This window comes from Cynocephalus volans, chromosome 7, assembly GCF_027409185.1.
Source record: "Cynocephalus volans isolate mCynVol1 chromosome 7, mCynVol1.pri, whole genome shotgun sequence".
Classification (NCBI taxonomy): Eukaryota; Metazoa; Chordata; class Mammalia; order Dermoptera; family Cynocephalidae; genus Cynocephalus; species Cynocephalus volans.
The window spans coordinates 1,316,115-1,458,145 of NC_084466.1; the positions used below are offsets into that span (position 1 = coordinate 1,316,115).

At 56.0% G+C, this 142,031-nt stretch overlaps 1 protein-coding gene across 2 annotated transcripts; it reads right to left on the bottom strand.

The window, feature by feature from the left end:
- Positions 1-598: 598 nt before the first annotated feature.
- Positions 599-112,348, bottom strand: MCF2L (MCF.2 cell line derived transforming sequence like). Of its 2 annotated transcripts, XM_063101487.1 has the most exons (30): positions 112,329-112,348; positions 75,307-75,390; positions 66,061-66,175; positions 49,933-50,023; positions 38,918-39,037; positions 32,386-32,502; positions 31,752-31,901; positions 30,688-30,812; positions 29,374-29,488; positions 22,659-22,778; positions 22,087-22,278; positions 21,394-21,585; positions 20,634-20,793; positions 19,714-19,787; positions 19,484-19,560; positions 16,627-16,693; positions 15,851-15,966; positions 14,625-14,694; positions 13,232-13,324; positions 13,035-13,127; positions 12,648-12,773; positions 11,464-11,685; positions 11,187-11,279; positions 9,921-9,999; positions 9,685-9,751; positions 8,825-8,943; positions 4,227-4,348; positions 2,648-2,760; positions 2,472-2,575; positions 599-2,338 (listed from the first exon to the last, which is right to left on the bottom strand). In XM_063101487.1, the coding sequence occupies exons 2-30, from the start codon at positions 75,380-75,382 to the stop codon at positions 2,253-2,255; spliced, it is 3,294 nt and encodes a 1,097-aa protein (XP_062957557.1). In that variant the 5' UTR covers positions 75,383-75,390; positions 112,329-112,348; the 3' UTR covers positions 599-2,252. The 2 variants fall into 2 exon arrangements, with proteins under 2 accessions (XP_062957557.1, XP_062957558.1); XM_063101488.1 differs by lacking the exon at positions 2,648-2,760.
- Positions 112,349-142,031: the final 29,683 nt, after the last annotated feature.

Below are 142,031 nucleotides of genomic sequence, written 5' to 3' on the forward strand. Positions count from 1 at the left end.
TAAAATATTGTTTTATGGTCTCTTTGCAGTTACTGGATACAACCAATGAGAACGTCTTCCAGGAGGCCGGTTTCACGAAATCACACTCATGGCGAGCCAGACGCATGTGGACCTGTTTCTTCCATCACAGTTTGTGTTTTCTGTTCGTCGTGCTGATTCCCTTTCCCCACGCACAGCCTTCCTTTATTCTCCAACTTTCAGGTTTAAAAGTTATGCACTGCGTTACTCAGTGATGGTTCCTCTGCATTTCTTTTGTTCCCTTCATGTTTCTGACAAGCGTGTAACCTTGTGTCTGTTCTATCGTCATCCTGACAAAACAAAGCACACAAGACGCTTCACGACTTTGCCTGGCCCTGGGCCCCGCTCACTGCCGGCCTCTTTTCTGCTTTAACGCGCACGTGCTGGGCTGTGCCTCTGTGACCGTCCTAAAGCGCCACAGTGCCAGGAACGCCAACGCCTCGCAGGTGAAGGCAGACAGCAGGAGCTGCCAGTACTCATTCGAGTGCCATCTATACAATAAAGAACTCTGACTTTAAAATTTTATTGACATCAGCAGTAAAAAAAACAACAACAACAGTGAATGAAACGTGACGTTTTCAAGTGCCTTTATGAGGAAGAGATCACAGGAGAGCGTGGGCGACCCCACGTGGAGACAGAAGCGGTCTGGACAGTGCATTAGGTGAATTGCATGACGTGTCATTTCCCAAATAACCTACACACCAGAAGAAAAGCTACCGAGTCTGCACGTTTTCTGTTGTATTTCCCCAGTCTGAGGTCTGGCCAGTGACGGCTTTGCATGCCACGGGCAGGGAGGGCGCTTCATCCTGGAAACACGGTGGGGACAGCGGCAGGGCGTGGGCACGGGGGAGCACTGTGAAGTGACGTGTGCTCAGCAGCATGAAGACTGTAAATACGCTCTTCACATCAAGATATACATGTACGCACATGAACACATATACACACACACAAAAATACCTGCGCAAACAACAAAGAGCAGGTTCTGAAAGAACAGAATTTGTTTCTGAAACACACAAAAAGGATAAAACAGAAGTTTTCTCTCCAGTTCTGCATGACGTGAATAAAACAAACTCTCCCCGTTTACATTTCTGCACTCTGCACTCAAGGTGATCACCACACAGTGCGCGAGCAGACGCTTTACCTGTGCGCAGGCAGGAGGCAGGTGGGGTGGGGGGAGGGGAGAGGAGGCGGCGCCTCCGACGGCTGAGACGCATGCGCGCAGGTGTTCACTAGGCTGCAGCTGACAGCATCGCTTCAGAGGATGCCCTGCCAAAGCTGCATCTTTACATTTTCTTTAAAAACAGTAAAAATATTCTAATTCAGTGAAGCTCTTTTAAAAAATCGAGAGTGCCCCCCATTTTTAAATTTTGGTAGAGAAGAAGGTTAATATTTTAAATAATAGTTTAAATTTTCTTTTGAAAATGAAAGCTGTGCAGGTAGAGGAACCTCCTTGGTTTCTAACTGCTTTTGGTTGTAGACACACCACCCGATTTTATCAAGGGACGTGTTTTCATTCACCTGTGACAAGGTGAGCTTTAGAGAGTGCCACAACTTCTATGAGTGAGCCCGCCCAAATCATTTCGTGGTATAAACGTGCTTTGATGTAAACCCCAGTAACAAAAAAATAGTCTTATATCAAACACAGTATCAAATTGTCATTTCATGTAAACACAGTGATTCTTGGTAAAGATTTGAGGCCGAAGTACCACCAAAAATGGCCATGGGATGAATTCCTGTTTAAAAAAAAAAGAAAATCCCCAAACTCGTGAAAGACCAGGGCCCCCAGCCCTCTCCCCTCAGGCTGCTGGTCAGGCTTTCGCTTCTTTTGGAAGCAGCACGCTGGTGTGCACGTTTTGGCAGAAAGCTCCGCACCAGCAATGTCCGAGCACGGAAGCCCAGAGGCTGGCTCGCTGCCCGCAGAGTGGGAAGGGGTGCCGGGGGTGCCTCTCTGCCCAGGGGGTCTGTCACCCATAACCCCTCCTCTGTCCATTCTGGGTTTTCCGAGGACGCTCTGGCAGGTCTTCTGGGTAGCCGGCTTCTGAGCCTGGAGAGGGGTCCTGCTGTCTCCCCGAGGGTCCCTCTGTAGCTGCACAGCCGGGCGGCTCTGGTCGGGGCCATCAGGGTCCTCCTTTTTCAGGATATCTTAGAGCACCGTCCCCTCCCCAAAGTAAGCAAGTCCAAGCAAGAGGAGACTCAGAGAGTCGCACGCTGGTCTGGTGCAGGGCCGCCGCCCGCTAGCCCTGGAGGCCGGGGAAGGGCGCCGGGCAGCCCTCGCTGCAGCTGGAGGAGCAGCTCAGCGCCGCCGACCGCGGGCTCGACTCTGCAGGGAGAGCAGTGGAGGCGGCTGGGGTGCCGGCGCGTCCTGGGCACACCGCGGGGCCCTCCGTCCTTCTACACGGGCTCTGGGCTGTGCGACTCGGCAGGCCGGGGCACCGGCAGATGGTGGGTCTTACCTGAGCTGCTCAGACCCTGAGCTGAGCCGGACGTGGTGAGCAGCGCTGACAGGCTGCGGGCTGGCACCCAGCCCTCCGTGCTGGTGCTCAGGTCCCGGACGTACCTGCAAGGGCCGGGTCGGGGTCAGGGCTTGGCCACGGCACGCCCAGGGGTGGGCACCCATGGGGCATCTTACCAGAGGCCCTCGGCGCCCTCCTGGACCACCTCCACCACGTCCCCGCTCCTCACAACCAGGGCGTCGGGGCCACCCTTCTCATCGTCCAGCACGACTGTGTATCTGCCCGGCACCTAGCGGGGACACGCCAAGGGACAGAGGCGCCGGCATGTCAGCACGTGCACCCTGACCCCACAGAGAGAGAGCGTGCAGCACCGCCGACCTCAGCAGGGGACCCAGACCTTGTGAGGTCCCGCCACGGGTGCAGCTTCTGGTGAGGCTGCTAGTTGGCTCTGGAAAGGTGTCCTGGTCTGAGGCAGCTGCCACATCTCATGGCCGTGTTAAAAAGACATGGACCAGCCAGCGGACTGCCCTCCGCGCTGCCATGTCCCTGCGCACTGCCACCCCAGGTCCCTGCCGCCCCAGGCCTCTGCACTTGCTGTCCCCGTGCCCCTGCGCTCTTCCCTTCCTGCGTCTGGCTCTGATGCCGCGTTCTCCGCAAGGCCACCCTGACGGCCCGGCCCCGCGCCCAGCTCGCTCTGCCTCTCTTCTCTGGGTGGTCCTCGCCTCTCGGGCTGTGGTCTCCCTACTTTTCTTGCCTCCCTGCGAGGGAAGAGTCTGGTCTATCTTGCTCCCTGCGTCATCCCCAGGGCCTACAACGTGCGGGCGCAGGACGGATGCTCAGTGAGTGTCTTTGGACTGAGTTCTGCTGTGGGGAGTGGACAGGGAAGCAGAAGCTGCTGTCCTCACAGACTGTGGGGGGAGGGGGCCCACTGCCTCCCATGGCAACTGTAAGGTCATGCGGCCGAGTGTGGCACTGTGGGATGCCATCGCCAGTCACAGGGCCGGGGGCAGGAGAAGGTGGGAGACCTTTGTCGACACTGGAGTTGGCTGACTGCATGATGCATGCGCCGTGCTGGCTCCTGGATGGGCCCTGCTCCTACCCTGCCACCCCCAGGGCAGCCAGCATCACTCTCTGTCCCCAAGGATGAGATCCAGACCCCTCACCAGGCCCCCAGCCTCTGCATCCCCATGCCGCCCTTCTCAGCCGCGGCCCTGCGTGGGGGTTGCCTCCTCTGGACTGAGAGCCCTCCCTCCAGCCCCACACCTGTCTGCCCTTCCAGAACCTCTGGACTGTTTCTGTTCAATGCTACAGCCCTGGGGCTTGAATCAGGCCCAGCACAGAGTGTGCAATAACATCTGTTGGTGTAATCCTGCCTCTAACGATTTGATACGAAAACAGTGTTTCCTTGCTCCTAATATTAAAAATAGGATATTGATGAGTGCAAATCCATACTGAAGACAGTTCAATTTTTAAAAAAAATGAGATTGAGGTGTGTGCACAGCTTCAAGACAGCTTGGTAGGAGCATCCTGTTGATGTAACAGGTAATTAAGGGGTGTGGACTGTCCCCTAAGGGAGGAGCACATGCGGGCCTGGCAGAGGAGCCACAGGGAGCAGGGGTGCCTGGAAAGTGCTCACGGCGGCAGGAGGAGCTGCGGCTGCACCCTAGGACCCGGGCCAGGTGGATCTTCTAGGACGCCCTCCTCCCTAGGGAACGGCAGCTCCCTCTCGAGCTGCCTGCAGGGGGCCACGGTTACCAGCTTCTTGGGGCCCCCTCCGCCGTCCTCCTCGGCATCAGATGAGTTAATCGGCTCCTCGGCACTCGACCAGCCGCCGTCGTCCTCAGGGGCCTCCGGTGAGTGAGATGTTTTGCTCCAACCTAGGAGAGGAACCGGCTCCAGTGAAGATCACCCTAACGACAGGACTGCCGTCCGAGGTGGGATCTACATAAGTCCCCCAAAACCCCCTGAAATGTGCAGCCGAGGGACCCCCAGCAGAGCCTGTCCTCCTCCTCTGCAGGACCCCTCAAGTCTTTACCAAGGATTGGCACATTCCGCTGCAGCTGCCCACACAGCCACGGGCAGCGGCCAGAGAGCACCCGTCCCCCCGCGAGGCCCGGCCTCCCTGCTTCCGACCGCGGCGCTCGCCGGAGCCCTACAGCAGACACCCCTGGAGAGAGCTTGTTCCCACCAGTGCCGTGACATTCAGCACCCGTCACCAGGCCTGGAGAACGGTTTCCAGCAGAAATGGCAGAGGCGCACTGAGAGCTGCGAAGCCCACGAGAGCAACAGGGCTGGGGTCCTCGCTGGGCAGTGGAGCCCGGGACACCGAGTCACGAGTCGAGGGCTCCAGCGCTCCTCTGCTGGGCCAGCACATGAGGATGGACAGGCTTTTTTTGGATTTAACGTTATACAAGGGAACTTCATGATTGTGGAAAAACAAAATTAAAAGATAATGTGGACCTTTCCACCGACTTTCTGAAGACCCCTCGTATATACCCCTCACTGGTGTTCCTCCTGCCACCACCTCCAAAGGGCAGCAACTGTATTTCCACCTTTGGGGAAGTTTATGCTGCTGAATAAACACAATAGATGCCAGAAACAAAGCGACAGCCTCAGCTGCACTCCCGTGGTCCTGGAGCTCAGCTACTGCACCGAGGCACAGAATCGACCGATGTTTCAACACAAGAGGCCTATCAGGGAATTGGGCAGACTGCTAGTTGGATTGGAGCTTGGGCACACCCAGTCCCAAGTTCCACGTGGTGGGTCTGGAAGCAAGCGTTTCCCTGCACCAGAGCATGCTGGGTGCGTGAAGGGAACACAGACGAGCCGCGCACACAAACACACGTGGAGCCCGGGCTGTGCCGTGGCAAGCCGTCTCAGCAAGCCAGGTCTAATGGCTGACAGTGGGTAGGCTGGCAGCAGAAAGCCACTGCCACGAGGCATGAGGAGCCACCTTCTGTCCTCATAGAAAGGGGAGCTGGGGCCCCATTCCCCGTCAGCCAGCAGCCCTTGTGCAGGGTCGGCCCCACCCCACCCAGGCATTTCCTTCCCAGGGCTGGGCTGTGGGGGCTGGAGACGCAGCTGACCCTGCCGGTGTCACACCAGGCTCGTGTCTATGCGAGAATGGGGGCTGTGAGTTTCCAGCTGCGGACTGCCCGCCCCTCCCTTCTCTGAGCATGTCGCAGCTGCAGTCCAGCATGGGAGCTAAGACAGAGTGTGGGGTGGGGGGTGGGGGGTCCCAGGCGACCCTTCAGAGCCCACAGGGACTGCCAACGTCCTCTGCCCCTCCAGCTTCCCAGTTGCTCTGAAGCACTGACATCAGGCCTCTGGCCAAACAGAACCAAAAGTCGGTTTGAGGACAGTGAGAACAGAGGGATGGAAGTGCTCCGTGTGGCGACTTCTGTGGGCAGAGAAGGCCGCACTGTCCGGCAGCAGACCTTACACAAAACCCTGGCTTCAGAGCAGGTGCTGTTTTTGTGTTGGGGGAGCCTTCGGCAACCCCGCCCCCTGGCATGCCAGGGAGAGAAGGCTTTCTAGGCTTGCAGCAGCTCGGGGCCTGTGGTGCTCAGCTCTGTGCTGGACGGAGCCTCTGGGGGACACTAACAGGCTCCAGGCATCCCTGTGTGAGAGTCGCAGGCAAGGGAGGCAAGAAGCCCAAGGCTGAAATCCACCCGCATGAAGGCGCCCACATGGGACAGGCAACAAGAGCGTTTGGAAGCCTGACGACCACAGTCCAGGCTGGCATCACTCTCTGGGATGCTGGGGGATTTTCCAAGAGGATATTAGGCCAGAGTGACTTGTGAACATGGTCCCCTCTATTTTCTGTAAAACAGTCCTGCACGTTATCGACAGAGTGAAAAAATGGCCTGAGGGAGCCTCTCGGGCAGAAGCCCGTGAGCATCTGCAACGGGCCAGCGAGCGAGGCCTGTGGCTCGTCCCCTGCAGCAGCCTGGCTCCAGCACACCCTCCGTGCGTCTCTGTGATGCTGCGGGTTGCATGCCCTGCCTTTGCTCGCAGAGGGAACGCCGTGGAGGCGAAGCTGCTCGGCTGAGACGCAGGAGCAGGGCGGCAGGGACAGTGTGAGCAGAAAGCGTCCAATGGACAAAAGACCGTCAAGGGGGCAGTGACACTTTTCTCCCGGGCACCTGGGGTCTGGGCAGCAGCAGCCGGGCCCCTGTCTGCACGTGAGAACATCAGCAGCTCCCTGCCCTGAACTCATGTCCAGTGGCAGCGGGAGGGCTGCGTACTCTGCACCTCCGGGGCTCGGAGGGTGGAGGCCAGAACGAGCTGTGGGAGCTGCGGGTAGTGTAGGTGGGCTCGGGGGGACGGGTTCAGCTCATACCCCTTGGGAACGTTTGCAATTGTTCGGAAAACTCGGCAAGATTCAAAACATGAAGTCCTTTCCCTGAATGTGAGATCCTCAGCCCGGGCCAGGGGAGGTCTCTGGGGTTTTATCCTCAGAACAAGAAGGAGGCAGGAAACAGGAAGGCCCAAGTTCTGAGACAGAGCTCGACCCCACCTGTCTGTACAACTGGACGTCTCCCCTCTGAAGGGGCAGCTGGACAGATCCCGCCAGCTGCTACGGTCCCTGTTTCCACCCAGAAGTGTTGTGCAAACTGGTGAAGTGGGGGGAGGGCTGGTACCTTAGGGGTCTGTGGGCAGGGTGCCTGCACCCACGTCAGCCACTGAGCAATAACACCCGACCCAACCGACCTGCGGGCACAAGGAGGGCAGTTGTGCAGGCTCGGGACAGATCTGGCCCGAGGAGTCAGCTGAGAAGCATGGTGACCTTACGGGTTCTGTCACCAGAGCAACAAGCTGCTGGGCAAAGCCGGGGACCTGCTTCTGGCTCGGAAGGACCGAGGCGGTTTTGCACCTCAGGTGGCGTGTGACCACCAGACAGACAGAGCTCCTAGCAGACGTCATCTGGGTTCAGAAGCTGAGTCACTCTACCTCGTACACCGAAAGGAGTGGGGTCGCTCTTTACTTCCAGGCGCTTAGCTTTTTTGTCGGGACTGGTAGGAGAAGCTGTAAGAGGAGGGAGAGGGAAAGATACAACAGGAGGGGGCGCGTGAGGAGCCGCAGGCAGAGGGCGGAGCGACAGACACCAACCGATGAGCTTTCCACAGATGCCAGGGCCACTGTCATGAGCAGAATGGACGTGGCCGCGGCTCTCACGGGCACAAGGAGAGGCCCGGGCGAGTCGGGGAGCTGAGGCTGAGGTGCGGTCGGCTCTGGCGAGCACAGGCATCATTTCAGGGGCCGTCTCCAGGCCGTTTTCTCAGCTCTGCATTAGCAGAGTGTATAGTGCCAGAATGTGCAGTTTCTTTCTTTCTTTCAAGTCTGAGGACAACTTAAAAATATTTTGTAAATTGGAAAACACCCCCAATTTTCTGGACCACTCTCTGGCCAGTGAGAAGCAGCCTCAGCAACCCTGGCTTTGAGCAGTGGGCAGGGCTGCCACAGGCGTGCTGGCACTCCAGGGCTGGCACTCCAGGGCTGGCACTCCAGGGCCGACACTCGGAGGGGATCTGCTGTTAGAAATCCCAGTCGGAGGCAGTGCCTCGTCAGCCTGTTCACTAGCCATTGCCCCAGAAGGCATCTGGCATCACACCCAGCACTCTGGCATAGAGTGACTGCAGCTAGACAGGAGAATGCCCTGCAGGAACCAACAGGGAAAAGCCGGAACAGGTGGAGGGAGGGTGGCGGGGGAGGCGGGTGGGGGGAGTGGGACAAGAATAGCAAAGGACAGCTGTGTCTCTGATCAAGCCTCCGCTGGAAAAGCTTGCCTTCACTTTTTCAAAGAAGAGGCGCTCCTGAAAGCTAACCCTGGGTGTCTGCAGCAGACGCGTGAGCGCCAGTGGGTGAGCAACGCGGTGGGAGATGGTGTGGCATGGCCTGTGCTTGTGATGGAGGTGGCGTGAGCCCCTGAGACCATGCACACAAATGGTCACACACAATGCACGACAGACACGCCACCACGGCGAGGGACACTGGTGGGGGTGGAGCTCAGGCCACTGCCTCTCTTTACCTTTCTGAACCTTGAGGTTAGCAAAGCCCTGCAGGGTAAAGCGCTTTCTGGAAAGCGCAGAGCTTTCTGAGGTAGAGCTAGTGACGGCGTCATCTACGAAGGAAGAGAGAGACAAGCGCAGAGGGCGTTGGCGGCCCCAGCTGTCTGGCTGCCGTGGGAGGTGACACGGGCCAGAGCTGGGGGCACGCAGCGTCCTGGTGGTGGGTAGGGAGAAGGGACCTGGACTCTGTGGCCTTCTTTGCGCCGCGGGAAGCTGCAGGTCATTAACGAACATGTGAGCAGCTGTCAGCACAGCTGAGGCCCGGTCACTGCAGACACCCACCTTTGCCCTTTTCGGGGGGCTTTGGCAAGGATGCGGAGCTGATGTATCCCTCCAGGCTCAGGGGGTCCATTTTGCTTTCTTCCAGCTTCTTGACGATCCTTGTGGTCCCCCTCGAGGGACTATTGACATCAGGCACACAAAAAAAGACAGCACGCTGGCCGGTTAGTTTTGCAAGACTCTTGGAGGACTGCGGCGCAGGCGTCCCCGAGCCCCCAGCTGGTCCTCAGGCAGCGCAGTGTGTCGCTCCCATGGCTGAGCCCTTCACGGCAAAGCCAAACAGAACCAAAGAAGAAGGGAAACCACCTTCCCAGCCGCTAAGTACAGGGTTGTTTTTTTTTTTTTTTTTGGGGGGGGGGGCGGATGCTTCACTTTTAAAACTACTGTTGTGTAGATTATTTATTTAGGTCTTATACTATTCCATGAATGATTAAAGGTGAGTTATATAAGAAACAGAACAAAAAATGAATAATAAAATACAGGAAAAATAAGGGCAGAAGAGACACAGTGAAGCTACTGTCAAGGCCAGTGTCTGACACGTGCACACGCATGCTGGTTTGAGTCTCCAGAACCCGGGGTCCCTGCTGAGGTGTCCCGACACTGAAATGCTCAGCCCTCATCTAGAAGAGCCCATGACATGTGCTGACCACAAACAAAAATGCCCCACAGATGGGAAAACATGAGAGACCGAGCTGGCCGCTGCCTGGGAGTGGGGTTGAGATGTACGTCCTTGAAGTCCACCCACCAGCCTGCAATTCCCAGACGACAGGCACCTCAGGGGCCTTGGGGCAAACTCAACAATCTCAACCACAAGGAGATTCCGGCGCAGAGGCTGAGGGAGCTCCGTGGCACAGCAGTCTCACCTGGTGCTGGGTGACGTAGGCAGGGGCAGGCTCTGGGACTGCTCCAGCGCCCTGTGCTGGCTGGCTTCTGTGGGGAGGGAAGGGGACACACACCGTGCTCGGCCTGCAGCTTGTATCCAGCATCTTTACTTCTAGATGCTAAGGCATGTTACACAGTGGAGGATTTTGTGGTTGCTTTGAACATGCGTAAAAACATGCCTAGAGCAAAGGCTAAGAGAAAATCATTGTTGGCCTACCTCTGCAAGCCTGCAGCTGGCTGGTCAGCACTTTCCGAATTTCATTCACCCACGCGGCTTTAATTTCAGGAGTTGGCGCCTGTTCTCCCCAAAGAGATGCCAAGAGGTAAGTGCTCAGCTCCCTAACGAAGCACGCTTTGATATTTTACTCTTGGAACTTCCAAGGACAGTCTTGGAACCAGTAATAACATCAGTGCACGGGAGAGACAAGAAGAAAAAGAAAAAAAGGCGGGCACGTCCCCTTGCTGCAGGACTCTGCGTCCCACGGCATGGAACTGACAGAGAAGGGCCTGGGCCCGCTGCTGGGTGCCCAGCCAGCCGGCCACCCACGAGGCCAGTTCCTCTGCACCATTGCTGATGCTTGGCTCCCTGGGGAATGCTCCATGGGCACAAACAAACCCTCGAGAAGAGCAAGTTTCTCTGGGCAGTGGCTCTGATTGACATTGTTTTAGGTGACAAGGACAACGGTGAGTCTGAAGCCCATAAACAGACTCTAAACTGCAGGGCGAGGGGTGCTGGACCAGGAGCAGGAACTAGGGCCAGTGGCAGCCATCCTGCCGCACAGCTTGAGGCCCTCACAGTGTGAGGCCCCAGGCTGGGGCAGAGGCTCCCACCCGCTCACTGGCAGCCAGGCTCTGAGGTGCTGAGTGCCGCAGCTCCTGGGGTTGCCACCAGGCCCAGGTCCTTGCTCCAGCTCCATGGGCCCAATGGCCTGGGTGGCAGGACTGAGAGCACATTCAGCCTGGATGCTGTGGCCACTGTGGGACTGCCACTGCTGCCAAAAGTGTCAACATTCTGAAAGGTGCCCCTGTGTGGGGCTTAGTCCTCCACGGGGCACTGGGGGGCTTGCCGTGGGCAAACGGAAGGGATGCCAGCCCCAAGCCCACATCACAGCTTCCCCCAGCCCCACCGTCGTTAGTGGGAGGGGGACGGGCACAGGCCACACACCCCAGAGGAGAGTCGGGTCTCAGTGCACACCAGCCCTGTCCTGTACTGTGTGCAGAGACTGCGGGGTTGTGAGCCTGCTTCCCTGGGGCACACTCTGGCACCCCCATTTGTACTTCTCCCTGGATTTCACCCTGGGTCCGGCTCACTTAACAATGGCCCAAGGCAGCCCCGAAATGAACAGCAGCTGCTCCTGGCCTCCAGGTGATGAGACTTCACGGAAGACTCCAGACACCAGCTGTCACCGGAGGCCTCTTGTGGGCGATCCCCGAGAGGCCCCACGACCCCTCCCACCTGGCCCGGGGACAGGCGAGGGCCCACCTGGATGATGTAGACCTCCTCTCTTGCGTTGTACCAGATCTCGAACTTCCTCGCGTCGCCCTTCACGTTCTCCGTGATGCCCACGGCAGTCATCTGGCAAGCACAGAGCCGGGAGCCGGTGTCAACGCGCACACGCCACCGCCTCCTCGTTTAAAAAGACGCTGCGTTCTTGGGGCGGGGGCCGAGGCTGGCGGGCACCCCCGACCGATGCAGCCCGTGGATGCAGCGTGGCCGCGTGGCGGGTGTTCCTGCCTCCCGCCGACCGAGCCTCACTCACGTTCAGGGACTGCTTGTAGCTGTAGGAAGGTGCCTTCTCGTACCCCTCGCCGTTCTCCTCCCTTTTCTTGCAGAAGAGCACGGCCTTCTCGTGCAGGAACAGGTGCCGCTGCATGGGCTTGAACCTGGCCAGCTCCTTCACCTTGGTGTGGCCCTTCTTGTGGTCCGTCCAGACGCTGAAGGAGCCCTGCATCAGCAGCTTTCCCAGGTCGCCAAGGTTCCCCTGCAACGCAGGACAGCGCGTGCGTGCATCCTCCACGGAGGCGGACGTGCAGTGCCCCCGCTGAGGGAAAAGCCCTGGGAAAGGCCACGTGCTGCCTGCTTCCAGCTATAGGACGTCTGGAAAAGGCAGAGCCACGCAGACAGTGAAAGATCGGGGCTGGGGGGTGGGCAGGGACGAGCAGGCGGAGCTCAGACGGTTTTTCGGGCAGTGAAACCACCCTGCAGGATACTGTAATGTGGATGCAGTCACTGTCTGTTCAAAACCACAGAACGCGCAGCACCAAGAGCGAACCCACGTAAACTGTGCACCCAAGTTAACAGGACTGTGTTGCTGTCGGCTCATCAATTGTAACAGGACCACAGGCGCACAGGATGTTAGTAATGGGGGCGGGGGAGGCACACTCGGAACTCCGCTTCACACTCAATTTTTTAAATAAATCGACAACTGCTAAAAGAAGTCGCCTGTTAATTAAAAAAAAAAACTGAGGATGGGTGCTGAATGGTTGGACAGAGAAGCAGAAAAATTAATAAGTTCACCTGCCAGGGGGCCTACAAGGGAGAAGGTAGAAACCTGTCTTTTACAGTCACTGCCTAAGTCACCAGCCCACAAACCACATCACAGAAAACAGACGGGCACACCTGTCCTCCACGATGCTCGAGAGCAGGGGGAGGCAGGGAGTGCAGAAGTCTGGACTGCACCCCTGCTGTGGACGCCGAGCCCTCCAGGGCACACCTGGTTTCCTCCATAGCCACAAGCCCTACCTGGTCTGCAGACTCACTGACCCAGAACCTGGGCTTTCACCGGGTCCCAGTGACAGATCCACAGCAGAGCTCTGGGAGCCCTGCAGTGTGTTTGGGGCCTCCCCCACCTGCCCGTTAGACCTCCCATGGAGCCAGCTAGGTATCACATTGTGCAAGACCAAGACAGGAGAAAGGCTGGCGGCGCTGGTGCCCAGCACTTACGTCGTAGCCTGTGATGGCGATGAGGTGCATGGAGTCATTCACGGCCTTCAGGATGCCCAGGATGGAGCTCAGTGCCTCCTGCAGGTCCTCGGCGCCTGTGCAATTCTTGCTGTACTTTAGCATTTCCTGGGGGTAGGGGGCATGGGCGACACAGGACCCACTTACACACAAACATCCCTCCCACACCCTTTGAGAACGGCCAGCTCTTTCCCAGAAATGCAGGCTGAGCAGGCCCCAAGGACAGAGCCTGCGGAAGCTAGGCAGCTCCTCGCATGGCTGTCACAGGCCCAGAGGACAGGACACCAGCAGGCACGCGCCACTCACTCTCCCGCTGCTCCCGGGAAGCCGCTGCCCCGCAGGCCCACACCTGATGCCCTGGGGTCTCACCTTGAGCAGCAGCTGGTACTTGGTTATTCTCTGAACAGGCTTCAGCAGGTAGGAGTCCAGACTCAGCTTATGGTCCAGCTTCTTCTGGCATTCCTGGAACCAATCGCAAAGCCTTCACTGTAGACAATTTTCATTAGCCTTCATGTAAGAGTCAGCTAGTAAAGGAAATCGTGTCTGCAGAAGGGCCCAGAGCATACCTGGAAAAACGGACAGTCGGAACACTGCCTCCACAGGCTCTCAGACCGGGGCTTGTTCTGGCAGTACTTCTCGTAGATCTGGAAATCCTCCATCTGCGCCCAGAAGGAAAATACACCGCGGTACGATCACCTCCCTGGTCACACGCGGCTTCTGTCCTTATCTCATGGCCCTGAGGGCTGTGCCGACTCCCCAGCTCCTCCAGGAAGGCCTGATTTTATGAACAAAGACCTCGCGGTCCCTGCACCATCCCTGCCAAGCTTGCCAGAGCACAGGTGTGGAGCTGTGATGGCTTCTCTCAAAGGTGGTTTGTAGGGTCATCTCTTCATTTGTTTGTTTAATTGAACTTCCAGGGTTTTCTCTGGCAGTTTCACAAAATACACGTTGTTTTGCAAAAAAAAAAAAAAAAAAAAAAAAAAAGACCCGAGCCCTGTGTGAAATGCAATTGCCCCAGAAGTTCACTTCTCGGGGCTTAAGCCTAATCCCTCTACCATTATTAAAAATTCAGCTCAATATAGCTGGCTTTTTGTCATTGGAATAACAGGCTGATAATAACATATGCAGGACCAATCCACACTTTCTACTTTCTAAGAAAGAATTTCTAGAGCTTTACCTACAGCAGTGGTGCCCAAATTTCAGCAAGCTTCAGATCACTGGCGGGCTCCTCCCAACACACATCGCCCCTCGCCAGAGGCTCTGACCCGGCTGATGCTGCTGGCCGGGGAGCCTCACTTCGAGAACCACTGGCCTACGGAAGGATTCGCCCGCCCCAATTCTCAGAGAGCACTGAGACGAAACATGAGTTTCCCTCTTTCTTCCTGCTGCCTTTGGGCTAAAGAGTCCCAGCCTCCCGTTCTTTAATTTCACTGCTGTTCATTGGCTACCATCGCTGTATTGCTAAACCTGCAACATGGCCCGTGCGCCCCAAGCTTTTCCACAACCCCTCCCTCTAGCTGACGGTTCCACAGCCCTGCGGAGGAGGCAGGTGGGTGCTTTCTTAAAGAGGAGAAAAGGCAGGCTCTGAGAGCTGGAGTGACCTGTCCAGTGCCGTCCAGTACGTGCGGGAGACTGGGCAGGACAAGCCCAGAAATAAACTGACCCACACCCTGCTGCGAAAGGCTCGCCCTCACCACTTGGGCACTATGCCACTGCAGCATTCCTCAAAGCTTGTGTTTCATAGTTTTTCTCTTTTTCGAACCAGTTACTGGGATTAAAAAATTCTATTCTTTTGTCTGTACTGAAAAATATCACATCATTTCAGCTACACTGGGGACACTGGTGCTCTGTAGTTCCAGTTGGTTAGAATGGGAACTTGCTGGAGAGTTTAAAGTCATTATTATTCAGTAATTTTAAGAAGTAAGTTGTGACGAAGTATACATTTAAAGAAAGACATACCCTCTCTAGAAAGCACCTTCCGACCAGCTCTGGGCAGTCTATGTAGCTTTCGAGCTCCCTCAGGAAGATCCTAGACAGAGAAGGTTTTTATTAAGTCGTAGGAAGAAACATCGGAATCAGACAACATCCATAACAAAGTAGCAGGTTATTTGTTTGAAGACTCCTTTACTTTGCTCTGGACAATTCAAGTGAGTGCGTGGTGACAGGGATCCCTGGGTCCCCGCACTGCTTCTGCACCAGTGCGGATGCGGGCTGAAGGCTGCGGGCAGGGACAGCTCTGGAGGCCCCGCACCATGGCTGGCTGTGGCTCCCTGGCTTTTCCGCAAACTGATGTAGGTCCCCATGCAGCAGCGTCCCCACGCCACTGAGTGGCTTCGCCTCTGAATTCCTGACTCGTACTTGTCCCCTGGGGGGCCTGAGCAAGGACGGGGCGAGACCCCACAGGGCACCAGGAGGGTGCTAAGGGTCTTTCCATTCCCAAGGTCCTGTGCAACCTTGCAGAAGGGAAGGCGCCAGCAGACCTGCGCCTCCTGTGTAAACAGCAGGTGGGGGACGCTAATGTCTGGGCGAGACACAGTGCCCAGGTCCCCCATCCCCACCGGCACTGTGCACTGGTCCACACAAGCCTGGCCTCTTCTCAGGACACACAGGTGTGTGCCACCTGCCCAAGGGGACTTTCACAGGCCTGCGGGTTCCTCGCAGAGCTCCGCAGACCGTGTCAAAGACAGCAACAAAACAGTGAAGCGGGGCCTTGGAGGAGCCACCTCAGCCCACCAGCCTGCAAGTCTCTCTCAGAGAAAAATGAGCCCCTCACGCTCTCTAAGGAGAGTGGTGAGGATAGGGCGTCAGCCCTGCCACCCTTTTCAGGAACGGGCTTGGGAACAAAACGGGCCTGGCTAAGTGCAGTGGCCTCCAGACATCTGGCTTCCACTTGCCCAGCCAGATGAGAAGGGGGACACGAAGGCAGGGCTGCTCCGATCTCCTCGCACCACAGAGCAGGTGACATGGGGACTCGGGGTCTGTCCTCACAGAAGGAGCTCATCTGTAATCCAGCCCCTGGCACTAGTCACAGGGCAAGGTGCTTCGAGGCGCTCGGAGATGCCCTGGGCATGCAGTGGGTGCCCAAGCCTGTGTGTGCACCCCGAGAGGCTCTCCCGGTTCCATCCCCTGCAGGCAGCTCTGCAGGAGTGAGAGATTGGTGAGCACGCCAGCAGGCTAGGGCCCACCTGTTATGAAAGTGATAGATCTCCTCCATATTTCCAAATAAAATGTCCTTCTTGTGCTGAAGGCCTGTGGAAATGAGATGCGCCATCAGTGGGTTCTCCATCTCCGCGGCGTAGCCCTGCAGAGAGGGGCAAGGTCGGCGAGGATACCCTGCCCGGTGGATCCACTCATATTTATCCACTGGACCCGCATCCACTGAACAGAGTGAGTTGCGAACACTGTCAATGGGGTGGGGGCTCCGTCCTGTTCCCTTTCTAACCTTTCCCTATTCAGGCACAGGTGACATGCGCAGCACAGATCCTATGTGCACACTGCGGTGAATCAAACATGTAACCAACATCCGCATCAAGACATGGAGTGACTCAGAAGGCCCCTGTGCCCCTCCCAGGCAATGACTCACCTAAAGGTACACCCATCCTGACCTCCCACCCACGACCAGTTCTGCTTGTTCTGGAACTTTCCATATGCAGAAGCGTGTGCGTTCGTGGGTCGTTATGCCTGTGAGGCTGAAACCTCTTTGGCAATCAGCTGCACTTTCTGGTTGCTGCAAATGTCTGTCCCTGTGCAGAGCCACTAAGCACTCTGTCTCCTGTCCTACTGGGGACGTCAGGACTGCTCCCAGCATGACACTGCTATGGGCAAAGCTGCTACGAATGTTCTTTCACACACTTTTTGGTGGACACAAACACCTGTGTGTCCAAGTGGCAGTTTTAAAACGAAGCTGCATGGGGTGCGGGTGAGCCCCACAGATGCCCACCCCGCCTGCGTCCAGCCTCACCTCCAGGACACACAGCAGCTCCTCCACGTAGGCCCGCTCTGTGTCCAGGAGCTCGTTCATCACATGCCTGCAAGCGGTGCACACAGAGAGCAATGACATGTTAGGGCCGGAGGGACTCAGCACCATCTCATTTGTGGGCAGAGAAGCCGCGAGGGGCCCACGCAGCACAAGGAGAAGACAAGTCCAAGGCTGGGTGTCCTCCGGGCCCCCTGCCCCAACCCCAGGCACCCCGCAGACTGTGACCAGCTCCCCTCCCCTATGACCAGGCCGGCATCCGAGGCCTGCCTGGAGTGGATTCCCTGACCCGCCACCCATCTGCGCAAGCCTGGCCCCATTCCTCAGCACGGTGCCAGTCAGCCGTCCCCTTCGGATTGGTCCCGCTTCCTTGAGGAGCCACCTGAGTCTGTTCCACCTGGAAGACCCCCTGACACCCCATCCCATGCCTCCCCAGAGCCTTCCTCTGCTCCCCAGCCATGATCTAGGCCTCACTTCAGCTGCCCGCTGCCTGTGCCCACACCCTTGCACGGAGCAGGTGTGCAGCAACGACCTGCGGAGGTACCCGTCCTGGCACGTGGTGGTGTCCCACAAGGTGGAGGGCTTGCACATCAGCTGCTCAGATCTGCTTTATGGAAGAGGACCCCTTTTCACGGCCTACAATCACCCTGCCTATTTTAATACACAAACCAGAGCCAAGGGGATTGCTCTGGGTGGAGATTACTGAGCAGGGTTGATTCTAAACAACTACCAGCACCTGAAGAGCCTTGGGCATGCAGCTCAGAGTGCCCGCGCTCCTGCCTTTGAACGAGGAGGCAGGGGAGTAAAGGGGCTGGGGACCCCTCACATCTCGAGCTGGACCGTGTGAGGCGTCTGCTGCCCCGCAGTCCTCGGGGCTGTGCTTGCTGCCCCCTGCGTCCGGAAGCTTCTTGACAGCACACCCTTGCCCCTTCTGTTTTGAAACATTCCATTAGGAGCCAGAGGTGACAGGACCTGACCTCATCCCTGACCTCAGTTTATTCTAATTGCAGATTTTGCTCTTTCCTCGGAAGCTGCCGGAGAGACGCGGCCGTGCTCGCTGGGGACACGGAGCGCGAGCTGCCCGGCACACCTGCTGGCTAGCGTGCACAGGAAGCCCGTCCTCCAGTCTTAGCCTCGGAGTTACCACGATCACAGGGGAAGGAGGGGCCGAGCACGAGGCATCCGGTGCAAACATCAGAAGCAGAGACGGTCCACAGGGCGACGCCCGGGCGGCTGGCCGTGCACGCGTCAGTGCTCACGTCCCCGTCCTGAGGGTGCTGCCTCCCTGCGCCTCGGGGTGTTCTGGCTTCTTTCCAGTTTCACTTGTGCTTACACCTCCCGGCCCTGGGCCAGTCAGGTCCGTCCTCTCAGAGGTGGAGAAGGGGGAGGAGCTGCTGTTGTCCACCGACTGCACTGCCCCGACCAGGGTGGGGATCACAGGGCTCCAGAACCACGCCGTCCACCACCGTGGCCACAGCCGCGCCCAGGTGTTCAAATAAAACATTCAGTGGCTGAGTCGTGCAGGCCACATTTCTCATGCCCAGTAGCCCCGGGTGGCCGGTGGTGGCTGCAGCAGACGGTGCTTCCTGTTAGTGACGGTGGCATGCAGAGAACTGTGTTGGCAGCTGGAGACACTGTCCCTGTGGCTCCCCTCAGTCATTCCCCTCCCTGCACTCTAAGACTGACCCGGCGGTGTTTATCAAGCTGCTGTGTGCTGGGTGCTGTGGGGACCAGGACGATGAACTAAACCACACGTGTGTGACCTCGAGGTGTCTGTGCCCTGCAATCCCGCGCCATGGTTCCAGTGGCCACATGTCCAGGACCGCCATGCAGCTCATCTGTCTCCATAAGGGGGTGGGCAAGGTGCACGCCACCACCTGGCACAGAGCACGATGCGAACACGAGGTGGAGGACGTCGTCAGTGAAGGCTTCGGGTACGGGAACTAAGCCGACGTCAAGGGACGGCGTGATCTCAGTGGGGCACATCTGAGCACAGGTCTCAGGTGTGTAAGGGCAAGAAGGCAGCGATGTGCAGGCGTGTTCAGCGTGCAGGCGCATGTGTGAGGCGGGGAGCGGCCGAGCTCCCTAGGAGGAAAGTGGCGGTGCCCAGGAGGGCCATCGGAAGCGGGGCCCCATCAAGCCCAGAGTTTCTGTGCCCGCCGCTCCCGGGAAGGAGTGGGTTGTGCAGGACGCCCCAGGCAGGTGTGAGGGGTCAAGGAAACAGTCCAGGTGTGTGGGAAGAGACCCCCACCAGGTGGGTGGGCAGAGAGGGGGCAGGTGGAGAGGAGGATCGTGAGAGATTATGCAATCGCCAGGGGAGGGTCCACAAAGGCTGCAGGGACCCTCTTGAGGGACGGGAGGGCGGAGTCCAGCAAGGAAGCAGGGAGCCCGGCCAGGGCGGGTGTCCGCTCTGCCCCTGACTGTGCCGATGCCAGGACTGGAGGGTGTGAGCCTGGGGTCTCCGAGTTCTGTACCACTCCAGGGGCTTCTCGGCCTGGGGCTTGGGACAGGCAGAACGGGGCCATGTGAAATCACCCAAGCCCCTCCTGAGCACCCAGGGGCAAACTGAGACTTTTCTAAGGAAAAGCTGATTTTCTCTTCATTTCAGGAACGGCGATTCCGAACAGATGTGCACATTCCGTTCTCGCACATCCCACAATACACACACGCGTGTCCCGCTCCGCGGACCCCAGGACGCCAGCTCCTTTCCCTCCTGGGGTGTTGGAGTGGACGCCATCTACCCGCATCCAGACACCCGCAGCCACAGGCCGGGGTCTGGGCGGGTCCCCTGGCGCATCCGAGCGCAGAGCCGCTCGTGTGGCGGGAAGAGCAGCGCACCCACCTGCGCAGGACGGCCAGGCTCTCCTCCTCGTCCCCCGTGGAGCTGCTCCGGCCCTGCCGGTTCGCACTCATCTCACTCTGTGGAGGGGAGAGTGGCGTGTCACGTGTGACGGGAAGGAGTGGCCTCCAGGACTGCCCTCAAGGCCCAGCCCGACCCTGCTCCGGGGACAGGTCTGCGGTCCTGCCGCCTGCAGGCTGGGAACGGCCAGGGCGGGCACGCGGGGTCCTCACCTTGGCCCTCCTGTAGGGGCCTCTCCGGAGCGCGCTGCCCTCGGCGCTGGGGTTCTCAGACCCTCGCCGGACGCCTGGTTTGGAAGAAGCGGAGAAGGAGGCGTTCACTGTGCATCTCAGAGCAGGAGGGAGACGCGCGCCCACAGCGCGGTGTGTTCCGCTCAGAGCAAGAAGCGCGGGCCCAGGAGGAGGGAGGACAGTATGGATGGAACGAAGCAGGGACACGGGCGAGGGGCAAGGAAGGGCGGGGAGCCACCTGCGGGCTCCGATGTGGGGGCCACAGCACATTCGCACAGGGCCGTGGCTCCATGACCACAGAGGACGGCCCGCGGGATGGCCGGAGCCCAGCTCTCAGGACCCCAGGGATTTAGGACCGGCAGCCGCCAAGTCCTGCAGCAGATGGCAGGAGACGCTCCCAAGCCCACTCGCCTCGTGGTTTACTACGAGAAAACCTAGCGAGGGTGGGAAAGAAGGTGGGTTTTGAGACAGGGAGGGGACAGGATAGGGTCCCCGAGAAACGGCACAGCCCTGGCATGGCCTTGGCGAAGGGCTGGTTTGGGGAGAGACCAGGAAGGCTCTGGGGCAGGTCTGGGGTGCGTGAGGAACGCGGTTCTGCAACAGCATTAAGCATGGGGTGGGGGTGACTGGAGTCAGGGGAAATCAGAAGAAAGTTCCTCAATGGTGAGCCAAAATTTCCAGTTCCTCAGCTCTGCTGTCACACACAAAAGCAGCTCAGACAAGACCCGAGTGAGCCAGCACGGCTGTGCCCTGACAAACGTTATTACAAGAATAGAGAGCACCCCTGAACTGGCCAGGGCCCATGCGGCAGGCAGGAGAGGCCGTGGCAGGAGAGACCCCGCATGTGGCTCCCTCACAAGCACCAAGCTCCCGAGGCCAGGGCCCCAGGTGGCCGCACGTACCTGGGGAGGGGCAAGGTGACTTTGTGAGTGCCTCCGGCCTGGGGGCCACCGGCTGCACAGGCCGCGTCTGCTTAGCGGCCAGCTTCTTCAGGCTGGCCTGTCTGCGGTGAAACATCTCCTCCATGCTCTCCTGCTTCTGAAAGACCTTCTGCACGTGTTCCTGAAAGGACAGCGTGAGTGAGACATCACACAAGTGTCCGTTAGTCACCTGAAGCAGCACAGTCCTGCACAGGGTGCACTGTGCCACACACAACCTCTGTTTTCAATGCTCACGACACTGTCTGTCAATACTGTGCAGCTCTGCGCCTGGCTCTGGTTGCCATGGATGGGGAGGGGTCTGAAGCCCACCCAGGAACGAGGGGTGGTGGGCCTGGAGATAGGTCAGCTTGATGCACGGAGCTGGTCGCCTTCTCCAGATAACTGGTGGGCCACCAGGGTGGAAGTAGGGTGGCTAGCGTGGAGCTGGAAGGAGCCCAGTTTCCGTGCCCAGGTGCTCTGGCGTAACCAGGACCCAAGACGCAGCATCGAGAAGAGCATGCCCCACCGCAGGGAGTGTTCAGTGGAGGCAGGTGGCCACCTTGCAAGGGTGGCCTGAGATAATCTCTGTACTGGAAGCAAGGCTGCGCTCGGTCACCTCTCAACTCCACATTTCTCTAAAATGCCCATTAGCTACTCGCAAATAATTCTTTCAAACATAGCGCAAAGTAATCCCTGCCACCGGGGACAGCAGATGCGGATGGAGAGCCAGGGTCAGCATTACCATGAGGTCCTGGTTCATGATGGATTCATATTCCTTGTAAATTTTACTGAGCTCCTGGATCTTATTTTCCGCACCGGTCTCCAAAAACCTCTCGATTTCCTGGAGGGCCGCCTCTGCGCCATCCTGGGACTGGCATTTGTCCACGGGCTGCGAGGCCAGCAGGTAGATCCCTGCATCACACCACTTCATGGACTGGAAACGTGGAGCACAGCAGAGGCAGGAAGGACACCGTTAGAAGCTGCACGTTGCACATCTTTTCTAAGCCTACTCTGCCGCAATGTCCTGTTTACTGTCTAATGAGTCATCTGTTGACTGTTATATTTTGGGGACTATCTAAAGCGCTCGGGCATCACACTTCTGCCCCTGTGTCCAAAGGAACACAGAGCTCTCCAGTGCCAAGTACACCCTGGGATGTGACTCGGCTCAGACAGGAGAGGCTGGGAACATGCAGTGGAATTAACTAGGGTGTAAGTTTTGGGTCCTTTTAGAGGAATTACTGTGGCAAGTGAATCCTAGAAAACAGATGATTCTACCAGGATGTAACGCTCTCGCCCATAAGAAAGAGGAATTCAGAAAGTAGGCGTGAGGCCACTTTTCCATCCACGAATCTGATTCACCCCAGTGACGAGGGTCATGGGTCATGGGTCATGGGCGTGGCCGGGGCTGGGTGGGCAGCGGTCCTGGCAGGCCTACCGTCTCCAAGAGGCCGTGCAGCTCCAGGGACTTGAGGAGCAGCCCCCTCCTCCTGCCGACCTCAGCCGCGAACTGGTCGCAGAGGTGCCGCAGCTCCTCGCACTTGGGGCGGATGGAGTCCACGGCGTAGTGCTTGCTGTCGATGAGCCGCTCGCCTTCCTGTGACAGGGCGCAGGCCCTCTGCACGGCCGCCTGCGGGACACAGCCGCCCCCGGGACACCGTCAGGCTCACCTTCCCTTGTTTCCTGCGACGGTCGACCGAAATGCCACCTAATCCCTGATGCTACTTCGGGGCAAATGCTTCTGGGGGCTGGGATGTGCAAACAGAAGCACTGCCTGTTTGCAGTGACCCGACCCAGAAGAAGCATCGTTTTTTGAAAATCAAAGGATGACGGGATTTATGACAAGGAGCTGCTGCCCATGCCTGCCTCTGTTGGGGCGGCTGCCATAGGGGTGGGCAGAGCAGTGGCCCGTCCACCCCTGCTGTGGACAACCCTGGGGGGCTGGGGGCTTCTGTTCCGACTGCCTGAAGGCCGCCTCCTGCCCACACCAATTCACATCCTTGTCCTTACGTTGGATTTCTCCTCAAAGGTGGCAAGGTCCCTCAGCAGGTGCTCTGCATGTGCCAGGCTGTTGCCCACGTCCGTGAAGGTCGCTATCTTCTGGGAGACCGTGTCCAAGGCAGCTTTGACCTGGAACAGAGGAGAGCCCATCTCAGAACGCCACCCCCAAAGGAGAGGAGGCTCACCAGAGTGGTGGAGGGAGGGGGGGAGCCCAGGCAGGAGGGCGAGGAAATGCAGGCAGCCGGGTGCAGAGCCAGAGCCGTCTCCCGCTCCAGCGGAGCGGGGACAGCGCTGGCCCCACGTGGCCCGGCCAGCTGGGCACTCGCTTCTTTGGCCTCAGCTCATCCACAGCAGCACAGGACATGTGGACGCTGAAAAGACAGTGGCTGTCGCTCCTGCTGCATCTCTGCCGTGGCCAGAAGAGCCCCACAGCTCACATTCCAGCTGGCTACTCACTGCTAGCATCTACTATTACTGGAATTGGCAGGAAGACAAAGGGTTTCATATAAGTGATTTTAAAAATAAATAACGGCTAATCCCTCTACGTAAAAAGGCATTTGATTTTTGTTATTACAAATCGTCTTGATAATGAGCATATACACAAGCATCCCAATGCCTCCTGGAGTCATGGCTCAGACACTTGCAATCAAGGGCAGGAGGGTGACCCTTGCCCATCCTGGAGGTAGCTGATGTGCAAGGCTGGTCCCTCTGCACACTGCCCATGACCAGTCCAGCCATGTGGACGCACAACCACCTCTAGAAAGGGTTTCTGGGAACCCACCTTGGGAACACCTCCACCTCTCTAACCCAACATGCTGCCTTATTTTCCTCCTGGCACCGATGCACGGGTCACCTTGTCCAACTTCACTTTACCTCCTTGGGGTCTTCCCCCTCAACCCCAACACCTCCCCTAGAACGGAAGCTTCACAAGGACCAGGATTCATCTGTCCAGGGCCCAGACCAGCCCTGGTCCACAGCAGGCCTCAGGAAAGGGCTGTGTAAGGGTGATGCTGAGGTCTGCCAACCCCTGCAGCATGAGGGGAAGAGGATGTTTGAAAACCCCTTCCGGGCAGGGCACCCAGCCCCTGGGGCTCCCTGAGCCACATGCCAAGAGACAGGGCAGGAAGCTCACACGGATCACCTGGTGGTGCTTGCTGGGTCACTGGGGTGTGGAGGGAGAACATGGGAAAATTTGGGGCCCACGTTCCTTGCAGATTAAACTTGGGATTTCTTCATTTGACCTCAGGCACTAGTGGAGCCGGCTTCGAGGACTTCTTAGCCACAGGCAGACATCTGAAGGTGATGTTGAATTTTTCTCCCAAGTTGAGTCCTTATTAATTAAAGTCAATGCCATTGGGAGGGGTCAGGTTCTTTTCTCAGATCTAAGCTCCACATAGCTAGTAGACCTACCTTAACTGAATGACCAAAATAAGTTTTCTGAACAGAAAGGAAAGTTAGAGATAAAAGCAGCAGTCTTGGAATGTCGGTCTGGAAGAAAGGCCACAGTAAGTAAAAACGTGGGTAGTGCATGGGCTTCCCTTCTCCTTCTGAGTTTTTAAAATTGTGTTTCATAGTTGAAGCAAAATCATAACACTGATGTGTTCAAAGACAATTTAAGACAATTATATTATAAAGGGAGGAGAGTAAAAAATGAAGTATGAAAAACTTACTTCCCTCTGTACCCAATATTTTATGTACATTATGTATTAAAATATAAGGTAATTCTCAGAGCAACAACTAAAAAAGCTATACAATGAGATAAATCCAAAGACAACTATAGATAAATGAAAACAGAATTCTGAAAAATGTTCAAGTAACCACAGAATGGCAGGAAAATAAAACAGACAAAGGAAAAAACAGAACAAACATAAAATAAAATGGCAGACTTAAGCCCTAACATATCAATGATTGCATTAAGTGTAAGTGGTCTAATACACCAATTAAAAGAGCATGGCAGAGTGGATTAAAAAACATGACCCAACATATGCTGTGTGCAAGAAACTCATCTCAAATATACACAGTATAGGAAGGATGAAGGTAAAAGGATGGGAAAATATATTATGTAAGCTTAATCAGAGGAAAGCAGGAGAGGCTGTATTAAATCAGGTGAGGTAGACTTTGGAGCAAAGAAAATTATCGGAGACAGGAAAGGGCATTACATAACAATAAAAGAAAACACAGCAATGTGTATGCTCCAAACAACAGAGCTGCAAAACATTTGAAGCAAAACCCGATAGAACTGAAAAGAGAAATAGACAAATTCACATTTATAATTGGAGGCTTCAACAACTCTCTCAACAACTGTAGACCAAATAGACAGAAACCAGCTATGATATAGAACTCAGTACCACCAGCCAACAGGATCCAACTGAAATTTATAGAACACTCTACCTAACATCAGCAGAATAAAAATTATTTTTAAGCACCTGAGGAACATATACCAAGAACATATGCTAAGAACATAATCTGGGCCATAACAAACCTTAAAAATTGAAATCATACAGAGTAAGTTTTCTAATCACAATTATCAAACTAGAAATCAAGAACAGAAAGATAAGAAAAATCTCTGAACACTTGGAAACCAAACAACATACTTCTAAATAGTCCATGGATCAAAGAAGAAGTTTCAAGGGAAATTTTAAAAAATTGAACTAAATGAAAATGAAAATACAGCAGATCAAAATCTGTGATACACAGCTAAGGCAGAGGGAAGAGGGAAATTTATAGCATTTCCATTAAATATGTACATTAGAAAAGAGGAATAGTCTCAAATAAATAATGTAATCTCCCACCTCAAGAACCTTGAAAAAGAAAAACTAAAATAAACCCAAAGTAATCAGTAAAAATAAATAATAAAGAGCAAAAATCAATTAGATTGAATACAAAAAAAATCGTGAAAACTGATGACACAAAGAGTTGGTTATCTGAAAAGATGGAGAGGGGTAAATCTTTAGCAAGACAAACAAAGAGAAGACACAAATGACCTATATCATAAATGAAACAGGGAATATCACTGCAGACCCTGCAGGCATCAAAAAGATCAAAAAGAATACTATAAACAGCTCCGCACACATAAATCTTACAACTTACATGGAGTGGAACAGTTCCTTGAAAAACACGCACTACCACATCTCACGCAATGTGAAACAGATAATTTGAATAGCCTTATATTTGTTAAGAACACTGAATTCATAATTTTACAAGTCCCTCCAAAAGAAATCTCCAGGCCCAGATGATTTTACTGGAGTATTCTACCAAATGTCTGAAGAAGAATTAACACCAATTTATACAATCTCTTTCAGAAAACAGAAGAGTAGGGAACATTCCCAATTCATTTTATGAAGCTGATATTACCTGACACCAAAGCCAAATAAAAAACAGTTAAAAAAAAAAAAAAGAAAGAAAGAAAAAAGAAAACTACAGACCAATATCTCTCCATGAATATAGATGCAAAAACTCTTAATATGATATTATCAAATATAATTCAGCAATATATAAAAAGAGTTACACACCATGACAAAGTGGGTTTTATTTCTGGGATGCAAGGCTGATTCAGTATTTGATAACTAATCAATATAATTCACCATATCCACAGATTAAAATAGAAAAATTGCATACTTATTTCAATCAACCTGGAAAAAGCATAACTAAACATCTAATGTAATTTTAAAAACTCTCAGAGAAATGGGACTAGAGGGAAACTTTCTCAACTTCATAAAGAGCATCTACAAAAACCTACAACTAACATCACACCTGATGGCAAAACACTAAACGTTTTCCCCTAAGATTGGGAACAAGGCAAGGATGTCCAGTCTCACCACTCTTGTTCAAGTTGTGGAAGCTTCAGACAGTGCAATAAGGAGGGAAAAAAAAAAAGAAAAAAAAAAACACAATGAAGGAAAATAAAAGGCATACAGTCAAAAAGGAAGAAATCAAACTGTCCTTATTTGCACGTGACATGATTGTCTATGTAGAAAATCCCAAGGACTCTACAAAAAAACTCCCAGAATAAGTGTGTTCGGTAAGGTCGCAGGAGATAAGACATACCCCAAAACCAACTGCATTTCAATATATAGCAATGGATACATGGACACCAAAATTAAAAATACAATACCACTCAGAATTTCTTAAAAAATGAGATACTTAAATGTAAATCAAACAAAACACGTACTGAACTTGCACGATGAAAACCATGCAACACTGGGAGAAAAATCTAAGAGAATCTAAGTAAACGGTGAGCATAGCACGTCCACTGACTGGGAGACTCAACACGGTAGAGAGGTCGATTCTCCACAAAACACAGGTTTCACACAATTCTTCTCAAAGAGCAAAATCTTTTGTAGATACAGACAAGATTATTTTAAAATTTATATGGAAAGGCAAAGGAACTAGAATAGCTGAGACAATTTTGAAAAAGAGGAATCAAGCAGGAGGAAGCAGTCTGCTGGTCTGGAGGCTTATCCAACAGCTACAGTAACCAAGACCTTGCGGTGTGGACAGGGGAAGACTCACAGATCGGCGGGAAAGAGTAGACAACCCCTGGAAATAGACCCACAAAGATACGCCCGGCTGAGTGTTGACAAAAGTGGGAAAGAAATCCGGTGGAGGAAAGACAGCCCTTTCAACACATCATGCCAGAGCAACTGGACATCCAGAGGTAAAAAAAATGAACCATGATCTAATTCTCATGCCTTGTCCAAAAATTAACTAAAAATGGATCATGGACTTAAATGTAAAACTATAAAAATTTAGGAAAAAAAGCCTAGGGGAACATATCTAGGATCTCGGAGCAAAGGTCTGATCCTCAAAAGGAAAAACTGATAAATGGGACTTCATCAAAATTAAAAAACTTTTGCTCTGTGAAGATCCCCGTTAAGGAGGAAAAGACAAGCTACAGACTGGGAGAAAATATTCGCAAACCAGGTATCTGACAAAGGACTAATATCTGCAGTGTATAGAGAACCCTTAAACAAACTTAACAGTAAAAACAGCCCACAAAACCAAACAATCCAGTTAGAAAGTGGCAGGACACAACGAGGCTGCACCGAGGGCAGGTGAGCCCATCAGGGAAACGCAGAACAGAGCCACCGTGAGGTGCCGTGCACACCTGTCCAGATGTGTGTGTCGTATAAAAATAGTCCCAACACCAAATGCTGTGGGACGTGGGCACACGAGATCACTCAGACACTGCTGTGGGAATGATAAATTTACAGCCACTCTGGAAACAGTTTGGTGCTTTCTTAAACCACTAAATATGTAACTACTATATGACCCTACAATTGCACTCTGAGCATTTATCTCAGAGAAATAAAAACTTAAGTTCACCCAAAAATCTGCACATATTTTTAATAGCTTGATCTGTAATAGCAAAGACCTGGAAGCGACCCAGACGACTTTCAGCAGGTGATCAGTTAAACGGTGGCACACCTGCACCACGGGATGCCGCTCGCTGCACCAGCCTGGGCGAGTGTCCAGGGAACTAGCTCAGTGAAAGAAGCCCATCCCAGAGGGTTGACTACTGCACGATCCCACGCACGTAACATTCTAGAAAGGGCAAAAGCGCAGCAGTGAGAACAGGTCAGTGGTCGCTGGGACGGATGAGGGGTGCGGGGAGGGCAAGCTGGTGCCACTGGGGAAACCGGGTGAGGACACGGGATCTCTGTGTTGTTTCTCACGACTGCATATGAATCTACGATAATCTCTAAATACAAAGCTTAATTCAAAAATGTCCCCTCTCTGAAAAGCTTCTCTCCGTCCCCACAGAAACAAGTTACAGGTTACCACTCTCTCCACGTGACTCTGCGGCGTGCTGTTCCCACCACAGCCACGTGGCCCCTTCGCACGGCTGAGGTGGGGCTTGACCTCTGGTCTGCAGCAGCGAGACTCGGTCACCTCGTGCTGACCAAGCACCGGGCCCACCTCAGTGTGCTTGGAGAATGCTGCTGAGCCAAAGCCACCTTTTCCCAGGAGCACTGCCTCAGTGCTCCCCGGGGGACGGGGACCGGGAGCCGTGCTGGAAGGCCTTGGTCTCCCGAGAACCGTTCATGGGTCCTGCTTCCCTGGCGCTCACATGCTGTCTCGTGCCAATTTTGTTATCTTTGAACTTGACGACATTACTTTTTCCCCATCTCGACTAGAGTTTTCCTGGAGACAGGAGAAGGGTTTCTGCACGGGGTACATGTTGTCCAGCACAGGCCAGATCCACAGGAGGTCTCCATCTACTCACTCTGCAAGAACAGGTGACAGGCTTCCGCGGAGCGAGCCTTCTCTACGATTTCATACAACGCGGGTGCTTCACTCCTAATCAGTCCTTGCCATACTGAACCCAAGGTGGGACTGCTGTCTTACTTGGTATGCCCAGGGCTCTGTGCCAGGCACACAGCAGGCACACGATAAGGGCACGTTGAATAAAAGAGCATACAGATGAACACGAAGGACAGCAAAACCTCCCTGACTAATTCACAAATAATGCAGAAGCACATACCGGCGAACCGGTTTTAAATAACCTCTTTGTATAACATGTTCCTCAAATCAGCTCAATCTCGCAGGCAGTGAGGCTCGAAGGTGATTCTGCATTAAGCGCGAGCCACCTGCGGAACCCAGCTCTCAGTGTTGGGACTGAGCGCGTATACAGTAGGCACAGCAGGTGGCCAGCCACCCCAGCCCCTGCAGCCCGCGGGCCGGGTGCCCACCTCCAGGCCCGCTCCCTGCTCTGGCCACTCACCTCCCGGAAACCCTGCTCGAAATGCCGGAGCTGCAGACACTGTTCGAGTTTCTGCTGATGCTTCGACCAAAACTTATCGAAGGCGGCCTCGGTTTCGCTCAGCTGGGCCAGGAGCCTGGGGGGAGAGGTCGTGCGTGAACCGTGTGCGAGAGCCCGCTGCGGGCACTGACCCTGCAGTGCGAAGCCGGGCAGGGCACCAGCAGATGCCGGCTGGTGTCCACCACAAGCCCTGCCGAGACCCTGGCCTCCGATGGCCCCAGAATTCACAGGTGGGGGAGCCAGAGGCACTTCAGGCAGAATCATGGGCCGCGGGTTTCCCTTCCTGCGTCCCTTGCCCACCCGCGTCACACTAGCCCAGCCGAGCTGGGCAGCATTTGCTAACTTTTAAAAGGCCAAGAGGCTAAAGGTTTGGGCTTGTTATTCACAGCTTTGGTTCAGGGTGAAGGAAGCACCACACACGTGTGGGTGGTCTGCGGTCAGCGTTCACTGTCATTGCCCGCAGGTCTGAATTCCTGCCCACCAGGTGTTGTGCTGAACACCCGCCTGGACCGCCCAGCCAGTCCCTGCTCCCCTGGCAGGTGTGTGCTGGACTGGCTTCATTCCACACGTGAGGAAACTGAGTCCTGGGGATGCTGACAAGGTGCCCGACATGGAGCAGAGCTGGACCACCCTCCTGGGTATCCCATCCACATGGCAGCCCCTCAGTGATGTGCTCGAATCCCCCGCACAGGACGCCTACTTGCCCTGGGGGCCTCAGTCCAGGCCTGGCTCTGCCCATTGCCATGTCCAGCACCCTGACCTGTTTCCTCATGAGGTGCACACAATGCCACTGGCCTGGCCTGGGGCATCACGAGGATGGGACGGAGGAGGCAGGTGGCGTCTGGACATCCCAGAGCACTGAGACGTCAGCCAACACTAGACAACCACACACGTGCTTACCCTGTGCTCTGCCATGGGAAGAAATGCACAGGTTACGCTTCTTAAAACGTAAGTAAAAGACATGCCCCAAATCCCAGACCGCCACCCTGTTGGCACGTGGAAGCTGCCCAAGTCTGAGTTCTGCCCAGAGGCCTCCTTCACGCCTGCCGGAGAGCGCGTTTGCTCTACGAAACCCTCCTCCCAGAACAGCCGCTTTCGCAGGGATTTATGAGAAAAGTATTTCAGCAGGAAGGAGTGGAAGTCCACCCAGAGACTGTGACCGTGACCCGTCCCGATGCCTGAGGTTGCACCTGCGGCTGGCTGGGAGTGGTCGCCTTCTCTGCCCTGTCAATATTTCCTTGGGCAGGTCAAGGGCAGGGGGCAGCAGGGCCTCACCTCTGCACGGTGGTCTGACCGTCCAGCTGGTCCTGGCTCATGCTGTGCTCCGTGCCCTCGGCCAGTGGCGCCCAGATGCTCTGGAGGATGCTGTGTCCCTCTGTCAGTGCCAGCTTCATGTCCTCCTGCACACAGAACACAGCCTGTCACTGCCCTCGCCAGCCCGGACGAGGCACAGGCAGCGAGTGGCTACACTCTGGAGGACGTTCCTCCTGGAGGGGTGAGGACTGAGCGTCGTGGGCATAGAATCAGCGTGGCGATGTCTCCTTGGATGTCTGTGCACCCACATGCTGCACGAAAAACTGGGGGAGGAAGGCGGTGCTGGGGTGACGCTCCCTGATTCCTGCTCACCAGGGGCAGAGCCAGCATGACGGGTCACTCAGGGGCATCGAGAGATGGCGAAAGAGCAGCCAGAGACCAGACCCTCTAAAAGCCCCTGCCCCCACGGCCAGTCCTCACAGCGTGGAGCAAAATGCCATGTGCAGAGAATGAGCAGCTTGTCGGCAGAGAGAGGGTACAGTCCTCAGGACGCTCCAGCAGGTGGCGGCCACCAGCCACCAGTGTTTCAAAGCGGCAACATGCAGATCGGCTGGGGCACAGCAGACAGAGGGAGCAGGATCTCCGTGGAAGGTATTTATCCCAGAGCGTGATGCAAATATGTGGGTGGGTGAGTGTCTATGCACAGGAATTTCAACCTCGTCCCCCGCTGGGTGTGCGAGGCCAGCAGCGGAGAAAGGCTGTCCTCACTGCATACACGAGCAGCCAAGACTCCAGACAGGACCTACGGACAGAAGCCGAGTGCCCCTGGGAGCAGGGTCACCTGTGGCCCTGTCTCTCTCAGACTCTGTGACGTTGCCAGCCCACGGCCTGCATCTTACAGGATTCATTCATGCTGCCTTTAAAAAGGAGCATTCGGTTCTCTTTGGAAAAGCTGCCCAGCTAATGAGCCTCGAAAGGCACCTTTGAACCCCGAGTCCATCCCGGCCTTGCCTGGTGCCTACATCGACTCACACACGGCACGGGGGACCACTCCCAACCTCCGAGCCTGCATGAGCTGTGCATACCTTCGCCTTGTCCCTCTTCTCCATGTGTGCACAGAGCACCGAGCTCGTTGACTGGACGTCATTGGGCAGTTCCGTTTCGGCCAGCTCTGTCCCGAAGGACTGCAGCATCTGAGCTGTCTGCTTAACCATCAGGGCAAAGCTTTCGATGGCCTTGGGAAGAGGGAAAACACGGTCACAAAGTTTCGCACAGGCCGCACCCACCTGCTGCTTTGAAAGCAGACTCCACACTATCACTGCCTGCGGGACCCGCCAGGGCGCCTGCAAAACAGCTCCTCCACCTCGTGGCTCCTTCAGGGACATACCAGGCACACCTTACAGATGCTCCCACCACCCAATCATTCTGTGCTCGAGGGCTCTCTCTTTCTCTGTTGTGTGTGTCGCAAACCACAACATAGGGTTTTGGTTGTTTTTCTTTCTTTTGTCTCCAAGCCCAGAGAGAGCCACTCCCGAACTTATTACTCATGTTATTTCTTTACGATGACTAAGGTCCACTGAGACCATCTCCTCATTCTCGGGTAAGAAAACTTCTGTTCACATGTTTTTGGAAAAGGCAACATTGTAATGTAAAAGCAATTCTATTGGATTAACTATGAGTTAGCAAGAACCACAAGCCACCGAGCACTAATCCACTCACCGTGCGGTGGCACAGCCACCTGGTGTGGCAGTAATCCAGGGTCCCACCGAGGTCCTCGGTCAGCTGTGACTTGTCGATGTAACCATGCAATTCTGGAACTGAGCTCAGCATTATGACCTGGGGGATATGAAGAGCCACCTGTAAGCAGCACACCCAGCAGGTGAGAGAGGGGGTGTCCTCGCCCTCGACAGCGAGGGCTGCCTCGTGGGTACACGTGAGCAGACCCGAGTTTAAATGCTAGCTGGTTGACCTTGGAAAGCCACTGATTCTGTCTGTGCCTCAGCTTCCTCGCCCGTAGAACGGGCACAGTACGGCTGAGCCCACCAGGCTTTGGTGAGGAGCCAGTGGGCACTGCTGGGCACACGTGAAGCCCTCAGCGAGAGCCTGGCGTGGCAGGCGGCCGCATTCCAGAGTGCTCACGTCCCCCTCTGGCAAGGGCAGCTCGCACGCTAGTCGAGCAGAGCTCTGGTGTGAAAGGAGGTAATTTCTGTCCCTGTTCCTGCTGAAAACACCAGGTCTTACAGGTACTAGCGAGAGTCAATACTGCACCACAGAGCCAGGACGGACGATTCCTGCAAGCTTACACTTTGCACGGGAATCCCGTGGCTGCCACGCCCTGCAGACCTTCCACGTGCGACGCGCCTTTAATTCCTGTGCTTTTCTTGCCCTTTTCGAGGTCGTTCCATCTCTGAGTCTTAGGTTAAAATACAGCCTTTGCTTTGTAAGCTGTCAGGCAGATGCTCCAAAATGGGACTCCAGAAGCTTAGCTCAAATGTTTTTTGATGAGGCCACTTCGTGTATTATTAAATACTGTATTGGTTTAAACTGGGGCTCCCGGCTGGGGGAAATTTTGCCGCCAGGGGACGTTTGACAGAGACATCTTGGGCTGTTACGGCTGGGGAAGGACGCTCTGGCTCAGGTGGGTGCAGGGCAGGGACGCTCTCAACCCCACGATGTGTAGGGCGCCCACGAAACTGTGAACAGTGCGGAAGGTGAGAGAACCTCTGAGGAGCATAATTTAAAAAATCTGTTAAATCTTCAGTGTCACCTAGAAAACAGTCGCTAGGAGGGACGACTCCTTCTGTCTCTGCTCTTCTATAACCTGACTGGTGACCAGGATAATCAAAGACTCACTGACTGGGCAATCCGAGGATTTAAGTGACCTTCCTCTATGATGTCTGCATCTCAGTCAACAGCCTGTCTGTGCTTCCTGTATATTTAACCTCGACAGCAAAATGCTTTCCTAGCGCATGTTCAGCACACAGCGCCAAAACAGCCACATGCACAAATCTTTAACAACCAGACTAGATCCTTTCTATAATTCAGAAGGATTATCTAAAACGGGCCAGTAAGTTTGAAGATGACAGCAATGATTTCTGGGGGACCTGTTTCTGACAACTCGCTGACAGGACACAGCAGCAAAGGAGCCCACAGCACTGACAACAGATGACCTCAGTCTTACTTCCCGTGACACGTCTATGTCTGTATCTGTTATTGATGTGGTTTAATTGCCAACTATAAGGAAAAGGCTGGATACAGTGATATCACCTCTGCTACAGGGGCCACATGACACACATGCCACTGCCCGAGAGGCCACTGTCCACGGAGAGCTCAGAGCACAGGCCAAGGAGTGCAGGAGCTTACACACGACGTCTAGCTTGTTTAGTGTCAGGACACAGACCTCCGGCCGGGCAGAGTTCCTGCTCTCCATGGTTCTATCACTAATCGTCTCAAGGAAATGGATTGTTTAGAAACTATGGCTTCTTTGATGCTACAAAAACTGGTGGGTGCAAAGAGCTTCCCTGTGAGGAGCTGCCCGAAATCGCCATTACAAGATGGCGCTGATTTCCGGTGGAGGGCAGGGCTGCTCGGTAACACGCCTGGGCCGATTAGGCAGCCACCAATAAGGTAGGAGCACGTCCTAGGCGAGGAGCAGTCTCTATATAAAGGGCGCGGGTTCCCTCGCTCGGGGTCTCCATTTTTGGCAAGCTTATGCTCTCCCTCTCAAGATGCATTAAAGCTGATCTGCAGAAGGATCCTTTGTGTGCCGCGTCGTTCTTGCTGGTGAGACGGTAGCGCGGGACATTTGGTGCCGAAACCCGGGAACTTGTGTCATCGTCAGCACCTTCGGAGACCCCCTGGAGACAGGGAGGATTCAGAACTGCAGGAGGGTAAGTTCGGAGAGGTATGCCTGTTCTTGGTCTGGGGTTAATCCGGTTGGTTTAAAAGGTTTTGAAATCGCCCGTTGGTGTGGTCAGACTGACGTAGATAAGCAGCTGCACCAGAGACCTGTGTGAGCCTCTAGTACGTAAGGGAACGGCGCGTCTCACAGCGCCTCCCACGGAGTGGGGCGCATTATGGGTTCCACTCAGTCCATGGTTACCGCGTTAGAGGCCGTGCTGAGACAACGTGATATAAAGGTAGGGGGCCGTGTGCTCAAAAATTTTGTAAAAGAGGTAGATCGTGTAGCGCCGTGGTTTGCTTGTTCCGGCTCCTTGACTTTGAGCTCTTGGAACAAACTAGGCAGAGACCTTGACCGCAAGTACGCGGAGGGAGACCTCCGTCAGGGCACCAAGACCATTTGGAAGTTTATTAAAAATTGCTTAGAAGATGAGGGCTGTAAACCGGTAGTGATAGTAGGGCAAAATACATTAGAGGAGGTCCAAGACAGCATGTCAGAAACTGAACGGAGTGAGAGGATGGGTACCCGCAGGAGGAGAGACGTCTCCCATAAGAAAAAGGGCCCTCCCGGTAAGTCTACGGACGAGGGAGAGATTCTAAAACAACAAAGTGACACTCCCGGCACATCTGCCGGTAAAGGAGGGATTTCAAAACCCAGACAAAAGTTGGAAGGGAAAGAAGGAGGCCTCTACCCTATGCAAGAGCTGGGGGCCTTAAAACAAGAATTAGAAGATTTAAATCTGGATGAGTCCGACTCCGATCCCCTCAGCCCTAGTGAGGAATCCGATTTGGAGGAGGAAGCTGCCAGGTACGAGGAGGAGAGATACCATCCCGACAGGCGGCGGAGACCACTCGGGGAGTGGAAATGCCGGCCGCCCCCCGTGGCCCCCGCACGGCCTGCGCCTTCGGCGCCTCCTCCTTACGTGCAGTCTCCTAATCCCTTCTCATTCCTCTCTGATAAAGTGAGGAAAAAGGTTCAAGCTGCCTTCCCAGTTTTTGAGGTTGAGGGCGGAGGGAGAGTTCATGCCCCCGTCGAGTACACCCAAATTAAGGATCTAGCAGAGGTGGTTAGAAAATATGGTGTAAATGCCAATTTTACTTTAGTAATGCTAGAAAGGTTTGCTGGTGTGGCTATGACACCCGCTGACTGGCAAATGTTGGCTAAGGCAGCGCTCCCTACCATGGGTCAATACATGGAATGGAAGGCGCTATGGCATGAGGCTGCACAAGCTCAAGCCAGGGCAAACGCTGCTGCACTGACCCCCGAGCAGCGAGATTGGACCTTTGATATGTTAACAGGCCAGGGCCCATTTGCCGCTGATCAGACGGCTTTCCCATGGGGTGCTTATGTTCAAGTTTCTAACACTGCCATTAAGGCTTGGAAGACACTCCCTAAGAAAGGGGAAACCCCGCCCTGGACGGGCTGCCAGTCTAAAAAGGCGGGGTGGGCACTAAAAAATTACTTTACCTTTTCGCCTTATATGGGTACCCAGTATAATGCTACCTCTTCAGGCCTAAATTGGACATATCAAAACCCCACGATGGCGATCCGTTCCAACCCATTTGATGTTTGGCTGTTGTGTGGGGTAAATGGCAGCTGCACGGACCTTTCACCGTTTGCCTTTTCAAAAGGCGGTGGTTGGGGAAATGCCTCTTTTGAGTGGAATGTGACTGAGTCCTTTGAATCCACTGTGTCCATAAAACAGCTTGGAACAAATTACTCTGTCCCGCCAACACCAGTTTGCCTTTATCCTCCTTTCATGTTTATTTTAACTAATATTAGTGATGAGAGGAGTCAGATTGCTTGTGATAACTATACTTGCTTTTATGCACAGTGCTGGAATGCTACGCTGTTCAATTTGGCCATAGTTGCTCGAATGCCTAGATGGATTCCTGTCCCAGTAGAAGCTCCCAATACTATGACTTTGTTCAGGCAAAAGAGAGATTTTGGTCTCACTGCGGCAATAGTTACCGCCGTATCCCTGGCGGCGGGTGCAGCCACAGCTGCTGCCGTCTCCTTGACTACCACGGTACAGACTGCCACCACGTTGAATAATTTGTCCTCCGCGGTAACACAGGCCCTAGAAACACAGACTGCGCTAAACGCTCAGCTGAAGGGAGGATTAATGGTGGTTAACCAGCGGGTGGATCTTGTGCAGGAACAAATAGACGTTTTATGGCAAATTGCTCAATTGGGGTGTCAATGGAAATATTCAGGGTTATGTGTCACCAGTATCCAATATAAAAAGTATACCAAAGCTGCAAATTTGTCTAAACAATTATCCCAGCATCTTTCAACAGGTTGGACGAGAGAATTTGACAACCTGATAAACCAGCTGCGCATGGCCGTTGTGTCCGTGAATTCAACAAGAGTGGATGTCTCCTTCGCAGCCGGACTGTCCTCATGGATTAAAACGGCCGTGTCCCACTTCAAGGAGTGGGCAGGAGTGATTGGGGTTGGCATGTTCTTATGTGGGGGAACTGTGCTCCTACTATGGTTGGTGTGCAGACTAAGAGCCCAGACCCAGAGAGACAAAACAGTCATCGCCCAGGCACTTCTAGCCCTAGAACAAGGAGACAATCCTAAAGTTTGGCTGTCCATGCTTAAAGATTAGCCTGCTCTGGCTCCCTTCCCCCTTCCTGTTGGCTGGCCTCCCTGAAGCTTGTTCAGAGGAGTTCGCCCTTGCTCAAACAGGTCTATGTGTAACAACAGGCTCCAGTGTGTCCAGAGACGGGCAACTTCCCCCAGACTTGAACCAACCTAAGACATGGTGCCCGGTGGCGATAGGGTCAACCTATGACGGGTAAGGTCAAAGTCTGTGGAGGGACGACCTAGGACAGGAACGCTGGCTAATTTGTCCGCGACCGCCGAGCTTGTACCAGCCGCTTTAAATGATAAAAAAGGGGGAGATGTGAGGAGCTGCCCGAAATCGCCATTACAAGATGGCGCTGATTTCCGGTGGAGGGCAGGGCTGCTCGGTAACACGCCTGGGCCGATTAGGCAGCCACCAATAAGGTAGGAGCACGTCCGAGGCGAGGAGCAGTCTCTATATAAAGGGCGCGGGTTCCCTCGCTCGGGGTCTCCATTTTTGGCAAGCTTATGCTCTCCCTCTCAAGATGCATTAAAGCTGATCTGCAGAAGGATCCTTTGTGTGCCGCGTCGTTCTTGCTGGCGAGACGGTAGCGCGGGACACTTCCCCAGAGACCTGAAGCCTGTGGTGCTCTGGGTCACCAAGACGGGACTCACAGAGACCTCACCACGACCTCACACACGCCCCGGGCCATGCAGAGTGTCCTCCCGTTCCCAGTTACTGCTCCGTGCCAGGCATCAGGGGCACAGGGCAACTGTCGTCCAGGTGGGCAGAGTGGATGGGCCTGGCAACCTTATGGGGTCAGTGCTGACAAGGCAGGAGGAAGAGCAGGAAAGGCCCCAGGTTCCCCCCTTCTGGTCAGAGGAGGGTCCCTGCTGTCAAGCAGGAGCTGCCTGTGCAGGGCAGGGCAGGGCAGGGCAGGCTGCCGGCCGCCAGAGCACCAGGGAGCAGGCAGTAACGTCACGGGCAGCCACCCACCCCGGACTTCTGGATCTCCAGTCGCATCTGGTTAGTGTTGCTGGAGAGCTCGGAGGTGCCTGGCACTGTCCCACAGGCTCCTGTCCTCTCCATAACAAAGAAGAAATGAACCCAGGGAGGTCACTTCCCAGCAGCCCTGCCCTGTGCTGTTCACAGGGGCCGGCACAATGGGGCTGGTGAGCAGGCTTCCTGGGAAGCATGGGCTGCTCAAATTGCACAGGTTTTTAGGGTCTTAATGAAGCCTTTGTTTCTTAAAGGATGACAGACCAATGCTAGAAAGTGTCCCTTCTCAGTGGGCAGTGTTAGGAGAGGTGGCCCTGTGCTGGCTGCAGTCACGGAGATGAGGTAGGGATCACCCTGCTGGGCTGTTCTGGGCCCGGGTGCAGCCCATCCCTGCTGACAGCTCAGGGCTCCCCCCATGGGCCTGGTGCTCACACCACGTCCCTGGTGCCTCTCTTCTCCCCACCACGCAGGCTGCTGGTGACTCAGCCCTTTAGGGTCCCTGTTCTGCAGCTGGGCTGGGTGTAAGAACATCTGCACTTAGCACAGTGTGGCCCACCAGCCCTGGGGGTGGGGGTGGGGCTGGTGGGAGAGTGGAGGAAGGGACACAGCGCCCCGCACTCCTGACAGCACCAAGAGGAAGCACGACCTCCACCGAGACATGCAGGGTTTCATGCGTGGCCACAGTGCCATTAGCTCCTGGCAAATCTCCATTATCATAGACAGGCCAAGGACGCAATGAAGTGCACTTCTGTTGACAGAGCGGAAGCGGGTCTACTTACCGGCACCTTCATCTTAAAGTCATCTCTATTGAATCTGAAAGCGATGTCGGAGAGAGTCCTTTGGAAAAATCCCGTTGGGCGGAGGACAAGGACGAGCTGTAGGTTTGCTGGGAACGACGCCTGCGAGAGAGGGGGGAAGGGCTGTGGTTTCCTTCAGGACGGCCACGGCCACCGAGCTCAGCACCCGCACGCCGCAGCAGACTGCTCGGTCCCCGCGGGAGGAGCCCCCACAGGCGGAGGTGTTCCCAGCACCCCGAGTTTACACTCACGGGATCGTGTTACAGACATCAGTCTCTACAAAGGCATCACCATGTTTCAAGAAGAGAAAAGCCACATTCTCTGGTACAACTATGTTATGCTGCTTATAGACTTAAAAGCCAAAAGCTTATTACAGTTGTTATGGGTTGAATTAGGTCTCCCAAAATTCATATGTTGAAGTTGTAAGTCCTAGCACCTCAGAATGTGACCTTATTTGGCGAAAGGGTCTTTAGGGAGGTAATCGAGTTAAAACGTAGTCCTTAGGGTGGGCCCTATCCAATGCAACTGGTGTCCTTAGGAAATCTAGACACAGACATGCACACAACGAGAATGCCATGTGGAAACAGAGGCAGTGACCAGAACGATGTTTCTACAAGCCAGGGAACGCCAAGGACTGTTGGAGAAGCCCTGCAGCCAGGGAGAGGCTGGAACAGACCCTCCCTCAAGCCTTGGATGCAGCCAGTCCTGTTGACACCCCAATCTCAGACTTCCAGCCTCTAGAGCTGTGAGAGAATCAATTTCTGTAGTTTAAGCCGTCCAGTCTGTGTGCTTTGTTACGGCAGCCCCCCAAAACTAACACACTTGTCAAACAAACAAAAACCTATAAAGACACGTATGTATTACCTAAAGCAAAACCAGAAATAAGCCTGTACCCCAGAGTGCACACACATGCCCTTGAGTACAGTTGTGTGAACGCATTGGTTACTGGATCTGCCAGTTGCAGAGCTGTGACCTTGGGCAGCTCACTTCTCTTCTCTGTGCTCGGTTTCTCCATCAGTCAGATGGGGACATCTGCGGTCCCATCACACTCTCTTGAGGGTAAAACGACCCAAGGCACAGGAGACGTTTGGCAAAAAGTGCTCAAAAACAGTACAGCAGACATACGGTGAAAGGCTATTCCAGATGCCAAATTATGTCCAGATGCTGAAATCTAGGGAGACCCCATCACTGAAAGCGGACATTCTGGAGCAACTGAGTTTGATTTCCAGATAACTAGGTTAAAGCATCGAAAATACAATGTACAGAAAAGAATGGCACAGCCTGAAAGCCTGGAATGAATAAAACAGCAAGCAGTGGGGAAGACCCACTGCGCCAAAACACCTCGGTGAACGGCTGTCTCTGAGTCACCTTCCAACACCCAACCTGGTCTAGGAAGGACCACCTGAGACAGCCTCCAGGCTCAAGTTGTGGGACGCACAGGCCAAGGCTGGGCAACTGGCTGCGCTGGATGGGGGGACAGTCTGGGCTCACCCCAGCTGCTGACCACATCACAGCAGGTGCCCTTGAGAACTCTGCATCACACGAGTCCCTAAGTGCTAACACAACCCTAGGATTATACTGGACTAAGACCTCACTCACGAATATAAAATGCCTTTTCCATAGCCTTTGTGAGAACATTGTAGCAAGATCCCAACAAATTAGGCCTCATTAAAAATCGTGAGCCAGAGGCCTTTTTTTTTTTAGATCACTTAACTTTCTAATAAGATTTAAAACTGAAGATTTGTCCCTTTCCCACTGTGCGCAAACTTAGGACTGAACCATGCTCCGTCCCTTTGTGGGTGACCTCCCCATCTAGGGCAGGAGGACGCCGGCCTCTGTCCCCATGTGTCGACCTCCCACCCTTGGAGTGCACACTCTTCATTTATGTGTCCGGCACCTGGCACGCCCTCCCCACAGGGCCCTCGTGTGATGATCCTGACGTCACTGGCTGCGTTGCGCTCTGCGGGAAAGGGACGGACACTTGGCAGAGCACTGTCCGTGTCTGCTGCTGTGTGGTTGGGGAGGAGGGGACTGAAGGCTATCGAGGGGCACCTTCTTTAGCTTCTGACCTACACCATTATCCTCTCGACCCACGGCCCTTGGGGAGGTTCTCCTGAGGCCACTAGGTGCCTCTGGCCATGCCCTCCCTCTTTCCCCATCACAGGACGCGTGGACTCAAACCCCGGCCTCTCCACATCCTGCAGGTCGCACACATGGAGCCTGGCGAGACCGTGACCGTTAAAGTAAATGACACATGGGAATCAGAAACAGGAGCTCCCTCCCTCATGCCCGTCCCTGCGGACCCAGGGTGAACGCTCCGGCAGCTCTGCCCACACGGGCAGAGAACGACACTGAAAACCTCCCTGAGGAGTCAGACGCTCGAGGAGGAATTCTGGGTCACTGGTCACCACTCTGTGGAATTGGCCACCACTATTTAAGGAAAAGCACCCTCACAGACGTCTTTTCCGGAGGCGACAGTGAGGTCTGCTCTTCTAAATAACACAGTTTTCATCACCTGGATCCACACCTCACAGGAGACAGGCGCTAGGACAGGCTGAGGGGCCGGTCCCGCCCGGAGATGAGAGGCAGGCAGCCTGCGGGCGGGCCTGTCACCACCAGACACCACCGCATTCTCACCCGTCCTCTGCTTTAGTCTCTCCATTTTTTAAGATATCGAATCTTTACATTAAGCAGAACCATTTTAAGATCCTAGTCAAGTGAGAGGTTTTAATGAAATGCAAAGGACGTATTTTGAATACAAACAACAGCAAATTAGATTTTCTCCGGGCAGGAATCAACCATTTATATTACAAACTAAGGAAAGGACTAAAAGAAAACTTTTTTCTAGAAAACAGAGGAAAATAGATGGAGGATTTGGAATAAAGACTAAAACAACGTCTTTTTGTCACTCTATAATGAAGTAATCATAAAATTGTAATAGGGCTCTATCTGATATGGAAAGAGCCTTGTTCATTTCCTGGGGCGGGCCCTGATGGACGTAGGACCCGATAGTCATGTGAAGACAGTAAGAATGTGCTGTGAAGACAGAAGGAGGAGTTGGCTGGCTTCCAAAGTACCCTCAGGGACTCACAGATTGAAAAAGCAACACGCGCATTTGCAAGCAGCTAAAGCCAATGACGCTGCAGAAACTCTGCAGAGCCCTGGAGCTCTGGGGCTGTTTGAAGCCCCTTCCCCGAGAGCAAGTGCGCTTCCTAAGGTCAGCTCAAAGCCACACTCTCCAGCCTGACGTTATGTCTTTAATTTCGAACAGAGCAGCTGAGACCTGACCAACTACATTGGTCTGACAGTAGCCAGAAAACAAAAAGTTCATATGAAAATGTGCATTTGAAAGCGCATTTATGTCTCCACGCCAGCAGAGGAACACGTCTCCAAGTCCGAATCCGAGAAGCTCTGCTGGGGGAGCTGAGCTGGGGCCTCTCACCGCGGAGCCCGGGTGCTGCCCCGTGGAGCTGTGGATGCACCTGCTAAGGACAGCCGTCTGCAGCGCGCACACCCAACGCCAGTAAATCAACCGCGGACCGCAGTGAGGCCATCCGGACTAGTCCACACCCCCCCAGCAGCACTTCCGCTGGATGGTGTGAATCCACCCGCAGGAATTTTACATTAACTGGACTTGGAAAAACAGAAAAAGCACACGGGATCCTGCTTATTTAAACTTGGATGACATTTTGGCTGGGATAACTATGAAAATGGGAAAGTCAGCGGATTAAATAATGTTGGGAACTAGTTATCTCTCCTGCACTCACCCCGCAAGTCAAAGCCAACCCCCAGAGCCACCGCCTCCTGCCCCCAGCAGGCCCTGGCGAGCGTCCGCAGGGCCGGGCCGCTTCTCCTCTCGAGCTGCGTGAGCCTAGAGCTCCGGCTCCACCTGCAAATGATGTCACTTAGGGTCAAGGCAGCGCCCGGCCCTGCAGAGGTGGAAGCAGAGTGAAGAGCGGTCAGGAGATGGGAGACAGGATGCAAGGACGCGCAATAAGGGAGAGCAAGGGACGAAAGGAACGTTCACAGGTGGGTGCAGGCGCGAGCCCCTGACACCTCCACACCGCCGGCTCACCGCGAGAACACAGCCACACGACGACCACCCCAAACCACGATGCAGCAAAAAGGATCGCCGGACACTGAAAGCATGGGGTTGCGGGGGACACTGCTGGGGAACAGGACTGCCACCCGTGCCAAGGCATCACCACAGATGCCTCGCTGGTTACAAACGGGAAAGGCTTCCTTGGCCACATGAGCAGACGTGACCACACCAACATAGGATCCTGCCCATCTGTGTCTGTGTGTCCGAGTGTGCATGTGTCTGTTATGTCTGTGTGTATCTCTGTGTATGTGTGAGTTTGGTGGGTGCATGTGCATGTGTCTACGTGTCTGTGTCTCTGTGTGTGTATGTGTGTGCCCGTGTGTGCACACCCGTGTGTCTCTGTGTGTACGTGTGTGTCTGTGTGTGCACACCCATGTGTCTACGTGTCTGTGTCTCTGTGTGTGTATGTGTGTGCCCGTGTGTGCACACCCATGTGTCTCTGTGTGTACATGTGTGTCTGTGTGTGCACACCCATGTGTCTACGTGTCTGTGTCTCTGTGTATGTGTGAGAAGGCGGGTGCATGTGCATGTGTCTATGTGTCTGTGTCTCTGTGTGTGTGCGTGTGTTTGTGTGTGCATGTGTCTATGTGTCTGTGTCTCTGTGTGTGCACGCCCGTGTGTCTCTGTGTGTGTATGTGTAAATTTGGCAGGTGTGTGTGCATGTGTCTATGTGTCTGTGTGTCTGTGTGTGTATGTGTGAGTTTGGCAGGTGCATGTACGTGTGTCTATGTGTCTGTGTCTCTGTGTGTGTACATGTGCGTCTGTGTGTGCCTGTGTGTGCATGCCCGTGTGTCTCTGTGTGTGTACGTGTGTGTGTTTGCAGTGCATGGTGGCGAGCCCGAAGCAGAGAATATGCAGGTGTTTGCTGTAGGTTTGGAATTTTTCAAAATGAAGCGTTGGGAGGAGAGAGGCACTGGGCTTCTCTGCTTCCCCGTACTGAGTGGCTCGGGTGTCCTCCCTCCCAGACCCAACTGTAGCTCAGACGCCTCCGAGTCAGCACAGTGCAAGGTGTCTCAGCACATGTGTAATGAGCTTTAAGCTGCAAAAAATAAATCAAGCAAACCATCTCCGTGCATAACTTAAATACAGAAGTCTCACTGAGCGAGCGTCCCACCCGCAGGCCTGTCTTTGAGTTCACCCGTCAAGCCAGCCGCCTGGCCGCCCCCCAAAGACCCCATGGCAGCCACGGCCACGAGCACTTGGGCTCTTTCCTCTTTGCTGGGATAAAAAGCCCCAGAAGTGCATGTGGAACGATTCAGAGTTCTTTATTTTTTTCTCTCTCTTTTTATAAAATTTGTTTTTGTTTTTAGTTGACAAATAGTAACTGTATATATTTATGGGGTACGCAGTGATGTTTTGATACATGTGTACACTGGAATGATTAAATCAAGCTAATTAACACACCCATCACCTACATACCTTTTTTATGGTGAGAACGTTGTTGAAATGTACAATGCATTACTGTTAACTCCGGTCATCCCAGAGTTCTTTAAACGATAGGCAGGGTGGTCTGGTGCCAAGTTACTAGACTCTTAGATTTCACGGTCCAAAAAAGAAAAAGGTGACAAAGGGCTGGGGGGCATCTAAGATCTCCCACTGCTGCTAAATACTGTTAACACTATTATAAACGTGATTAAGAAGACAGACATTTTAAGAAAAAACAAGTCAGAAGGGCATCATCTCTGAATGAAGGGCAATCATTTAAATTGATGCCCTCAATGTTTTGAGAACCTCACGTGAGGCTGCCTCTCCTTCTGGAACACTCCGTGTGGAGCAGCACTGACCCACAGGTGCGCTGGGACCACTGTGTAGGGCAAGAGCTCTGGGGATGGTTGTCCAGGTTGCTCGCCCCACCCCGAACATCTACCCCCTCTGCAAGTTCCTTCAGCGTCTCTGCCTGCGACACAGGGTTGTAGCACACGGGGCAAACCCAAATGCATTTTGCAACAGCAGCCGGGCCTTAGGAGCCGCTTGGTAATTACCAGCCCACTTCCCTTCCACCAGAGCAGGGCTCGGCGTGCGGCTGTGCTCGCTCGCGTGAGTGCTTGTCTTGTTCCGAGAACGCTCAGCCACCCAGTGCTAAGAGTCGGGCCCCATCAAGTAGCCACGGCCATGCATTACCCACCCGGGATGGGGATGCGCCTGTGGTGAGGGACCATGTGACCCCTTCTCCCTTGGTAGCCTGTGCTCTGTCTCTGAGCCCCTGCTCTCCAGCCTCTGCCCCGGCGTTGTGTTCCCAGGGGAAGCCCATTGCCCCCTCTCTGCATGGACAACGCCTAGCTCCTGGACAGGGGCTGCTCATCTCCAGCATCACCTCTGCCAGGAAGTCCTCCAGGTGTTATCCCTGCTCCCACCCCCAGGCTCCCACTTCACCTGTCGTCAGCTCATTGCTGGGGCGCCAGTAACTGGTGCAGGTGGGAGCTTGACCGCAGTGTTCGATACAATCATACTTTGCCAAATGTGAAATATTTTCTGGATGACCTAAAAGTCCTGGGTCCCTCAGATAACTCATTTTGTGCCTTTTCTGCACATACAGACGGCATCGGCTCTACAGGAAAAAAGAGTCCAGCCCCATGCAGACTAAAAATGACTTTAAATTCAATTCTCTTGAGCTTTATACACTAGGATATGGATTAAGTTTGAACTTGGCTAGCTCCAAACAAATACGTACACTCTGTTACAAAATCCAAAAATGCTAACACACACACGCACACACACACATGTGCACGCACGCACGCGCACACACATGCGTACACACACAGGGCATAACAGGAGAGGGTTAGATTTTGAAATAGAATCCTAGAAGAGAACACTTAGGTATTTTATAAAAGAATTCTCTGAGGCCTGCCCAGGCTTTTTGCCAACTGTCTGACAAAGAGAGAAGAGGCATCTGAATTCTCAGCTGCGGGTCCCGTCGTTTGTTTCCACCTTTGCTCACTGGAGACCCCGAACCTGTAACAGGTAAACAGAGGCCTCACACGGTCGGAGTCGACAGAGGCTTTGTTCTTGGCGGAAGCACAGGGAGTCTGGTTTTAAGAACACTGGATTTTGGCTCTTCCGATGTCTTATTTTTCTATGCCAAGCCAAGCTGAAGGCATCCAAAAAACAACAAAGAACACCCCAAATTAGGTAAAGCTCAGCTCATGAGATAGCACATATGGTGGCTAAAAATAGCCCCATAATTACAGCACATTATGTAAGTGCCGAATCCCACTCGGGTGGCCAGACACACTGGGAGGTAAAGAGACGCCTCTGCCACCAGCCTGCTTATGTAGTGTCCTGCAGCACTGGGGTCCGGCGCTGCAGCAGCATCGTCCTCGCTGGGGTGCCAGCATGTTGGGAAATCCTCTCAAGGGCTCTGGCTGGCCTTGGCTGACACTAAGTGGTGGTTTTCCTGAAGCCACTTCAGAGAAAGACATAGGCCAGCTGAGGCTCGCAGTCGAGGTTTGCAGCCCAGGGTGGGGGCCTTGATGCCGGCTTCTGCTCTGGCCCAGCTCCCCCCATCAGAGTCGACAGCGCCTTCTCTGAAAAAACCAAACCAAGACCCCCGGTGCAGTCATTCCTGGTCTGCACTCCTGGAAAGCCACACAGAGAGTCTCGGATGGCTGCCCATCTCCTGCCACCTGCCCCTTCCCCACCGTAGACCACGGTAGTGAGAGCCTCACCCTTGCTGGACTGCCTGGCCCCAAGGCTCAACTGTGACCACGCCTGTCCTCTGCCTTTGGCCAGGGTGATCCTCCAAGTCCCCAGGATGAAGACGACTGAGCTCCTCCCGACAAGGCCTCCCTCCCCCTGACTCTCTCCTCCTGGGCCTTTTCCTCTGCCTCTCCCTGTGGAGTCTAAACTGAACTTCATCAGGCGAGGGTCCCAAGCTTGAAGTCTCCACCTGGACCACCCAACATCCTCCACTGTGGTGTGGTCCTAGTTGATCACACTACCTTCTGCATTAAGTTCACAAACATGCAAGAGCCCTTCTAGAAACAGCCCCTGCCCCAGGCAGTGGGGTTCCTCTCCAGGGATCATGGCCTAGACGGGGGTATGGACATGGGCACAGGAGTGGCACAGCCTGGCTCAGGCCGACGTCCCGCGCTGCCTCTGTGCGTCCCAGTCGCCCTCCTGCACGCCCTCCTGCCACGACATCCCTTATTGCAATGGTCTCCCAGCCACCTGCACCCGTACTTGTCTGTACACTGTCTGCTATTTCTTCCTCTACGTGCACACCCTGTAAAGCCCAGTGCACAGCAGGGTCTCAGCATGTGAATAGAACCTGTGCGTTCATACGGTCAGTTAGTTCTTACAACAGGAAAGCATTGGAGTTCAAAGAGAATTCTGCTGAAAAATGCCTACTTCTGCTATTTCCAAACCACTATTGGTGGACTCTGAGAATTACAGGGAAAAAACCCTGTAAGAATCAATGCAAAAAATAAAAACTCAAACACTAACTTTCCAGTTATGATTCTCACAAAACAAAGCTGTACAGATGAGCCAGCTTGCTTCAGAACTTTGATGGTAGACTCGGTGGTGGATAAACTCCATCAGTACTTGACCCCTCCAGCTCCACACCTGCCTTGTGGCAGGGTCACTGCAGATGGTACCACCATCTGGTAGGGGGATCTTGCAGGATGACTTCAGTTTTTCAGAAATAATTTCTGTATTTCTTAAAAAGCAAGCTTGTATTTGGGGAACCTCTTGTCATCTAGCCCTGCAGCAAATGATTAATCTGAGAGATGCTGGTGATGCGTGTGTGGCGGTATCTGGGCACACGGGGGATGCATGATGGAGGTGTCGTGGCACACACGGTGATGCATGGTGGAGGTATCTGGGCACACGGGGGATGCATGGTGGAGATGTCATGGCACACATGGTGATGCGTGTGTGGCGGTATCTGGGCACACGGGGGATGCATGGTGGAGGTGTCGTGGCACACACGGTGATGCATGGTGGAGGTATCTGGGCACACGGGGGATGCATGGTGGAGGTGTCATGGCACACATGGTGATGTGTGTGTGGAGGTATCTGGGCACACGGCAGACATATGGTGGAGGTGTCACAGCATCAGGCCTGGGCTGGGCGCCGGCTGCGTGCAGGTGGACAGGCGTCCCTCCACAAAGGAAGAAGCAAAGAAGGTGCCTCCGGGAGCTGAGCACAGGCTCTGAGGGCAGGAAGACTTCCTGAGGAGGTGCCGTGTGAGTGGCACGTGAAGCATGAGTGGAAGCTGCCTGGGGCTGCCAGGTGAGGGATCCCAGGTGGCGGCATGTGTGCAAAGGTGCAGAGACCGTCAGGCAAGGACGGGAGGCCACCGGTCCCTGGATCAGGGGAGTGAGATTGCCCAGGTCGGTCCTGACCCTGTGGATGTCACGGAGGGGCGGGCTCCTACCGCCTGCGCCGTGCTCAGCAGTGTCTCGGCGGTTTATCTGCGCCCGCGGCAGGTGAACACAGAAGGGCTGAGCTGGGCTGATCTGCAAGATGCTGCTACTGCAGCAGCGCTCATTTTCTCTAAATAGTGACGCACTCGGCGGGAGCTTCACGGCATCCAACCCAGGACTAATTCAAGACATATGTCTCGAGTTCCCTGTGCGTCTGACCTGGTGGGTTCTTACAATCTCATGCGTAGAACGGCCTGCCACGCCATCACGTGCACGCTCATTTAAAAGTTAAACAGCGAAGTGGACGCAGTGGCTATTAACTTCCCCAAACACTTTCTAGATTGCTGGGAGTGCTGATTACATAACACGTCTGCTTCTTTGAAACATCCTGCAGTGCTGTGATGTACTTCAGAGGAAAGATGGCACAGGCCAGGTCAGGACAGGGAACAGGAGGGGACCGGCTGAGGAGAGGCCCTGGGAGGTGCAGGTCGCAAGGGTCAGAGCAGACCCCGATCCTTTAATTCTTGTTAAAGAGGAAATAACGAGGCCATCTGTGGGGAAGGGAATTAACTCTCTCACTACACCCTGAACCTCAGCACAGCCGGTGCCTCTGAGAGGCCGGGGAGCCCAGGGCCGGCTTTGCCCACAAGACCTGAAGCACTAGGTCAGGAGGGTTTCACTCCACCGGGTCAGAGTTCTAAGGAACCTCAGAGCAGCTGAACTTCCAGGGCTGAGGACCAACGGTCCGGTCAGTCCGGGTCACCTGGTGGCAGACAATCAAACTTTCTGGTCTCTCGGCCGCTGTGCAGCTCCGGCCACAGGCAGGGGAGCAGGTGTGGGAAGGGCTGCTGGAGGGTGGAGGCGGAAGCCACCGAGGAAACGAGGCGCGGGGCTTCGCTGCCCTACCCCCTTCCCTCCTGCAGGACCACTGCGGGCTGGAAACAGCGCAGTCCCTGCCACTCTTGTCCCGCGGGGGCGGCGGGCAGACCCTGCCACCAGCCCTGCGGATACGAGGACGGATTCCGGGGAGATGAGGGTTGCTAAGGGCGGGACGCGTTGCCAAGGAAGGCTATGGCATCTAATTTAATCTTAAAGCTAAAGAAAAAATAGCCGTGTGTGGAAAGGAGAAAGGCACTTAGAAAAAGCCGTGCAGTGTCATTTGAAACTGGTGCTGAAGGAGTCTCTGTAACACAGCACCTGCCTGCTCAGAGCTGGGTGCCTTCCGGAGCGAACGCACGTTAAAGTCCCGGGCATGTGACATACTCAGTGTTCAGAAATAAACAGGCCGTCCCGGCTGGGGAAACGGTTCCCAAGCGTTAACAGACTCCCTAAGCGTTAATCCATCTGAGGAAACGCAGCTCCAGTGACTGGGGGGCCCAGCAGGGGCGGGCTAGTGTCTGTGCCCGTGCGCCCCGGGCGAGGGCTGGGGCTGGCCTGGCACTCTGAGCCCTGCCACTCAGCACGGAGCAGCCGTGGGCGGCACTGTGAGGAGGGTCATGCTGTCACCAGCCCCGGGGAACGGCACTTACTGCTATTCGCAGGACAGACGCCTTCACGGAGGTCCATTTGTCCTGCCTTCGGTCTATGACCAGGATGAATCCGATGCCAGCATCCTGTAAGCTGAAAGAGGGAGAGACACCGCAATTAATGCGCACAGGAGGACGTCAGGCTTCCCTCGCAGCTTCTGAGAAAACCCTACGGTAAAGCGATTCTCCGTCATCCCATCCCTGCACCCCAGGGTGACATGCGTGCCCAGGGAAGGTCTCGGGCCACGGGGCCTGTGCAGTCCCATCCAGAACTCGCTCTTGTCGAAGGACAGGTATTTTTGGTGTGATGCTTATTTCTCAGCCTGACACCAACAACCACCCCAGGCAGAACCTGGAGCTCGGTCAGTTTACGTTCTGTGTAAGAACCGAGTCATTTCCTTTCCTGGGTGATCAGCTAACTAAACCCTCCAAAGCGAGTTTATGACCCATACATCACATTAGTCCTAGCATCTGAGGTCTCCGTGTTCATCGGTGTGAAAAAATCGCTCCTGATGGCACCGCTACAACTTTGGGAGAAAATCCCCACGGCTTCCAGCAGCTCACGAGCATCTGCTGGGCGTGGGGGATGACAGGCCGCTCCCTGCAACGGTGACATCTGTGATAAAGATAGCGCCTGAGCTGCTGTGCACTGGCGACCTCCGTCCTCGGCTTAGCCTAGCGGCAGGAGCCTGAGTCACCGAGCAGAGACGGAGAGGTCTGCTTCCGTTGGATGATTTCACATCCAAGCCAATTGTGTAGCGCCAGCAGCTGCCGCGGCCAGCCAATCACGGAGGAAACAAGCCAGACACGCAAGCCCAAAGGCACACGCTCGAATCGCTCTCTTCCAAGTCTCTGAACACATCTAAGTGAGCCATTTCTGGGTTTACATGAACACCAGAATTATGTAGAACATCATAAATTATGCAGCCCGTGAGAGTGCTCTGCAGGCTGCAAACATTACGTAATGAAGCCAGAGCCGTGCCACCTAAGATCCTCTGACCCCAGACTTCACGATGGTGATGGTGACATACAAGCACACATCTGTGCGTGCGTGCTGTGTACTCTGCTCACGTCCACATTTGACAATGAAGGACTCCGCGTGTCTATAGTGATCTCCTTCTGTAACAGCAGAGCACTTCCTGGTAAATGCACAAACAAACACCAGCTTTCATTCAAAACAGCCTCTCTGCTGTTGACGTTAGAGCACGTGGCTGCCCACATAGCGAGAATCTAATGATCCCATTTCATAGCTGTATGGATGGGTTCTGAAAACAGAATTTGTTTTCTGATCTGGCTTAATCCTTATGGAATTAGATTTTTTAAAGTTATGTTTTTATATTTCCTTATTTACTTCTTCCCTTTGACAATTTTTAAGAACTGTGAGCATACTATTTCCTGTTCAGAGAAGCGAACCCTGTTCAATGTCCCAGAAGCAGCCCCTGGTTCTCCCTCAGGGCCCTGATCACGTTATACTTTTTCTGCAAATCACTGCTCGATGTCTGTCCTGTCACTTGAGTGTAAGTGACAGGAATCCCAGGCTCTGTGGCTCTATTGCTCCCCAGTGTATAGCCAAGAGTCAGTGCTCAGCACAGATTGCCCACCCACTCACCCAGCCAGCTGCTATGGTTTGATTGTGTCCCCAAATTTCATGTGTTGAGAACTTAATTCTGAAATTCATATGTTGATGGAACTTGGAGGTTGGGCCTCTGGGAGGCAATCAGAATGAGATAAAGCCATGGGGCTGGGGGCTTTGTAAGAAGAGGAAGAGACCTGAAGTGATACACATGCTCCTATCACATCATGACGCAGCAGCGACACTCCCCAGGTGTCTGTGCTGTGCCCTTGGACTTCCCAGCCTCCAGAACCATGAGCCAAATAAATGTCTCTTCTTTATAAATTGCCCAGTCTCACAGACTAGGATACCAGCTGACTCTTGCCTAGTCAGTTCAGAAGTTGAGACAGAACGAGCCCTGGTCCCACCCTGCCCTGGACTACTGCAGGAGGAGCCCAGAGCTTCCTGGTGCGGCACGTACACTGTCCCCTTCTAAGTGGCCCCAGGCAGGTTTTTGCTAAAGTTGCTACAGCACGAGCCACTAGTGTTGGGCAAATCCAATTCTGCTGTTCCAACCCAGTTCACAGGATCCAGGGCTTGGCCCAAGGACGGGCAGGGAAGAAGCAGAATCTCGGGTGGCTGCACCGAGTCCTGTCCACTGGCAAGTACCCTGTAGAGGTGGGGACCACCCCGCTTCACACTCAGAGAGGTACAAAGTCACAGGTCATTTCCCTGACAATGCCGACTACACATGGCTTCTCCGCAAAGTTTGTTGCAATCTCAGGAGTGCCGGGGCCCCAAGAGATGGCTCGCCTGGCAGGACTCCTGCCTTCCCACTTCCCTCCTGCCCTCAGGCACGTGCTCGGGGCTGTCCGTGAGACTCTACACCAGGAGCCAATCCCTGAGCTGAGCCTGAATCACTGTGTATCTGACTTTCTCTGAAGCGAAAGAGAAGAGGGGGTCCAGGAAGGTTTCTTTTTATTGAGCCCATAATCCTCAGACCCACGATCCCAGGAACATGCTTTCAAGTCCAAAGCCGGGGGTCTGAGAAGTGCCCCCAAACTGCCAATGTGCAGTGCTTGCCGGAGTTTGGGCACGTCATGTCGGGGGACACACCTCCTCTCTGTGGCATCAGCGGCCTGGGGGGGTTCTTGCAGGCATCACCCTGGACAGGTGACTCAGATGCAAGCCCTCCCTGTCCCTTTTCTGTGAAACCCCGCAGGGCTGCATGAGAGTTCAGTGAGCAGGTTTATGCAAACGTTGACTTCTGTTGTTCTGCAGTGACAAGGCCTGACTCAGTTTCCCCCCCTTCCCTGAAATAGAGCTTTAATTATGGTGGTAACTCAGCCTCATAGCCAAACTCTCTGCGTCTGCCCATAAAATCCCCTTCACGGTCCCCCACCAGGCCCCGAACAGGACAGCCTGGCTTGGCATCTGGACTCGGATATTCCCTTTTGTGGCCCAAACCCACCCATTGTGCCATGGAGCTTTGGCTCCACACTGGTCACAGCACCTGGGGACGCACACGCTCGGCTTCTCACGCTGCCGGTGAGTCCGATGGGCCACACCACACCGGCGTGTGGACGCCTTTGCCCAGACGCTCGGGCAGGCGCAGGCTGGTCGCCACTGGCCCCGTAGAGGCCCACACGCCCCGACCCGAGGAGCGTCTGAGCCTGCACGCGCCTGTCCTTCCGCTCCGAGCGTCCCTGGCAGGCTCCACTCCCCTCCACACAGAACGACCTCGGTGCTTAGATGTCCCCGGCACGAAAGTCCGTGCGCCGGACTGTAATTGGAACATCAGTACCACCGACAGGCATTTATTTTCAATAAAAAACAAAGTTGCCAACAACTCAAAAATTAAAAAAAAAAAATTACGGTGAAATACAAGGAATTATAAATTTATTTGATTTACAAAATGCACAGTAGCAAATCCGCTTCTCAATGAGAAGGAGGGATGAGCTTACGGGCAGCGTTAACAGGACAGGCAGCTCTTGGCCGCTTGGTTTCTGGGAGGCACGAGGTCCCGGGGCCGGTGGACGCCTCCCAGTTCACTCTGCAGCTGCCAATGTGTGTCACAGGCGGGGACGAGGGGGGCACCGCGTGGGAGCAGGGCCAGGGTAGGAGGCTCAGTCCCCGATTTCCGTCCCCTCGTTCAGGCAGGAGGGTTTCTTTGTTCTGCAGTGTCGTGCAGGCCGGGCACCGCACCAAGCGTTCTACAGCCATCCTTCACTCAATCTTCCCACGACGCTGTGAGGCCAGCGCCCTCGTCTTCTCCAGGCACAGAAAGGTTAAGCTGTTTGCCCAAAGCCACACAGCTGGGAGCACAGACAGATGAACCTGACTGCCCTCAGCTCTGAGCGTGCTGCCTCCCGGCCACAGCCACCAGGTTTTTAAGAAAACCATGGAATGAAGCAGCCCCCTTCCTCCCTTCCGCCCCCGGCGGCTTCCTAATGTCTGTGCCAGGCAGGGCCCTCCATTCCTGAGGGGCCGAGTGAGGGTGCTGGGTGAGGCCACCTGCTGTGCCTGGACTCCCAGCCCCAGCCCTGCCTGGAGGCCCCTCTGTGTGGGGCCCAGGCAGACACGCACCCAGGCCACTAATGCCTGCTCTCCTGCCACGTTCTGGGAACACTGACTCAGTGCAAAACTTAACCGAAGAAGCATCTTCTGTAGGATGCAAAGATCCTCCAGGCGCCTCCCTCTACTGCACTGGCTGCACGTCACCAGGAGCAGGGCAGTGCGTTTGCTCCCGAGCAGGCGGGCCCAGCAGCACATGGGGTTCCTACAGCTGCACGTCCCCACCCAGTACAGCAGGGCCAGGTCTGCTCGCACAGCAAAGGACCTCAGCCTGACCTGTGGCTGTGCCGATGACCTCATGCCCAGGGGAGAGGGCGGCATAGCTCCTGCTCAGCTCCAGGACCCCTCGGGGACAAGCAGTGGCTGGTTCCTCTGAAAGTGGTGGCACTGGAGGAAAATGGAGGAAGAACTCAGAAACTGGCAGCCACAGCAGGAATGTCCCTCAGGGCCTGCGCAGGAATATGCCTGCAGATGCCTCCAAGTCCGCAACAGCTGGCCCTGGAGGGGCCACCCTGGCCAGCTGCCCAGCGGCTGAGTTTGAGGCCGATGAGCTGATTTTTTGGCTCAAACAAACAAAAAAGGCACAGAGGTCTCATAAACTCTGTTTCAGGAATTCACCAATTAGTGTTGCTTCTCTTAGAGCCCTAATGGCACAGGGCACGCTGATCTGGGAGCCCACCGCTCCTCCACGCCAGCTGGGTGGGCAGCCAGGGTCTGGGCACGGTGTGACTGGGTGGGAGCAGCAGGCAGAGGGCAGTCGGACACCTCCCCGATGCCTGGTCGAGCGGCATCCTGCTGTGTGGCATCTGCAGAGAGTGTGAGGTGGGGGTGGGAACGTGAGCGACAGGAAGGGGATTCACACCGTCTGTGCTCCCCAACGTCAACATGCACCCACAATGGGAAGAAGGCCTTGGACAAAGGTCGCCAGAGCTCCAGGCGGCTGCGTAGTCAGGAAAAACAAAATACACATGCAGGAGGGCCCCTCCCCGTCGCTGCAGGTAGGTTGTCTCAGCCCATGGGCAGAGAAGTCCTTTGTCTTGGAGATCACTGTCTTTTAAGTGAGTATTTTGTTCAGCTGTAACGGGACTCAGCGGAAGCACACGACAGTGAGTGACAGAAACCAGCGCCCAGGTCACGAGGGGCTGTTCCCACCACAGGGAGCCCCCAACTGCTGTCACCATGGGTCAGTTTCACCTGCTCTCTGGCTGAATAAAAACACACAGCGTGTGCTTTTCGAGTGTCTGGCTTCTTCCAGCGCTGAGGGATTCATCCATGCTGCTGACTGGTGGCGTGTGCTCTTTCCCGTTGCTGGGGTGTGGCACATGCACACGATGAAATGCGAGTTATTATAGATGCTACTATTATTGGACACTTGGGTTGCTTCTAGTCTGGGCTATACCGAATACAGGAAAATGGGCACTCCCGCACACGCCTTTTAGGCACACACACACTCCTGCTGGGCATGTTCCTGGAGGTGCTGGGCACACCGTGATCGTGCACATGATGACCAAGAATCTGCACACCCTGCAGAAATGCACAGGCGCTCCGCTGCTCCACACTTCTGCCGGCTCGTGACACTGTCTGCCGATGGTGTTAGCACATATCGCCAATATCTGCTTCCATCCGTGCCTTTCCTTTCGATTGTTGTAATGCACGAGTTTGTGAAGAGAGGTGCTTAGCGCTCACGCAGCCTACACAGACCTCTTCCTTCATGACCAGGTCTTCTTTTCTGGATACCACTTTGCAAGTCTGTGTAAGAAACATTTTCTAACCCCAAGGCAGGCGTTCTGCTGTGTTTGTCGGGAAGCTGGATTCTACATTTCACATTTAAACCTATCATCCATCTGGAATCAATTTTTGTGCACGGTGTGGGCGGGGTCTGCGCTCCTGATTTGCCACATGGAGGGCCCAGGACATGCAAGCCAGCGTCGAGGCCACTCCTCCCTGGGCTGAGCGTCGCTTTTCACGTAGATCCAGTGAGTCCACAGGTGTGGTCTGTTTCTAAACCCTATATTCTGTCCTGTTGGTCTTCTTCAGGCCATCTGCCCTAATCACTGTCACTTGACAATGAGATTTGGTGTCTGGTAGGAACAGTTTCCAACTTTGTTCTTCAAGATCGGGCTATTTTTCACCCTTCGCATTTCCATATAAAGTTTGAAACCAGTTTGTCATTTTCACACCCCCCGAGTTTTTTAAAAACCCGCTGGGATTGTGATTGGGGCTGCATTCCTCTACATGTCCATTTAGGAAAAACTGACATCTTCACAATACTGACTGTTGTCTAATCCATCGACTCCGTATGTTCCTCTGTTTATCCAGGTTACTTTAACTTCTTTCAATGCCACTTCTGCAGCGCTCTGTTGAGAAGTCTTGCACATTCTTTATTAAATGTGATCTTATTTCTGTGTACTTGATTTTTATGCAACTGTAAATGATCCTCCTCTATAAATTTCATTCTTTGTTGCTAGTACATGCAATTAATTTTTATGAATTGACGCGAGGCTACTGATCATGTCAAACTGCTTCCTAAGGCTGACAGTTGGACTGCAACTCCACCTGGAAGTTCTTCATGTGATGTCACGTGGTCTACAAATGAGGACACCTTTGTGTTTTGCAGTTTCAATCCTTATGCTTCTTACCCCTCTTCTTGTCTTATTGTCTGGCTGGTACCTCAAGCATAATACTGGATAGCAGTGGGACAGCACCCTGATCTCAGGGGAAAGGGTTTAATACTTGACCATTAAAAGCAGAAGGTTGGACTCGCTCTGTGAAATTCCAGGTCCTGGCACCTCAAGTCCTGGCTGCCTCTGCAGCCTCAATCAGATTTAAAAAAAAAAAATTTAGCCAGCTTCTGTAGTTGCTCTTAGCGGGAGTGTCAGCAGGGTACAAGATCCTCGACCGTGGCAGAAGCAGACATCAGATAGCGGGTTTCAACATATTTCACTGAATAGAAGCATTTCTATGAATCATGGCAAGTGTAACTGAGGTCAAAAGGGGTATGCTGGCCCCAAACAAGGTCAGTTTGCCTTGAACCCCCAACCCCATGCCTCACAGACGCCCGGCATGCTCACTGCGATTCCTGCAGATTCTGCAGTCGCAAAGAGACGTGCTTTCCTCTCTAGCTGCAACCTCTGACATCCCCAGACCCTGTTCTTCACTCTGTCTAGCTCAACCTAGCCCTGACCCTCACCTTCTGCTCCGAGGGGCTCAACAAGGTGCTTTCTAGGATTGCAACGACATTTATCATACTGTACACGAGCTGATGATGTCAGCCAAGGTCTGAACAGTCTGCAGGAGCCAGTGCTGTGCAGTGGTCAGGACATAGACCCTGGGCCCGAGGAATTCTCCCAAAAGGATGTGATTCCACCCTCCCCAGAGGCAGAGATGTCTGTGCAGAGACGGCAGAGTGGGGTCCTGGTCTAGGTGCTCGAAGCTCAGTCTGGTGGCTGTTGAGTGCCAAACACCAGAGAGCTGGCTGAGTGTGCAAGCTCAGGAGGCCTTGGCGGTGGGTGAGAGTTGTAGGGGACAGCCACACCCCGGATGAGCACGGGGCAGGCGGGTCCCTGATGTCTCCGGGGGCCTGGGGCAGGGGCGTGATGGGTGAGGAGCACGGGAGGCCCAAGAAGAAAGGGGCCCAGGAGAAGGTGCGGGTCCTGCCAGAGTGGCGGAGGCAGAGCCGGCGACCACGCCAGTGACCGTGCCAGTGTCCAGGCTCGGCGGCCCCACGTGTGGGGAGGCTCCTGCACCAGAGGATCGCATTGGGTGGGGGGCTGGGGGGTGTGGTCAGACACAGTGGGAGTCAGGCTGGGGGCAGAGGACAGCAAAGCAGATTGGTGGGGGACGAGGGTCAGAGGACCCTCTGGCCAGTGGGAAATACTTCTGTGGCTTTTAAATATTTTATAAAAATACACAATACGACATCTTACTTGAGTTAGATGATTTCTTATGTTTTACATAACATCAGAATTTTAAAAAATCTGTAGAGTAAAATATGCCCAATTTTTAAGTGTAGTTTATATTAGTTATAGTTATAAGCAAAAATTATATGAGAAATGCAGACAGGTCAAAATTAGGGAGAAAAGCTGCTGGAGTTTAGTAATTTTTTTAACAGACGTGTTTTGACCAATGGCGCCCTCTTGTGGTCACACATGAAAATTGCATGTGCCGTGGCACAAAGAGGGTGGGGGTGGGGCCGAAACGTTTCCAAGGAGCTGTGTTTTGGGGCAGCGCTGTCCGCTGTCCGTAAGGAGCTGTGGTAGGAGAGCAGCGTGTCACCTCGAAGCCCCTCGTCCTCCCGGTGACCAGGGCTGCACGGGCAGAGCTGCTGTTGGGATGGGGGTGCGGGACCCCTGGCCCAGGGCATCCGAGCAGCATGGCGGCCCAGAGCCTGCGAGGATCTAAGGCTCAGCGGGCTAACCCAGTGTGCGTTTCTGGTCTTTTATAAACCCGGACAACAGGGCAGTCTCTGGGCAGACTCTTTAATCCTGGATCAAAAGCGTTTAGCTCCTGAGCGTGTCTGGCCGGCTCCTGCAGGTTCAGGAGCTTGAAGCCCAGGCAATGCCGTCACTTAAGGGCCGAGGAGGCCTGGGGCAACGGGAGACCCCTGGAACCCACAGGGCCCGGGGAGGGGGTCAGTCCCTCGTGCCCCAGGCAGGAGATGGGTGGGGAGAGGCGCAGGGGAGTCCTGGCACGGCCAGCAGTAAGGCTGCTCCTTATTCACGGTGGGCACTAGGCAGGCGTCCCACTGTCTGAAGGCGCCTCTGCAGGAGGCCCCTGGGCTACGACCCTGGCCACAAACACCACCAGGCCCAGACCCCGTCCTCCTGCCACGTCCGCAAGACCAGGCGCTCACCAGCCAGATCGAGTAAACCAACGCAAGACCGGGGCAAGCGTCAAGACCTCCCCGGACAGAGGTGGCCACACCTACAGGTGTCAGCTTTGTCTCTGCTCCTCGGTGCTGTGACCTCCTTGTGCCCTCACCATCACTGCTGGAAGCTGAGCTGCATCCTGCACGGTGTCCCCTGTCCACCTGGAGGCTGAACCCCAACGTGCAGGATTCTGGTGTTTCCCCCGGAGCTAACGGGCTGCCGGGCTCTGAGACGGGAGGGGCTCCCCTGCCCCGCACCCGCAGCTCAGCATGTTTTCTGCACAGCGAATGCCGCTGTCCCCATGGAGGTCAAGGAGCCGGGATAGTCATCACTTGCCTTCTCCGTAAATGCAGAGTGTGGCCACTGTCCCCGTGACCCACTGCCCAGCACAGCCACTGGCCACAGGTGAACCGAAATAAGGCCAGCCCCATGCAGGGCTGGATGGTTAATTTCATTTAGTTTTCATTTTAATTTAAATAGCCACCGATGGTCAGTAACTGTCACACTGGATGGCAGTTATGGAGAAAGATAACTGCAGCCAGGAAGGCAGGAAGGCACAGAGAGGACCTCGAGGGAGGTGGTCCCTGCGGTGGCAGTTCCCAGGGGAAGGAATGACAGGGTCCCTGGGAGGCTTCGGAGCGTCCCCGGTGCTCAGAAGTGCTGGGCTCCATCAATAGCTGACAGAAGGGCTAAGATATAAACACAGTCCAGAGGTGATGTCACGGAAGAGACAGTGCAGGCAACAGACCCCGACCCGCCCGCAGCTGCTCTCTGCTTCTCGCATGGAGCCGGCCAAGGCCACAGAGCTTCTCCCTGGAGCTTCAGGCCGTGCGGGGCTGCGGGACACGCACAGCCTCAGACAAAGCCAGTCCCTTTAACTGCTACTTACAGCGGTCCCGGGGGCGGCTCTCCTGGCCAGAACATGGGGGACTATTGTAAATGGGGCACAGTCTCATCAAGGGAACACGGAAGCCAGCTAGGCCAGGAACGAGGGACAACAGCGGTAATCCTGCCAGGGAACCGGCTGGGTGGCAGAACGCCCGTCAGGGCACAGCTCAGCAGTCTCGGCCCGTCTATGCTGCGGGCTGTCTGCAGCCACTACAGCGTGGTGCAAACTGTGCCGTGAGGAGCGTGCCCGGGACACGCTGCCCACAGGAGGGAGGAGGCCGTGACTCAGCGTGCACCAGGCTGTCCACGAGGACGGTTTGGATGTCAACCAAACCCATATCCACGGGCAGCTGTGGGGTAGGGGGCAGGAGGTGAGCGAAAACTTTTGCTTTTTGGCGTATACACTTTAAAACTGTGTAGTGCACATGCACACACTCACACACACTTCCTGTCTTTTATGCCAAAGTCAACCGAAAATCCGATCAGAAATCACACCCACGGCACACAGCCAGGACTGCGAGCTGAAGGGCCAGCGGGTCTGGAGCTTCGAGGCGGGACAGCACAGGCGCCTCTCAGGACCACGCTGTTCATTTGACATCCCTCATGGGAAAGAACCGGATTGGCTCTCGGGTTCATCTCAGGGTTCATGAGCAAGGAGGTGGACCCAACGCTTGACCAGGACCTAGAAATCACATGTGCACTTGTGATCCATCCCACACACACCTACCCGTCTCCTTCACATGGCCCACACAATCCATGCATGTGTGTAGTGTGTGTGCCTGTGTGTCTGTGGACATCTGTGTGTGTGCATGTGGGCACGTGTGCCTACATATCTGTGAACATCTGTGTGTACATGTGTATGTCTCTGTGTGTGTGTATGTAGCATGTCTTTGAACATTGTGTGTGCACGCATGTGTCTCTGTGTGAGTGTGTGTGGGCATGTATGTACCTGCGTGTCTGTGAACATGTGTGTGTGTCTATGTATGTGTATGTGGGCACGTGTGTCTGCATGTCTGTGAACATCTGTATGTGTGTGTCTATGTATGTGGGCACATGTGTGCCTTCATGTCTGTGAACCTTGTGCACGTGTGCGTCTCTGTGTGCATGTGTATGGGCACGTGTGCCTGCATGTCTGTGAACATCTGTATGTTTGCGTGTGTGTGCAGCGTGGGCATCTGTGTGAGCACGTGTCTGTGCACAAGCTGCTTATGGGCCGAACATGCCCCATCCCCAAGAGCCAGCTGGGAGGTGGCACTTCTGTCTCCTGGGAGACCGTGGAGGAAGACGGCCTCTTGATGTCACCTTCCAGACCCTGGGCCATGCGCTTGAGCCCCACAGCCATGGGTGGCAGGCGAGGAAGGGTCTCAGTGCTCACTGAGCTCACCGGCTGCCACCAGCCTCAGACTGTTCGAACACACGTACTGAGAGGACAGTGCGTCTTAGCCATGTAACCAACGTGTGCTTGAATGACAGCCGTGCGGCAGACAAGCACAACGTGGGGCTGACTTTGGAGCAGAGGGTGGCAGTATTTGCTGCTGCAGGCACAGGGTCCTTCCCCAGTGGAGACTGCACCACAGACAGCAGAGGCACATCTTTGCTATGGCATCCCTGTGGGTTAGGTCTGAGGATAGGGGCTGCAACCTCCATCTAGATGTGGTCCAGAAAAGACTCTCCCCACCCAGTCCCCAGGACACCGAGACCACAGGAACAAGAATTATGACTGAAGACTTTCCCTAGGAGCCTGGGATGCTTACAGCAGGTGGAACTGACATTACAGTCATCTGAGTCAGGCCTTTTCCTGGTTACTGCGGGTTCCCAAGAGCAAGTGCACCCAGGCCGATGTTCCCCTTAATATTCTTGAAGCCTCTAGCTCAGCCTGAATCACTTCACCCTCCACCCCCAAAAGCTGTGGAATGTGTGCATGTGTGAGCGTGCATGTGTGTGTGTGTCAGTGTGGGTGCACACGTGCGCATGTGCATGCATGTGTAGAAGCCTCCAACGACTCCATTCACAGAGGAGGGACAGAATCAGGCTGAGTTTGGGAATGTTACTCTGGCCACAGCGTGGGGTGGGGCAAGGCCAGCTCCATAATCACACAAGAGAAGGCAAGGAGGTGATCTGCGGGAGGAGGTTAGAGGTGGAGGTGGACAGGAGGAGAGAGACGTGAGTTCTAGAACCTCAGGAGCGGAGTCCACAGAGAGACTCGGGTTCTAGAACTGCAGGAGCAGAGTCCCACAGACAGACTCGGGTTCTAGAACTGCAGGAGCAGAGTCCCACAGGGAGACTCGGGTTCTAGAACTGCAGGAGCAGAGTCCCACAGACAGACTCGGGTTCTAGAACCGCAGGCATTCAGGCTGCACAGTCCCGTCACATTTGCTTAGTGCTGGCTCAGTCCTTGCATGAAGACGATATTTTGCATGTAAAGTAAATCAAATGCTTGTCATTTTCCTTTCTCTCTCGGGTCTTCTCTGGCAGCACACAGCATGCTGTTACCTCTCCCACCGCACAGAGAGCCTCGTCTGCGTCCCACTCCCAGGCTCACCGACCCGCTTCTTTGCTCCCCTGGGGCACAGTCCTGAAGGGAGCTGTCTACACTCGCCCAGATCCTGCCCCTCCCCTTCCTGTTAAACTCACTCTAATCAACACTCCTGCCCCGACCCCCCACAGCGACTGTCCTTGTTGCGGTTCTGAGTGGCCCGTGTGTCGTGAAGGTCCCGTTGACGTCCTCCTCTTGTCAGTAAAATGACCATTTTCGCTGCTAGGACATTTCAGGATGGAGGAGACGTGATCAGTGACTGCAGGCACAGCGCGGCCACCGACCTATGGGCCTGTCGATGGCCCCCACAGACCTTCAGGCTGCGGCCCATGCTCGCTCCTCAACCCCGTTGGGGCTGACTGCCGCCTGCTCCCTGCGCGGCCCCACGCCCCCTTCCAGCAGCCCGTCGCCCGCCTCTCCCGGCCCTGCTCATGCTGGGACCCCTGGGGGCTCTGCCCTACTTCTCCCCCCACCTCAGCCCACACTCACCCGGGGTCTCCCCCGACCTCACCATCCATGTGTCCACGATCCCAAACCCACACCCCAGCCGGGGCCTCCCTCCTGGGGTCCAGACTCGGGTATCAGTGCCCTGGACCTCCAAGAGGGTCCAAACCCAAACACGCCGCCCCCAACCTCTCCCTGCCTCCTGTGGCCACAGCCCTGCACTGCTCAGGCCCGGGCCCCAGCATCCTAACCACAGGATATGTGCACATTCCCTTTAAATCATGCTCAGGGCTCCATCGCATCCCCGTCCCAGCCACGTGGGCGCCCATGAGCACCACCTCCCGCTCCCCTCAGCCTGCATCGACCTTGACCACGGCACTTGTCGGCTCCCACCGGGTCAAAGCCCCTCCTTAAAGAGGCTCCTCAGCCCCTCCTGACCTCCCAGACTCTGTACCCTGAGCCTCCACCACTCACTCTGTCCTGCTCCCTGAACAAGCTCACGGGCTCCTCCTAGTGGTCTCTGTGATGACTGTCCCCTCAGGACCTCAGGCTGGCTCCTCCTAGGGGTCTCTGTGACGACTGTCCCCTCAGGACCCCAGGCCGGCTCCTCCTAGGGGTCTCTGTGACGACTGTCCCCTCAGGACCCCAGGCCGGCTCCTCCTAGGGGTCTCTGTGACGACTGTCCCCTCAGGACCCCAGGCCGGCTCCTCCTAGGGGTCTCTGTGACGACTGTCCCCTCAGGACCCCAGGCCGGCTCCTCCTAGGGGTCTCTGTGACGACTGTCCCCTCACGACCCCAGGCCGGCTCCTCCTAGGGGTCTCTGTGACGACTGTCCCCTCACGACCCCAGGCCGGCTCCTCCTAGGGGTCTCTGTGACTGTCCCCTCACGACCCCAGGCCGGCTCCTCCTAGGGGTCTCTGTGACGACTGTCCCCTCAGGACCCCAGGCCGGCTCCTCCTAGGGGTCTCTGTGACGACTGTCCCCTCAGGACCCCAGGCCGGCTCCTCCTAGTGGTCTCTGTGATGACTGTCCCTTCAGAACCCAGGCTGGCTCCTCCTAGGGGTCTCTGTGACAACTGTCTCCCCAAGTCTCCAGCAGCTCCCTTTGCCTCTGCTTCTCAAGGAGGCTGCTGGCGTCTGCCGCTGTTCCTGGGGTCCCTCACGGTCCTTTCTCTCTGGTAGCTTTCTCTTCTGCCATCTGTACTGCTGCCTCCATCCTACGTCACTTACCTAGAGTGGAAGCTCTGCCATTTTACCTATCTGTTTGCTGCTGGGTCCCAAGTGTGCCCAGCACACAGAGGCTTGTGCACGAGTGTAACACGGTGGAGGGCGCCGTCCTCTGCTCACGGCCCCGGTGGCTGGGAGGGGCACTTGTCTAGGGCACTTTGAGGGCCTGGCTACTAGCAAGTCCCGGCAGAAGATGGTTAAGCTGAGCTCTAGTCGGAATTGAAAGAGCTGTAGGAACCTGGGAGATGAAAGTCAGTTTCTCGGCAGACAAGAGCTCAAAGCCCAAGGTCCCCATGTGAGTGGACACCAGCTTACACGTTCTCAACACATCAAAAAGTCCTTCCACAGTTTAGCAAGGTTAGTTGTTTTCCAAAGTCCAACAGTTTGCAGTATATTAATGTATGGCCCAGCACATTCGGACGAAACCTGTCTATTTCAGTCCAATATTTCAAAACAATCGGTATGAATCAGCGGCTTAACGTGAGGCACGTGGCATTTGCATATTGTAACAGTAGAGTTAAAAATCAGCACAAAATGTCCTTTTTAAAATGATAAAATTAATGTTTGGTTAAAAAGTAACAGTATCTCCTAAAAGCAATCTCCATGAGAGACTTGTCTATCTAACACGCATTGACACTTATAATAACATACCTGTCTGAATTTCACTCTTTCTACTTAGACAATGTGCTGGCTCCGCAGCTATCTGGAATAAATCCTCAGCCCAGCGGCCTCCCGACCGCAGAGGGCACCGTGCCCTCTAGCCTGATCAATGCAGGATGTCCCCCACTGGGCGAGGATGGTCAGGCCGACCCTACAAAGGGTGCTTCCCCATGGGGGTGGCGCTGGAGCAGTACCCCAGAGCACTGCAGACGCTGGGGGACGTGTCTCCGTCGTCACCCTCCTGGTGATCTGCATAGGCCAGGAATGTCAGATGTGGGATGGGACAGCTCCCCCTCTGAGCTGCACCTACAAGCCTTTGGGGATGCTTGCTTTACCTACAGACCCTACAGGTTTACCTGCACTACAGCTTTCTCCCCCACATTTTTAATGTACACCAAATTTCCCACCAACACAACCACCACGTAGCTTCCTGTGACCCCCACGCAGCCACGTCGGACAGTTAAACACTAAAATACCAAAATAAGTCCTTTTCTTCTGTTGGCCCTTCCTATCAGGGTGCTACCGATGTCTTCTGAACTGAAAGGTGTGTTGGGTTTTATTATTTAAGAATCTCATTTCCAGATAGTAAGTGATCATGGGCTGGATGGATGAAGTCCTGGGCGTGCAGGCACATGCATGGCTGGAGTGCGGCTGCCTGTCCTCCTGGTCAGGCGGCAGATAAAGGCCTGGAGCTGGCGGCCATTGCAGCCTCCCCGGGACACCCCTCCTGCCACTGCACACGTGGAACCTGTGTCCTCGGCATGGCCGTGCGGTCTGGGCCTTCAGTTGCTCCCATGCCCTAGGTGGCTGATTTCTAGACCCACAAGGTCATCCCAAGGACTTGGTGGCCTCATCTATAAAAGGGGCCCCGTAACTGCCTTCTGGCCACAGTGTCATTCTGAGGACCAAAGGAGAAAATACACGGAAACGCTCTGCAGTATTGCAGCCACTGCCGGTGACGCTGGTCACATCACCCCCTCCAGGGGTGGCCCCTCCCTTGGTGAGCTCTCCTTGGCTGGCAGAGAGCCCAGCACCCAGCACATGGTGGGTACGAGATTCTCTCAAAAGAAGAGAGAGTGAGGTCAAAACCCCAAACCCCAGCACAGGGTGAGTTGCGGCCCCCGGAACGCCGACCTCCCAGCCCTTGAACACCGCCAGGCACAAACCACCTTCTCTCTGCCAAAACGCCCACCTTCCTCCGACGTCCATCGGGAGGCTCCCCCAGCTCAACAGGCTCCTTTCCTCAACCTGCTGGGGGATCTCAGCGCTGGAGTCAACCTTTCAAAGACTCTAACCCCTTCCAAAGGGCGCTCAGTGAAGGTGGAACCCTCTCTAACGAAAACAGCGTTTGCTCGAGCCGCTGGGCTCCTGCGCGCCACGCACCTGGGGATGCTGGTGAGATAGGTCATGACATCCTGGAACTCCTTGTCCGGGATCTCGCTGAAGGCCGGGTAGTCGGGGAAAGTGATGACCGGGCTCCCGTCCTGTCCTCGCCCACCTGGAGAGAGAACGAGGCAGGGGCTTAGCGTGGGGCCTCCGACTGGTCTTCGACGGCGGCGGACGTTTTTCATAAGCACCGAGAACACTTCAGGTAAACTGAGGCATGCTCTTCGTTGTTACACACTTTTTATTATGAGAGAGAGGCATGCTTATTGAAGAAAACACTTGAAATGTATGAAAAGCAAGATGAATTAAAACACCATTATTTTGCCAGCATGCGGGAGCCACCGTAGCATTCTGGCAATTTCCTTCCGACCTTTTCTCCGCACTGTTTCACCCCACTGAGATGACGGGGAACACACCTCGCACAGCCTCCTCCCCGAACTGTGAACCGGACAGTTCTGCACGCGGTGTGGACGGCGTGACGGCGGTTTTAAACACCGCACGACCCTCCCCGAGGCGTGCGCCGAGGACTTGCCCGACCCTTCTGTCTGTGGCTGTTCTGTAGCTCCTCCAACGCGCCCCTTTCAACAATGTGATCTAAAGGGCCCCCTGAGAACACAGTGGCCCTGCTGGAGCCAACGACCCCAGCCGCTGGCCCGTGGACGGAAGGACCACTCAGCAGAGCCCTTTCTGAATTCCTGACCCACAGGTGTAGAAAAAACCAGTAAACGGGGGATGTTTCAAGCTCACTAAGTTTCAGGGCAGCTGGTTGGGCAGCGACAAGTAACGGGTGTTTCAGCCCTGCCGGGCCGGGGGCTCCCCACGGCTCCCCCCGAGAGCTCCCCTGGGAGCCAGCCCTGGCCACGCTGGCCTTGTTTTCCTCAGCGGGACATTACTCGTCATCTGCAGGCACCACTTCATGTGAGACTATCGCTGCTCCTGGACTGGATCACAGACCCCTGTGGGGCAGGCTCAGGCCACCATCCAGTCCTGGGCACCAAGCCCACGGTGGCTGACTCCAGAGCCACGTCCGCAAGCCCCGGCTCCCACGCACCGGGACGAGGCACAGCCGGGGAACACCCTCCCGCCCTCGCGCCCAGGTGCGTCCTCGTCGTGCGCTGTCCCCGCTGCGTCTCGGCTTCCTGACCTCTGAACCTCCTGCTCCCTCTCCTGGGCTGCAGTTGGTGCCCTCAGGCTGGACAGACGCCACCCTTGCTTACGCAGCATCCCTTCGTCATTTTCAATTCCTGCTTCCTCTTGGGACATTCCTCAAACCCCAAACCGCAAGAGGCCGCTCGGTGAATACCACAGCCCTCGTCTTGCGTCCTGCCCGAGCGACAACAACCCCCAGGAGTCACTGAGATGGGGCCTCCAAGGCCTTTTGGGATCCGATCACTCACGTCTCAGCTTCATGTGGCACCTGTAGCCATCACAGCAGATCACGTGTGTAATCAAGGACAGGAGAAAAGCTGAGACTGGCATCAGGTACAAGGAGGTAAAATGCAAAGAGTCGTGGCCTGAAAATGGGTCTCGGTGGGAATGTTCAGGAACAGAAGGTTCCAGCACCAACCACAGCTTCTACGCATGCAGTACGGCCAACGACAAGCTGAAGGGCCAGTGCTCCAGGCTCAGTTTCCTTTGGGAATTTCAAACTGTGTGCTAGACCCCCCACCTGCCACACACACACCTGGACAGGAGGACATCTGCCCAGGCCCAGCCGGCAGGTATGGGAGGAAAGACAGGAGCAGCTACTCCTCGGGGGGATCACCGGCTGTGCAGGACCCCCCCAACAGAAGGGCTGGGCACTACCTGTACACCCCAGCCCATGCAAGGAGAGGCCCCGGCAGATGTCCTGATGTGGATGGCAGCCAAGGGCTCAAGCAGACAGTGGCCGGCACCTGCTCTCTCGGCATCTCGAAGGAAGAGCTGATCCCCCTAAAGCCCCAGCTTGGAGGTGGCTGGACGCTGGGGTCCCCCAGAGGCCAGCAGTGAGCCTTAGGGTCGTGGGTCCTGGTCAACAGGGCAGCCTGGGGGTTCAGAAGCCTTCTACAAGAAGGTCTGGGGGAGTCACCAGGTGCCCAGGGGAGAGGGTGGACGGTGGAAGCCACATGACCTGGGACAGAGATGTGCCACCCTGGGAGGGGCCTGCAGGACAGTGGGGGGCAGCAGAGGCTCTGAGAACCATCAACATCGACTGTCTGCAGGTCCAGAAAGTCCCCAAGGTCCCACAGCCAGAATGATACCCACCCAGAGCCCCTCAGGCCCAGGTGGGCAGAGCAAAGTCTGGCCCAGGGGTGGGTAGGGGAGAGAGGGGGCAGGGAGGCTTCGTCACACCCCGGTCAAGGGAGGACCAGAGCTCTCGCTGGCTGGGCCCTGAGTCCGAGCTGTCCCTGTGAATCCAAACCCTCAGTGGGGATGAGCTAGGACTTTTTCTATTTAACATCATCCAAACCTGGGATGATTTTTGTTTTCATTTGGAGTCATCTTTTCTAATTAGGAACAGCTTTTGAGTTTCTAGAAGTCTCCTGGCAATTATATCCCAACCATGTGTTAAAAAGAATACTACAACTCCGCTGGATCAAACACCACATGAGAAATAGAGTCCTATCGATACTGTCTTGGGAAGAAAGTCTGTTCTGACACAAGGCCCACGTCTGCGGCTTGGACGTCAGTAGTGGTCAGACAGACGCTCTGGGGTTGGGCTGCCTGGGTTCCCATGAGCTCTGCCACCTGTGGAAGGTGGCTTCCAGTTAAGTGACTAAATCTCTCATTCACACAACACGCCTACACATACACACATGAACTGAACATGGTGTCTCTCCAGATTTACGTTGAAATCTTAATCCCAGTTGGTTAGAGCAGGGTATTATGACACAGAGGTCAAGAGTTCGGATCCCTGTACCAGCCAGCTGCAAAAAAAGAAAAAAAGAATGTTTTTGGCCTGGCGGGTTAGCCCAGTTGGTTAGAGCACAGTCTTATAACACCAAGGTCATTGGTTCAGATCCCCGTACAGGCCAGCCACCAAAACAAAAAACAAAAACAAACAAAAGAAATCCTGATCCCCAGTGTGAAGGTGCTGGAGGTGGGGTCTTTGGGAGGTGACGAGGTCATGAGGGTGGAGCCCTGTGACGGGATTAGTGCTCTTTGAAAGAGACTCGAGAGTTCTCTGCCCCTTCCTCTTGGCCATGTGAGGGCGCGGTAAGAAGGTGGCCGTCTGTAAACAGGAAGAAGCCCTCAGCAGACAACACATCTGCTGCCACCTTGATCTGAAACGTCAGCTCCAGAACTGTGAGAAGTAAATGTTTGTTTTAGCCTCCCGGTCCGTGGAACTTTGTCAGAGCCGCCGTAGCAGACTGGCACACGCGCACGCACCAGGTCCTTCAACAGGCTCGTGGAAAGACTCGTGTTATCCTCCAGTTCTATTCTCCACGAACCCGTTGGCGTTCCCTCGCACACACACGCGTGTTCATGCACGCACGTGTGCATATACACACATTCTGGGGTGGTCAAGAGGCTGCAATGAGATAAGCCACGTGGAGAGTTCAGCACCATGACCAACGCAGAGTAAATGCTCCATAACCTTGAACTTACACAAGCCGTGGGAGTCGGCCGAGCTGCACCCCTGAGGACCCCGGAGTGTGTGGACGTGTGATCACGCACACGAGCTGCCTGCTGTGCTCTCGCCACAGAGGCGGCTAGACCTAAGGACCCTCTCTCTTGGAACACAGCAGCCCGAACGCGGTTTTCTCTACATCTGAAACTCCAGCACTGAATTTTAAAAACTCAACCACACCGGTTGCTTAGGAATGAAAGTGTCCACATGACTAATTTACTGTGACATCTATGTCCTGAGCTGTTAATTCCTGGGAAGAAAAGTCTTAGATAAGAAAAAAATAAAAACCTCATATTAGGACAAAGATGACAATCAAGAAGGCACACGCTCCGAAGTTGTGTGTCAAGGACAAATCAGGAGCGCGTTCATTTATGGCCGCCTTTGGAAATACAATGGGTTTTCACAGTGACTTATGTTTTCACACGCGTTGGCGTCTTAGTCTATTCAAGCTACTATAACAAAATACCATGCACTGGTGGCTCGCAAACAACAGGTATTCGTTTCTCACAGTTCTGGAGGCGGCAAGTCCAAGGTCAGGGCGCCACAGAGGGTGTCTGGTGCGGTTCCGTGTGCCGGTCGTAGTGGGCGTCTCCTCGACGGGCAAAAGAATTCTGGTCTCTGCAGCCCCTCGCAAGGGCACTCATCCCATTGCCGGGCTCCACCCTCAAGACCCAACCACCTCCCAACACCGTCCCGTTGGGGATTAGGTTTCAACACAGGAATTTTGTGGGGCCACAAACTTTCAGACCATAGCAACGGGCTCAGAGCCAATCTGGCCACTGGACCTGGCAGCAAGCTCCGGAGAGCAGGATGGCGAATGTGGGCTCCGCTCCTTAATCTAACAGAGTGTTTACGTCTCTGTCGCCCGTGCAGGTGTCTGCAGAGCAGCGCTCACGGCTCTGTTCCTCTCCATTCATGGGTGACCCCCAGCAGCAGGGCTGCCTCTGTGGCCGGCTCCCAGCAGGGCGTCCTGGGCAGGACTCGGGCAGGGGGACCTTCAGACGCTGCCGCGGCAGGGTGGGCGACTTTCCCCACGCTGAGCTGTCACAAGGCTTCTGGGCCAGGCCTCACATTTTGGAGCAAATCTGAGAATTTCAATTCAGCTACACAACATCTTACACTCATGAGGTGAGAGCTGAGCCAGGATGAAACAGGAATGGAGCAGGCAGAGGCGAAGCGGCAGGTGTGTCAGGGAGCCTGGGGGCGCCGAGGAGGCCAGAGGAGAAGCCACCAGCAGCGTGTTTTGGGGGAAAGAACTTTGGGGCCTGTGGGGCTGGGCCTGGGGACCCGGCTGCTGAGCGTGATGGTCTGCAGAACACCGTGTGGCCCTGCTCCATGAGACGGGTCTGAGGCGCAGTGAAGTCCCAACCCACACATCCCAGACATGCTGGAGCCACAGAAAGCCCAGGGCACGGGATGCAATGGTTCCGTCCCCAAATCAGAGCGTCCCCGCACGTGTGATGGATGCCCGACAACGCCACCATCAGTGAAAGCTGAACAGAATCCAACATCCCCCCCGGCACAGCGGGACAGGCTGCACCGTCCACAGGCACAGTGTGAGCCTGGGCCCAGCACAGGGCAGCTGCTGTCACTGAGACACGGGACACCAGGCAGCCTCTGTGCTCAGGGCTCTGGCTTTATCTCGGTTAGGGGCTTTTGCCGGCGGCGGTTCTGATTGCAGCGATTTCCACTTTAGGGCGTGAGTGTCTCAATCATAAATTCTCCTGCCCATTTTCAGCTTTCGTAATTGGAAAGGAGTAATCGCTACTTCGCTGAGTCTGCTGCTTGGGTTATAATCGTATGAGAAAAGAGGTCCCGTATCTCAACTTGTTCTTATATCACCCAACACGTGGCTGCCTCGCGAAGACACAAGTGACGCCAGCAGATGAAGCAGTGACCAGCTCACAGCACTGCTCTGTGCCCTGCTCCACCTAATCGTGGCGAAGCCCGAAAGCGACGAGTGTACACGGAAGTTCACGGAATTATGCCACAAAACGTGGCCCTGCAAGTCTCGTGGATCTGTAAGAGCCAGACAGGGACACTGTTCTTGATGGAAGTCAGGTCCAACCAGAGAGCAGGACTGTTGGCGAACTGCAGGGGGCCTGGAAATAGGGTTCAGGGCTGACCTCTAGACCAGAGCAAATAGAGCCGGGAGTGGGGGGCGGGGATGAGTGACGGTGAGGGGGGTTAGCAGGCACGCTTCCCCAGGTACAGGACTTGTCCTGCCGGCTCACCCAGCCTGACCAGCGAGACCCTCCAGGGAGCCTCCCTCTGGAGGTGGCTGGGAGGGCAGGTGGGCGGGGCAGGCACCAGAAGGCAGGGAACCAGCCAGAACCGAAAGCAAGGCAATGCCTGGGGAGCCACGTCCAGCATCGGCTCCGTGGGCCAGCGCCACATTCTAAGAACGTGGGCAGACCTGGGGGCAGCGGTGCACACCGAGAGGGGCTCGTCCATCCGGAGCATGCGGGACGCTTCGTGTGTAAGAGGATCTTGCCATTTTGGTTTTACTACTCTCTGCTGGAATTCGAGCTCCTCCATGCAGCCCTGTTTTTAACACAAAGGGATTTTGCTCTACGTCCCCCCATAACTGCTGAGGGCCACACAGTCTGGACCAAAGTTCCATAAGATTCACCACAAATTCCCAAGTTGCGATATGTGTTTTTCTATAATACTTAAGGTCAATTTTTTTTCTGTCTAAAAATCGTAGACATAGTCAGTGGGCTGAAGGGTGATTTCAGAACTTCAGTGAGTCTGGGGATTTCGTTCTGCCAAGTGTTGACGGGTTAGAAAGGAGATCTCTCGGGAGCTACGAACTTGCTCCACAATGCCACGGCTCGAGAACTTTCTGGAGCCCCTCTTTGGGATTTACTTTAAGATGCTTCCCTTAAAACGCTTGGCAATAGCAAATCCTCATCTGTTAAAACTGATTTTCTACTTTAAAAAAGCCCAGAGATTAATAGATTAGAAGTTTGGTGGAACAGCCCAGGAGAACTGAGCCAGCGTCAGTCATGGGAGTAATGACCAGGACCGAGGCGGACGGCAAATGAAGAAGCCCCGCTCAGGAGCTGCTGCACGTGGCCGGCAGTGGGAGGCGGTGGCTGCGGCACGAGGGACGAGGGGCAGCGGTCATGGTCAGCACAGGCAGGAAAACAAACTCCTGCTAGGTAAGAAAATCGGCTGTGGGTGGAATTTCCCGGCCAGCTGCTGAAGTGAGGCAGCCTGGACAGCAAGTGCTCCCCGGAGTGGGGGCCGAAGACCTCGCCGTCCACGAGAGGCCTCCTCACTGCTGCCTTAACCAGCGGTGCTCAGCAGGGACCACTCTGCCCCCCAGGGGACACAGGGACAGCTGGACCCATTTCAGGTTGTCGCAGCTTTGGGGGAGGGGTGCTGCTAATGTCCTGCAGTGTGGGGACAGCCCCCACTGTGCTGAGGTGGAGAAACCTGCACCGGACTTTCTCAGGGCACAAAACAACTCCCCACACACTGCATTCTCTCACTTGATGGTCACGTGGCCCAGGGATGTGAGTGGCAGGACAGAAGTCCTCATTTCTAGATAAATGAATATATGTGGCTGAGACAGGCTGGGGGCCCGGCCAAGGTCACCAAGGAGTGGACCTGAACCCCACTGTTCAGACAACGCCGTGTTGACAGGGCTGGCAGGACCACAGTGGGTGAATTTGGGGTGACGAGATGAGCTGTCCTTTACCAGGCAGACAGTGGCACAGGTCAGTCAGTACAAACATAAAGAGGAATCAGTGAAAATGAACACTTCTTAGGTCAGACAGTTTGAGACAATTGAGGCCAGGCCAATTGTGGGACAGTTTCAGATGTGGGGCCTCCAGGACAGGAGACAATGTGGGGACAGGGGTCGGGGGGGGAAGGGGACCAGCCACCCTGTCCACAGCATGCACCTGGCAGTCTCCTGCGTCTGCCTGACTCCTATCAAGTCTCAAGCTGGGATCCTCACAGTTCTGTCTTCCCTGTACCCCACCCAGCCTGGCATCAGTTCCTGGGGGGCAGGGACAAGCTCCGTCTCCATTCCCAGGCCCGCTGCGCCTAACCCCACGTCTCACTCAACGCACCCACAGTGCGCATCTGCGGAACCAAATCTGCTGCTAAGAATAGGGTTTAAAGACCCCTGACCACATGAGCCAGGGAAGATCAAAGCTGGCGTTGGCTTCAAGTGATCAAACCATGTCAACTCAAGCATGAGCCGACACCAAGGGCCACGCCTTTCCTGCCCCTCCCTGTACTCATGCCCAGGCTGAACCCCAGCGATGATGTCCCCAGCAACCGGCGAGCCCTGTCCCGAGCCTCCGCAGAGTCTGTGATGAGTGGCTCAAGGCACGGTGTCCCCTCACCCTCTGAGGGCTGTGACCCTGGTCTCTCGCCATGCAGAATGGGCCCACCTGGGTGCTGTGATCCATGCGTCCTTGCACCCTTGACGTGCCCACCCAGGAAACCTGAAGCAGCCGCAAGACAGCCAGGAGAAAGCCACCACCGTAAGGGAGATGCAAAGAAACTCTGTGGTCCTCACTTCCCAAGACTGAAGACGATGGTGGGGTGGAGGGGGCCAGAACCACTCCCCCGAGGGACAGGTGTGAAGACACAGCAGCCTTCCTCCCCATGTGGCCGCGGCTTCTGTCATCAATCCCACTGCACAGAAGAGGGGACCGAGGCAGCTAGAGGTCACGGAGCTCCCAAGGTCACGCAGCTGGTGGGGGCAGAGCTGAGGTTCCAGTCCTGGTGCCTGACTCTCAGTCACAGTAAAACAGCTGGCACCTGGGGGACTCGTGTGTATCCAGGCCCCATGACGAGTTCTCCGCATGCGTGGATCTCACGCAAGCTTCACAGGAGCCCGGGTGCCCCCTCTTCATAGAAGAGGAGACTGAAGGTGGGCGAGGTTCAGCATCTTCTCTGAGATGAGTGAACTGAGGTTTGAGCCCACAACCTCCTCAGGGCCCGCTCTCAACCTCCCACCGCAGGGACGCACCGTGCCCTCTGGGACAATGCTCCCACAGATTGCAGGGACAGGCGAGCAGGGAAGGCCTGGCTGGTGACCCTGGGGCTGGTCAGGGTCACAGGCGCAGGATGGAGGCACCGTCGTGCTGGTCAGGGAGAACGCATCCAGCCTGCTCGAAGGCAGGGCAGGGGCTGAGCTCCTAGGCACACCTGCCTTCGTGATGCCCGCGCCTCCCTAACTGGCAGTGCAGGGCAGGCGTGGCGTGCATTTCTTTCCTGAATTATTCTCAGCAGGTAGGTTTGCCCACATAAAAGATTGGCTGGGCTGAGGGCAGAGCCCCAAGAGGAGGGGGTGCCAGGCTGACGGTGGAGCCCCAGCGCCAGACCGCACTCCCTGGGGATGCCCCAGACCTGAGGCCGTCCTGTCCCACCTGCTCTTACCTGTCCCACGTCCGCCCACCTCTCCCTGCGGCCACCAGAGCGGGGCCGCCGCTGCACAGGTCAGGGAGGCGTCGCTGCAGCTCAGCCCGCAGCAGGGGCCGGCCCTCGACGGCTGTTCCGGGTCCGACCGCATGAGCGAGGCCCAGGTCCAGGGCCACCTCGTCTCACACGCAGACGCCGGCCCCAGTGCATGCCCCTCCCCGCCCAGCCCCCACTGGCCTTGGACTCACCCGACAGGTAAGCGAAGCGCTTCTTCAGCTGGTCCTGGATGTCGGCAGCGCAGATCGGCACGATGTCCTGGTGCATGATTTCATCTGAGGGGAGAGAGCAGACGGCACCTGTCACTTGGGGAACCTGCCTCACGTCCTCCCGCAAGCACCCAGCCCGGAGTAGCCTGAGGAGTGAGCATCACGTGGTGGATAAAGGCGTTTTAGTATCCACCGCATGAAAGCCTTTGTTTCTCACGGTGCAGAGCACGCGTGCTGAGTGACTCACCATTGATTTTTAAAAGGTGATGTCTGTAAGAGGGGGAGTGAGGGGACAGAGAGAGACACCCACCCACATGCGCACACATGCAGAGACGGAGAGACACAGAGAGACCGAGGGCAAGCGGTGGCACAGGGCTAGACATGGCTCATGAGATGCACGAGCACGCCTGGTCCCAGCTGCTGCGCTTTGGGCATGGCCAGCCGGCTCTCAGGGCTCTCACCCACTGCTTGTGCAACAACTTGCTGGCCTGTGAGGAAAACCCAGCTACCGTGACAGCCTACAGCCTCCAACCCTCCAGTTATGCTCGGAGGTCCCACCAGGCACTGGCCTCGCCACGTGCCTGACACTGACTGGGCAACCACAGAGCCCAGTCCCCAGGCTCAGCGGTGACGGGAGGTGGCTCTAGTAACCTGTCCCCACAAGCTCTGGATCAGGGTCTGGGGACAAGCTGGCAGCACCTCCAGAAGCAGGAAGGTTGGCAAGACCCCTGGGGAAACCCCCAGACTCGGCTCAGACCCAGGTCCCCTGCAGCAGTGAGGGTGCCTGGCCGGGCACTCGGGAGCTTGCCGCACTCTTGCATCTTGGGGACTTTCTCCTTTCTGCGTCGATTCCAGACTAGCTAGCACATGATTCCCGGCCAGTGCCCAGATGCACAGCAGCAACTACGGTCCTGAACCTCAGCGCGATTCCACGTGAGAGACTGGATGCAAGCTTGTGGCTTGCAAACACCTTGAAAGGTCAATTCCTCTACACCTGAAGTTACGGGTCCTAGAGACATTTCAACCTGAAAAATTCCAGTGCAGGCAGCCAGACATGATCTGCCTGGTGCCTGCCTCGAATCCTGCTCTTCCAGTCCTACAGATGTGAATGCAAACACGGTGACGAGTTGGCACGCAGGACAGCCCCACAGTCACCAGGTGTGTGTCATCGTGGACTTGACCATGCCGACACCAGCTTCCCTGCAACTCTGAAGACAGCCCCGGCACTGGCGGGAAGCAGCTGGGGCCCTGTCACTGGCCTTCCTCCACCTCCCAGCCTGGGCGGGGACCTCTCGGCATCCCGCACCCCCACGCGGCACCTGCATGTCCCCACTTGAGGCTCAGGGACCGTACCTGGGGTTCCCTGTCCTTCCCCTGGTAGGAGCCCAGAGCACACATGTGGAAGGAAGGGAGGACTGCTCAGAGCCTCCTCAGAGCCCGGGTCTCAGCTCTTCCACTTTGCTCACAGGCGGCTCCGGCTTCCTGTCATTGCAGGCGGGGGGCACAGGGCCCAGGCTGTCCACTGTCCACACTGCAACAGTGCTCACCCGCGGGCAGCCTGTCCTGGAACCCAGCACCTCCAAACTTCCAGGGGCAGGAGTAACTCTAAATATTGTACCTTACATCAAACGCCCTATTTTAGGTTTGAAAAACAGGGTTATTCTGTCCACAGAGCATGTTTGGAAACTGCAAACAGCCAAGTTCATACAATTAAACCACCTAAGAATCGTTTACATCTTAAGTGGTCACTGGCCTCTCTTCAAGACCCTGAAGATTACTGAGGACACTTTCCAGCGATGTCACATCATTTAGCTTTCACTGCTCTGGACAATAGGCTCTGGAATTTGAGGGGCACTGGGCATTCCTTTCACTCACGTTCATAATTTTTCACGCTTTCTGATTTCTTGCACCCACTTAAGAATGACAGAAGATTCTTTGTGATAACAGTGTGCGAAGGCAGTCAGTCTCTTCAGTTTTGCAGATACAAGGCTGAGGCAGGCATCAGAGGGTTGACTGTTATGACTACGTCCACAGGGAGTCACAGGTCACCCATGGGATCTCCATATGTCAGACGTCCTGGGCAGGAAGCGGGTCACCCCGCCCCACCCGGCCAGGCCCGGTTCCTTCACAGACGTCCTCTGTGTGAGCACAACGCAGTACAGACCACATTCCCGTCATCATAGACTCCCAGTAATTATCCCGTCAAGACACAAAGAGTCAGCGTCGACAGGGGAGCGTGAAGAGGCCTCAAGTCGGAGGGGGTTCCGGGTGGCAGGGCACGAGCTGAGCCCCCTGCCAGTTAGGGTAGGGGACCAGGGAGGCCAGCGAGGGGCGGCCAGGCCCGGTCCTCCCGCCTTCCCTGCCCCAGCTGCAGAAATGCCACCGGAAAGGCCGCCCGTCTGTCTGCCGCAGGGGATGGCATGACCTCTACCCTGTAAGTGGGACAGGCACATGGACGTCTCAGCTGTCCTGGAACAGCTCACTTCTAAACCGAGGGTAAAGGGGAACCCCAACTACTGGGTTTTACTCACACAAAACAGTACCCCGAATCCTGGCTTGCTGGGGTAGCCACTTTAATGTCCAGGGAGGTGGGATTGTTCTTTTATCTTTAGTTTTTTGTTCTAACACAACTAAACTACTGAAGCAAACGTCCTTCCTCCTGAAATCAGCTCGAGGACTTGCTTTACTTTAAGACAACAACTTCATCATCAGCGCGGTGGCCCCTCCTGCTCCGGTCCCCCGGAGGGGCGTTGGGACCCTCCTTGCTTTGCCAACGAGACAGGCACAGGAGCAGCAGCATTTCGAGCTGGGAGGGACCCTGAGACCCGCACGAGGGGAGGGAAGTCGTTCCAGGTTAAGGCCGCTGCTGTGCTGAGGAGGAACGTGCAGTCTGGGCTGGAAGGCTGGCCCCTGCTGTTCACTGGTGACCTCGGACGGAGCCCTCAGCCCCGTCAGGGAGCAGAGGACACCCCCGTTCACTTGCATGCAGCAGCGGCCCAGACCCAAGGCTTTTGCGTCAGACACCACGGCAGCACCTTCCACCGCCCAGGTGGAGGGTCAGGTGCGATCGCACAGTCCGTGCGGGGGGAGCCCACACGCGAGCCCATCCGCAGGCGTCTCCAACCCAAGACGGACAGAGTCCACGGAAGGGAAGCATCAGGACGGACGGCAGGCAGCAAGGCTGGAACGGTGTAAATTCAGTGAAGAGGAAGCTGCAGGTTCCAGACCAGCCTCGCTCCCTAACTCCGCAGGTCAGGGCAGAAAGCCCGGGCAAAGCCAGCAGCCAGCGTCCCCAGCCACCGCTGCGGGGACAGGAGGACGTCCACATTCCTATGTGTAATACGGGTTAAGGACTCTATTTGATGCAGCCAGTCAGGATGTTTGGGATTTATACTGACTCGGTTGGCAGAATTCTCGCCTAGGTTAAATCCTGAATATTTTATGAGCCATGTTACCGAATTAAGCATGAATATTTCATGTCACACACAGAAAGTTACTCCGTTCACTAAATGCTCTCTTTTTCCCTGGTCTCAGAAAGCTAATCCTTACAAATTTAAAATAAAGGCCCCACCCCGCAAAAAGACGCCTGACTGCAGCGGTCATCAGGGAACAGTGACTTCGGCCACAGGGACGCCTCGTTGCGGACCCACCCATTTGGTGGAAATTATGGAGTTGGACAAAACCGAGCCGGCAAGGGTTAGGGGCCATCGTATCCTCACATGTGGCCCAGGTGTCAGTACAACCACCTCTCAGAACTGTCTGGAAGCCCTTTGGAACCAGTCCGTCTCCACTGTCTGTGATGAGGACGCCCAGCGCGTCTCTGGACCTGCACTTCCTGAGTGCCGCCCACCGGCGCGGTTGGTCTCCAGTTAGGTGGTCTTCACCTAGAGGCCTGGTGAGACTGACCAGAAGCTTCTCCCAGACACACTTGGGTGTCTATCCCATCCACCCCACACTGGCCACGACCCACGCAAGTGAGCTCAGACCCTCTCATGCAGGGGTCTCAAGACGAGGGGCGCCCAGGCGATGTTGATATTGAGGTCAGGAGTTAAACTAGGGCCCTCCCAAAGGTGTACTTTCTGAGGCTCTTGGGCAATAGCAGGGCCTGTCCTGCAGGTGACACTAGCTCATTCATCAACATCCACTTTATGAAGGTTTCTGATGAAAAAAAACCCGCCCGGGATCAGTTTCACCAGCAGCTCAGCCACGTGTCTGCCGTGGTCCACCCTCCGCACCCACTTCATACCCCGGCTTGTGGACAGACACACCACACGCACGATGGTTTCTGAGCTAGAACCAACTTCTTAAAAATGACGTCTGGAACACTGTCCCGCAGGAGGTTCACTGCCTGTCTCTGCTCAGGCTCCTACGCGCTGGGCTGTGGCAGACACCTGGCTCGTGCGAGGGCCACTTCCCTCCTGTCTTTGCCAACGGCAGACAACCCAGCCCGGTGAGCCTGGGAACCCTCTTGCACACAGGCTCCAGGCAGCTGGACCATGCACACAGAGACACACGCCAGACAGAGCCGCTGTCCTGCTGACGACATCGGGGAATGACAGCCGCTCACAGGCCCGCCTGCCCCCCAATGCCCCATGGTTTTCCCAGGGCCCCAGCCCCCCACTGTGGGTGCCCCTGGGCTCCTGTCCCACAGAGAGGAAAGAAGTGCTCCACAGCCAGACAGACGCGGGGAGATCACAGGCCAAACCTGTTCTGGAGAAGCCGGAGAAGTTGTTCAGTGCCACCGTGAATTCCCCGCTCCCAAGCTCACTGACCACGGATTTTGGGGGTGGTGGGAAAGGAAGGGTGCACATAAGACCCCCTGACAGCCTGAGAATGAATGTTGAAAATAACACACTTGGGAAATGCTACTCCAGCCAGTCCTTCCTAAAATTCAGACAAAGTCTAAAGCGAAATACAGACGCCCACTGAGCCCACAGCCAGGGCCAGTTTAAGGAACAAAAAACAGAAACAGGAAACCCACCAAGGTCTCAGTCAGGAAAATAAGCATCTGCTGACCCTCCACACTGTGAGCAGTTGGCATAATGGAAAGTTAAAGAGAAATGTGGGAATTCCTTAAAGTTCGGCTGAAATCTTTAAAGGTAGGAACAGTAGTCACAGCACAGCAGCCACTGTGTGCTTTTTCTGTATTAATGCACTTAATCATCAAACAGTAATGGAAACATTATGATCCCACTTCCTGGGTGAGCAACTAAGGCACAGAGAGTTCAAGGGACCTGCCTGTGGCCACACAGCAGTGGCTGTGGCGATCCTAAGTGCAGCCACTCACACGAGGGCAGGCGGGGGACTGGCCAGTCTGCAAAGGCCCGCAGGAGGTGACTCGTGGGCGGGTGGGGCTGGGGAAGGAGAGATGCCAGGGAAAGGGCATTTCTAACTCGGAGGTAGTTTGCCTAGGAGCCGTGTGTAAGGGCTCAAGTGACTAAGAAGCAGGGTCTGGGCTCCTGTGCCTCCCTCACAGCTTCCTCAGAGGGTCACGGCAACAGCACGTTGCAGGGGTCCTCACTGTGACATCTGGTTTTGTGAGTCCCTAACCCTTGTGTCAGTGGTCAGAGAAAAAACATCTAGCAATCAGCAGACGGGGTCTGACACTGCAGTCAAGGAGAGGAGGGGCTCCGGACCAGCACAATTGGTCCTGACACCCACCGCACCCCCAGACACCCACTGACCTCTGCTCTTTCAAGTTATCAAGGCTGGGGCTGCACTTCAGGCGTCTGACCCCTGACAGCTTGGAATCACTTCTGTCCACCCTGTGAGGACCCCGTGCCCCTCCCCTGATAGCAGGGGGGTCCCGGCGTCCCTCCACACTACATAACCCAGAGCCCCAGCCTCCCTGGGCTTGAGCCGGTCCCCGCCCCAGAGAGTCCTTTGCACACAAGGTCCATGTTCAGTGTTGATGTGCTCATGATCCTGGGCTGGGGGGGTCCCTTCCTCAGCAACACTCACACAGTCGTGAGTCTCCGGCCTCCCCTGCGTCAGACCTGTGCGCATGCCCCTGCCTGTCCCTGTAGATCGACCGCCCCGTCTCCTGCAACCCCAGCCCTGAGCGCCCCCCACTGAGCACTGGCCTCCTTTGCTGTCATTGTCCCGCAGAACGCCGAGCTGGTGGCCACGTCCTGTCCCTATACCTCCACCCTGCAGGAGTTACTGAGCCCTTGAAATGTGGCTAACTGAGGAACTGGATTTTTAGTTTTATTTAATTTTTAACTAAGTTAACTTCAAATAACTGCATGTGGTCAGTGGCCCCACGCTGCACACAGTGGCAGCTGGACAGTTGCTACAGGAATGAAGGCTGGGTGGCCCTCTGTGCGGGGCTCCCTGTCCTGGCCACGGACTGACATCGTCGGACTCACGCTCCCTGGGGTGCTGGGGCCACCCTCCTCTGGGGAGGGACCCGGTGTGTGTCAGCGCTTCCCTTGACGTATGTAAGCCAGCATCACCTCCAGCGTTCCTTGATACAGGAGGGGAGAGGGTGGGAGACCAGAGAAAAATAGGCTGGAAGTCAGATTTCGAAAATAAATAGCTTCTGATGGGAACCACGGAGACCACTTACTAGTTCATTACAACATTGCTAAGTGCGAGTTTGACGAGGGAAGCCACTGGCACTTAACTGGACCCGACACCTCTGACGCCTGAAGAACGGAGCAAAGGGGCTACAGATGAGAACGAATGTCCCACACAAGGCGAGGATGGGACCCAGAGCCCAGTGAGAAGTTTCCTCAGTCACTTTCCTAGGAAGGCACAGGATGAGGCTGCAGAAACTGCCTGTGGAGCCAGCCTTTGACTTCTGTACAAAAAACCGGGTTCAGGAAGACTGAGGTCCCCGCAGCGCTGGTGCAGAGCGGGGCCAGCCTGGGAGAGGGTGGTGTGCTGGGTGGGCTCTTGTCCTCTCGCCCAGCTGGCGGGTCCCTACCTCCCCGAGGGACGCCAGCAGGGAGCGCACGCCCTTCCCATGTGAGGCCCGGAAGACCCCACGGCCACGCCTGCTCTGCGGCTGACTTCCAGCTCTGAGGCTTTAAGTGACCGGGACTCCCCAGCTGCGAGGGCTGCGGAGCCTCTGCTACAGTTTGTTTTTCTTCGTTGCACAGAATCATCCCAAACTACCTCCCAGAAGGCCGGGGACAGGCCGCCATGCCACCGTCTGTGGGGCCAGTGCAGGGCTCAGCCTGAGTGCCCCCGGTGGCAGGGCCCGCTCCTGGAGGACACTGCCCCAGCCCGTGGCCCCAAGCTCCTCCGTCAATGGATGAGAAAGAGGCAGAAGTGACGCCTCGGCCTGTCCCGGAGCGCAGGAGCCCGCAGAGGCCCTCAGCACGGTGCCCCCGGCTCTCTCGGCCGCAGCTTGTCCTGAGGGCCGAGGACTCGGCTTCCCTTGATGGGGCCAGTCCAGCCCTGGGCCCCCGGACCCCGAGGTTCGGCAGAGCCTGGAGCTCTGGGGCATCCGGCAGCCAGGGCCCCGCTGGCCCTTGCCCTCCTCACATGGACAGGGGACGCGGGCCCAGGGGATTGCTCTGGGGAGCGGGAGGCCCTGCAGGAGGCCCCGTCCATGGAAGCTGGTCTTTGGTTTGGTTTTCGAGCAAAAAGCCATTTTGATTCAGCCGAGGTTTCCTGCAGGTCCCCACCAGGCCAGGCTGTCATCGTTACAACATGGCAGCAGCCAGCGCCGCCCACCTCTGCCCCGTCACACGCCACCGCGTGGGGAACGCACCTGAGCTGCGTGCGGTGGCGTAGTCATTTTTCACCAGAAAAACGCTTCTCATGTTACCATATGGATTTGTTATTGTTATTTTCATGTAAGTTAATATTTTAAATTTTCTCAGTTTTAATTTTGAATACGATAAATATCCTAACCCAAAGCTCTTCGCAAGTCTCAGGAAGTTGTAAGCGTATAGAGGGGCCCAAGACCCATTGATCTGAGAGCGACTGTCTGCAAGCCACACAGAAGGCTGGGGCTGAGCACGAGGGACGCAGGACCTTCCAGAGTTCAGAGACCCCAGCCCTGCCACGCTCTCCCCTTGAGGTCCCTGCCTCTCCTGCAGCAGGGTCGCAGAGCTACTCCTGCCTGCCGCACGTCCCGGTCACAGCCCCAGGGCCCAGTGCAGGCCGCGCCACTGAGGCACGCAGAAGCGGAGCACACGCAGGGGTGGGAAGGTCTGGACACAGCTCACGGTGGCTCCTGTCATTCTGGGCTGGTGGGTGTGTCTCCCCAGCAGCTGGGACGCAGGCTTGTGGGGAAGGCTTAGGGCGCGGCAGGGCGTGCCTTCCCGAAGCCACCCATAGCCAGTGGAAGCCAGCAGGGCAGTCAGGGCCGCGGGGTGGCCTGACCATTTTGCTGGGCCATTTATCAAGCCCCGCGACCGTGCAGGTTAACGTGTGGGTGGCCTTCAGCTGGGGGTTCACCTCCTGAGCTCGCTGTTTGTGGGTTTCCCGGCTTTCCTGAGATGTAGCTAACACATAAACATTGTCTATTTAAGGTGTACACGTGCATCCTGATACACGTTGACACTGTGAAGTGACGACCACAATCAAGTAATGGACACACCCTCTGCCTCACGCGGCTGCTGTTTTTGCGTGGTGAGAACACTTGACGTCTACCCTCTTGGCAAATTTCAAGGATACTATCAGTATTAACGTGTCGCCAGCTGAACGGATCTCCAGAGCTTACTCATGCTGCACAACTGAAACTTCGTGTCCTCTGAGCGACATCGCCCCACCTCCCCAACCCCTCCAGCTCTGGCAATCACAGTTCTGCTCTCTGCTCCTGTGAGTTTGAGCTTCCACGTCTGAGTGAGATCACGCGGGACTTGTCTTTCTGGGCCTGGCTTACTTCACCAGGCGTAGCATCCTCCAGGTCATCCACGTTGTCACAAGGGACAGGGTTTCCTTCTTGTTAAGGCTGAACAGTGTGCCCGTGTGCATACACCACACGTACACGTTGGCTGGCTCCGTGTCTTGGCTGTTGTGGACGCGGGGTGCAGCCAGCTCTGCCACGTGCTGCTTTCCCTTCCTGGGGACACACACGCCGCAGCGGGATTGCTGCATCAAGTGGCAGTTCTATTTCTAATGTTTCCAGGAGCCTCCACACTGCTCTCTGTCAGGGATGGGCTAACTTACACTCCCACCAGCAGTGTGCAAGGGTCCGCCCCTTCTCTCCACAAACTCATCTCTGTAAAGGCCCGGAAAAAGATGGGCAGGAACATGCAATCCAAGCAGCAGTCACAAATGCCTGACTGGTGCTTGTCCCCGGCACTGCTGTCACTGTGCAAATGTGTGCTGAGCAGCTGCCGTGCGAGAGGCGCCAGGCCAGGCCCTGCAGGAGGCACCGACCTTGCCCTGGCCACACCCTTCTGAGCTGTGTGACCTTGGGCAGGCAGCTTTCCCTCTCTGGGCCTGCTCCTCATCAGTAAAACGGGTGGAAATCCCTACCTTGTAGCACCACGGTTGCTATTCAGCGAGGCGGTAGACGCAGACCGTTTCCGACAATGGCTACCCCAGTGAGCAGGACCCGGGGTCCCGTTATTACCAACAGCAGCTCGCAAGGCGCACACAGACGCGTTACACACACGCAGGATTCCTTGCAGGTGGGAGGTGAGAGAATCAGACGAGTGACCACCTGGAAGGACGGTGGCCCTGCAGGGCGTGTGCTTCAGACTCCACTGAGCAAACCAGGCAGCCAGACCCACACCCCCAGCCACTACGGGGGAAGCGCCACGGCCTGGGCTGCCTGGAACACATCTTAGAAATGTCTAAAAGAGGAAAGCTTCAGTTGTCATAACTAATCCTTTTTTTCCTTTAAAAATTAAAAGAAAAAAAGGTATTGTCTGTACCACAGTGACTTCAGTACCAAGTCCAAATGCCTTTGTGGCTGCCCTCCCCAGACCCTCCCCTCCTGGGCCCCAGGACAGACCCTTCCCCAAGGCCAACCTGGCACTTCTTAAGAAAGAATGTCCACGCGCTGTGAGCTCCTCCAAAGTCCAAAAATCTCCACAGGAAGGACCACGGACCCATGGGGGGACCCCTGGCTGTCCCCAGCAGGTGTTCAGCTCCTGAAACTCGCCCCGTGAGGATGTGACAGCCCAGCCCAGGTGCTGGGGATAATTGAGGAAAGACAGGGCTGGGAAAAGATCCTCCCTCCTCTCCAGGGCAGCCCTGGGCACTGAGCTGGTGACGTCCAGGGGGCAAGACCTCCCTCAAAACAGCTGCCGCCGCCCCTCCCTGCTCACTCCGGAATCTTCCACAATGAACCAGCCCCACAACCCAGGGACATAAGAGGCGCCTGCAACACAGAGAGGCCCCAGTACCCATTGCAAGGAGGGCAAGCCAACACGCTGCAGGGACCCTCTCACCCCCACCATCCTGCACAGGCAGCGCTGGCCCTTGCCCATCCCAGGGACCACAGGGTCTCACTGGTGGCACTGATGCAGCAGGACCACAGACAGAGGGCTGGGGCTGGGTGGAGGTGGGAGTGCAAAGGGGTCTTACGCACTCCCACGTAGCATCTTTCCAGATGCTATGTCACTAAACCTTGGGTAGCTCTGGGCTTGGGCACAGGGCAGGGCGTGAGCTTCACTCTCTGGTTCACCAGACAGGAAGAGTGGAGGTCATCCTGCCCCTCTGAGCTGGTGGCAGATCGCTGTGGGAGAGACGAGGATGTGCAAGCCAGGCGCTGCCAGTGTCAAAGGTCCAGCAATCGCATCCCTTGGGAGCTGGAACTCTGCCTCACCATGGTGGTAGGGTCATCCGCGGGCGGCACCTGGGTGCAGAGGCCACACAGGCCACACTGGCCACGGCAGCTGCGATTCGGCCTGCTCTTCCTCCTGCTCACCTCCAGCCACAGGCTGCCCTGGGCCCACGTCAGCTGCTCCCATCACCTCGACTCAGACTTCCCCCCGGGGAGAAGATGGTGAGCCACACAAGAAACTTCACTGGGATCTTTCAGCATGAATCTCCCATGCCAAGAGAGTCGTAGTTACACTTCCACGGCTACGCGGAGGAAAACGTGCACGTGTGTGGATTTGGAAACCAAAGTGAGGGGCCAACACCACTTCAGACGCAAAGACCTTAAGTCTGTGGCTGTGCGGCTTGCAGGCAGGGCAGGGCAGTTGTGACCGCTGCCCTCAGGCCTGGACACAATGCCAACGTCACCAGAGGCCGTTTGCAAATGTGACACCCTGGGCAAGGGAGAGCCGTTGAGAGGCTGGGGCAGCCTGAATGTTTACGCTGCTGCCCAAACCAAAAACTGTGCAAGGGAACGTGCACAGGAAGGGTTAGAAAGCGCCTCTTGGTTGTTATTTTGGGAAAGTGCCATCTTTAGAAGACTGTTTCTGCAGCAGTCATCGGGAATCTCATGACCGCCTGCCTGGTTGACACCAGACCAACTATAACATGCAAGTATCGGGCAGATGGAGGCAGACGTCAAGCTGGAAGCACGCTGCTTGTTTTTAGTCTTCATGCCACCGCACCACAAGGCTTCACGGGAGGCCACAGCTGAGAGTGCTCTGCGGCCCCTCACCCAAGAGGCAGCAACGTGGAGATGTCATTAGTGCTGCTTCCTGGTGGCAGGTGCGTGGCCCAGCAGGACCAGTGACACTAAGACTGTGGATCCAGAGGGCAGTGGAAATAGAGTGCAGAGCTTGGGGCCAGGCAGGGCTCACTCAGCTCTACCCCAGAGTGACCAGGCCAACACCTTGGGACATGTAGCTCAGGCAGATAAAGGGTGGGGTGGGGCGGAGCCGGCAGGACCTTGGGGCCACCTGGGGGGAGTTGAATTTATGCGACGTGTTACTGGAGCATTGGGTTTTCAGCATCAGGGGAAGGTTGGAATGGGCAAGGTGGGTTCACGGAAACCTGCTGGGGGTTGGCTGGAGGGATGGACAGGTGCACAGGTGTGCGGGTGCTGTGGAGCACCTGCACGTCCCAGGGCCGCTGGCTGGCCCATGCTGACATCAGCCCTGGTCAGCCTCGTGTAGGTGGAATCTGAGGATCTGTTCTGGGAATCTCAGGACGTGGTGCCCATGACGTTTCATTTCTGATGACATTCCTGTTCATGAACTTCCTGCCGGCTGCAGGCTGCGCCTAGACAGTTCACATCGACCAGCCGCGGGGTCCTGACAGGCCCACAGGCCGTGCTGTCTTCACATGCGGGTGAGTCTCGCAGGCAGACAGGCAAGCCATGGGCTCCACGCCCGCGAGGAGGACCCTGGAGCAGGGGTGAGCCCCGGGAAGAGCTGTGGGGCAGATCCACCAGCAGATGCGTGTGCTGGACCTGGCAGGTGCATGGAGAGTCCCTGCCAGCTATGCCCCCGCCACACCCCCTGACACTTCTTTCAATTGGCTCAATACGAACCATGACCTGGAGGAACTAGCCTGTCTCCACGTGTTCTTCTGGCCCCGCACGCCTCAGAGAATCCGGCTAATGAAGGGAACATATGCGCCCTGCACCTCCAGCTCACGGCCGCCAGGGAGAACCAATCACGTGAGTGGAAGCTGGAGCCTCAGCAGTGCGGCTGTGTCTGCTCCAGACCTTGGGGGTCTCTTCTTCCCTGGGCTGCTGCCCTGGGTGCCCGGCTAGGAGGGGCCTGTTGACTGGGTGTTTGTGGTTGTCTGTGGTGGTGGACACAGCCTTTCCCGCAGGTCTCGCCTCCACGCTACGAGTGGGGGCAGGGCTGCGCGTGGACAAGGAAGCAGACGCCCAGCAGAGCTTGAGGACGGGGCTCAGCTGTGACCCACCCTTGAGCGTCCCAGTGCTCCCAGAGATGAAGGGAACAGGGGTCACCCAGGGGGGCCTGTCCAGGGACTTCTGTAGGCTCATAGTGGCCAGGACTTTTCCTCTAGGAAGCAAAGCTAAGTGGCCCAGATGAGAAAAATGGGCTGCAGAATTCCAGTAAATCTGACACCCTTGAAGGTCCCGAGCAAACGTCCAGGTGTTGGAGCGGGGTGGGAGGGAGACGGAGCTGGAAGAAGGTTAATGCCACCTCAATCCACCAGACAACGGACAGCACACACTTCAGTGGAACCAGCCAGGCCGGGTCCCCTCCGCAGAGCTTGGGCTTTGGGGCTGTGGGTGGAGCCGATAGGGTCAGCACCCTGAGCGATGAGCTGGCCACACATCTGGGGGTCTCCTCCATGCGGCAGCAGCACCAGGCAACAGAGATCTGGACCCTGCACTGACTCACACCCCCGCTCCTGTGCCGAGGTCCCCTGAAGGCCCGCGGAGCACACTGTGTTCAAAGTCCCCTCATGTGTGCACCTTGGGATTCCTGCAATTCTGACATTCTGAAGCATTGGCTTTTCAGATGACTTTTATGAAATGGATACAGGTATGGCTTACATGTCACATGCACACACGCACACACATGCACTCACCTGTTACACACACACCAGACACTCACTCACACCCCGCGTTGAGCCCACTGCTATTTAGAAAAAATTTTCCTATAGATTTTTTCTTTTCTTACCCATTCTAAAGGAATTGTTTGTGAAGATAGAAACAAAACTCAGTGAAGATCAGGGGTCAATGCTGGTACAGACGACAGTCCTCCCTGCTGGTGAGGGGCAGGGGGGCAGGGGGCGGGGGGCCAGGTGCACCCAGATCTGCAGCTCTGATGCCAGCACCAACTCCAAGCTCCTTCCAAGAATTCCAGGAGCTCCCTAAACTTCTTCCCTAAATTGTACACATGTATATATTTTTTCACACTTTCTAAGTACCAGGAATTCTATAAATCTAAAAACAAATAAGAAGTTACATGGACCTTCACCAAAAACACATCCTACACACAAAAAAACAATACACGGTGTGTGTGGGGGTCTGGCACGCCAAGGCAAAGGGGACGGGAGCTCCCCACCCTAACCCACCCTGCAGCGGCTCAGAAATGCGAGATGGAGGGTGGGGTGGGGGGCAGAGGGACGGTCAGCTGGACTCGAGGGATGCCAAGTGTCAGCAGAGTAAGGCAGGTGAGCCGACCAGGACAAGCGGGGTGTGTGTGTGTGTGTGTGTGTGTGTGAGACAGAGAAGAGGAGAGACACAGAGACAGAGAGACACAGAGACAGAGAGAGAGAGACTGAGGGAGTGAAAACAGCAAATTGTTTCTAGGAACTGGAGAAAAAGCCCCCAACCCAAATAGCCACCTAAAATGACGACACGTGGCCACACACGTGGCCATCGCAGCTCTCCTGTCATAAACGCGTGCCGTCACAGGATGGCACAAAGGCGACCGACAGAGTCCACAGACAGCCCCACGTGCTCGTGGAACTGCTCATATCCCAGACCATAGTTATGTTGTGCATCTTTTTAGGGTCCTTTGGTGGGAGAGTTCACGGCATTGCTACTTGGACCGACTCAGACACGAAACCGAATACTTCCTATACCCAATTTAATAAGGCGTGGCCGAGATTCTCACTGCAGCCCCCACAGCCCTGGGGACCTGATCTGCTGGGGAACTCCCTTCGCCGCCCATTTATCACACACTCAGCCTCTCCTCTTGGAAACTGGAGACTGCAGATGTTTATTTGTTACCACTGACAGCTACGGTCTGATTCATTACAATTCACAAAAACACCTATTTTGTGAATTATTTGTTAATACTTGGTGAAAGTACCCGCTGGAGGGTGTAACGGTGAGAAGCTCGTCCAACGGGAGCGCTTCTCTATTCTGGGAAATGCACCTCGGAGCCCAGGCTACTTCCTCTCTGCACGCCCCGTCCCCTTCTTCAAGTCCGGTGACTGGGGTCTCTTCTCCAGGTCCTTGTTCTCTCGGTTCCAAAGCCCCCGTCGGTCATGACGGCCAGTGTCGATCTCAGTAGTCCCTACCCTCCCATGGAGACGGGACGACATTAAGACAAGACCACGAGGGCTGCCGGGTGCAGACAGCTCACGGCCGTAGGCTCCGGCCATCGGGCCCAGGTCCTGCTCGCTCAGGAGGGCAGCTCGTTGTGGAGCCTGGCAACCCCTGCGGGACAGGTGGGGGGACAGTGCAGGCCGCGTGTCCCTGCAAGGGCAGGCTGTAGACCCTGGTGCCTCACCTCCCAACACAGCTTGTCTACGAGACCCTTGAACAAAAGAGCCAGTGGGAGAATTTATTCCCAGCCCTCCGGGGTGAGTGCAGCGACGGCCCCTCGTTTCAGGAGCAGATACAGTGGGCATTGCTCACTCGGGACACCCAGGGCATGGGCTGGGCGGTCGTGGCCCCAAACTATCAGGGCGACGCCCTGCACACCTCCCCACCCTGAAGGACACGGCCAGCACCACCCCGGTGGCTCCGAATTCCCAGCATTGATGCGATGCGCAGCTCGAGCCCAAGCACCTCTCCAGTCTGCAGCCGGCTGCGGGAGCGACGTGTGGGAGCGGCCCCCACGGACAATAGGGCACCGGCACCAGATCGTCCCCACCTGCCCTCCTGTCCCCACGTGCTGTCATCCCGCACCATCTCCACCACAAACCCGACTCATTCCTGGGAAATGAGCACCCGCCAGCGCCAGACACACCTGAGCTCGCCTTCAGGATGAGCCACAGAGCTGCGATGTCCCGGGACAGCAGGGAGACAAGGCTCAGGGTCATGCTGCCACTGCCAGTGCCGGTCAGCAGCCGGTGACCTGCTTCCTGCAGCACCGGCCCCGGGCACACAAAGGAAGACGGCAGAGCTCCATCTTGGGTCGCTGAGTGAACGCCGCACCTCCCTGGCTGGCGGCCTCTGCAGGGCCGCTGCTCCTCCCAGGGCCTCGGATTCGACGTCCCTGGTTAAGGAGACGGCGGCATCAGCTCACTTATCCTACTGTGGACGTTTAACTGTTGAGGTCCTGGAGGCAGCTGAGCTCCTGCCAGCCGCGTGCGGGTTCCCGGAGTCGTCTGTCTAGAGCCTCCCTGCAGAGGCCCCGTGCTCAGCCCAGGTCCCCTCCACCGATCCAGCCCCAGGGCTGCAGGGATCTGAGCCTTCCCAAGGGTGTACTGACCCCAGGAGGGCCTGAGCCTCTGGCCCTGGTGACACACCCACTCGGGGCGGGGGCGAGCCTCAGAGTACCCACATAGGCAGCTGCTGCGTCCGTCTGTCTGTCCGTAAGCTCCTTTTAGAGCCGTGTGAGGAGGGGTCGTGGGCAGTTCAAGGAGTCAGACCCCACAGCCCCAGAGATGCCGAGGACACAGGAGATACAATGCGGGCGCGTTTCTTCCTGAGGGCTGAGAGCGGACACTGAAATACGGCACTTGAAGCTGGCGGTCCAGGACAGGGTGTCCAGCCACTATCGTGGGTGCGAATCCCATGAGGAGCTGGTTAAAATGCAGGTTTGGATCCCGAGGGCTGGGGGGGAGGTGCTGCGACTCCAACAAGCTCCCGGTGGCACGAGGCCACTTGTCAGATGCCCAGAATTTGAGCAGGTGAAGAGCGGAATGGCCCAGAGTGGGTGGCCCAGGTTCAGTCCCAACTCCACGTCTTGCCACAGCCTTGGACAGGTTGCTCCTAACTGCGGCCGCAGCTTCCTCGTCTATGAAGCAGGAGGAGCTGGACAGAGGACTCGGTGCCCCCAGGTCCCGCCTCTGTGGACGTCGCAGTATCCGCCGACTGGTGCCAGAGGCAGGTCTCGAATCTCACGCTCTCCTCTGGCCTTGAAACTCTTGCTTCCGCATAAGGACATTTGAAGTGGGACACTCCAAACTGAGGCCTTGCACCTCCACGGAGCAGCCGCAGTGGAGTCTCCCCTCCTGCCCCCAAGCCCCCTGTCACTTCCTCCCTGACCTGGTCACCCTGGCATGGCACCCGCACTGCAAGCTGCCCCCTGCATGGGAGCTCTCACATGCCATGCAGGTTCCTCCGGATCTCCTACGTCCTGTCTTCTGTCATAAGAATGGAATGTCCCAGACGAGCCCTCCCTGAAACAGAAGCCCAAGTGGAGGCCACCGAGCCACGGCAGCTCGTGACGCTGGGTGTGTGGCTGCAGCCAAGCCGGGGGATGGCCGTCACTGTGCCCTGGACTCTGCCACCCATTCTGCAGCTCCTGTCCTGCTCCTGGTCCAGGCTGGACCGTGTGTTGGATGAGCCATCGTCTCAGGTCGGCTCCTATTCTCCAGCCTCCCCTCTGATGGGGCGAACGCGTCCTCCAAGCACAGCTCCTGCACAATCACCCCGCGGGCTGGAGCCACCGAGAACGGCGCTCAGGAGTGCAAAGCAGGCGAGGCCTTCATGGCTGGGCCCATATGTCCAGCCTCCATGTCCCCAAGCTCAAGCCACATCCAGAGTCTATCAGGCTCGGAGCACAACTGCCCCGAACGCCCCTTTCCTGAGATGTGCTCGGCTGGCTCAAGTCTGGCCTACAGGACCACAGAAGGCCCCACGCTGTCTGCCCGCTCTGCAGGAGCCACCGGTGAGCTCCCCTCTGGGCAGGTACCTGGGGTGGAGGGACACCTCGGGATCCATGTGGCAGCAGACACGTGTGGCCTGAGTGAAGCGCAGCCGAGAAGGATGAAGGTGTCCTGATAGGAGGCTGGTTCACAGAAGACCGAGCCGTCGTGCAGCGAGAAGGTGCCATGGGGTGGAGGCAGGGGCGTGGAACCGTCCCTGTTCCGCCTGCCTCCCCTCATGACCCTTCTTCTGTGCCCGCCATCCACGTCACACTGAAGAGCCTGTGCTGGCTTGTGGCAGTTCTCTCTGGTCATGGAACAAGCAGATGTGCTGACGAGGAAGGCGGCTGTGCCACAGCACCCACCACAGGGTGATAAGGCAGCGTCGCCCAAACAGGGCGAGGCCGGCCCGTCCTCAGAACGACCAGCTCCCGATTACCCTCCGTCCTGCTGAGGGCTGTTCACACCCCACCTGGTGTTCCTGGTGATTCTGACAACTCCCATCAGAAGCCGGGACACCTAACGGGCCACGCCCTGGAGACATGCGGCGCACCGTCGGTGCCACTTCACTTCCTGCACCTCTGTCCAGAGGTTGACTCTTCAGAGCAGACCCAGGCTGCCCTCCCCAGCAGCTCTGCACCGTGGCTGCTCACTGTCACCAAGTCAAGGTCAGGGGTCTGACCTCAGGGCCACAGACCCAGAGCAGCAATCGCACCGCACCCTCTAGCCTCCTCAATAGGGACGCTGCCATCCTGTCCTAGAGCCATGGCCACACTTTCATGAGAACGAATGCGACGTCCCCATGGTGGGACTGCACCCTTCTGGTCTCCTGAACCCAGCCCGCTGCAGTCTCTGGGACTCCAGGTCTGCAGTCGGGGGCCGGGAAGCACCCGCGGTGTGGATTCCTGCTCAGCATCTGCGTTCCCTGGTGAGGAGCTGCCCGGGATGCACATGCTGGAGCTGAGGCAGCAACAAACACACGCTCTCCTCTGAGCACTGGTCACTTAAAGCAGCCTGGCCTGCAGCTTAAAGAGGAAAGCCCCCGGTGTGCAGGAGGCATTTCCTCTGGACACACGACCCATTCACCCACAAATGTGTGCCCAGCACCACTCGGGCTCTGGGGTGCAGAGTGAGCCAGTTGGGTCCAGTCCCAGCTCGACAGAAGACAAGGAGGATTTCCAAAACCCACGGAACACGGATCCCGAATTACCCAGTGGCTCATCTTTCCACCCCAAACACCAGAGCCAGTCCCTCCCCTGCCTCAGTCCTTCCCCAAAAGTTGTCCTCCCTGGGAGGGGCCTCCGCACACTCTCGAGTCGGTTCCTCAGCTGCGGCCTCCACAGCCCGTCCAGCAACGTCCTGTGTTCCGTACGCTTTGCTGTGTCTCTCTGCGAGCGTCTGGCTCCTGCAGAGCCCTGCTGTGCAGATGCTGCCCTCCAGGCTTCTACTGTGCTCTGTGCAGCCCTCAGAGGTCCTGAGCATGGTGTTTGGGCCACACGTTGCCCCACGTGACTCTGCTGACCGGAGGCCTCATTCCCCAGGCCACAGTGTCCACCACACACGCTGTGACCTCCCCAATGCCATGGGAGAAATGCTTTCTTTTCGCAGCCACCTGGTGACAAGCACCCTGGGCGGAACCCAGGATCTGTGATGTGTGGGTCGTTGAAGGAACAGATGCAAACCAGGCTTTATCCAGGACTCGAGGCAGGGGTGGGCACAAGCACGAGGCCGGAGGCCACGGAGACATTCCTGGTGAAGTCTCCCAACAGTTCCACAGCCGCAGCACTAGAGTCCCCAGAGGAAGGGACCCCCAGAGGTGTGGGGACAGATGCTTCACACATCCTCGACCTCCTTCTGACACCCATGGGGACAGCTGAGCCTTGCGGAGCCCGCACAGAGTCTCACGCTGGTGGCAGCTGACATGGCCACAGGGCACTCGGCGATCAGGTCCATCCTGCACAATCGAACTGTACTGGGAAGTCACCGAGCTCTGGCCCTGGTGTAGCGTCCCAGAGGTCCTCTCACGTGCTTTTCCTCTCGGAGACACCATGAAGACACATGCAGGCAAGCGAATGCCAGTCCAGGGCTGAATGTCCCCTGCACAGACCCCAGTCCACGTCACCAGAGCAAACAGCTTTGGCGAAGAGACGATTTCTTAAGATACCCACATTCTTCGATGGGTTGGGTCAGATGATTTCGCTGATACTCAAACCTTTTCAACTTATTAAAAAAGGCAATTTTCTATGGCCCCACCTAGCAGCATTTACAGCACAACCAGAAAAAGGAGAGAGCGAGCCCGTCATCAAAGACTGCAGAGGGTCAGGAACAGGAGGCCGGGGCGGCTGGAACAGGGAAGCGACAGGCCACCGTCCCGGCAAGATGCAGGCCTCCGGCCGCGTGCCACCTGTGCTTCCACATCACCCAGGAAAGCTACAGACGCTGTTTTTGGCTCTGAGCTTGTCTTCCCCGAGGGGAACCGAGGGTCGGGGCCTCTGGTCAGGAGCCGGGCGCAGAGGCAGGCCGGCCCCTCCTGTGCCAGGGCCGGCTTCCTCCCCCGAGGAAAGGCAGCATCACTGGCCAAAGTCTGCAGTGGTGTAAACGACGTCACGCTCTAAACGCAAGGCTGAAGGCATCGATGCAAGTCGATCCAGCCAGGAAAACCTGCGGCCTGAGTGTGTCTTTCCAGTGAGGAGGTGGGTCCCGGCCTGTCTGCGCCCGGCCTCCTTCCCAGGCGAGCCCTGCGGGGCTGAGCCCGCCCCGGCCAGCAGCGGCCCCGGCTTTGCTCTGCCGCGTCCTGCCTGCTGTGGATGGAGCGGCCCTTCCCCTCGTGGACAGCAGGGCGGCCGGTCCTCTGGCTACGCCTACTGGCCTCGCTGATGGAGAATTCAGCCCTTTCTGGTTGAGGCCGGAGGCCCGAGAAGACGAGGCTTCCTCTGGTGCAATGGCGGCAGGTGAAGTCACGGCCGCGCCAGAGCCATCTGCGGGGCGTTTAAGACGATGGGTCCAGCTCCCCGGCATGGGCCGTGCAGTTCACGGTGCCCAGGCCCGGCTGCGTCCACGCCAGACCCACGGCCGTCCCCCGAGGGCCGCGCACGTCTCACGACTCCACGCAGGCTTCCCTTCAGTCTGATTTTATAGCAGTTCTGGGAGCCCAGTCAGCTTGGTAAGCAGTGACCCGTCACCCTCCAAGAGAGCAAACCCGTCCTCCTTGGTCAGGCCCCCAGAAGCCCCCAGAGTGTCTGCAATTAGCCCATTTCCACAGCAGTCCCTGCTCATGCCGGGCCCCTCCAGCTGCCGGCCCCGACTCTGAGCTGCCCCTTCCCCAGAACACTCAATGCCACACAGGACAGGAAGCGGCCGCAGCGTGTGGCTGGAGTCCGGCGAACACAAGGTCCTCAGTGAGACGCAGCCAAGCGCCCAGGACACCCGCGCTCACGCAGGCCTCAGAGCAGAAGTGCCGGCCCCGGGAGCCGCTGCGGGAGCGTCCGCCCCTGCCCTGTCTGGACGAGCTGAGCGGAGAGACTCTCCCTGCCTGATGGGACTGCCAGGCGCACAAGCCCCAGAAACGACGTCCCTGGACAATGAGCCCCCTCCTGCTCCTGCACCTCCAGGTGGCTGGGGACCAGTGTCCAGCAGGAACCTGGCCAGTCGTCTCCCAGCCGCAGGGGTGGCAGGAGCGGTGCCCTAGCGTTTCCCACACAAGGAGTGACGGATGAAGAAGGGTGGGCCCTCCTCAGCTGGGGACACATTCCAAGGCCCCCAGAGATGCCAGAAACCTTGAAGAGCACGAACCCTTTCCAGACTCTGTGTCCCCGCACATGCACCCCCACGATGAAGTTTAACGTATAAGCCAGGCACAGCGCGAGGCTAACGGCAACGACTAAGAGTAAAACAACAACTATAACAGCACACCGCAACCGAAGCTCTCCCGAACGTCTCCCGTACGTGCTTACCTGCTCTCATCGGGCTGGACCGTGGGTAACTGAAACTGCGGAAGGTGGAGCCGCGGACACGGGTGCCGCTGTACTGACAGGGACAGCCAGCGACCTGCACCTGGACGGGGAGTCGCTTTCCCCTCCTGTCTCCCGGATGAGCAATTTCATTTGACAAACCTGATCAATAGCTGCAGCCCTCAGGTCATGGGACAGGTACACATTGAGAAAAGCAAACACAGCTGGGACCTGAAGTCAGATAAAATCTATAGCAGCAGAGGACGCACAGGGCGTGGAGAGTCTGCTCGTTGGGTGCAGTGCAAGCAGGGTAGGGGTCTGCAGCACCCACCAACCTACTGGCCACACACCAGGGCCCTGTGGGCAGTGGGCTTCCAGTGGGAGCTGTCGTCCCCTCTGGCCCGCCCTCCCCCCAACACAAACCTGGGAGCACGAGAGGCACAGGCGTGGAGTGGCAGGTGTTCTCCTGGGCCAGACCCACCTGAGGCCCCTGGTGGGAAGTCTGGGTTCTGGGTCTGACACGAGGTTGGGAAGCCCTCTGCCCTGGGTCAGTTTCCTCACCTGAGAAGTGCAGACTGAGGTGACCTGCGTCCTCTGGGGCTCACACCTGCTGCCCAGTGGCTCAGTTCCTGGCAGCAGCAGCACACCTGGTGGAAGCAATGCTGAGAGCAGAAGGTCAGCTCCTGCAGCAGCCCTGGCTACCCCGAGCCCGTGAAGGCAGGTCGGCCCCTGCCAGGTGCCAGGGTGTGTCTGAAGGTTTGTGCTGGAGTTTCGTGGGGGTGGTGAAGACAGAGAAAGCTGCTCAGGATTCCAGGCAGCGGGCTGGGCTGAGCCAAGACGTGGAAAGACAACACAGCTGCATGTGTGGGGCATCGTGGGCGGGTGGCAGGTGCTGCCCACTGTCAATACCAGGAGAGATGAGGGGCGGGTGCCGGATCACAACCCTTGGAGCTTGCGGGAGCCTGGGCTGGGGAGGAGAGACGCAGGGCGAGGCGGTCGCCGGAGGGCCTCTGGGGGAGTGCTCTCATGAACGCTGTTTCCCAAACCGTGTCGTGTTGTGGAAACATTCATGGGCTGCTAGGTGGAAAATCCTAACCCAGGTCGTGTCTGGTCTGGCCCCAGCTCTGCCGCACACAGTGGAAGGCGGGAGCTCCTGCTCCAAGCGGTGGGAGGACCGTGGCTGGCTGGACTGCACTCTTTAGAGATCATGCAAAAATTTATTTTTAAACATCACTTAGCTTTGCACTACAGGTTATGAGAAGATGGCAAGAGACCTGGGCCAACCTGGGCAGCCCAGAAGGCAGTCTGGTGACCTTGGAGAGGAGGAGGCAGGTGTGACTCCAAGTTTCTAGCAGGCCCCCGGGGTGGGGGGAAGCAGGAACCTCCATGGGGAGGAGACCGGGAGCTCTGGCCTGGGTGAGATCCACGCGGAGCCGTGTGCGCGGCAGGTCAGGCCCGTGATGTCGGCTGAATTTAGAAAATGTGCCCAGGTGAACCCTCCCTGGTGGCTCCAGTGTTGCTATGGCCGTGGGGACGTCAGTTCCTGTCTGGTTCCCCAGGACTGATCCAGCTGCAGGCCGCACTGCCTGCTGCACCTTGTGACTCAAAAGCCCCACGCTTCACCAGCCCCCTGGGAAAGGAGGACGGGCCAGGACGCCCCCCGACCTGTGCCTCCCTCCAGGGGGCTCCACGTGCAGGTGGCAGGCCGGGGACCTGAGGCGCCATCAGGCCAAGCGGGTTGGATCTGCCCGCCCCCCCCACGCGGGCGGTTGGCATCGCCCTGACAGACAGAAAGAAGCTGAGCCTGTGCTGGGCAGAGTCCTCGACAGACAGTCCTGGGCTCTGAACCACAGCAGAACAAAGACATGATGGCGGTGCCAACACGTGCTGAGTACGTGGGGCGCTACCCTAAGCTCTCACGTGAGCATTTCTCGCTCTTTCAATCACACACTCAACAGCGAGAGCAGAGCCGAGGCCTGGTGCAAAGTCCCTTCTACTGGCCACCAGCTGTGCCCCCTCGGGGCACGTCACTTGCCGCCCTGCGCCTCATGAGTGCATCTACAACACGAGATCAAGGCAGCCGTGCAGTGTTGTCGTGAGGATGCATAGGCTTGTGGCACAGTGCCGGGGACAGGCAGGGAGCCCCACACAGCTGCGTCCTGTTGGCGGGGGGCAGACACACATGAGCTCACACAGGTCAGATGACGCTGCAGGGCATGGAGGAAAGAAGAATCCAGGGGCGAGGACAGAGAGTAGGGGGACAGCAGGGGCACCTGAGACCTGTCCTTGAACGACACCTGGAGGAGGCCCCAGCAGCCCTCAAGGAAGGTGCTATTATCCCATTTTATGGATGATAAGATTTTACGGAGCCAGACCCAGGGTGGGCACCACCGTGGCCCACACAGACAGGAAAAGGCAGCCCCCAATCTCTGTGTGCACCTGGAATCGCTCTGCCTGATGTGTGCTGGAGACCGTGAGCCCAAGACAGCCACTGCTTTTATGGTCATTTACTCCCTGAGACGGAGGACATCGCTGTGGCTCCCACACAGACCTTTGCGAGCTTCGTGGCGTGGGGTCCACCGGTCACAGAGCTGGTTGCTCAGGCAGCCGCGCCCCTGACCAGCAGGAGGAAAGGAGACAGCCCACCAGAGGAATCCAAATGTTGTGAAATATTTCAAAAATATTTTCCCCACCTTCAAGCACTTTTACAGGTGCAGCTCACAGATTTAGGCGGAGCTTTCCACCCCCTCGTGCCTCCAGCGCAAACCCCAGCAGCCCCTGCCTGATTCTGCCCCCGCTCCAGAAACTCCTGCCACTCAAAACACACCTGCCATCTCGGTTTTCCACGCTCGCCCAGTGTCCCGTCTCCAGTGCGCATACACATTTTTTTTTTTTTTTAAGTCAGGAAAAAGATGACAGTGGTGACTTGGGTTTGGGACCCACCTGTCCTGGCCCCTAGGAACAAAGCACAGGCCTCAGGGCCATGTCTTAATGCTGAGCCATACAACTGCCCCTCTGCTCTCTTGGGCCTGCCGCAGACTGACACAGGCTCCAAAGAGACCACCGATGACCTCCTGCACGGATTCCTGGATTTCAAGCCACGTGCCTTAGACTCACCATAACCACTCGAGTTGACTTGATTCAGGGTCAGGATTCTTATTTCATCCTGCCCCACCACGTTCACATCTGCATTGTCTCTCTGCGCTGCAATCCTTCAGCCCCTCCGTCACCCTCTCGGTGCCTGCACGCGGGAGTGGTGCTCGGCATGTGTTTGGTGAAGATGGAGACAACGCTGCCCTTGAAGAGCTCCAGGAGCCACACGCGGGCCTGACCTCTGTGTAGACGGCCACGCACGGTAAACACAGGCTGTGCAGAGAAGATGTTTCCTTTTATCTCGTCCAGGGCTCACATGTGGCTCAAAAGTCGTGCTTTGGAAACCAGAACTTAAGTGAGCTCTTCAGTGTTTCAGGGTTACACTGACTTAGGACCACGAAGGACGTCCTAACACAACAAATAAACAACCGAGGGGTGCAGTGGCCGTGAAATGCTGTGGGCAAGTTGAGTAGCTGCCAAGGCCCCCAGGGGAACGTTCTGTGTCAGTCTCATGAGAGACGAACTGTCTCCACGTCAGTGTCCTGCAGGCTCAGCTAACAGTTCCACACTCAACTCCCCACCCTTGGGCTTATTCTCAAATCCACTCTCAAGCATCAAAGACCACGACCGCTGGGGACATCACAGGCGCCAAGAAAGAGCAGCAGAGACGCGTCCCAAGCCCATGGCAGCACTCTAACCCGGAGCACATGCGGCTTCCCCGTGTGCCCGTCATCACTGGGACGTGTAAGGAAGGGAGGACTCAGACATGACCGTAGCGCATGCAGGAAACGCAGTCCAGGTTTAGGCACGTTCTTAAACACACCTGGGTTTCTACTAAATATGGTCAAATATCCATTAGTGAAAAGGTAGTACTTTCCTTGTTTAAGGGAGCATTCTAAACACAATGACGTCACAAGGGAGGGTACAGAAAAGGAAATTCTAATAAGAAATAGGTCTCACAGGCTGACTCCGTGTGGACCAAGCCCTGTCCAGCGGGTGTGTGCTCCAGACCAGAACGAGCCAGGCGTCCACTTACAAGAAGTCACTTCTGTAACAACTGCTGCAGCCGGTGAAAATCCGGGCCATGAAAAGCAGAAGCTGAACGAACTTAAAAATGCGAATTGCAATTGCGTGGCAAGCTGTCACATTCAGGATGACTTCTCACCTAACCTACCTATCAATATCTGTTAGATTTTTGGAGTGGTGAGCAACTTTCAGCACAATTTCCAACATTCTGGTGAAATCACGCTGTTCCTGGTGGAATGGGTGACGTGACGGAGTGTGTTCGGGAGGAATGAGCGTGTCTTTCGGGCAGATATCCCCCTCCCGCTGGAGACGGGAATTAGGTTCCACACAATGTGCACAGAATTCACTGCAGCACAACGCAGGCTGGCCAGATTTGCAGAGAGGCACGTTGATGGCAGAGCTGCGGTCGCTGGACTCATGGCGGGGTGTGGCTCAGACACCACCTCCTGGAACAGGCCCCTCTCGGTCGGGCCCCACAGCACAGCAGGACCCCCACCACCCGTGCCACCGCGGCCCAGGACAGAGCAGCTGCCGGGTGCTCCTGGGTCTCCATGGCAGCGCCAGGTGCAGCTGGGGCCACTCTTTGGTCTCCTTGGCAACAGTGTTCTAGTACAGACCTTGTTTAGCGTCAATGGCTGCAGGCGCAGTGACTCGGGAGGGAGGAAGCAGCTTTCAGGCCCATTTCAGTTCAGGCAGCTCATCCCACTGGCTCGGACCACCCGATTGCTCTCCTGGATGCTGGTCAATATCCCAGGCACGTTCTCCTGACCCCAGATCGCCCACCCACCACAATTGTTCACAGAGAACCTGGGTGGATTCTGTGGGTTCTGTCCAGCACCCAGCACAGGACCTGCTGTGCAGGAGACACTCAGTACACACTTCCCCAGTGAATGAATGAATGAATGAAGAATGAATGAATGAATGAACGAACGAACAAAAGCACTTCGTGGGCCTTTGAGATCTTTTGTTAATTCATTTGCTCTTAGTTCAACACAGAAACACAATTTGTCATTCTGAGGACTCGCTTCTACATACAGAAGCCCTGGAGGGTTCTCTGCACACCTCCTTAGTCAGTCATGGAAGACCAGGTGTGCTGCAGGAGCAGACGTACTTCTCACACTCCCCACCTCGTGTCTCCAGGGGCTCCTATTTCATTTTTGTCACGGCACCGTCCTCAGGACGAACAGTTGTGTCGGTTTATTTAGTATGTTCTTTACTTTCTGTCCTTGAAAAAACAGACTTCTCTGGAGATGCAGAAAAAGTCATCTCCTGCCCCCAAACCTAGCTGACGTTGCAGGATTCAGGACAAATGTTTCACAATGGGGTTTAGACGAGCGCTGCCAGCACTCTTTATAAGTCTAGAGGTCTTTAAATATGAGAAGGTGACCAAGAAGTTTTACGGTTCATGCTGCTTTCAGGATAGATAAGATTCCTACAAATCTGAATGATCATACGAGGGTATTCAAAAAGCTAATAAAACATTGAATTAAAAGATAACACGAATCTTTCCATGAACTTTTTGAAGTACTCTCATACAGACTATAAATTACAAAGAAACACTGAACTCACGCCGAGTCTGAGGGGTAAGAAAGGACCTCAGACGTCTAGCTTTATCTCCTGCTCAGTACAGACGTGTCTCTACGGGGTCACCGCAGAGCCAGCTGAGGACGGGACTGCACCACGCATGTGAGGGTCACTGTCTGCAGAGGTGACAGCACCCATCAGAGGTCGGGGGGAAACGCCCAGCTCCTGCTCTGAGGCCTCAGACTGCAGTCTGGCCCTCAGCACTGCTTTTCTTACTGATTCCTTTGTATGTTTTAGGTACACGTGTTTATAATGGCAGGACTGCACCCCAAAGGTACTTATCAACCTTTCCCGCTTGCCATATGATATTAGGAAAAAGAGGAAAACCGAGATAAGGAACATAAAAAGCATCCAGCACCCGGGTCAGAAGCAGCCGTGCCCACATAGCAAACAGCGAACGTGCTATCAGGTGTTACCCACATTTCCTCTGACTCATAACAAGCTAGTCGGGGCCAGTAAACAGCCGTGCAGCGTCCACGCAGCCCAGAACAGAGCTGTGCACGCAGCCCTGGAAGGAAGCGTCCCGCCCTCGCTATGGCCCGGCCACTTTCCTCCAGCCACGAGTTCTTCGCGCAGAGCGATCTTCTCACCCAGCCCTGCTGCCTGCGAAGAACAGAAGCACACGGCCAGGTTTCAACTGTGGAAAAGGTTCATGTCATTTGGCGAGTCCCATCCCTCCCTCGGCCTAATCGTTTCAGCCGACCTAATCTCTTAGAGATCAGCTAGATGATGACGGTGACACTGCGGCGCTGGTGGCACACGCTTGTGCTCCTGCATGCGCACACGCCCGCCTGCCCTTCTCAGACCGAGGGACGGGCACGAGCCCGGCCAGGTGGGAGGACGGAGCCCTTCGTGACGCTCCCACTGCCGAGGCCAAGACCAACAAGCTAAGGGCTGGGGGACTTGCCTTTCCTCGGCCACCAACATGAGGGTGAAGATGTCACACGCAGCAGCAGGCTGTGCCGGGCAGCAGTGTCAGTGGCGATCTGGCCCCGAGACCCGTCACCTGCCGCGAGTCCCCTCTCCAGCCCCTGCGCTCTGCAGGCCGAGGAGCTGGAACTTCTGAAGTCTGGGCCCCACCCCGTGCAGTGGCAGAGGCTGACGCCGCTCCCTGTGTGGCTGCCCTGACTCGACGCTAACTTCTACCTGCCGGGTGTTACCAGACGGGGCAGTGGGCACTGGCCTTTGCCGTCCTGCTCTGAGGTGGCAGCTGTCAGTCGGCGTCGTGTCACACGGATGGCCGTTCTGAGGGAACCAGGAGGGGAATTTGGACATTAAGTGAAAAACAAAAGAGGAAAGAGACAGAGAATCAAAACAGAAACTGCTGCCTCGTGAGAACTGCCAGCTGGGTGGGCTCGGGACGCGACAGGACCCGGGCCGTGCCAGCCCTATGAAGCCCTCGGCCCGGCGGGGGCTCCGCGCGTGCCCTTGGTGTCCTCCACCCCAACTTCTGCCCATTGGGTTCAGACGACGGCGTTTCTGACTGGCGGGGAGATGGCCTCCCCAGACCCCACCCAACCCGCACCCGAGCACGGTGCAGAGACCCCGCACCCAGGCCACAGGCCCCTCCAGCGGGCAGCCACGCTGCTTCCTGCGACCCTGCAGCAGCCGCGGCCTGGGTGGACCGGGGGCCACCACCCAAACGGCCCGCAAAGACCAGCTGGAAGGAGCCACTCCATGACTGTGGGTCTTGCAGGTGACAGGGCGTGGCCGGCCCACAGGATGTCGGCAGCCCATGACCCTCAGTGCTCCCGAGCACCGCGGCCACAGGTTCCCCACCGTATTTAGAGGCTTTCCCTGGATCCCGCGTGTAAAGACCCGAGAGGGGAAGAGGAGGAAGCCCAGCAGCCTGGGCGGCGTGGGGCCTGCTCTCCTGGCAAATCGTCAACTAGACACCGGCCCAAAGCAACTCCAGCCTTAGGAGGCCCCTCCAGTCCCTCAGAGATGCAGGCCCTGGCTGGGCACAGCGTGGCTGGAGCGGGGCGACTGCTCCGGGTGCTGCTGGGTGATGGTCTGTGGTGCTGGAACGGCCCGGAGTGATGGGTTCAGCTAGGCCCGGGAGATGACGCCACCACCGCCCTGGCGCCGGCCCCAGAGTCTCCTGCTGGAGTGAACCTGCCACCTTCTCCTGATCTCCCCAAACACTGGCCCCCCTTGAGCGCGATTCTTTCCAGAAACACTTTTGTGCCAAAAAAGTTTTCTGAAAATAAATAACATATTCACTATTATTTATTCACTGTCCCCCAGACCTTCTCACAAGATCTTGTTAGTTTCTAAAATGTCCCTTTCAGATGCTCAGAACTCATCCCGAGAGGAGCAGAGGCTCTGCATGGCCTGCGCACGGACAGACAGACGTCCACGCCCCCGGGGCGAGGTGTGGAGGAAAGGAGGCAGAGAGGGGATCCCTTCAGCCACACTGGGGACCCGGCCACCCCGCCATCCTGCCGTGAGCACATGCCCGGAGCTCTGTGTGTGACTCTAGTGCTCCCAAGTGGTCCTCTCTAGCTGGGACTCGATGCAATCCCCCCAGCCACTGAGGACGGAGGAAACTGCGGTCCCTTGGGTGGGGGCAGTAGGAAGGGACGTAAACCCCGTGGGGCGTTTTTCTCAAGTGTTTAAGACCATTTTATGTAAACATGGCTTATTAGCAGTAATTGGCAATAATGTTCCCTACAGAAGCTGCAACTGCTCACTTAGCTTCGCTGTCCCCGAAAGAGAAAAGGATGCTGTTATTTCACAAACAGGTAAAGCGAGGCACGTGCCCGGCTGAGTGAAGTGCAGGTCCCATCTCTGGCAGAGCCCTTTGCCACAATGCCTGGCCCAGCTCATGTCCTGCCACAGTTGTTCCCTCCAGCCACGGATCACGCACACCTGAGAACCCACACGTGTCATCACCTTCACCCCCACCCACCCACCGTCCCTGTCCAGTGAAACCATCCTGGCCCCTCCTCCAACGGGGACCCTCAGTGGACCTCCCTCCCCTGGGCTGGAACTTCCTCCCTCAGGTGGGTCCTTCCGGTGGTCAAGTGACCTCCCTAGCATCACAGTGTGGTCAGTGTGGCTCTGGAGTGTGTGCTCACAACCATTGTGCTCTGTGCCTGAGTGACAGGGTGTCCTCAGAGGACATACCCATGATCTTTTGTGAGTGCTGCCGCCACTACTATATCAGACACCAGCAGCACGACTGTCCTCCTGGGAGTGGCAGTGGGACAGAGGGACGGTCTAGAGTCGGGGAGTGTCGGAGGAACTCGGGGTTGGACAGCGCAGTGGTGGCAGTGCTGACACCTGCTAAGCACCTGCAGTGCTCCCCCTCCTCCTCCATGGGACACCGCTGACCACCCTCGAGGACGAGCAACCCTTCTGACAGCTACATCCCGACTCTCCTCATCTGTCAAGTGGCTGAGTTCAGAGGACAGTGACTGTGAAACTGTACGAATGGCGAAGTTCTGACCCTGAGAACGAGGCTCAGAAGTCCTGGGTTGAGGGAAGTGTCCGGGAACGTCCAGCAATGGTCCCTGTGGTCACTGAGGCGTCTTCCCCAGCCACGAATGGGTCCTAACCACAAGTCACGCTGGATGGACAGACAAGACGGAACTCAGCCAGCACAGGTGCAACGTCCCTCACCACATTCCAGGAAATGCTCTGAGTTTCAGGGCTGCGTGAAGGAACCCCCTCCCGAGACAGGGCTTGCTCAGCACGCACGTGCCCCAGCTCTGCTGGGCCGCCCACCGCAAGATTCACCAGGATCTGCAGCCCCCGGGAAGCTGACTAGGAAAGGAGCTTTGTGCCCTTTGAGCCTTGCTTACATATACAAGGGAACTGGTCTTCAAATAAGTCCCTGACTGTCACTTTGCAAGGGCATGATCAATACCACTTAGTGAATGGCCTTTGTCCTGTTTTGCATTTATAAACATAGCCTTCCCACACCAGTGCTCTCGGGACGGTCTGGGCGTGGGTCTGATGGGCCCGGTGCTGCTGCACTTGCTGGTCTGGTGTTTGCAGCAAGCTCTGCCAGTGACGCTTTCTGGCTAAGGGAGGTGGCTTGCTTTTGATAATCAATGACACGAATTAGAGTCAAAAGATAACTGAAGAGTGAAAAAAAAAGATTTACTCTTCCATCCAGTCCGTGAGCTATTGCAAGTTCCTGGGGGACAGAGACTACCAGCGATCATGTGGGACAGCTTCCCCGGCCAACACAGGGAATCTAGGGACGGCGCTGCACCCGTCCTCTGCGCCGCCTGTCCCTGTCACGCCTCCCGCGAGTGACCCACAGCACCGCGGGACTCACCTGCAGCCACAGACAGGAGCCAGGAGCAGCACTCGGAGTAGATGTAGTAGCTTTTCATTTCTGCCACAGAAATTTGGACGGGCTGCCCGTCTGCCATGGCTGAGGATCAGCCAGCGGAGGAGACACGCCCGCCTGCACGCACCACGCTTCCCTCCCGCTTGCCCTGTGCTTTCTGTGCTGGACTTTGCTCCCTAAAATCTGCATGAGGGACCAGCAGCGTGTTACTTTCGTTTCACCCACTTCCAGCATGGAGCATGGAAGGCAATCACTCTCCTGGAGGCTGTCTCCTGGCCCCTCCCTGCGTGTTTGCACAGGGACTGCAGGCGGCACGGTGACTTCGGGGAAGGGAACATCTGAGCCCTTGTCAGCACTGGTGCAGGCACCAGGGGCACCTCTGGGGCGAGATGTCCCTTTTCACCAAAACAGGCAGTGGAAGATCGAACGCCGCTGACTCCATGCTGCCTGCAGAGAGAGGTCGGCTCAGACGATGCCACCAAGGCCCACTCCGCCTTCTTCCATCTAAGTCCCGAAGCTCTGACACAGTTGACAACTTGACGGACAGACGAGAGCGAGGGTTGCTGCACATGTTTGAGCAAAGCAGAGATAAAGGGACCCACATCTGCACGCCCCGTGTCCCTTTCCAGCTTTTCATTTGAGACTGGTGTCCTCCACTCAGAGCCCAGGCGGATTCTGGGATCACGGGACGCTACCGCCATCTGCCGCCACTCCCACCGCACGCTCTGGACTCCAAGGGGACAGCCCCGTCTACAGAGCGGCCACGGGCGGGAGATGAAGCTTCACTGGGATCAGCAAGTGAGGCAGGGACAGTCCGTGAACTCAACCCAGCGAGGACACAGAGAGGATCCTGTTACTGGCTGGAGTCCAGCCTGGTGGCCGGCAGCTCACACTCTTGGATAGTGGGGCACCGTTTCCCCAGCTGCACACAGAAGCAGCACATGGGAAAGCTGCCACCCCAGTGTTCCTCAGGGCGTCACACCCCGCAGAGACCCCGCAGAGAATCCAGAGACCTCAGACACCCTGCAGAGACCCCACAGACCCCACAGACACCCTGCAGAGACCCTACAGAGACCCCACAGAGAACCCAGAGACCTTGTGAAGACCCCGTGGAATGCCATAGACAACCTGCAGAGACCCCACAGAGACATCAAAGACTTGCAGAGAAGCCCTAGAGACCCCGCAGAGACCACAAAGACCTCACAGAGCCCCAGACACAGGGTAAGAGGGGTCTCGCTACCCCTCCAGCCCCATGTCTTCCTCGGGCCTGAGCACAGCAATTCTCGAGTGGGCCTGGGAAAGTGGGCAGCTGGGAAAGGAGGCAGAAGCGATCGTTTCAACCAAGTTGCCCCAAATTAAAAATAATAATCACCAGATTTTTCAGACCACGAAGATTCTTCTTACAAACAAGTTTGACTAGAGCCCATCAGGAAATATCTCTATGCAAGTATTTCTCCCATGAATAAATGCACTTTAAAGATAAACAGCAAGCTATCTTCTTGCCTGTATGCTCTCACTAGCTCTCATCTGGGTTGTTCTGAAAAACCAGAGAGAATATTGATGGCGACAACGAACGCTTCCTTTCTGGTTTTTGTAACTTCTGAAAAAGTGGAAACAACACTTGCACGTAGAAAAGCCCTTAGGGCAAGACCTGCTTGATCCAGGAGCTGAGTTTCAGGGTTACATTTTCCCAAATGCTTGTTCACTTTTAACGCTACCCTAAGGAAAACCTGAGCCTTTTCTTCGGTGAACGTCACTTGGCTCTCAGCCCTGGCCTCAGCACAGACACAGGCAGTCCCTGGCCTGAGCCAGGACGAAGGCTGGCCTTTTTGTGGTCAGTGTGAACGTCAGCTCTGCGGCCTGTGTGCCCGGTGTGCAAAGCAGGCTGCCACCTGGGCACACATGACACAGCCCAACCAGGCACGGACTGCACTGTCTCTTTTGAGAGGTCCAGGCACGGGGCAAATCCTGGGCTCAGCACTGGAGCAAGGGTCGGGAAAACCCATGCAAAACGCTGAAACCAGAGTGTTATCTTGGCCCACTTTGGAAAGAGTGTCCTGAAATTTAGTGTTATGTTTTCAACATTTCTAGGTGGCGATAAGAAATGTCCACCTAAGAAGCATCTATTTTCCAAAAGAAAGAAAAAATTCCGGAGATGTCATCTACTGAGTGTTCTAACACTCCCAGTGTAGGCAGCTGAGGGTTGGTTTCTCCAGAACTCGGCCCAGGGAGCATTTTCCTCTGCACCTGACCTTGTGTCCAAACAGCTTCCCGTTTCGCATTTGCTACCAGGAAGTCACAGGGAAGTTTTGCCAGGATCACTCCCTCAGGTGCCTCAACTGTGTTTACCTGCTTCTTTTAGTTAATTCTGGTTCTGTTAAAACTCTGTGTGCCACTCTCAAACACATTTTACAAGGAGAATTTCTACATTCTAAGTCAAACAACAAGTTTTTCTTGGCTTCACTGAAATTCAGTCCCACACGTCCCAGGGCAGAGCAGAAGAGAGCGGACACCCCTCCCTATGAGATCTAGCGTCCGTCACAGGCAGCGTTCTGGTTCTGAGAGTGTCACAGAGACTGACAGTCAGGAGATTACCCCTAACTTCCACTTAACACACTGACAATATCTGTTTCTGGTCATCAGGAAATTGGCATCTTGCACCTGTACGCTCTCCCTCCACCGCCTCTTCTGACAGACAGAGGGCTTGTCCCCGCACGCGGTGGGAGGCCCGATTCCTGCTAACCTGAAGGTGCTGTCCCAGTGCTCGGCCCGAGGAAGACGGCTCCACTCCCAGGAGAGGGCTCTCCATGGAGACGGGGACTGAGCCAGGCAGGAGGGAAAGCCGAGGCCTGATGGCTCCTCCGGGAGCCAGCAAAAGCCAGGTGTGGGTGCCCGAGGAGCAGATGGCCTGGACTCAACAGGGCAGCGCTGGCCCGAGGCCGAGAGGGTGGCAGGACGCCATGTCCACCCAGGGCCGCAGGTGTCAAGAAGCCCTCAAGCGTCCATCACCCACGTCAAGGCCTGATTATGACTGGCGGGAGCCGATGAGGTAAGACGAGGCAGCAAGAGCCGTGCAGCTGAGTCCGCAGCGTCCGATGCGTCCTCCTGGCTCTGCGACGGCCCCAGCCCCCCAGGCTCCAGAGCAGGAGCCTGCGTCCAGCGGGAGCTGCTGGCGGCCCTGCGTTTGTGAAGGCGGGTCAGGACCGCGGCGACCCGCCTGTCACCGGCATATCCACCAGCAGAGACGCAGCCTGAGCTGTTCTAATGTCTATCACTCAGCTCACGAGACAGAATGAACTAAAAATGACCGTCCCTGTGCTTCTGATGGAAACGGTGGGAGAAGATGTCACGGGGCCACGGTCAGTGCGAGGAGGTCTCTCTCCCTTCCCGCCACAGAGCCACGTGTCCCCAGAGGGCACAGCATCCCACCTGCATCTCTGCCGAGGGCCTTGCTCTAGGCTGTTCTGCTGAATGAGGCGGCTGCTACCACCGCCCCAGGGTCACCCGACAGACAGACAGACAGACGGCCTAACACAACAGAAAATGCCTGCCTCACCTCCTCTCACCTCCGTGACAGAAACCGGCCTCACCTTCCTCGGACCTCCATGATGGGCCGCCCAGCAACCCCGCTCCTTCCACCAACACCTGCTTCATGCTGCAAAGTCCCTCAGGACTCCATCCGTGCCCACGCTCTCTGCTCCATGACCTGGTCATCCTGTCCTTTGTCACGGCTCCAACCTCCCGTCCACTGCAGCCCGGACTTCCCTTCTGACCACAGACACACATGGACATCACCACCGAGCCCCCTACAAAGCCCAGACTCCACCTTCTAAACACCTGTGCCACCGCAGGGACAACTTGGCCTGGTCCTGTGTTAGTGTCCACGGGGCTCACCTGGGGAACACACCCAAGCTCCCCCCTGCCAGCTGCTCTGCACCTGCGCTGAGACCCTGCCCACCCGAGGCCCCACCCACCTGAGGGTCCCCCAGGCCCCACACCTGCAGGCCCACACTGGGCCCCCTCCTCCTCCTGGGACCAGCCTCCCTCAGGAGCCTGCCCCAGGCCAGGCACCAGCCCCAAAACACACAAGGGCCCCGGGCTCCTTCACTGTCCAAACGGTGACTAAGGTTGAAGGAAAGAAAACCACACAGCACCAACCAATTAAAGGACACAGGGCCTCTGAGCCCCGCTGCACCCACACAAGGACTGAGTTGGCAGCCAGGGTCGGCGACAGGAGACTCCCTGGACCTGGACTCTACCCACACCTGCGTGGGCCCCGCCTGAGCTGTGGGAAATTCAGTCTTAGCCTCCCCCCGCCCTGGCCAGGGAGCCAGAACCTCAGCTCACCACGCCCCAGGGGGGTGAGGTCTGTGCCCTGAAAGTTGGAGGAGCCGCTGGAGGTTAGAGTGCACATGTCCTTACATTTAAACTGTGGTCTCCAGGCTGGCATGGACAGTCCAGCCAAGGACAGGTCGTGGACTCAGTGACAGTCAATGTCCAGGAACAACACATCCTCATGAGGTGCCAAGCACAGCAGATCTCAGGACGGGAGACATAGACACCATGGGGCCCCTGCTCACTGTGAGAGCCACGCTGACAGCCAAGCCCAGCCTCTGAGCCAGGCACGGAGCAGGGCGGGGCCCAATGCAAAGCAGGGGAATGCCCTGGGGTCCCCACTGCACACTGACGGGACACTCAGGTTTCCATTTAACAGAAGGGGACACCTCAGGTCCCCATCTTACAGCCCCTCCTGTGCCGTGTCTAGGGTCTGGAGACTTCAGCCTCGGGGGGGTGAGGAGGAAGGGGACACCCGGGGTGGGCGGCCACTCCCCTTTCCTCTTGGAGGTGCTACCCGGTCAGTGACCTTGTGACTCTTCTCCAAAAGGCAGAGGGCAGTGGGGCTTTGAAACCCCCTGAGTGGCCACAAGGAGCCACGTCTAAGAAAGGGCATAGGCTGGCTCTGGCCTTTTATTTCTCGTGTCCTGCACAGTAAGGGCATCCGCCCTGGCAACAGGATCTACCCTGGCCTGCCCACGATGCCCATGCGTGCCTGAGGTCAGAGGCGGCTCTGCCCCCAGCTCCACAGCAAACCCCCTGTCCAGGTCACTGCCAGGCAGCCGTGCTCTCAGCAGGAGGAGTAGGAATCAGCAACAAGGCCTGTTCCCCAATTCGACCTGCACAATGTCCTTGCTCCTTGGGAAGCTAATTTGTAAAAGCGTTATTCTGAGACTTGTGAGAATTTAAATTGGGCTGTCTGGCTGAGTGAGTGTGAGTTGCAGAAGAGAAACCACAGGAAGAGGGGCAGCTGCTCCCCTGCAGCGAGCACGTTTCCTGCCTGCCTGGGCCTGGTCCGTGAGCACAGGGCAAGACGGGGACAGCACTGCTCTGCCTGGCTGCCCCCAGACCCCTTGCCCGAGGGTGCTGCCCTTGCTGTGCCCACCCCACTGTCATCCCAACAGAGCAGGAACTCTCAAGCCCAGCCTCCACCACCAGGGGACAGAAGCAAGGAGCCTAATGATACTGCGTCCACAGGCCGTTCTGAGTGACAACGCCCAACGGGCCATCTCTAACTTTCAAAAAAGTTTTGCCAAAAAAAAAAAGTTTTGCAAGTGGCACGCGCACTTTGATGGTCAAATAGTGACCACTGCAGGGGGCTCCCGCCACCCTCCCAGGTCCCACACCTGTCCCCGCACCTCACGGACACGCACCCCGGCCTGCCTCACCCGGCTTCGGGCGCCCCGCGGCCCCCCGGCGTCTCCTGGACAGAGGCCAGAGCCAACGCAGGGTCCCCCGTGATGCTCCTTTCTCGGCCATGAGTCTCCCGCCACAAGGGTGCTGCAAACAGGGGCTGCCCGACCGTCAGGACTGATGCCAGGCACGAGGCGTCCAGTGCTTTCTGGTCTCTGCTGGGACAGTTGAGAGCTGGCGAGTGCCAGTGACGTGCAGGACAACGCGGGCACTGAGCTCTCACCAGAAATGTGACCGCGGTTTACCAAGTCAACAGAAAGAACAAAAGAGGGTCGCCGCCTTCCTGAGCCTTCGCGCCCGGATGTGCTTGGGCTGTGCCTGTCCCCACGCCTTGCAGAAGAAGACGCCGCGGTGCTAGAGAAGACGTGGACACAGGGGCAGCGCCCTGCCTCTGTTCACAAGTTCTGGGCGTTTCCTTCCTCAGAGGGGGCTGTGAGGACCGGAGCGCCAGTGTCACGGAGCTGCTCACAGTTCAAGCCAAAAGCACCTTCTGGGCCTCAGGAAGTCTCAAGTTCAAACAAACAAGTGCCCTGGGAGGAAGGGGGAAGAGGCTGCAGCCTTCTTGAAATAGCCGGGAAGCTCCTCTCCGGAGGGAGGAAACAGCCTGCTTTGCTTGGCAAGAGACACTTTCCACTGAGGGGTGCCCACCCGTCCCCAGCCGGGCGCGCCCATGGAAGCTTCTAGGGGAAGTGAGCCAAGAGCGCCCAGGCCTCCCGTGCTGCCCGTGGGGACACGCTGCCCTCTGGCTCCCAGAGCTGCCGCCGCCCACCACCACCCGCCCTGTGCAGGGCACGCCCGGGGCTTCGGTCCTCAGCCCTAACTGGTGAGGCAGTTCCTTAGTGCCATCGTGACTATGATAACACGGAGGCTCAGGGGTTCAGCGTGCTGGTCGTTGTCATATGCACGCACGTGCACACGCACACGCGAGCAGCTTATTATACAGTATATTATCTCCCACGAGTGGGGCTGAGTCAATTCAACTTTTCCTAAATATCTAAGTATGTTTCAGAGACATTACCAATTAAAGCTTTTTTCAGAAATCAGCTCTGAGATGTGACCCTCGCTCACAATCTGCTAATGCTTCTCACATGGCACGTGGCCTTCAGTCCGGTGAACGTTCTGTGAGCCCCCACTGTCTCCCGGCGGCCGGGGGGCATTTCCTTCTCGAGACTCCTTGGCAGCTGCCCCGTGAAATCCCACAAAAACTCTTGAGGTCCCAGTTCTTGCTCACGCCACGCTGGCACCTGAGGTTAGCTGAGCACGGCTGGGGGACGCTGAAGAAATGGCAGGCCGTTTGAGAGGTGGACTGACTTCTGTGGACCCCAGGAGGGTATTTTACACAGTGTGGCCTCAAGCTGCTGTTAGGAAATTCACATCAATCAATGGCATATATTTTGGCAGTAAAAGAGTGTTAAATTAATCATGTTAGGGGCGCAGGGAGTTACTTAGCGCCAGTCTCAAATGAGATGCTGCGTGATTGAAAATTCAGTGCTTGTGGGGTCAGCACAGGCCAGGGAGTGGCAGCCTGCCCAAGGGGACTCGGGCAAAAAAGAGGTGTTCGCATGGGACTTTTTGATGGACAGTGTGAGGGGAGGGAAGGTAAGAAAGGGACAGGGCAGGGCGGGGATGGGGAAGAGTACCCGGGGAAGAGCCGGACAGAGGAAGAATTCAGAGGCTCTATCGGGGCCTGAGTGGACGAGAGGCGCCTGTTACGACCGTCCTTCTCAAAGTTTAAAATGCAGATGTTGTCAAAGCACAGGCTCTGATTCAGCAAGTCTAGGTGGGCCCAAGATGCAACATTTCTGACAACGTTTCTGGGATGTCATCGATGACGCTGATACGCAGATCGTATTTGAACAGCATGTTTGCACTGTGCATTACAAATCCATCCCTTTGTATTATTCTTCATCACAATCAGTTTCTATCACTGTATTGTGTTTATCGTGTATGGCGACTGAGTGAATCATTATTAATTAAAGTTATCTTATATCTAAAAAAGGTGTTTTCTCTCTTTGTAAAACGTCAGTCACCCAGAGAAGGACTCTGCACGCACACGAAGATGCCACGCCAGCACTCGCAGAAGCAGCACCAAGAAGCCCCCTCGGCCCCCCAAGCACGACTGCCCCGAGGACAATGGACCTCTGGCTTCTCCTGTCGCCTGATGTCTTGGCGTGGCCCCTCCCTCCTGGTTTTTTCACCAACAGAAGCTCGTGCATCCATCCCCGAGTGTGCGGGTGACTTTTCTTGTAGCTGACGTCCTCCCTCGTGGTGTCTGGGGAGGGCTGGGGTCTGGCAGCCACACCTAACACCTAACAGGCCTCTTTGTGCTCAGTTCCCTCCTGGGACCCACAGGACATGTCCAGGGCTCCAGTCGGGCTGACGCACCTTCAGTGAAGAACTGGGAAAGGCAGGGAGCCACTTGGCCTGTCCCCCAGGCTCAGGTCATGCTGGGTGCTGTCCCTGGCCCACCTCGCTGCCCCACGAGTAAGTGACCAACAGTTTGCCCATGGCGGAGCCATGCTGCCAGTCACTGCTGAGCTGCGGGGTGTTTACAGGTGCTTCTGATGGACGCTTCTGGTCATCTTTGATGGCAATTTCTTCCCTCTTACAAAGAGAGAAAGATTTGGGCCTGGGAAATCAAGACAGTAAAAACACGTTGCAGTTCTGAAATTCTGAGGCTTCCTAACCCAGGAATAAAACCATAAAGAGAAGACATAAAGTCTTTGTAGAGTCCGGGACTCGTTACTCTTAAAATGAGCCTTTTAAATGATATGCTTAACTTTTTAAAATTGAAGGCTACATCACACTGACCAGTCACGACAAAATCCAGAGATTACACCCAGGTCACATAAACTTAGAAATCTATGAAAACTGACCACGCAGTGACTTTAGATCTTTTTTAGGCTATTTGTAATAATCTTACAGACACAGATGGAGATGTGGCGGGGCCAAATTTTAAATATGGGTTTTCCGTGCACTGGGAATAAACACACAGCATGTGCCGTGCTCACATCTGCTCTGTACTTGGGGGTCTAACACTTCCCACAGAAGCAATGGTGTGTGTGCGGACTGTGTTCTGGAGGAAGTTCTGCACCCAGGTGGAAGCTCACTGTCTGCTCACGTGCACTGCAGTGTCAGGCTCGGTCCCGCTGGCCCTGCCTCAGTAGTGCCAGCACACGGATGTGCCCTTGGTACTTGGCAAGTGAATGCAAGAATGTGTGGGGTGAATGATCCCCTGGGTGCAGCACCACTCCAGGCTATACCACTGATGGAGATTCAGAAAACAGTAAAAATTTTAGTCCTTTCAGAATTGATGGAGGAATAAAATCACAAACCTGATAAACCGTGGAACCCTAACACCCATGTGCATTCAACATCTCTACATTTTGTTATCACTTACGTATCAAATAAGATGTTCTCCCTTCTTAAGGACTCAGAAATAGAAGCACTTTTTAAACATTTTAAAACTTTTTAAAGGTAAAGCATCCTTACAAAAATGAAGTCCAGGTTGGGGCATTAGTTCACCGTCCTTAATATCTTGCCAAAAATGTCATGAAACAAACTTAACACTAGTTCTTCCCTTTACTGGATTAGGTACTACAACTATGTGGTTCCACTGTGAAGCTGAGAAACTGGCGTTTATGCTCTGGAGACTGGTCTCATTTCTTTGGCACTGTTAATAAAGGAAAAAATTAAAAACAGAATATTTGCTGAAAACCCAATTTAGATACACAAAAGCCACTTAATCTCTAAAATTTACAAAGAACAACCAGCTCTTCTGTATTTTTGAACTTATGACTTTATATTTTCTGGGAAGTCTCCTCCAAGAGCTTGACCTCCCCTCAGCTCTGCGTGTCCCTGGACATAAGCTGAGACAGCGCTTCCTCTGAGGCACAGAGCACTCGGCGTTAGAGAGGCTCGGCAGGACGGGCGGAGACCCATGCAGGGGTGCTCTCTGTGCAGCCCCCGTGGGCCCCCGCACAGCCACCTCTGCTGTAGCACGGCCCAGCCCCTGAAGACCACCACAGCCCCTTCCTCTCCCAGCACGCCCTCTCCAACCTTCCTTTTTCTCTTGGGTTGCCTGGAAAATCCCCACATGCTTTGTTACCGGGATTGTTAGTATAATAATATCATTCACAGCATGGAATGAAAATAGCGACAGCCACGTGGCTGTGCATGTGGGCTCTGGGCCCGCAGGCTGAGCGCTGGGCAGGTGCACGTGCCACAGTGGACGGCAAGTGTTTGCTGAGAACGCCCTGCCTGCGGGGTGTTCCTAGGTGCTTTTTACATGAATTTAACTCATCTTGTCAACTCTAGGTGGTAGAGCGCTCATGAGTCCATTTTACAGATGGGGAAACTGGGGCACCCACGGCCATAGACAGCAGAACTGGGGCTTGAACCTAGCAGTTTTAACTTCCCTAATAATCAAACCAGCTCTCTGTGGTAGGTGCTACTACCATCTCCACGAGGTAGGAAACCTCCTCCCTCATCTTATCCACATATTACCGCAAGGCAACACACTTCACCTTCAGCACTTAGCTAGAATTCTAATTCCGGGCAGCTGGATTTTTGTATGGTATCGGACAACGGCACTTAGCTTGTAAACATTTTGAAAGATACAAGAAATATTTTTCTCCAAACCCAGAGTTATAAAATGAGTGTGACCAGGCAAGTTCTTAGTTAACGGGAAACACTAAGCGAGAAAATACTACTGCCAATAGCAAACTCCACTCTAAGGGCTCATGGCATGGACCTACAAAGAGGTGGTGATTCTGGTGAAGAAATGGGTTGAGACAGACAGAGCTTCCACCACCAACACGCTCCGCATGGGGTGGCGGGAGGAGAGAGCACACGAAGAGGCAACCTTCCCTTCTACAGTGACGCCGCACAGACTGTATCTGGTCAAATTCTGGATCAATGGACGGTGAAGAACTGTTCAATCACTCGGGACTAGTGCAAACGTGTTTATCAGATACAGTATCTATTTTATGAGTCGCTGAGCCTGGGAAACTTTTCACTGCAATGATTATTACTTCTTTTGTTATTTATCGTAACAAAGGCAGGTCTCTGCAGTCCTGTTTCTTTCATGTTTGCTAGTCCTGGAAAGTGTGATTCTGGGGTGGATTCTCTGTCATCAAGCTGTCGTGAAGACCGTCCACAGCAGAGTTCTCTCCCAGGCACGTCTGGGAAGGGAGCTACTCAGAACACGAGAATCCTGCACCCTTTTCTCGCCTGAGCCAGACTTCCACAAAGCAGCAGCAGGACAGGAACACGCACACGGAGCAAAGGGAGACGCAGGTACGTCCCTCCAAATCGGTCCTCGCGGGGTCTTTGAGAGTTGGCAGCACTTGGTTCTGAGGGAGAAGCTCACAGGGGAACAGAACACGGTCATGATTCTTGGGGTTCCCAATGCAATCGGGACGACGAGGCTCGTACAGGAAGTGACCGGCGGATGACACAAAACAGCACACAGTGAATGCCAAAGTGGGGGCTGCGTGGGAAAGCAGGGGCAGCCAGGGGCGTGGTTGGCACCGACAGTGCTGGCTCAGGGGAGGGGACGCTGATTGGAAAGAGGTGCAAAGGCTCGGGCAAGGGGACCTCACCTGCAGAGGGATACGGGTGGCAAAGGACAGGCCAGTGACCATGTGGACAGGGCACAACCCACACACACAACACTGAATGCCAGCCAGCTCTGCACTTGGTCACCTGTTTTGCTAAGCAGAGGATAATCAGCAAACACAAGCAAGCAGGAACATGACTGATGTCTACAAATCCAAGTTAAGATTGTCCTCTTCAAGACGCCTAGAGCACCTTTTGGAATCTCCTTTGAGGTCTCCATTATGTCTAAAGATGTAATGTGTTTTAAGCACCCCTCGTCCACCAAGAATGTTATTTTTTAAAATAGCCAACACTCATTTTTTTTAAAAGCCAAGTCCATCGAACATGGAAAATGCAGAGAAGTTTGCAAAATATTCTGAGCAGAGGAAGCAATTTTAAAAGCCACCGAATCTGAGCATTTCGAGGACCACCACAGGCCCCCAGCTCAGCATCCTCCAGGGCAGGGCGGCCTCCGCAGCGGAACACAGCAGCACCAACTCCCTCCCACAGCCTTGGGCGCGGCCGCGACCTCCGTCTCTGAAGTCCTTTGGGAAAACATTTCCTTTGAGTCAGAATCTGCTTCCTGTGGTCTCTACTCGTTGAAGGCTTTGCTGCTCTTAGCTCTGGTCCCTGGAGAGAACGAGGACACCTGCACCCCCTGTCCACACAGCAGCGCCTCGGACACTCGAAGGGTGTGACAGGCCTCTGGTAAGTCTCCTCTTTTCCAGTGACAAAGAGATCATCTGACTATCGATTCTAAGAATAAGAAGGAAATGGAATCACCCAGGGCACACTCTCACGAAGGCCACCGCAGGGCGCAGGAAGGGCCACCCCACTGAGCAAGTGCACGCTGAGCATCAGAACGGCCAAGCGAGCCACCCAGCAGAGCGCACAAAGGCGGGCACGTGTACTCTGCCCACAGCGGAGGAGGACGTGGATATGTGCTGAAAACCAATCCACGTTACTCGCCAACCTACAGTCACTTTGTCCCCTCTGTTCACGGAGGGTGCCACAGGGTATGCAGAAGCACGCTGTGGACGTAGTTGAGTTGAATGTAGGGTGCGTGGGTAGCTGGAGATGATCGCTTCCTTTCCACACACTCACTGTTCAATCGCCTGTGCTTTGTCTGCGAAGACCATCAAGGAAACTGATTTGGAGTCTCCCCATTACACGCTTCCTTTTAGGAACTCAGAAAAGTATTCACAAATATTCAACCTTTTGGTGTTTCACCTGCTGGCCACAATTTCTCAATTCACATCAACCTGTTCTTTCTACACCTTGCGAGTTCAGCAAACACACAGAACACACTGTGTGCACCAGTCACTGGGAACTGACCTCAGACGGGCCACCACACGTCCTCGGTGAGTGCGTGGGTGGCGAGGGGAGCCCCAAAGCAGGCAGTGAGTGGAGAATGGCGCCGCGCACGTCTGCGTGGGCACCAGGGGACACGAGTGAAAGGGCCGTGTGTGCAACAGCCAGAGCCTGGGCGGTGGCCCTCGAGCTGGTTCTTGACGGGGCCAAGCACAAGCTGAGGGCAGACAGGGAGCACAACGCTCTGGGCAGGCGGGAGCAGCGCGGGCACAGCTGGCCCTTGTTGGAGGAGTCGGGGTCCCGCTTCCCAGATAGCCTGGGCCCAGACGCCCAACCACGAAAGCCTTTGCTCATGCTGCCTCTGCAGAGGCGGCCGAGCACAGCCAGAGAAGCGTGGAGCCGTCTGTGCCCGGTCCTGCCTGGGCCAGCACCTGCCGTGCCCGCACCCTCCATCCGACGGCCCCTGCCCCGACCTCCGGCTGGTCCCACAACTCTGGAAGGCAGGCTCCCTTCTCCTGCCTCTTCTTGTTTTCAATGTTTTATGGTCCTAAACTTCGTTCACAGTCTCAACCCACTGCGGGCTTCACTGAGCCTGCCCTTCGCTGCCGGTTCAGGGCCCTTCCCCGTCCCAGTCCTGGATGCCGGCCCCGCCGTCTTCTCCTCGTGAGCTCCTCCACTGCAGGGCCGCACAGCCTCACACACGCCACGGCCGCGCCCCTCGCAACCACGCCCTGGTCTTGACAACTCTTCTGATCACAATCTATATGTAAACAAGGTATATACGTACTTGACTTCCTAAAGTTACACGCTCTTCCACACTTGTTTGTATGGTTACGTGTTTCATTAAGTCACTATCCAGTACTTCCTTCTCCTGTGGCTGTCGTGGGCCATCTGAGCTACTGCCAGCTGATCCCTATGTCACAAAACGCCACTGAGTGGGACTTTCCACTTTGACCCATTCACTTTTCCCCTTATTTCTGCACACGTGACAGTGGAATTATGGCGTAAAAGCTTCACCCTTCTATGGCATGCCATGGATTTTCTACATGTCTGCAGGAAGAGTGGCCCAGTCCACAGTCACACGATCAGTGCCTAACAGCACGTCTGCCATTCTAGTAGCATTGTTAGCACACAGTATAAGTGGATGGATGGATAGATAGGCAGACAGATGACAGACAGATGAGAGATCACTGATAGATAGTAGATAGATCAATCGGTCTCACAGGAGATGCCAGCTCGGGGTGGGCACTGTCGGGAGGAGGCTCGTGAGGAGGAGCGGGATGAAGGCGCGGGCTTGAGTGGCTGGTGGGAAGGAGGGACCTATGAATATTCCAGGCAGAAGGGCCTGGCACTGAGGCCTGAGTGTGGTGTGCCCAGCCCTACCTGGCCAGGACGGGTGAGGCTTCATTGGACTTTGATGGGAAGGGGATGTGAATGGGGTAATATGATGCTGTGTCCATTTTTAAAGGCTAAGCCCCCCTGCCCTGCGCAGAATGCCACGAGGAGCCCGGACCGAGGCAGGAGGCCAGCCCTGAGGCCACGGGGGCATGTCCGGAGCGGGAGACGGGGCGGGCACGCGGTTGGTTTTCTAAGTGTTTTCTCTTGTTTTCAATGTTTAACTTTGAGACACAGGTATTTTACCATGGCAGGTACGGGGTCTTGGGAAAGACTCATCGCCGGGTTTTGCTTTTCCATGTCGGTGCTCAGATATCCTGGCGGCACGGGCTGGTTTCCTCCTCGTTTTTTTCATTTTCACCCGTACACCTATTGTCACTTCATGAGGCTCTGAGTCTGGGCTCTGAGTCTGGCCTCTGCGGTGCTCCACTGCTCGGTGCTTCGTGGTGGCCTGTGAGCGAGGCACATGGCGCTGGCCCGGCTCAGCGCGTGTTCTCGCTGCCTCTGCCGGGGGCCCATTTTTGCCACCTGATTTCCTGCATGTTCACTTCTGGAAACATCCTACTGAGACTTTCTCTGGCGTTTCACTAAACCTCCAAGAAGACGGGTCTTATTCACTGCATGTGCATTTACGAATAAGGTCACAGCCACTCATTCAAGTTTTGTCATCCCCATCAAAGCACTGCCACTTTCTTCATATCAAGCCAGATTAATCATGGACGTTTTACATTTTGACTGGCTATTACGTGATCCTCAACTTATTTATTAGTTGCTATTAATATAAGTGAAGGTCTTTTTTCCCAGCAATGGCATTATATACTGAAACACTTGCTAGACTCCATTCTCAGCTAGTTTTTTAATTGATCCATCTAGATTTTATTCCACAAACTCTTACAGAATGAGGGCCACATGCTGGGTGCTAGGAGCCCTGGATATGGGGTGAAATGCAAATGCTTCCTGTCTAGGCCAGAGACAGCCCGTGCCCCACCCCAAAAACCGTACGACACATCCCCCGCCCCAATTTCAACCTCCAGCACCCATGGCCAGTGGGCTGCATCGGACCTACTCCCTACCCTGCAGCCTGTGTCCTGGTTCAGGAAACCCTTGTTCAAAAGGTGCACGAGCTGGTGGGGATGGGCTGGACCAACGCCCTCAGAGCTGGAAAGCTTGCTCCGGCTGCTGCCAAGAGAAAGGAAACGTAAAGAGTGTGTCACTGAGCAGCTCTTCCGGCGTGGACGCACTGAGTTCCATTCGCCACAGCAGAAACCTCTTGTTGTCAGGGTTACGATGAGATAACTCACCTTTACAGTTAAGTGGCTCACAGGTCATTTAAGAAGAGGCAGAATAAACCAGATACCAAACTGGCTGCAAAGTGTTTGTGAGCATGTGAGGACTGGCCACATTTGAAGGCTGCACAGCTACCGAGAAGCCAGTCCCTCCAACAGAAAGGGGAGAAGTAACGCCTCTGTCTGTCTGCAGATGTTGCATTCTCAGAACAATGAGACGTTAATTATTATTTTTAGGTGGCCGGTGACCACACATATCTCCTGACTCAGCTCTTGGGGAGGGGTCTGCCCTTGTAACTGTGCATTGAACTTCCCGTGACCCCTTCTCTTGCTGAGAACCCACCTCCAGTTGAAGGACTCAGGAGCCGCCTGTGCCCAGCTCCTTCCTTTCCTACAGAACTTACCGGTCACACAAACGTCTCCCTGTTTCTCTGGAGTAATGGTCAGAAGCAACAGGTAACCCCTGCTGTGCTCGCAGGTCCTGCAGACCTGCCCAGCTCCCGTCCTCTCCCTCCTGCCAGCTGGAGTTGGAACACAGTTTCCAGGTGAAGCCGCATCTTTGTAGAAATGCGCCCAGCTCCCCACAGATCCTTCCCCAGCCCAAAGCAGGCACTGACTTCTATTTGGTAAAGCACCATTCTCCTTTTTATTAATAAGTAAGATTTTAAACACCATTTTAAAAGCTTTTTTTTTCTTTTCTCTCTTTTCTATTAAGAATATTCATGAGACACAAAGCTAATTGTCCCTCCTTGTGCCCATGATGTGAGGGCCAGATTCACCCCGGGGGCACACCCATTACCAGAAATGACTTCCGTACCCCATGTCCCCACCAGTTATCCACCATCCCCCGCCCCCACTCCTCCTCCCTGCGGCCCTAGGGACGCTCCCTCCCTCTGTGAGACCAGCACGCAACTGCGGCCTGTCTTTCCTTCCTTCCACTTTAAAATCTTCAGTTCTGTAGAAGCACGTATGATTTCTTTGACTGCTGTCATTGACATTTCCTATCTGGAGAGATAAAAAAGCAAATACCAGAAATAAAATAAAACAAACCCCTAACAAGCAGGAGGTAAGTGAAATTCTAAACGCTTCCCATCTTCCCAGAGCAGACGGAAGGCAGGACTCCCGGACACCGTGCGCAGGGAGCTGCCCCGCGACCCCTCCGCCCCCGACGCTAGGATTTATTCTCTACAGTAATCCATCGAGTTACAACTTCCCCAAGAAGGGAACAGGGTGAGGACGTCTTTTCACAGTGGCCGGGCCGTGGTAGTCACTAGATCCCCACGAGTCATCGTGGCTGCCCCTTCCGGGCCCCCGGAATAAGCAGCCAGAGAGCTGGAAAGTCCAACTCTGCCTGTTCTGGGAAGGAAACCGGGGTCATGGCGAGCATTCCAGGGAGAACGGCAGAGAAGTGGGAGAAGGAAAGTGAAGTCTGTGTAGCTCCTTTTTCTCGAGCTCGCGTCGCCCTTGCTGCAATTCCCGCTCCTCAGGGACCCAGGGGAGCTGTCTCAGCGGAGAGTCACTTTGTCTCTGTTTCAAAACAACCAAGGAGAGGTGTGCATGCTCTCAGCTGTCATTCTAACAGGACGCTGGGCCGACAGGAATCCTTACCCTCAGACCAAGGCTACTACCCACGCATGGCCGCTGTCAGGACATTCTAATTTGGGGCAAAATTAGAGAGAAATCCACAGTTTGTTAATAGTTTAGGTGTGCAGCCCAGGCACTGAAGAATCTCCCGTAACAGAACAGCCTAAACCACCTGCGGAGCTTTAGCCCGAGGTCTGCATTCTAGTCTCGGCCTTTCCACTAAGAGAATCTACAGATTTAGGAAAATGTCAATCTCTGCAATCCCTCATGGATATAATGTTCACCCTCTGATTCTAAGAAAACCTGAAGAGACGGCCTCCTTTCCCTGTGTTCTGTCTGTGACCCTTGGGCTTTCCCACAGGCTACACACATCACATAAATGACAAAGTTAAGAGACCACGACCGGGGGTGCCATGATCTGCTCTTCTTCCCGGTGTGTGGGCGTCGGGCAGTGCAGGTGCCAGGATCCCTCGGCCGATAAAAGGAGCCTCTGCAAAAGTTGTCGCTCTGCTCTCGCCAACACAACAGAAAGCAGCTGTGCCGAGAGATGGAACCATCCTAAAATGGAATATTGCTCAGCCATTACAAGGAATGAGATTCTGCCCTTCACAGCAACATGGACGAACTTGGAGAAAATCATGTCAAATGAAATATGCCAGGCACAGAAACAGAAATGCCGCATGCCCTCACTCATAAGGGGGAGCCAAAAGTCAAACAAGCAAATACGAAAAAAAGAAAAAGAAAAGGAAAGCACGCTGCGCACCCTGCCCCCTCCCCAAACAGACACTCAGGATTGTCACCCTTCAGCCCACAGCCCGTGCAGACTGGCCGGCCCCCTCTTCCTCTACGTGCCTGTGGAGCTATCGTCCCACGAGCCTGCACGTTTCTGGAGCTCCATGAGGCAGGCTCGTGGGACACCACTGGGCCGGGGCTCACATCCCGACCCTGCCGTGTGAACTGACCCATCTACTTCCCTCGTCTGTAAAACAAGGGGCTGGTGGTCTCGACCAGCAGTTCTTAACCAAGGGTGCACATGAAAGTCACCGGGGAAACTGTTTGATTCTTGTGGCTCGTTGGTTTATTCTCGGTAGTCAGAGATACCCCGTCCGACCCCAACCCGCCGAGGCACGGGGTTGCGCGCTCCTGCTGAGCATAAAGGGAAAGAGCGGCTGTGGCTGCCGAACTTGGACTCCTCAGAGGTGCAGATCTGCGTTTGCTGCACAGCTGGCCGTTCACGTTGCAGGAGCCCAAGCGAGACTGCCCACGAGGGCACGGGGCGGGGTGGGGACACTCGCAAGACACGAGCAAGGTGCCGGGCCGCTGTCTTCCTCCCAGGCATCTCTGCCTGAGCCATGGCTGTGGTGGACACGAGACCAGGACAAACCGAGCCAATGGACATCACGGATGGCAGTGGAAGGCCTGGACTGTGGACACAGGCAGGTACCAATGCAGAGGGGTCGGTGCTGGCCATGTCACCCGCACAGTGAGAGCATTAGTCATGGAGCCCAAGAGAGCAGCAAGTGTCACCGTGAGGATGTGGACACAGAAGAACTGCCATAAGGCCCGCCAGAGAAGGAATAGGGCCCGGCTGCTAGAGCCCTCCTAAGAACAGAGGAAGAGATCTCAGAAAGCAATGGGACAAGTTCCACTGTGGAACAGAGACAACATTCGCGCAGAGCCACCTCAGGCCAGAACCAGAGGATGGCAACACGGAGCCTGAGCCACACTGTCCTAGTGGGCCCGGGGGCTCAGGGGTGGGAGCAGCCAAGGGGCTCCAGTAAGACCACAATTAACAGCCACAAAACCAAAGTGTCCTCAGGAAAAATGCAGGAAAAGGAACATCCTTCAGGAGACAAGGCCTACACAGGGTACGGACTCCACAACTACGACAAGAACGTGGCCTGTCATTTCCCTCCCAGCTGCCTCGTGCACACGTGGGCAGCTTGTTCTCCCACACACGCTCTCCTTCTACCCAACTCCATCTGTTTTGCTACAGAGAAACTTCACAGATTCAGTCTGCCACCCAGGGAATGTTCGTTTTCCTACTTCAGACTTCTCCAGAGAGCTCAGCGACAGACCTGGCTAAAGACTCTCGCTTCCCCTGCTATCTGACACGGCGGGCGCAGAGCTCTGCTGTGCCACGCGTGGGCACTGACTGCACAGATGTTGCTACAACGAGGGCAAAGGGGCAAACACCCCCAACCGTGGCCAAGTTAGCAGCTGAAGTAGCTAGAATCTAGTTCTTGGATGGTGCAGAAGATGAGAAGATGAGACAGAGCAATTGGGAAAGAAGATTCTAGTTCACAGAGAGAGAGCACCGCAGCCAAACCCCAGCCAGTGGAGCGAGGCTGCTCATGACATCCCACGTCACTCACGTTCTTGAGGCAAACCAGTGGTTTATCTGTTCAAATTGTATACAGCCTACAGTTGGCAGTCCTCACTGGAGGAGCATTACAACTTTAAAATATACCTATAGTTTTACTGTCTTGTATGCGATCTCATCTATCCATCCATGCTCACAATCACCTACCCACCTATCCACCCACTCCCATCTACCCAGCTCCCACCCATCCCTCCATCCATCTCTCCATCTGTCCATCTTACCATCCGTCCACCCATCCATCTGTCCATCCATCTCTCCATCCATCCATCCATCCATCCATGACAAGTTAGCATTTTACTCTCAAGGTCAATTGATGGAGAAGGTGGGGCTGGATTTAAAGATCCTTCTACTATTGTGGTCCCCATGTTTGATTCTCAGAGCAGTGTCATCTGCAGTACCTAAGACCTTAAAAATGCAGTTGCTCAGACCCCACCCCAGACTTCCTGAGTTAGAAACTCTCAGGGTGGGGTGCAGCCTGTGTCTCAACAAGCCCTCAAGGTGATTCGGACGGGTGCTCTAGGACCACCGTTCTGCATTCTTCAGATGCTGAAATCAACTAGATGTATGGCATTTCTCCCTCAAATGTCTCTTCTTTTTCACCAATTAATGCAAATCTAAAGAGAAACCCAAAACAGATGGAAAAGCTGGGAAGGGAGCTCTAGCACACAGAAGGGGCTTTTGCAGTGGAAAGAGCCCTGGCCTTGTTACTAAAGACTGAGTTCAGAAGAGTACACAAAATGTGAATTCTCAAGACCAAGTGAGACAGATCCACTGACATATGGATGGCACGCATCATCCTCCTGTACGTGCAGATTAGCCTAGATAAGCTTCTAGGGTAATGACTGGAAGCAACGTACAAACCGGAAATTAAAAGAAGTCAGCAGCGTGCCCTGCACAGCAGAGAAAGAAGAAATGCCAGTGGGTTCAGGGTGGAGCCACAGAGACTCAAGCTATGTACAGCTGAAATAGGCATGCGGCACTAAAGACGGCCACTGACCCTTGGCTATGATCAATTCCTGCAGGGGTCAGGCCTCTGCCCTGACCACCCACACTAGCTACCAGATCAGTGTCCAGGTGCCAGCAGCCCACTCCTGCCGCGAATGCTCCCACAGCCCTGGGGGCACAAACAACTCTGGCCTCAAGTTAAAAGCCATTCTGCTACAGAAGGGGAATTCTTCTGAGGAACTGCTTGGAACTAAAGCCTGCATTGGTGATGAGGCTGACCTGGACCTATGTCCTTTTCTCACCAGGGAACGTGCAACATGCTCCTACAGTCTGTGGCTGGCATGTTGTCAACACCGTGGGATACATAACCCTCCCATCACGGTTTTACAGACCCAGACCTAAAAACTCGCCTCCGTTCGCTGGTGCCTCCCTCCCACACAGCAAGAGTGGAAATGCATCAGTGCCGCAGGAGGACGCCTGTGCTACCGGGACGAGTGAGGGCAGACGCAGGCGGCCCCCCCTCACTGAACAACGTGGGATGGCCTTGAACCTGGGCGTCTTGGTGAGGTCTGCAACTGATAGTGACAGCACAGGTGTGTGAGGCCACACACGGCAGAGACGCTGCTTACAATGAGACAACTGCCAGCACAGAGGGCCTGGGGCCACGCCCGGCGGGCCGCACACCTTCAGTGAGTGGTCAGCGTCACTCGGGCGCTCCCGAGACAGCCTCTTTACAATATAAAGCGCACAGGTGTCTTTCAGAGCTCATGCAGAAGTCTCTGTTTCCAAGAACCTGGGGAATGACATCACTCTTTGGAGCAGTTCCCACCGAGCCCAGCGCAGGGGCACGGGGAATGAGGACTCCCTTGTGAATCCAGAGGTCCACGGCGCCCGTCACCCCGTGCCAAACCCTGCACCCCGCAAAGCTCGACTCAGGGTTCAGAAGGGAGGGGCATCTCTAAGAAGAAAGAGACGGGTGGCATAAAATGGCTTTATTTGCTTTTGACCCATATATGATAAGCCCAGTTTATTAATCAGTTGTCTTAATCACAAAATAAATCATTAAAAGCTAAATGTCTTCAACGTCTTGGTTAGACCACCCCACACAACGATGTTTGTGCTGATTTAATCATCGGTTCATTCTCAAAATGAATTGGGGAGGGGGGAGAGACCACACCCAAAGCAAAGAACTGGCAGAATTTTAATCTCCCAGGACAATATGACTCAGACAACGAGGCAGGGGTGTACATAACACGACATACGGCAATATCGGGCAAAAAATCGGCAGCTTACTTTTAATGGTGTGTCATTGTTTCCTCTTCGTTTCAAGGAAAGCTAGTGATTGCTGACTGTGTCCTTCTGCATAACGCAGCACGACAACGCAGACGCGTGCGACAGGACACAGCCCTCAGCTCGCGTCTGCTGAAACCTGCACGTACCGACTCGAACGGTCCCTCCAGGCTCATTTTAAGTTGCCTTTCAATTAATACAGAAAATGAACACCCAGTTGTGCCATCCCCCCACTCTACCCGTCCTCAAACCTTGTCTTAGGTTTAAATTACATTTGGCGGAGAAAGAACCCCCTGATTCATCTGGATCTTCCTCCTCACAATGAGCTCCTGACAGCCCCACTGTCCCCAGGCCAGGCTCCGAGAGCCCGGGCTCTGGTCATTTTCAGATCGCAAACGCTGTGCTCCCATCGCTGCCGCAACGCAGGCACAGATGGCTCCGCGCAGACCTGCAGGAAGCCCGCGTCCCCAACGCGCCACCACTGTAACTACCCAGGCCGAACACATCACGCTGGCACCCACGGAAGCGCCCCGGCCACCAGACGGATGCCACCGTGCCTGTTCTTTCCTGTTGTCACCAATGCAGAAACCAGGCGCATTTCCCCGCCATGCCACCAACGGTGTCAGATTCAGGGACATGTCACCGAAGGCCCGCGGCTCCGCCTACCCGTGCGCCTGGAGACCGCGTCGAGTCTCCGCACCATCGCGTCCAGGGCCATCTCTTCGTTTCTCAGCCAAAACCTCATCCTCCGGCGCCGCCGACCGGTCCTCGGCGCGTCCGCTCCTCCGCACGGGAGGGCGCCCTCGGGGCGGGGCGCGGCGGGAAGGAGGGCCCGGCGCCCGCGCGTCGCCGCCTCCTCCCCGGGACTGGTCCCCGCGCCGGCGGAAGCGGAAGCGGCGCGCGCCAGCCCCGCGAGTCACCACCGGGCACCTGGGACCGTGCGTGTGCGCCGCCGCGGTGGCCGGGGACTCACGCGTGTGCGCCACCGCGGTCACCCGAGACTCACGCGTGTGCGCCGCCGCGGTCACCCGGGACTCACGCGTGTGCGCCACCTGGGACCGTGCGTGTGCGCCGCCGCGGTGTCCGGGGACTCACGCGTGTGCGCCACCTGGGACCGTGCGTGTGCGCCGCCGCGGTGTCCGGGGACTCACGCGTGTGCGCCACCTGGGACCGTGCGTGTGCGCCGCCGCGGTGTCCGGGGACTCACGCGTGTGCGCCGCCTGGGACCGTGCGTGTGCGCCGCCGCGGCACCCGGGACTCACGCGTGTGCGCCGCCTGGGACCGTGCGTGTGCGCCACCGCGGTCACCCGGGACTCACGCGTGTGCGCCACCTGGGACCGTGCGTGTGCGCCGCCGCGGCACCCGGGACTCACGCGTGTGTGCCACCTGGGACCGTGCGTGTGCGCCACCGCGGTCACCCGGGAGTCACGCGTGTGCGCCACCTGGGACCGTGCGTGTGCGCCGCCGCGGTGGCCGGGACTCACGCGTGTGCGCCACCTGGGACCGTGCGTGTGCGCCGCCGCGGTGTCCGGGGACTCACGCGTGTGCGCCACCTGGGACCGTGCGTGTGCGCCGCCGCGGTGTCCGGGGACTCACGCGTGTGCGCCACCTGGGACCGTGCGTGTGCGCCGCCGCGGTGTCCGGGGACTCACGCGTGTGCGCCGCCTGGGACCGTGCGTGTGCGCCGCCGCGGCACCCGGGACTCACGCGTGTGCGCCGCCTGGGACCGTGCGTGTGCGCCACCGCGGTCACCCGGGACTCACGCGTGTGCGCCACCTGGGACCGTGCGTGTGCGCCGCCGCGGCACCCGGGACTCACGCGTGTGTGCCACCTGGGACCGTGCGTGTGCGCCACCGCGGTCACCCGGGAGTCACGCGTGTGCGCCACCTGGGACCGTGCGTGTGCGCCGCCGCGGTGGCCGGGACTCACGCGTGTGTGCCACCTGGGACCGTGCGTGTGCGCCGCCGCGGTGGCCGGGACTCACGCGTGTGTGCCACCTGGGACCGTGCGTGTGCGCCGCCGCGGCACCCGGGACTCACGCGTGTGCGCCGCCTGGGACCGTGCGTGTGCGCCACCGCGGTCACCCGGGAGTCACGCGTGTGCGCCACCTGGGACCGTGCGTGTGCGCCGCCGCGGTCACCCGGGACTCACGCGTGTGCGCCACCTGGGACCGTGCGTGTGCGCCGCCGCGGTGGCCGGGGAGTCACGCGTGTGCGCCACCTGGGACCGTGCGTGTGCGCCACCTGGGACCGTGCGTGTGCGCCGCCGCGGTCACCCGGGACTCACGCGTGTGTGCCACCTGGGACCGTGCGTGTGCGCCGCCGCGGCACCCGGGAGTCGTGGCTGTGCCCCACTGCGGTCCTGGGACGCATGCGTGTGCACCCGCCGCCGTGACCTGGAAACCCCCCCGCGTGGGCCTGGCCCTCAGGTCCCGCCGCGCGTAGGCGCAGGTCCCCCCCGCCCCCAGCTCCGGGTCTCCGCGCCCTCCAGCGACTGGAAGGAGCAGCCGCGGGGACGCGGACGCGGGCAGACTGCCCAGCCGAATGGTGCTGCCACCGCCACGGCAGCACCTGACCCGCCCGCGCCTCTTTACCTCGGGCCGCGCCCCGGCAGGTGCAGAGGCCGCAGCAGATGAGCGCGCCCTCTCCGCGTGGCCGCATGCCGCCGGGGCCGCGCCAGGTGAGTGGGTCGGTGGATCCCGGAGTGGGTCCGCGGGTGGCCGGGGGTGGACTGGCGGCTCCGGGCAGGGGCGTCGCCTGCACAAGGACGCAGGACCTGGCTAGGAAAGCGCGCGCTGCAGGCACGGGGCTCTCCGACCTCGCCATGGTTGGCACGAAGCCACGTTGTGCATTTGACACCCTCCGCCGCCCGCTGCCACCTGCAGTTTCTTGCTCGCGCGCACGGCGTGGCCGTCAGCGTGCGCGGATGTGCAGGCACCTCGGTGTGTGCGCCGCACTCCGGCCCCTGCTCGCCCGAGGTGCCTGCCGTCCTTTCGTGGTTTGGTATCATGGACAACGCGCCCTTCCCTACAGAAAGAGGACTTCAGGAAGAGCCGCCCATTCCCACGGAGGGCTTGGGAAATTCAAGCAGGCAGTGGCTGAGCCTGGAACTACAGCTCATGCCAAGAACACGTGTGCACCAGCACGCCAGTGTCCAGTAACACGTGTGCCAGCGTACCGATGTCCGACCACATGTGTCTGACCATTCCAGTCTCTGACAAAACGTGTACCCCAACATCCCAGTGTCCAATAACGTGTGAGCGAGCATTTCAGTGTCCAGTAACACGTGGACACCGTCATTCCAGTGTCTAATAAAACACACGTGCCCCACCATTCCAGTGACCGATAACACGTGTGTGCCCCAACATGCCAGTGTGGCGTAGTGACCTTTCAGGCACTGAGCTGGGCCTGAGTGATAAAGAGACGGAGGAGACATGGTATTTACCCTCACAGAGCTCACAGGTCTGGGAGGCAAGAAGGGTCTAGAAACAAATAATTACAACACAAAATAGAAGGTGGAATGACCACACATGGGAAATATTGGGTAAAACTGTAAGAAATTGCTGCCGCTGAATATCAGCAGTTTCGCTCGGTTCTGAGTAATCTCATCAGAGCCAATGAAGGGAGGAGTTGGGGTGGGGGACACAAGCTTCTCCCTGGGTGGACAAGCGTTCCCTGGGCTGCCCATTGCTGAAGAAGCCCAGCTGTGCCTACGGCCACACGAGCCAGATGCAATTACTACCTCGATCCACGCGTGGTCTGCCAAAGTGCCTTCTGAGGGGTCAGCTCAGGGAACCTTCACCACTCTGTCCTCTCTTCACTACCCTGCACCTCCAGCTTCAGGGAAAGCCAGTCCCCAGGCTGGCGCGTCCTGAAGTGCAGGCCCAGCCTCATTTCCTGGGGTGCCTCCTGTGTGGACAGGCCCCCACCCCGGCATCTCTCTCACCCTCTGCTGGGATCCCCCTGGAACATAAGCGTATTCAGACTTGCACCAGAATCCCCAGGAGGGCTTATTGAACCCATGTGACCAGGTTCCACCCCAGAGTTTCTGATCCTGGAGGTGTGTGTGGGGCCCGAGAATGTGCATTTCTAATAGGATCCCAGGTGGTTCCTGTGCCACTGGTCCAGACTTTGAGAACCATGGCTAAAGTCTGTCCCATTTTTAAAACCAAAAGCAAAACAGGAGAGGAGGCAAAACCTTCCAGCTCATCCTGTCTTGCCAGCCTCCTTGGCCCTTCACCCCATGGACATTTCCGCACACGCTCTGGCTTCTTTCCTCAACCCTGTGCCACCTGCTCTATCCCCTGAAGCTCCCTGGCTGGGCCACACCACGTTAGGGGACCCAGCTGCCAGCTCCAGCATCTGCTTCAGGTGGAACCTGTTGGCCTCAGTGATGGTTGGCTTCACGTGTCCCCTCGGCAGGGCCACGGTGCCGATATCTGGTCAACAGCAGTCTAGATGTCGCCATGATGGTATTTTTTTTAGATAAGATTAACACTTAAATCAGTAGACTCTGAGTTAAGCAGATTGCCCTCCACAAGACGGGTGAGCCTCGTCCGATCTGTTGAAGGCCTTAAGAGAAACAGCCCGCGGGTGGCCTTCGATGCACTCCTGCAGCACCGGCTCCAGCCTGAGGCCCCGCACGCCTCACACCTGCCAGCTCCCTCAGCCCAGTGAGCCAGTTCCTTAAACCACATCTCTCTGTCTGTCAGGCCTGTGCTGTCTCCTTAAGTGATGGCACAAATGGCGCTCTTTCTGTAAACATCACTTAGTATTTGCCTAAAGAATAACAATTGTAACAATGTCACCCGACAGTTATTGAGCCCTCAGTATATTCCAGGTACTTTCCTAAACACCTTACGTGACGTGAACTGGTTTAATCTTTACAGCAACTTAGGGGACGGCACTATTTTTACCCCGTTTTACAGGATAAGGCACAGAGAAGTGCAATAACTTGTCCAAGGTCACACAGCTGGTAAGTGGCATGGGACAAAATTCAAGCTCAGATGCATACAAACACAGACCTAGAAACCAAATGTCTTCTTCAGGGACACTGTTGTCTCGATTGAAATGTCACCCACAAAGTTGCCTACAGGTAAACCCAGGACACTTAGGTGAGTCCCAAACCCAGCAGTGCCATGTGTCCCAAGAGACAGGCTTCCTTCGCTGGCTCCCTGGCGCGTCTCCCAGAAAGGTGAAGCGGGAGTGCTCATCTGTCACACACGCCAGAGGCGCCCCAGGAGGAGGGCAGGCTGTAATGTCACACCTGGATACCAGCGTGTCCCGTTAGCAACCATCCCGGCAGATCAGCCACAAGGGAGGTGAGGAATAGGAGCTGGAAGGCAGGCAGCTCAGGCTCCGGGAGAGCTGCCCTCCCGGGGCGGTGGGGCAGGGCTGCGGGGAGGCGGACGCAGCCATGGAGAGCGGCGGGGACGCAGCTGGCCGGGCCACAGAAGGGCAGGCACAGGTATTTATTTCCTGCATGACTTCAGCTCAGATCAAGGGCGGGGAGCAAAGAAGTGGAGGCTTGAAAACGACAGTCTGAAGAAACCCGAGACGCGTCCTGAGCCGGGCGTGTCTGGCGGGTATAACATCTAGCGTGACAGAAGGACATACAGGAGACACAGCCCCCCAAAAGTTCTCGGGAACTCCTGGAAACACAGCTGCACCTGCGACTCCTGACAACCAGCGCTGGTGGCCCAGGCCCTCGGGGCCTTGTGATCCCCCAGGGCAAGCGCGGGCAGTGTCAGGTGACCACGGTTCCTGCAACAGGAGCACCTGCAGCTGCCCAGGGAGCCACGAGCCACAGCAGCATGTCCCAGCAGCACGCCCCGCACACGCAGACCCGTGTGCACAGACACGGATGGGGACAGGCTCACCTCTGCAGGGGAGGGCGGGGAAGGGGAAGGACGAGGAAGGGGAAGGACGAGGCGGAGCTGTTGGACTTCTGTCTTTTCTCACGGCCTTACCGGCAAGGAAGCCTGGAAGGTTCGTTAGTGTGGACCGTGACTGCAGAGCCAGTGGATAAAGATGGGTAGGACACGTCCTGGTGAGAAACTCCCCACAGGACTGCCGATGTGCACCGTGTCACCTCCAGTTCACATATACAAAGATCGCGACATTTCGATGCATAAAACACGTAATTTAAAATAACACGTATTTTTGTCTGAGTACAAGATCATTGTATTCATTTCAGGAAGTATGGAAAATAAAAATAAAAGCTTTTAACAGTGTCACCTAGAGATAAAGAATTCGGCTTCTCCTTCAGATGCTCTTTTATGCAAAGTTGTAACAGCAATGTATTTTGTTTGTAACAAATTTTTCACTCACACTTTTTTATGCTGCTACACTTGGACTTGACTTGTAATTGCTGGGTGAATATTCCCTTGGACGTGTGCTCAAAATTGAACTAATCAGATTTTCTTCATGGTTCTCGATGGTCATAAATAATGTGGCAAAGAAACACACAGATAAATCTCTTTCTTACGTCTGGTTGTTTCTCGGGGTTAAATTTCTGGGTGTAGAATTACACACCAAAGAGCACAGCTATTTTTTTTTTTTTAATTTTATTTTGTCGATATACATTGTAGCTGATTATTGCTCCCCATCACCAAAACCTCCCTCCCTTCTCCCTCCCCCCCTCCCCCCAACAATGTCCTTTCTGTTTGCTTGTCGTATCAACTTCAAATAATTGTGGTTGTTATATCTTCTTCCCCCCCCCCCGGTTTTGTGTGTGTGTGTGTGTGTGTGTGTGTGTGTGTGTGTGTGAATTTATATATTAATTTTTAGCTCCCACCAATAAGTGAGAACGTGGTATTTCTCTTTCTGTGCCTGACTTGTTTCACTTAATATAATTCTCTCAAGGTCCATCCATGTTGTTGCAAATGGCAGTATTTCATTCTTTTTTATAGCTGAGTAGTATTCCATTGTGTAGATATACCCCATTTTCCGTATCCACTCATCTGATGATGGGCATTTGGGCTGGTTCCAACTCTTGGCTATTGTAAAGAGTGCTGTGATGAACACTGGGGAACAGGTATACCTTCGACTTGATGATTTCCATTCCTCTGGGTATATTCCCAGCAGTGGGATAGCTGGGTCGTATGGTAGATCTATCTGCAGTTGTTTGAGGAACCTCCATACCATTTTCCATAGAGGCTGCACCATTTTGCAGTCCCACCAACAATGTATGAGAGTTCCTTTTTCTCCGCAACCTTGCCAGCATTTATCGTTCATAGTCTTTTGGATTTTAGCCATCCTAACTGGGGTTAGATGGTATCTCAATGTGGTTTTGATTTGCATTTCCCGGATGCTGAGTGATGTTGAGCATTTTTTCATATGTCTGTTGGCCCTTTGTATATCTTCCTTAGAGAAATGCCTACTTAGATCTTTTGCCCATTTTTTAATTGGGTTGAGCACAGCTATTTTTAAAGTTTCTAAAATACATACGTGACATTTACATGTGCAGGTATGTTAACAGGAATCCACACCAGGCAAACATGGGAAGCTGCAGGATTCTGCAGTTTTCCTTTGGGGCGAATCCCGGGGGCACTGCTGAGAAGGGCTTCTTTGGTAAGAAAAAGTGTAAAACCTCCTCAGTTTAGCAAAAGACCATTTGCCGAGATCGAGACAAGAACCGCTGACACCAGCTCCAATGTGGAACGAGCCACGTCTCGAAACCCAACACAGACAAAGGTGACGGAACACCTGTGCCACGGGGCCTCAGCAGAACCTCAGCAGAGTTGCCACCCTGGAGAGGCGTGGTCCCAGGCCATCAGCCTGATGGGACCTGCCACCCTGAGGTGACACCTGCTGAGTGGATGCCACCTCCACATGAGGCACATCTGCCTAATTCTTGGTTCTGTGTGAGGGAGTCTGGCTGCCTCGACTTCCCTCCACCGGGGCCTCGGTTACATTGCACATGTGTCAGACGGCGTCCACGAAACCTCCAGCTGGGCTACGGGCCAAGCCCCCGATCCCATCATGTCCCTGGTGCTGAGGACAGGTGGCTGCAGAGTATGCTCTCCGGAGCCTGTGGTGGAGGACCTCCATGCCTGCTCCAGAGTGACCTCATCTTAACTAATGACAGCCGCAACAACCCTATTTCCAAATAAGGTGACATTTGCAGGTATTGGGGGTTAGGACTCAACATATCTTTCTAGGGGACACAATTCCGCCCATATGGGGAGTTATCTAGAGGAAAGACACGGGGGGGGGGCCTGGTACCAGGTGGTGGGTACATCCCAGGTCCCAAGGACATGCTGACCCCCTTGGGACAGTCCTGATGTGCTGCCTGGGGTGCACGGTGGCACACACGAGGGCGTTCCTCCCCACCCGCCCCCAGTTGAAGAGTCTTGAGTGAACCCAAGTGAATACAGAGCCCTGAAGAGCTGATGAGATACAAAAAAATCAGACAGCCCTCAGCCTGCCACCCCTGCAGCAGGAACTACAGGCTGGAGGGACAGGAATCCACTCGCAGGAGACAGGATCCCTTCAAGGGTAACATTACATTCCACGACGTGCTCCCTGGGCAGAATTGCACCCGGATATGCAAAGACCCACCCACATGCCTATGAGAGCAGGGGACACGGTGGCAGCAGAGGAGACGACTGAGCCCAGGGGGGCAGGCTGAGTAATGGATCGGCCTCTAGGCTGGAAAGTTCCAGAACTCCCAGGTCCCATGGACTTCTAGAGAGTAATTCTCACACAAACTGCAAGGACAAGACTGGTGAGAGGATTTGTAGGATGAACCAAACCAGAAACCCAAGTGTCATGTGTGGAGTGAACACGCCCACCCTGCAACAGGGGACATGAACGTCCTCGGTGCTAATCTGAACAAACTCACCCAGCTCATCAGTCAGGCGGCTTGCTTCTTCAGTCTTCAGACCATCACAGACCGTCGTCGCCCTCTTCTCGCCAAGTGTGTTCCCACCCTTGCTGGATGACGGCAGAGAGAGGAAGCCCGGACTGAGACCTTCTGTCCCTGAGTGTGCCGGGCTGCTGAAGAGACCCCTGTCCCCCAGGACTGGTCCCCTCCTCCAGCAGCAGCCCTACCCTCTTCTCATACATCCTGGAGCCCCAGCCCTGGCCCCTCGGAGAGAGGGCGCCCACCCCTCAGGTGGGGGAGCAGTCTGCACTCAAGAGTTAAGGGCAGCCAGCTGCTGCTGGGGCCACTCCCCAACCTGAGCCATACAGAGGGGCTCCTTTCTGTCACCACCCCCAGGAGCCCAGGGGCTTGACTTGAGCACATGGGCCTTTGTGCAAGAGGCCTGAGGTTTTGCTCACAAGAGCTATGGCAGAGATGGCAAAAAGGGCAACTGCCCTACGAGGGGCAGGAGTGCTGGTGGCTGAGGTTTGGGGAGGAAGGGTCTGATGTCATGCACAAAGGCCAGCTGGCCAGGGACCAGGGAGGTGGCCACCAGTGGCCTCCCAGCAGAGGTGGGGTCATTCCCACAGCGAGCCTGGAGTGGACGGAATTATGTCCCCGAAAACTCATTGAAGCTTGAACTGTGTCCCCCAAGTTTTATGTATTAGAAACTTGTCCCCACTGTGACTGTTAAGAGGGTGGGACATCCTATTAAGGTAATTGAAAGGCGGAGTCTTAAATAGGTGATTGGTTGTAGGACTGTGCAGCAGTGAATGGATTAGAAATGGTGGTCAGGGGTGTGGTTCTGAGGGCTTGAAAAGAGGAGAGTCTGTCTTTCTCTGCTCTCTCTGCTTCCACCATCTTGCAATGTGAGACCCCTGGGCCACTGTCGCCACCACAGATGGACTTTGGACTTCACAGCCTCAGAAACTGTAAGCAATAAATTTTGTTTTCTTTATAAATTACCCAGTTCCAAGTATTTCGTTATAAGCAATGGAAACGGACTAATACAAAGCCGCTGTGGCAGGCGGGCCTGGCCCAGCACACGCGGACCCACAGCCCCGTCCAGGACAGCCGTGCAGGCCCCGTGTGTCCCCTCCCTGCCCGCAGGGAGAAGCTGGCCGGGGGAAGAGGCTGGGAGGCGGAGGTGGGTGGACAGCCGCCCTCGCCCGCCCCGTCCCAAGCCTCTGGGGCCTGTGCCGGGTGGGGGTGGGGGAGAGACGAAGACTGAAGTCCCCAAACGAACAGGACTGAGCCTCGGCAGCACACGGAAGCTGTTAGAGGCCCCAGGAACAGAGGAGTCAGGGAATCAGAATAACATGTCACCAGGATGGCCTCTGGGGAGGGCGACGGGGGCCGCCGAGGGTGCGGATGTGACACAGGTGCAGGTCCACGTGCACAGGCTCCTCGGCTCACGGTGCAGACGCGGAGCACGGGCGCCGGTGGGCAGCTCAGAGGGGAGCCTGCAACCGAATCCCTGCGGTCCCAGCGCTGCTTCCTCTGGGTTTGCTCCTGCAGGGGCCCGAGACAGGCTGTGAAGCCCATCACTCAGCTCAGCAAACAGCGCAGACCCTCACGGTGAAGGCGTCGCTGCTGCCGTTGTCCTGAACCGCCAGGCGCGGTGCCTCTTCACGTAGCCCCAGCATCGACCGTGAGGAGCGGGGAGCAGCCCCTTTCAAAACTCAGTGGGGATGAGACGCCCTCAAATCACACAAAGCCACCCAGCAGGCCATCGTGGTCTCCTCGGTCCTTCCGGAAGGACCAGAACCAGGACCCAGAAAGCTGCGTGAAGTGTGGCCGCGGCTCTTGGCGTGTCCACACGGGAAGCTCATGCCACCCCCTTAGGAGCGGACGCTTTCAACCCAGCCCCCACCCAGCGCACGACCACTGGACGTGCACAGGGGACTGAGTGGCCCCCAGAGTCAGTGCAGCTTGACCCCCACCGTGACTGTTGAGGGTGGGAGCTCCTCTGCTGGTCATTGAAAGGTGAGCCTGGGAGAGGCGGGTGGGTCGTGAGGACTGTGCCCTCGCGAATGGATTGATCCATAACGAGAGTGGCTGAGGAGGTTAGTCTCTCTGCTTCTGCCATCTTGCAACGTGACACCCTGTGTCACTGAAGGCACCACCAAGGAAGATCCTCACCAGATGTGTTTCCTGGACTGTGGACTTCCCAGCCTCCAAAACTGTAAGCAATAAAGTTTGTTTTCTTACAAATGACCCGGTTTCGGGTATTTATGTTATAGGCAGCAGAAACTGACCGATACACTGTGGAGCAAGAGGGGCTGTGGATCTGCTCCGGGTCACAGGAGGAAGAGCCTCAGCAGGGTCAGGGGCCGGCGACCTTTGTGCAAGCCGCTCGGGAGGGCCCCGAGAGGAACCACGGTGCCTCAGATTTTATTACCTTGTTCTGAATTTGTCCCCAGGAGGGTGGCTGGAGGTGCAGGAGGACTCAGCCTGGCCCTGCCACCTTCAGATGGGAACCTGCTGCATGTTCTCGGGGGACCAGGCCCAAGCATCTCCTTGTGGGCCCACCGAGCTGCCACGGCAGAAGGTTCTCGTGGGAAAGCAAACGCTTGTTCAAGTGTGAAGCAGCAGCTAAGTGCAAGGGGCCACCCAACACTTTCAAATTAGTGCCCATATGCGTTTTATGTGAATGACAAGAAAATAGTAACAAAATCACTTCATTTTCTGCCTCCTTATTTTAAACCACGTTTTATGTGAAACGTCTAACAGGCTCCATCTTCAGGACCCCACAGAGCTCTGCTGCTCCTCACCTGGGCGCACCTGCAGAACAGGGGCGACGTGCAGGCTCAGTGAGCAGCCCTGCTGGCAGGGACGTTGGGGACTCAGGCTCCGTTAGAGGTGGGGAAGGGGGCACAAAGCGGACTTTAACAACCTTGAAAGTGTGTGGCTGCGGAGCCCAAGCAGCTCGTTGGTCCCTGTCGCTGTAGCTCAAACACCCCTGGCCCCTCGGGGTCCCCCACCTGCCCTGAGGCACAGCCCCAGGAGGACAGGACACCTGCAGACACAGGCTTCTACGTTCCAGAGGGACACTGCGTTGGTTGAATGACAGCCCCAAAGGTGTCCACAGCCGCCTCCTGGATCCTGTGAATTTGTTGCCTTATGTGGCAAAAAGGGCTTTGCAGGTGGCGTAGTGCCAGGGATCCTGACACGGGGAGATTATCCCCATTAACCCGGTGGGCCCGACATTGTCACGGGGTCCTTGTAAGAGGGAGGCAGGAGGATCGGAGAAGTGACCGGGGAGGCAGACGTCAGAGGGATCCGGGCGGCTTCCAGAAGCTGGAAGGGGAGGAAACGGGTTCTCCGTGGGGCCTGCAGAGGGGACCAGCCCTGCCGACATCCAGAGCTGTCGGATAATAAACGTGCATCTGTTAGTAAACTAGCTGCTGTTTATGGTCACTTGTCACAGCAGCAGCAGGAAACGGACACAGCCGCAGGCGCCGGAGCCGCCCTTCTGCAGGACCCGTCCCACCCCCTGGAGAAGAGCCCGACACCGTCACAGCCCAGGGCCCGGGGAAGCAGCTAAAGTGACCAGGGGATGAAGAGGCTGCGCTGAAGGGCGACATCAGGAACAGAAGGGCCCTCAGAACAGGAGATGCCACTGCTGAGTCCCACGGTGAGGGAAGAGGCTTCAAACCCGCCCGCCGGGCCGCTGCCCCACGGACGATTGGGTGGGACGTTCAGTGGTCAGCCCCAGATGTCACACGCATGCTGACCCAGAACACCTAGCGACCTGAGCGTCCATCCCCGGACCCTAGGTTAGATTCTCCAGCGTTGCTGGGGAGGTGAGGGTGTCCCGTGCACCCTTGGGAACGACACGCGTGTGCGGGCCAGGCCACCACGTGGGGTGTGCTGAGCCGCTCGCTTTTCACTCTGGCTTCCTCTCGCCGCCACAACGCTGCCTCTGTCTGTGCTCGGGGAATGGAATGTCCCCTGGAGTAGTGACAGCAGAGCCAGGAAGATAAAGCAACAGAAACGCTGAAGAGCGCCTTTACCGCCGGGACTCAGCGACGCGGTGGCGCTTCCTCACTTCTATTGTCCTGTGAGCCAGCCCGGGACACCCGGCAATGCTCCCCCCAGGGTGACCTACCTGCTGCCCTGCGGGAACAAAGGACATTCTGTTCTCCAGAAGGAACGGCCCCGGGGAGAGGAAGCCCCCAGACACGCGAGGTCGTGCCAGGAGAGTGAGGGGATGCGCCTGCTCTCAGACACGGAGAGCGCAGGTCACACCGCGTCCCAGCAGTGCTCGGTGAGAGCCGCGGGGGCCAGGATGGTGCACTTGCCCGGCTCGCCCACTGTGCACCCATGGGACCTGCCGCACGCTTCTCCATGCACAGGGACACGCGGGGGAACGCTGAGACGGTCATTCTAGTGAAAATCTTTCAGAAAGAGATACCAGAGAGAAACAGCACAGGGTGTGTCTGAAACAGAATAGATAAAAACAAGGCTTTCCAAATCAAACTGGGATTTTATTTTGTAAGGATCTGTGAGTTAACATTTATTTGTAATGCCACCATCGGGTAGGAGTGCACGTTATTTATTTGGGACAAGAGGTGGCATGGCAGGCCTCAAATGGCTTCTAACTCCCCACTTCCCGTCTTCCCGGTCAGTTCTGGTTCTACAGCGGCCGCTGCATTTGTGGCTTCTTAGTGATCCGTCCAGACCTGCACAGGGGAAGTCCTGAAGACAGTGACCATGAACCTCCATGTGCCCTTAAGCCTCAGAAGAGCAGAAATCAGAATCCCACCACAGGGGTAGCTACGGCACATGCCGTTCCACAAAAACTTGGCAGTACCAGCGGGTTTGGGAAGAGAAGGCAGGGGCAGGGGAGCTCTAGGACCAAGGAGCTGCATGAGCAGAGGCCCCAGGGCCATGAAGCACAGAGAGTACGGAGTGACAGAACTCAGGGGACAGCAGGTGGTCTGCGCACGTCAGGTGGGGCACATGGGTGGCAGGTGGTGAGGAAGGAATGATTAAAAGGTCAG

Excerpts from the sequence above, each read along its gene's own strand:
- MCF2L (XM_063101487.1), bottom strand. The coding sequence starts at position 75,382 with ATGCACCAGGACATCGTGCCGATCTGCGCTGCCGACATCCAGGACCAG. Across the intron at positions 19,561-19,713 it reads GCCCCTACAGGAGGGCCAAG|AGTGAGATGAGTGCGAACCG; the intron begins GTGAGGACCCCG and ends TCCCCTCCACAG. Across the intron at positions 8,944-9,684 it reads CCTACGTCACCCAGCACCAG|TCCCTCGAGGGGGACCACAA; the intron begins GTGAGACTGCTG and ends TGATGTCAATAG.